At 43.6% G+C, this 125,827-nt stretch overlaps 2 protein-coding genes and 1 long non-coding RNA gene across 3 annotated transcripts; 1 reads left to right on the top strand and 2 right to left on the bottom strand.

Annotated features, from left to right (window-relative positions):
- Positions 1–4,880: 4,880 nt before the first annotated feature.
- On the bottom strand, positions 4,881–44,870 carry KDSR (3-ketodihydrosphingosine reductase). The gene is made up of 10 exons (XM_047086222.1): positions 44,742–44,870; positions 39,514–39,603; positions 37,374–37,430; positions 33,006–33,071; positions 32,721–32,816; positions 26,672–26,863; positions 20,794–20,877; positions 16,736–16,819; positions 13,078–13,179; positions 4,881–8,723 (listed from the first exon to the last, which is right to left on the bottom strand). The coding sequence occupies exons 1-10, from the start codon at positions 44,847–44,849 to the stop codon at positions 8,604–8,606; spliced, it is 999 nt and encodes a 332-aa protein (XP_046942178.1). The 5' UTR covers positions 44,850–44,870; the 3' UTR covers positions 4,881–8,603.
- On the top strand, positions 44,072–49,364 carry LOC124517042 (uncharacterized). The gene is made up of 3 exons (XR_006963281.1): positions 44,072–44,196; positions 47,954–48,074; positions 48,433–49,364. It is a non-coding gene; the product is annotated as an uncharacterized LOC124517042 (long non-coding RNA).
- A 13,789-nt stretch (positions 49,365–63,153) lies between these two features.
- On the bottom strand, positions 63,154–95,189 carry VPS4B (vacuolar protein sorting 4 homolog B). The gene is made up of 11 exons (XM_047086163.1): positions 94,912–95,189; positions 83,651–83,762; positions 82,323–82,479; positions 80,128–80,195; positions 76,001–76,120; positions 72,705–72,861; positions 72,126–72,274; positions 71,553–71,634; positions 69,112–69,331; positions 66,103–66,243; positions 63,154–64,645 (listed from the first exon to the last, which is right to left on the bottom strand). Exons 1-11 carry the CDS (start codon positions 94,936–94,938, stop codon positions 64,544–64,546), a joined length of 1,335 nt encoding a protein of 444 aa, XP_046942119.1. The 5' UTR covers positions 94,939–95,189; the 3' UTR covers positions 63,154–64,543.
- Positions 95,190–125,827: the final 30,638 nt, after the last annotated feature.

The following is a 125,827-nucleotide window of genomic DNA, read 5'->3' as shown; positions in this document are numbered from 1 at the left end:
AAGAAAAAAAGTGTTTACTGAAAGCACAGCGGCTTACCTAACAGGGCTCAAACACAAGTATATAGGGATGCTGGATTACAGTGCTCATAGAAACGTGACAAATGAGCACTGCAATGTGTACAAACATGTTCTGGCATCATCTTTATTTTGTCTCATTCCTAGTCTAAAATCAAAGCATGTATTCTTAAGCAAAATAAGCACAAATTACTTTCATTTCATTTATCATACCCAGTCAACCAATGTGCCAAGCGCTTGCATGTAGGAATGGGTGCCTTGTACAAACTTATCCAGGCAAGGAATGAAGGAAGGTCCTCCTTCCTACTTCCTAATGGCTGTGACATGGCAATGGGGTGGGGTGGGGGTGGCGGACAGGTTCTGGCCTGGAGATAGACACTGGGCATAGACTGACCCGGGATACATGTTCTCAGGGAAATAGTAGAAACCTGTACCAATGCCACAACATTATAGTTTAGGGATCAGCTCAGAACCTTGCTTTAACTCCCCAAAATTACTTAAGAGGAATTGAAAGCCTTAGTGCTTCTGAGACCCAGCATGTGAGTGAGGAAATGTGACAACAGAGCTGGAGAAGAGATTGTACTTCTGCAAAGAAGCCCCCCACTCCCAGAAGGAAATGGGTCTCCCATTCCCAGAGGAAGAAAAGTCTCCTTATTTTTTCCCCTCCTTTGCTCCCATAGAGCCTCACTTTACAGGTTTCTCTAAGACTTACTCCTTCTGTGGCATCTCGGCCATCAGCAGACATTCTCAGGACAGGTCTGAATTACGGTCCTTGCCTAAGATTATATATTCCACAGGACTGTCCTGAATTTTCTTTGTACAGAAAGAGCGAAACCATTCCTGCATTCAGATTTGGTTATTAGATTCCATCTTAAAGCGTGAGGGCAAGTATTGTAGGAAGTGTGTGGATTAACTGTTTGTCTCTGGGTACTGGCGAGGGAGTGGCGAGAGCCCTGGCCTGAGTCAGGAGTCCTGGGTTTGAGTCCTAGATCTGTGCCTGACACCTTCCAACAACCTTTCACCTGTATGCGCTATAGGCTTTTGACTTTGCAGGATGTCTTCCACTTTTAAGAGCCAATGGGCTACCCTTCGGCCAGCTTCGCCTGGCTGGATTCTGGTCGGGTAGCACCAGGAAGGGAAAAGAACAAGATGCAGGGAATAGAGATTGTATCAAGAGTCTGAGAGGCCTGTGTTTTCCTTCTTTATTCACCAGTCTGCCAAACAAAAAGCTTTTTATTGCCAGGTTTCGCCACCTACTGGTTGATGTTTAACAGTATCAGTATCATTCAGAAAGTTCTCTTCCTCCATCGCCAGTATAAACACTTCCAAAGTTTATGAAATTCAAGAAGGACATTATTCCGATCTGGACATACAAATTTTCAATACAGGCATGTTGTAAATATTACTACTAAATTTTTAAAAGATTAGAAAAAAACCAAACATCTTCCAGGCCCAGACAAGCAATCCAAAATGCTAAATTCCAACTTCAGGTGTCTTCTCTGTTATTGTTTCCCGCTTTATCGAGATACAATGGACATATATATATTATGAACTCTGATGCTAAGTAGAGTCATGTGCCTTCAGATGGTTTGCTTAAGTTGTTGGTAATTTATTATATATTATTATTATTATTATTATTATTATTATATTATACTAATTCCCAATTAGCATTAGTTGCTAACAGTAATACTGCTCCCGATTCATTACTGCTCCAGAGCCTTGTGTTCTGGAACCCAGTTCATCAGCTATGTGCTCTCAAACCACCCTTGTCGTCACGAGAAAACTCTTTTGCCAAATCTAAACCAACAAGCCTTGCTTTAACTGAGACACCTACCTAATTTATGGTGGGCCCTAAACCTCAAAAAAATGTTTAGAATAATTAAGCAACCACCTTTGAAACTAGGCAACGAACTGCAGACAGATAAATCCTTCTGTTGTGTGAGTGTAATAGTGGGCAAATAGTGTTTCCTTCCGGTTTGCAAAGGCAAGTGCAGGAAATTTACTCATGGCAAATGTTTTCCCTTTGAAATTCATGACTTGGCATTTAGAGTGAAGTAAAATAAGAGAGGGAAATTCTATTTTTCAAATGGCTACTGCTCTCATTGGACTGAAACTGCAGGAGTGGAACCAGACAAGGTAAAACACCACAGCACAGAGGGCAAATTGGCAAAGAATTTACTCTTCTGTGCCATGACTTTTATTCCCTTATGCACTTTAGCACAGAGCACAGTATCTCCCAGATATTACTTACTGATGAACACATTTAGAGAAAGTAAGGTTAATATTTTTGTTTCCTAGGGATGCCGTAACAAAGTACCACACAGACTAGGCGACTTGAACCAGAAATTTATTCTCCCACAAGTCAGGAGGCTTGAAGTCCAAGATCAAGGTGTCAGCTGAACCATGCTCTCTCTGAAGTCTCTAGGGAAAAACCTTTCCTTGCCCCTCCCTAGCTTCTGGTGATGGCTGGCAACCCTTGGTGTTCCTTGGTATGCACCTGGGTCACTCTGATCTCTGCCTCTGTTGTCACCTGGCCTTCTCTGTGTCTGTTTTCTGTTCTTGTTAAGGGCACCAGCCATATTGGATTAGGAACCTAATAACCTCATCGTAACTTGGTTGTATCTGCAAAGACCCTATTTCCAAGTAAGGTCACATTCACAGATACTGGGGTTTAAGACGATGACATCTTTTGAGGGCACACAACTCAACGGGTAACTATGTATCCAATATGGGATCTTTCAAACTAATGAGAATTGTTTGCGCCAAGACTCAAGGGCCCAGCAACCCCATGGTTCCCTATGGTTCATGGGGAACCATGATCTTTTTACATGTTTGTTACTTGTTTTTGAGAGAGCACAAGTAGGTAAGGGGCAGAGAGAGAGAGAGAGAGAGAGAGGCACAGACTCCGAAGCAGACGCCAGGCTCCAAGTTGTCAGCACAGAGCCCAACACAGGGCTTGAACGCACAAACGGTGAGCTCACGACCTGAACCAAAAGTCAGACGCTTAACCGACTATGCCACGCAGGCTCCCAGAACCATGATCTTCTTAAAGCTCAAATCTGGCCATTTCGTATTTCCGCTCGAAGTTCTTCATAGGTTAAAATCTCAGCTCCTCTGCGTGGAATGATCTGGTGCAGTTCTACCACCTGGGCACCACCCTTTCCTTACCTGTCCCCTTCTTGCTGCTCTATAAACTGTGTGCTTTCCGGAATCCTCCGAAATCCCCCGTGTCTTCTGCCCTCGTACGTCTGCTTGTCTCGCTGAAATGCACCCAATCTTCTCGTAACAAATTTTTACTCATTCCTCATGTTTCATCTCCAGAACTTCCTCCCCTGTGAGACCATGCCTCACCTCCCTGGGCAGTCCTACGAGCCCACAAGAGGGTCGGTACTGAGGAGAGAAACTTAAAAGTCAGAAGACAGGGGTTTGGGTCTGGGCTCCGTCACTTAGCAGCTGTAACCTTGGGATAGTTACCTAACCTCTCTCTGCCTGTGCCCCTCCGTATAACAGGGGGGTATAAATAGTACCACTTGAGGGTTAGTGTATGATTGAAATGAATTAAATGTGAGACGCTCACTACAGCGACTGGCACGGGCTATGTGTTTCAATGTTAATTACGATCTGTGAATCATAGCTATTGTCAGATTCACAGTGTAATTTCTGGCATATGTTTTCCTCTGTAGATTACAAACTATTTGAGGACAAGGACTATATTTTTCCTTTGTGCATTCCCAGCCTAGAATAGTCTCTGACATTCAAACATTTGTGGCGTAAAATGCGGAGGCCCCAAGCTGAAGAAAGGCATGGGGGAGTGATTCCTCTTTCTCCAGGAAGACTTGTAGAGCCTTCAGAGGGATGAAGGCACAGGGACGCAAGAAACGAGAAATGTAATCACCACCACGGAGGGACAAATTCTTAATGTGGATGGTATCCCTGGGTGCCTGGATGCCGAGCTCATCAAGGCACTCAATAAATATGTTCAAAGGGGGGAAATCGGGGGTATGCAACAGGAGTGGAACAAAAGAAATATTTTTTTTCCTTTTTAAACACCTCTGTGAGAAAATTATAGAAGGGATGTCGTGTGCCGTTAATGTACAGACGTTGCTCAAATTTAAAGAAAGCTTAAGCTTGCAAACCAAGATGTCCAAAGAATCTCTTCACAATGTAAACCAAATTTTCCCACCTGAGGACTGAGAAATATTAAGGCATGTTATTTTATATATCAGTCTTCTGTGCCCCTCAGCATCTAAGAGATATTTCATTGTTAATATATGCAGGTTTAAAGTATGGGAAATCGGGGCGCCTGGGTGGCTCAGTCGGTTAAGCGTCTGACTTTGGCTCATGTCATGATCTCGTGGTTCGTGAGTTCGAGCCCTGCATCAGGCTCTGTGCTGACAGCTCAGAGCCTGGAGCCTGCTTCGGATTCTGTGTCTCCCTCTCTCTGCCCCTTCCCCACTCACACACAGTCTCTCTCTCTCTCTCTCTCTCTCTCTCTCTCTCTCAAATATAAATGAACATTTACAAATTTTTAAAAAGAAAGTATGGGAAATCTATTTGTTTTTATATGAAACATAATGACATTAGGAAACTTTACTAAATTCCACATTTCTTATCCTTTTACTCAGGTATCCGCCCCCCCACCCCCTGCCATCTGAGTCACACAAACACAGAATGTATTTGAAATGAGGGCTCAGAATACCAAGTACTTACTCTGAAAATATTACTTCCTAGAAAATGATCGAAACCAAGCCTGGCCAATGTTTAGGATGCAAGGTGAGGATAACATCATGAAAGAGATCTGTGTTTTGCTTAATTCACTGTCTCTTAAAAATGCAAATTTCTAGAAAAATAAGTTTTCAAATCTGTAAAGCTTGTTCCCCCTTTATTTTTTTGTTGTGATTCAGAAATACAAGATATGAAAATTAGGTTACAATTCTGCCACAAAAGCTTCCAAAGTAGCAAACACAAGTTCTAATATATATCAAAATAGCCATGTGCATTCTTACACTTTAAAAATGTCTTTAAAGCTGCCCCATCAAGCAAGTGTAAAATATAACAGCTATTAACTCCTCTTCAAAATATCAAATCTGCCATCACTGCAGCGAACTAAGCAAGGTTTAGTCCAGGGTATGGAAGGTTATGTTTAGTATGTACTTTTTCAAACTGAGTTACTAATAAGAACTAAGGACATGAGAAAGATACAAAGCATCGTGTGTCAAAAACTATGAATATTTAAAAGTGTCCTCATGTGAGTAAGACATGTTTAAATTAGAACATGACATAATAAAATTAAATCTGTTGATGATATAATTCAGTAAAAAAAATTTTCATGGTATTGCCTTCTTCTAGAAAGACAAAGACGTACAATTCTTTGAATTGAAGCAACTATTTCCTAAATGTTTTTGTCATCTAAATATTAGAAACGGTCTCTCAATGTTTCACTTCCAAGAATAGACAATATACGGTTTAACAAACAGATTTATAACTGAACGTATATACGTATTAACATAAAGAGGCCATTACGGACAGCATTTTTAATTCTCTCTGTCTCAGCTTTGAAAATTAATTATTAAAAAATACAGAAAAGAACAATTACCTTGACTTGGTTTTTTTGTAAAAAAAAAAAAAAAAACACCTTTTTTAAACCTCTTTCAGTAATGAAGGGTCCTTGAATATATTTTGGTATTTCTATGGACGAATGACATCAGGCATTTTTAAATAAATATACTCGCAAATACGCTATAACAAAACAGTAAAACCAAAGCCGGCAGAGACAAGATTTAGAACCAACACTCACATAATAAACTGTTGTTGGCTACGAACAGAAAGCCAACATTTCATCAGAATTGTAATTAAACTCTTTCTGCCACAGGTAAGGCATAGACACTTCTGTTGAATCAATGACCTCTTTAAAAAAAAAAAAAAAAAAGCCAATAGCTTCCTGAACAATCTGACTCATGGTTTTTTGTTTTCCTTCCCCTGAGCAAAAACACAAGTCTACGTAAAAAAAAAAAAAAAAGAATAAAAATTGAGCCAAAAAAGATAAAAAATAGGATTTGCCTTTGTCCTATTTTCATGTTTCAGATGAAGTCAGATCTTTGCGTGATGCTGCTGAATTTCTATAATCCTTTACCAAACCCTTAGGGCCAGATGTGTTTCAGATTTCTTAATTTGTTAGATTTGGAAAAGGTATATGGGACATACACTGGATATTACGGAACATCTCCACAGAATCCGGGGCAATACCTACAATTAAACCCACTAGTGTCTCTTCAGGAAAAAGGAGTAGTAGATGAAATGGATACATCAAAACTATAATACATCAGATTTGGCTATCAAATGAATAATGGCACTAAATTTAGAAAGAGGAAAAAAAAAAAACAAACCACCTTAGTTTTCAAAGCTTTCTGGATACAGAGCTTTGGCCCTTTGACATCTCTGACAAAAAAAGCCCATTCCCTGACATTTTGGTCTAAACAAAATCTGCTCTCGTGAGGGAGCTTCCATTGGGCTGGGGATAATAGTTCCCACCATGGAACAGGGGCTCTTAAATTTGTTAAGGTAGCAGATTCCCTGGAGGTAATAACAGTACAGTCTATGAGGATAACTTGAGAAGTGTATATTGAAATAACTGTGGTTAAATAGTGAACTGTATTAAATGAGACACCATCTTGGACTAGATTTTCATATAGACCAGCAGTAGAAAGTGCTGACATTCAAGGAACATTTAGGAGAGAAACAAATACAAGTGAGGAACATCCCGATATTAACATAAATGTTTTCTGTACCTTAAGGAGACACAGTCATTACTCTCTCTCAGAGGCTGTGAAATACGACCTAACATAGTTTGCAAACAATAAACAAGGGCTGTATGAGACTGAAAGAATCATGAAAGTACTGTGGCGTCAACCCACCCCCACAAACTGCAATGAAGTCACTCCAAGCAACGTATATATTCAATAATAATTTCTTCTATCTTTGTCAGTGTTAAAGTATGCCATTCCCAGATCCTCATTAAAAGAACACTAGGAATTAAAGCCATGAAACATTTCACTTGAAAAAAAAAAAAAAGAAGTCATTTTGAAGTCAAGAGGGCCAAAAACTCAAGAGCAAAAAAGGTTGGCTATAATTTTTAAGTCTTTAATCTTTTGTATGCATAGTATATGCATACTTGTGTATGCAAGGAGGAGGGGGGTAGCATTATGAGGAAGGTGACTTGCCTTCAGCAGGGGAGCGAGTACAGTGATGGCGTGAAGCAGGGAACATCGGCCAAACTCATCAGAGGCACTTTATTGTAGAAATCCACTAAACTGAGCAACGGAGCTTGGGATCTAAAAACGGCAGTCACGGGGCCGAGAGGGCTCCAGGGCTATGTGACAGGATTGATAACTGGGCTTCCTTACCATGGGGCACGAAGAGAAGGTTCTCTGGGTCAGCAGGAGTCACAAAACGACGGGTGATCATTTTCTTGCCAAGATGAGGATCTGCGAGCTCGGCCCTGTCCTATCTTCTTTTTCTTAATGAGGAAACCGTACACGGACGCTCGTCAGCCTTTCCTAAAAGCTACATGTATGCTACGAGAAGAATGTCACGCTTTTCTGAGTTTTTTCGTGTTTTAATTAATTCATGAGTTAATTTAAAAAGTCAAGTCAAAAAATTTTCACTGGTCATTTTTTGGTTTTGTTTTTGTTTTTTTACAAAAATAGTGTAGCAGTATCAGCAAAACTGGAAAGGAAGGGATGGGAAGAATGGAAAGAGCCCTCTAACGGAATGGGCGGGCTCCACGTCACCATGGCTATTGAAGAAATTGTAAACTTTTAAGCTTCTAAGATTTTATTTCTCTTCAGAAAAAATTGGGGGAGGCTGCCTTTCCCCGTGAATGAAAAATGAGAAGTGCTCTAAGCATTCGCGTCTATCTAAAGAAGGCAGGAAAGCGTGATTTTTCCTACTGGAGGATCCTTCTCTCCTTCCCTTCCACTGCACTGCCCTCTCTCATCCCCCTGTAGTTTTACGGGATCAAAGAGAGAGAGAAGCCACGAGTTTCCACCAGAAGCACAGTGAGTCAGGGGCTCTCTCGTGCATTCAGGCTCTCCAGCAATGTGTGAAACTCCTCTTGAATCAAATACACCATGTTAAAAAGAAGGGGGGGAAAAAAAAGGCTCCCAAAACCCACAGAATGCCTTTCGTGGAAGGTTAAGAATGTCCTTGAGACGTCGTCCTGTGTATCATAAGGTACATTTCTGGGCTTAATCTCAGTGGAGGAAGAAAAAGAATAAATAGAAAACTGTAAATGATCGCTCTGGAATGACGTTCTTTCCCCTGCTCACAGGCCCTTCGGTCCCATACGATCCTCATGTCTCCACCTCAGACAATCAGGGGCCTCCCGTTCCATATTTGCATAGTATTAATAATATCACCTGGCGCTGAACATCTATCCCCTCGCCTGAGCCAGGTATCTGAAGAGCGCTGGTCCAATCTCACAGATTCAAAAGCAACACATTTAAGTGGCTGTAGGCCACAATCTGGGTCCCTTTAAGCAGCAGGCTGTTCAGATTATTTAGAAACAGTCTTTCCTCCCGGGGTAAGAATTAGGCAGTTTTGTCTGCAACTTCAGATTTCGCTCTCTGCATCATGCAGCGACGGACTATGCTGTCGAAACTTCCCAGGTAAAACAGAGCAATGGTGCGGAACAGGCCCATGGTAACCACCTGCAAGACAGAGACAGACCCCTGAGCTCGTCCGACAGCACAAAACAACAGCTCTCTTCAAGGGCTTGTTTTTCAGGTTTGTTTATTTTGAGAGAGAAAGGGAGAGAGATGGAACATGAGTGGAAGAAGGGCAGAGAGAGAGGGAGAGAGAGAATCCCAAGCATGCAGGACCCAATGTGGGGCTTGAACTCACGAACCGGGAGATTGTGACCTGAGCCGAAGTCCGACGCTTAACCAACTGAGCCACCCAGGTGCCCCTGATAAACGGTTTCTAAGACACATCTTCCCATCTACTCCAAGGATAGGCAGGACGAAAACCCCGGAAGTGTCAGGAGAACACAGAGGACAGGAGCTGTCCGCTCTGCACCCCTGGACAGCACGTGTCCGTCAGAGGTGTCACAGAGAAATATTTGTCCAATTAATAAACTCACATTATACAAAGAACAAAAGCAGGTATTCCCACTAGTCCTAGGGTTCTACCAGCTAGGGAAGAGCCACTCCAGCATCCCAAATATCCAAACTACCATTAAGGCTTTGTGGTGCAAGACTTACATTCTGATCGCAAAAGTCAGACCACCGTATGCTCAGCGCTAACACTGTGGGCAGAAAGACACCGTGCTTGCCCTCCACGAGCTTATTAGATAATTGGAAAGACAACCAGCTGGAGGAGGTAATTACTGCGTCCAGTTGAGACAGCGGATGTCCATTAACTGTCACTCTTTCTGCCACTGCGCTCTCCCTAGGAATTTTTTTTTTTTTTTACATTTTTTTTTTCAACTTTTTTTATTTATCTTTTTTGGGACAGAGAGAGACAGAGCATGAACGGGGGAGGCGCAGAGAGAGAGGGAGACACAGAATCGGAAACAGGCTCCAGGCTCTGAGCCATCAGCCCAGAGCCCGACGCGGGGCTCGAACTCACGGACCGCGAGATCGTGACCTGGCTGAAGTCGGACGCTTAACCGACTGCGCCACCCAGGCGCCCCCCTAGGAATTTTTTAAATTCCTAGAAACACAAGGAGAAGCATTTTCAAATACACCCGTTCTCAAAAACCTTGCCTCCCACGTGCCCTTTTCCAGAAAAGTATTAGAAGAGTTAAAAAGGCACATTAAGGGGTCAACAAAGAAAAACAATGTCATGTGACCCAGGAGGCGGGGGACCCGGCCCAGATGAGAGGCAGAGGGGACCCCCGGACTTGCGGCAGTCAGTCCTGACGGGTGGCTCGGAGGCTCCAGGAAGGATTCCTTCCAGAAGGGGAAACTGACAGAGTGCCTGATATGTCAGAGAGGAAATGAAGACGGTCATTGTTAATCATACATAGAAGAAGGCCAATAACGGTTCCGGGGAAAACAAAAGGTTGCACAAGAAAGGAAAATTGATAATGTGTAATACGGGGTTCGGCTGCGAATAGCATTTAAATAGCCAAAATAATGATGACCTCAAATACAGATCTAACCCAAATCGCAACAGAAGTAAAAAGGGGGTGCGAATGGAGGGGAGGTGGCTGTAAGCGGAAGGAGGAGGGCGTGAAGACGAGCTAACTCCTCATCTGTCTGGGTAGAAATCAGCGGAGGGGGCCACGGCAGTCTAGACTCTGGATGCACCCTCGATGGAGAAGTGGAGGCGAATCTCAGGAGGCCCCGCCCACAGGACAGCGCGGCAGAGCGGGGGGGCGGGGGGTAGGGGGCAAAGGGGGGCATGTGGCACAGAGGCCGCTGTTGCTCCCAGGGAGCCCTGAGAACACTGGTTCTCTGAAGGGCGTGTCAGGACAACGCTGAAAAAACTAAGAACCAAAGGGAGGCTGGAAAAAGGCAAAGCGACAGGGCCAGCAATGAGGTCAGTGATTGCCCGGGGTTCAGGAGGAGGGAGGGAGGGACGAGCAGGCGAAGCACAGGAGAATGTTCGGGCTGGGGAACTATCCCACGTGACAGTCCAACGATGGTCACGTGGCGGCTATACACCTGTCAAAACGGGTGTGACCCCAAGACTGAACCCTAATGCAAACCAATGACGTCTGCAGACTGGCTCATCAACGGGGACAACAGACCGTGCTAATTGATGCAAGATGCTAAGAATGGGGAGCCGGGTGGGGACAGGAAGAGAGCTCCCTAATTTCAACTCAAATTTTTTTGAAATGTTTTATTTATTTTGGGGCGAGTGAGCATGAGCGGGGGCGGGGCAGACAGAGAGGGGGGCAGAGGATCCGAAGTGGGCTCTGCCCTGACAGCACGGAGCCGGCTGTGGGGCTCGGGGAACCCTGGGGTCGTGACCTGAGCGGAGGTCCACCCAGGCAACTCAGCCCAAGCAACTGAGCCACCCAGGGGCCCCTCAACTCAAGTTTTCTGTCAACATAAAACTGTCCTAAAAAATAAAGTGTATTACTTGAAAAGAAAAAACACCTAACGGAAAGAAAAACACATCAAGAAAAAGCAACTGTAACACCGCATGCCAAAACACCAAAATACTGAAGTCCAAGGAATTTTACTGTCTTGGGAGTTTTCTGCAAAAAAGCAACATATAAGGTGAGACTTGCAGTTGGTGGGTTGGTTGGAACAGTTGGTCAGAAAAAGGAAGCGTGGGGATAGAGGGGCAGAGACAAAGTCTTGGAAAGCGGGGGAAGAAAGGCAGAGGGTGAGCGGGGTCAAAGGTCAGAGGGTTACCCCACGTGATGTCACGGAAGCTGTTTTCCTCAGTGGTACTGGGGAGCCACTGAGGGTTGCCATGCCAGGTGGGTCTGCAGTTCAGAAAAACCAGCGTGGAACAGTGATGGCGCTCTGGTGCACCGGGCCTGGGACGGGTGCTGTGAGGCCCCCGGGATGGGGGGGCCGCATCCTGTGTCACCGGAGGGGCCACCACCTGCCCCAGCTGGTTACTGCCAGGTGCCGGGAGGCCTTCTGATTTCCCAAGAGAAGTCCGAAATCTGGACTTTGTGTGGAAAAGCTAATTAAAAAATTTTTATCTCAACAAGCACACTCGTACCAGATGAACCAAACATTTTATAGGCCCTCGGGCCCCCAGTGACGACCTCTGGCTCGCAGAGCGTGAGACCCAGGCAGGGAGCCGACCGCGGCGTCCCAGGCCCGAACTGCGAGAGCAGCGGCCGCTGGGGAAAGGAGCGGACCAGGGACTGGAGGGAGGGAGGGATGGACCTGACCCCTCACGCGCGGGGCAGAAGGAGGGGGGCAGGGACGCCACCCACTGCCTCGTCGGGCTCCTGAGTGAACACGAACACTGATCCTGATCACAGCGCCAATACGGAATCGGGGCCGGGATGCTGGGAAACAGGGCTCTACTGTGGGCAGTGCGGTCACAGCCCGGGGAAACGTCTCAAAGAAGCGTATTCGGCACCGGAGTGGAGGAAGCAGCTCCGTGCTCAAGTTTTAGGTTTGGCGTCACGGAAGCGGAAGGGACAAGGTGACCACACAGCACGTGAGGAACGCAGGCGGCGGCTCCAGCCAGCCTCCGAAGCTCCTAGCATGTGCCAGGCGCGGGCCGAGAGGGGCGTCATGTAGTACAGCCTCCATCTCTAAGAGGAAGTCACAGAGTCGTGGAAGAGAAGAGTGAGGGAAACCCACACCCGCGTCATTTGGGTTTTCAGTCTAGACACGGTCGGCGGCACGTAACTTCGTACCTGGTTATAAACTATATAAACTACCCATCGGCGTAGACAGGCCCCTTCGCGGGCAGCCTTCTCTCCGTCTACACTCCACCATCCGCCATCGGGTCTGTGCAGAGCCAGCCCTCTGTTAGGACACTTGTTATATGACATGGCACGGGTAGCACTTTTTTGTCTGTCTCTCCCCCTAGCCCGTAAGCCCCTGGGGCTGGAGACATTGCTCCCTCCTGATTCTGCACGCAGCACATCCACAAGCGGTTAACTTCCGTGTGGCCTGGATGGACCACAATTTGTGGAAGAGTAGGCTCTGCGTTGAATCCTTGACTCGTTACCTCCCTAGGCTTAGTTGCCCGTGACCTGACTCGCCTAGGAAAGGTGTTCTGTTCCGATACCCAGTACCTTCCATCACTCTACCGCAAACACTCGGATCGGTGGTTCTCAGACGAGAACCCGGACGAACACTCCGAGGGCGGAAGCGGCCTTCCCTCTCTGTGTCCACAGTGCCCAGAACACAGAAGACCTCTCCCCTGTCGGAATGGTGTTTTTAACCTCTCCCCTCCGGTGGTGTCTTTAACCTATGTCCAAGTTTCGTGTCCCTGACACAGGGAGGGAGACAATGGATACTGCCCCATCCTCAGATGAAGGCACTGAGTCTTCCTTTAGCCTTTTCTCATTGGGGTTCAATGAAAGGCACTGTCTGTCTGTCCGTCCATCTGTCCGTTGACGTAGGCATAGCTCACCTGCTGGAGCCCTTCAGTAATAGAAGTCACAGGAGCCATTCCACAGGTCAGGGATGAGAGCATGTACCCATCTGAGCCAATGGAACTGTTAAAATTTCCTTGCTAAAAGAAAAGGAGAAGAGGCAATGGTAGTAACCAGGAAAGGAAACAGCACATCAGAAGCAACGAAGCGGGCCCACTCCAGGTGGCATACCAGGGTGACAGAGCCTACGTCGGAGTTCACAGATGAACGTGGCCTTGGCAGACGGGCTGGAATAGGGACACAGGTGGTTCCCAAAATGTACGTCCGTGGACGCTGGGGCTCCTGAGACCCTTTCAGGGGATCCAGGAGGACAAAATGATGGTCATAACAATACGAAGACCTTAATCGCCTCGTCGCCGAGTGACATCTGCACCGATGGGCGAAACTGCTAGCTCATTAGCACAAACCACAGTAGCGGCACCTCTCCACTGCCACACGCACTTGCAGTAATAAATGTACAGAAATTTAAAAAGTCTTTAAAGAGGCGCCTGGGTGGCTCAGTGGGTTGAGCGTCTGACTTCGGCCCGGGTCATGATCTCATGGCTCGTGAGTTCAAGCCTCCGTTCAAACTCCTTGCTGTCAGCGAAGAGCCTGCCTCGGATCCTCTGTCCCCCTTTCTTCTGCCCCTCCCCCACTCTCTCTCTCTCTCTTTCAAAAATAAACAAACATTAAAAAAAAATCTTAAAATAATTTTTAAATGTCAGTTTTGCTTTAAAATGCCCTTGATAGGGGTGCCTGGGTAGCTCAGTGGGTTGAGTGTCTGACTCTTGACTTTGGCTCAGGTCATGGTCTCACGATTTGTGAGTATGAGCCCCACACAAGGCTCTGCACTGACAGTGTGGAGCCTGCTTGGGCTTCTCTCTGCCTCTCTCTCTCTGCCCCTCCCCTGCTCGCTCGCTCTTTCTCAAAATATATAAACTTAGAAAAATTTAAAAATAAAATAAAACGCCTTTGATAAAGCAATAAAATTACTCATTTTTTTAAATTTTTTTTTTTAACATTTATTTATTTTTGAGACAGAGAGAGACAGAGCATGAACGGGGGAGGGGCAGAGAGAGAGGGAGACACAGAATCCAAAACAGGCTCCAGGCTCTGAGCGGTCAGCACAGAGCCCGACGCGGGGCTCGAACTCACGGACCGCGAGATCATGACCTGAGCGGAAGTCGGACGCTCAACCGACTGAGCCACCCAGGCGCCCCTAAAATTACCATTTTATTAAATCTCAACCCTTAAGGGCAAGTCTTAAGAGCCTACGTCACAAAAAGAGAGGGAACACCCAGCGCCCTCTGCTGTGTTCTGTACCCAAGGGGGACGGCTGCCCAGCAGAAAGGCCCTCCTCTGACCGTTTAAGTCATGAAAATTAATCTGTGGTTATTCAGACTTGGGTATTTGGAAGACATTTTGTGGAACACGAATGACATGAGCCTGTGACTTCAAGGAAAGCTGGCAGCTTTTATGGTCAATGTTAACATCTGAGCTTTCAAGGAAAAATTACGATTTGTGAAAACCTGTCCGCCATTGTGAGACTGTCAGCTGCCCAATATGTAAAGACTTTTATGATAAGACCAGCGGTGATACGAATGGATGAAATTTGGTGTTTTTTTTTTTTTTTTGGTAACTCAATGAGCCCATATTTTCCACATGACGGATGCATAACATTACAAAATCATGAATGGGTACAAAACATGCAAAGTGCAAAGACCAACGGGTTTTAATGTAACAGAGAACAAAAAGTTCATTAATGTGGTTTCCAATTCCACACTGTAATTAACCTTTAAGAAACTACTATTCATCCGGTTTGGGTTTAATATCAAAGAAGAATGTCTGCAATTCTCTGAAAAGCCTATTTAATATTCTTCCCTTTCCTAACTACATATCTGTATAAGGACAGATTTTTTCTTATATCCTTCACCCCAAACAACATTTTAGGGCAGGCGGAATGCGGAGGCAGTGATAAGAGTTCAGCTGTCTTCTCTTCACAGAAACATTAAAGACGTTGGTGAAATGTAAAACAATGGCACTTTTCTCGCTGAAGTTGTGTTTTGGAAAACTATTATTGTAGAAAAATTGCATTAAGATGTAATGGGTTAAATTGTGTTTTTTTTAAGCGGATTAATAAATACTTTTTAGATTATGCATTTGCAGTTTCTAATACGGCAAGCATTGATAACTATAAACCTGTAAAGAAATCACTGGGATGGTCAATAGTTTCCTGTGGAAAGTGGCCAAAAAATGAAGTTTCAAGACCACCTGACTCAAGGAGCCGTGCCAACATACAAAGAGCTTTCAGATCGTTCAAGGCACAGGGTGTGCCCGCTTTGATCTGAGGGGAGCAGGAAAAGCTAAGTCCGCTCGCTCCACTCCTGCCATCTTTCTGTGCCCTTTTTTTTTTGTTGTTTATTTCTGAGAGAGAAAGTGCAAGTGGGGGAGGGGCAGAGAGAGAAGGGGACGGAGGGTCTGAAGCGAGCTCTGCACGGACAGCAGTGAGCCCCAAGTGGGGCTTCAACTCACGGACTGTGAGACCCCGACCTGAGCCAAAGTCGGACGCTTGGCCAACTGGGCCACCCAGGCGCCCCCCTTCTGTGCCTTTGAGCACAGGGCATGGGTCTCCCAACTGGCTGTATCTTAATGGAGTTCGATACTTCTCGTATCCTGCTCAGCTGGTGCTCGTGCCACAGTGCATGCGGCCCTTCAGGGAGGCTGAGCAGCCCGCTGCCACCTCATTGCACGGGTCCTCGAATCTCCCACGTGCGGCGTAGGCCTGAAGTTTACAGACATCCCCCGTTGGTGTGTGTTCTTCTGCACGTGGGCTGACAGGATGTTGTCAAAAGTGTGTGGCAGTCGGGGCGCCTGGGTGGCTTGGGTGGTTAAGCGTCCGACTCTCGGTTTTGGCTCAGGTCGTGATCTCACAGTTCCGGAGTTCAAGCCCCGCAGCGGGCTCTGTGCTGACAGAGAAGAGCCTGCTTAGGATTCTCGCCCTCCCTTTCTCTCTCTGCCCCTCCCCTGCTCTCGCTCTCTCTCTCTCAAAACAAATAAACAAACACCTGAAAAAGAAAAAAGTCTGTGGCACATACGTTGTTTTAGAAGACGGCAGGCTCCAAATAGACTCAGTAGCCTGGAGGCACATTATCTGGGTGGACAGGATGGTGGCCTGGTGGGGTTGGACACACCTCCTTATTAGTGAACATTTGGGGAAAATGGCACTGGGAAGCAGGAAGGTGGAAGAAAAAGTCCTTCATCAAGGAGTCAGGCAGTTAATAAAGTACCTAACATCGCCTACAACTGCGAGTGCTGTGGGCAAGCAGCAAAAGGCAGCAGGGCCAGACATGGAACGTGGTTATTGACACACGGCTCGAAGGTCTCACGTTCTTTTTAAAGAACCAAAGTTCCCAGACATCCTTACTCATCAATCTGTTCCTAAGGTTGAGATATGTACTTAGTTTCCAGAAGCCTACTACTTTACATGGAATCAATAAAGCATCTAAGGGAGAAGAGTGGCGTCCAACATGCGACATGAATGTGACCCAGAAGTAACAATGACTAACGCTTTAAAATAAGCCCTGGGACAAACATCGTATCTCTTTTCAGAAATCCAGCATCACAACTATTAATGAAGAAAACAAGGACTGTACTTACTATGGCATCCTTAACAATTTGTTTGGCCACTTGCTCTGGTTTGCAAACAGATACGGTCTCTGAAATCAGACGAGTCTCCAGAGGCTGAAGGTGGGAAAAAAAAAAAATGGATGTATCAGTACCATTATTGCCCATTAACTTAAAGAACAAAGAGTTCTTTTTTTTTTAAATTTTTTTTTTTTTACATTTATTTATTTTTGAGAGACAGAGAGAGACAGAGCACAAGCGGGGATGGGGCAGAGAGAGAAGGAGACACAGAATCCGAAGCAGGCTCCGGGCTCCGAGCTGTCAGCACAGAGCCCAACCCGGGGCTCGAACTCACGGACCGCGAGATCGTGACCTGAGCCGAAGTCAGATGCTTGACCGACTGAGCCACCCAGGTGCCCCAAGAACAAATAATTCTTACAACCCTCCTTCCCCTTCTTTGTAAATAATTCCAGTTTTCCACCTTTGAGCAGATTCCTGCTTTTAGAATCCAGTCCATCTGGATTCTAAATCGGTTTCTACCTGGTTACTGTATAAAATTTAGCGCAGTAGCTGAAGCAAGATCAGGAGGCCCTTGCCACTCTCCGTTGGACACGTGTGGTCTCGGCTCCAGTGGGGACCACCAGAGCTGGAATAAGAAAACGCCACTGGAACCATCCTGGTAGACTCCTCACTGCTGGCCAGACACCTGACCGACAGTGTTTATGCAGAGCCTCGACCGTGTGTCCTGAGCAAGATGACCAGCGTCTCCGTTCTGACCATACTCCCAGGCTAGCAAAAGACTGACACGCGGACAGAGCTGAGGCCATCGGTCGAGACAGCCCCAGCCCAGTCCCTGTTCAACAATGCCGCTGCTTCTTAAAGGACCTACGGGGGAGGCGGGAAGGAGGAAACTGGGACAGAAAACACTGAGGGGCCCCTGGCACAGGCTGTGCGCTCATTACCAGGCTGGGGCATCAGCACCCCAAATCAAAGGTGGTTAAAGGTCCACCTCAGTTGTCTCCTTTCCTGAATTTTTTAAAAAAAATTTTTTTAACGTTTATTTATTTTTTTTTTTAAATTTTTTTTTCCAACGTTTATTTATTTTTAAGACAGAGAGAGACAGAGCATGAACGGGGGAGGGGCAGAGAGAGAGGGAGACACAGAATCGGAAGCAGGCTCCAGGCTCTGAGCCATCAGCCCAGAGCCCGACGCGGGGCTCGAACTCACGGACCGCGAGATCGTGACCTGGCTGAAGTCGGACGCTTAACCGACTGCGCCACCCAGGCGCCCCAACGTTTATTTATTTTTGAGACAGAGAGAGACAGAGCATGAACGGGGGAGGGTCAGAGAGAGAGGGAGACACAGAATCTGAAACAGGCTCCAGGCTCTGAGCGGTCAGCACAGAGCCCAACGTGGGGCTCGAACTCATGGACCGCAAGATCGTGACCTGAGCCGAAGTCGGATGCTTAACCGACTGAGTTACCCAGGCGCCCCTCCTTTCCTGAATTCTTAACTGGAAGTCCTTTCTCTTTTCATCTTTGCATGTTGCTGCCTTAATATATATTATAGCTACTTGTATATTTGTCTATTACCTCCTAAGTTCTTTGTGGGAAAGGGCTCCCCCCCACACTTTTTTTTTATCTTCCTTAAGGTGACATAAACACGTGCTCAGAAATTCTTTAAAAGGGAGTTTCAGTTTGAAGTTTTAAAACTTAAAGCCTTAAACTGCATGAAACTATACATTTTTTTTTACCACGTAGGATTGAGAAAATTAAAATAAAGAACAGAATGTATTTTCTTAAATTGGAAACGCATAGCACTTCATAAAAGTCAAGTACTTCTTGATGAACCTGAATTAAGAGAAGGGTTCTTCTGAAAGTGCCTTGCTCCTTCTTCCAGACCACCAGGCCACACACACAGTAGACTGAAAAGCACTATGGCGCCCCCTGCAGGGCTCACACATCGACATAGAATTTCATTTATCCAAAGTTGGCTCAACACTACACCGGAGGGAAAAAAACCAACTTAACATCAAAATCAGATCTTCCCAGGGAAATCACCACTTTTTGTCAGCTTTGGCTTCAAACAGAAAAGACTGCTTACCAAATGTTACAAATCCGCTTAGCAGGCCCCTGCTCATTCTAAGACAGGGCGTTTGGCTTACATTTACTTCTTTGAAATAGTTGTAATTTTAAGAGGCAGACTCAAAAAGAAGTGAATAGGGAAAAAAATGTTCTAAATCATACACATCTTTTCGCAAATACACGGTCTATGGAGCATAAGTGCCAATTTTTATGCTGCAGAAACTCGCACTTACTAAAGCATTACTACGAAGGAAAAGAAAACCAATCAACGCCCATTCAAGGTAGTTAAGTTCTGGTCGATTCCTTTCTTCTCCACTTGATTCATGTGCTCGGAGGATGCCTACAATGCATCAAGGCAAGGCAAGGAAGAAAGAAGTTCCTTTGAACAACGTGCAAAGCTTGCATTCAGCTCAGTCTGTCATTGTGTGTGATGTAAATGTCCAGTGCTGATAAGCATCATAGAGAAAAGCAAAGCCAGAGGAAAGGATGGTGAGTGTTCCAAGGGACTGACATTTGAGAGACAGAGGGTCAGGGAAGTCCTCTCAGGGTGATGTCTGTACAGAGACAGAAAGAAACAAGGGATGAAGCCATTTGAACATCCAGAGAGAGAGGGGAGCAAGAGTAAACAAAGCCCACAGGTGAGGACAGCCTGGGCAAGCTCAAAGAACAGATGGGGGGCTCTGGTAGGGCTGAGGGCAACAGGAGACACCACTGTGGACAGGTGGCCAAGGTCCACATAGTGCAAAACCCAATGAGCTGCAAGACCTTTGGATTCAGGGCACCCGGGTGGCTCAGTCGGTTAAGCTGCTGACTTTGGCTCAGGTCACGATCTCACACTGGGCTCCGTGCTGACAGCTCAGAGCCTGGAGGCTGCTTCGGATTCTGTATCTCCCTCTCTCTCTCTGCCCTTCCCCCACTCGTGTTCTCTGTCTCTCAAAAATGAATAAATGTTAAAAAAATTTTTTTAAAAGAAAAGACCTTTGGGTTCTACTCTAGGCATAATGGGAGCCACTGGGGCCATACTAACACATGACAAGACCGACATGTGCATTTTAATACTAACTTTAAAGGAGTCAAAATTAAAAATTCAGTTTTATGATGGCGGGGGGGGGGGGGATCCCATAGCCGTATTCAAGTGTTCAACAGCCACAATGTGACTACCAGATTGGAGAAGGCAGACACAGAACATTTCCATTCTAGAGCATTCTATTAAACCGTGCTGTTTAAGAAGGGTTTTTCTGGTTTTGTTTTTGGCTTTTTTTTTTCTTCCTTGCAGAAGAGGTGTTTGAACAAGGGAGTGACAAGACCTGACTTACGGTTTAAAAGGATCACTGGTCACTATATGAAGAACAGACAGGGGGTGAGGAAGAGGGGCAGAAGCAGGCACACCAGTTTGAAGATTATGAAGAGCAGTTTGGGCAAAAATACCAGCAGCTACCATTACGAGGATGGTACTGACAGTTGCGGTCTGAAAAAAAATGGGCCAATTCAGGACCAGTTCTGAGAGTAGAGCCAGGAGGAAGTGCGCGGGTCAAGACGTGTGGTGTGGGAGGAAGAACCAAGGCTGGCTTCTCGGTTACCAAGGAGATGAAAAGCAATGAGGGGGCAATGAGAGGGAATCAAACATTCTGTTTTTGAAACGCTAAGTCTGAGGTGCCCCGGCAACCAGGTGTTTAAGTCCAGAGGAGAGGATATTATTTCTAAAGAGTATCCTCTCATTTGCTAAAAATGCAGGCTGTATTCGTGAAGATAATACCTTGTTAATTAAGTAAGCCTTTGAAGATTATTAGCAAAACTCATGGCCTTGGAAAATATGGGCTGTGTTCTCTAAGACTCCACATGAGAGTTCTGGGAAGTTCAGAGGCCTCTACCTTGCACATCAATTGTAAAGAACGCAATTTTCTGAACGATGAAAATGACTCCAGGCTGAGGGGTGGAAAGTCAGAAAACTGGAAAAGGAAGATTTACAACATTAAAGGCTCGAAACAGACACAGAGGAATACTTACCTTTGTTTTGTTTTCTTCCGCAAACCCAGGGGTATCTGTGTCGGGCGGGTAGGCCACTGTGACGTAGACGTTATATGGCTTCACCTGCATTTCGGAAACAACATGTGCCCCTTCAGTAAACAAGGTCCAATTCCGCATCGACCCTTAGCCACCTGCACCGGCCACCAGGCAAACGTCGTGAATCCTGCCCTGATTTTCCCAAGGCAGAATGTGGCTCTGGGTGGAGAACCAGCACCGACTGGGTCAGGAAAACTCCTCTCCATGAAGATCATTTGGAAATAAAGGCACAGGGTTCACCCCAACAACCTCTACTCCCGAAAACAGCTGGCAGAGATTCACCTCCTTCTGAGTGTTGCCCACCCCCACTGAGCAGGCAAGGCCCTAGGAGCCGTCCAGGAGGAAGGTGGACAGCTAAAGGGAGGTCTCCTTTCCCGCCTGCCCCCCCACCCCCCGGACACCACTCAGCACTGTGTGCAGGACCGTGGGACCGGTCTCTGCGACTGCAAACCTGGCTTCCTTCACAGCCGCTTCTGAAGCTCTTGTTGATTTCGTCTACAGAATACGTCAAGATCAGTCAAAACCCTTTTCCTATGCTCTTCAGAGCCAGGCCTCGAACTACACGGATCCCCTGAGAAGTCTGCCTGGTCGGGAACTTCCTAAGCCACCAGCCCCTGCCCAACAGGGAGTCAGGAGTCACTTGTACCCTCCCCCACAGAAGAAACCAACAGCCAGGTCAGACCAGCCAAGCAACTCCAGGAAAGACGACCTCACCCTTATTTATATGCAGAAACCCCTTCCCAGCTTCAAACAGGTTCCGAGGCTTCATTGCCTCACAACAAGGCCTCCATGCCTCCACTCAGAAATACACCCCCAGCAATTCCAGAAGATTCTCCCGCAAGCGAGTCGGCCAGGACATACCCTTCCCAAAGATCCTGCACTTCAGTGGCCCTGCTCCACACTCTCATCTGGCCCTGATTCTTAGTGGCTCTAAGGGTGATAGTTCACACCATCCAAATTTCTGTCCCCCGATTTTTATTTGCTCTTGGCTTGCTGCTTAGCCCCAGGACGCTACCTCGGGAAGTTAAAAGCAGACAGACAGCTGGGGGTACGTAGGCCACTGTGCATCTCAAGGAGGTTGAAAAGTGCCAATAGCGTGTCCTCAGGCAACAGCCCCTGAGAGCACCCCAGGGTCCCGTCTGTTCACACAGTCCTTATTCTCCCTGGGTCCCTCTGCCGGGCACAGTTCTGAAGCCTGTGCGAGGAGCTGTCGGGGTCGGGAGAAGCATTAGATCCTGGCCAGCCATGCTGAACAGCACAATAGCAAAGGGTGATGTCTTTGTTGGTTCATTGCCACTGCACTCAGGGCGTGAGACAGCCCGTTCACTCGGCCTCCACGGGGCATGCAGCTTCAAGGCCCAGCCGTGCTCAGAAATAGCTCTGGATTCGGGCCAGCCAGTGAGGTTGATGAGCAAGCAATTTCTCTTCCACTTGTTTTTGAGATAGTGACTTCAAAAACCGTCTCCCACGGCCTTGCCCTCTGTTGTGCACAGACCAGACAAAAACACCACCAAAAAAGCCGGTGCGTGGTAACTGGCCCACCGAAGGCCTGAAGCAGACTCGACTCAGACGTTTCTCTAACGCTCCTGTGCCCCCTCCCCCTGAAATGCGTAAGGACCGTGGCACACAAGCGAATGTAAGACAGTGTGTCAGAGCAGTGTTTCTCAAGTTCAAGGTTATGGCTGAGCTACCAAACGCCTGAAACAGCTTTTCAGAACAGCTTTCTCCTGGCGTAGACACAGATCGTCGGGCTTGGAAGAAGCCAGTCCCGGAAGAAGCAGTTTGGGGTGCTAGTAGTCTTGAAGTCACATGACCCTCTCAGTCTGTGGTTGGGTTCCTCCAGTGGCTAATCCCTTCGTTGTTGTATTTACTCATCCAAGGGATACTTACTGAATGAGTCCCGTATTGTTCTGTGAATGAAGACGTGGATGTCAACAACACGAGAGAGCCCCTGCCCTCGTGGCGCAGCCCGTCTCTTGAAACTCTTGGTCAAATAACCGATAACATCTAAATACGCTATACTCCATCCACACTTTCCTTTAATCAACTAGTCCCACGGCCCCGGCAGAAAACGAAAGGGGGCTGATGTGGCTTCACTTGCTCTTGCTCAGACGATGCCGACTCCTAGAGATCACCCCTGTCTCTAGGAATTTACAAGCCCAGACTTCACTAGCTGACGACTCTGCTCACCTTGTGGCCGTGTGTTTCTCCTTGTCCCTGCTGACTGACCATCCTCTTTTCTCCTGCTCTGCCCACCTCCATGCTTTTCGTCACGTTCTTCCTTCCCCAGGTCTCCATTTCAATCAGAAAGACAACCGTCTGCTCAAGAACTGACTACCAAAATCATCCCACCTACAATGTGTCGTTCCTAATTCCATCAAAACGAAGACGGAGTGAGGGGGGCGGGGGTCCTAGAGGGAGGAGCAGAGCTGTGTCCGAGAAGCTCCAGAATTTTACCTAAGCTTACTTTTCAAGGCTGTGGGGCAAGATGGCCTTAGGGGGAGGGGAGCATGACCGGAAGGAGGGAAGCACAAAGGCTATTTTTCTTTGACTCGGTCTCTGCTACCACATCTTTGGCCATACGTAACCCAGCAGAAGTTGGCTTTCCAAAAAGATTAACTTTTAGAATCTTTAAATCATATATTTGTACCTAAAAAAACGGAGTTTAAAAAAAAAAAAAGGAACACCAAAAGGTGCAACAAATGTTTTATTATGCACAAAGCATGGCTAGGGTCCTACTTTAGTTTGGCGGGCAAAGGGTGGGTGGACAGGAAGACTTAAGAGTTAGTTAAACCGGGGCACCTGGGTGGCTCAGTCGGTTGAGCGTCCGACTTCGGCTCAGGTCATGATCTCACAGCTCATGAGTTCGAGCCCCGCACCGGGCTCTGTGCTGGCCGCTTGGAGCCTGGAGCCTGCGTCAGATTCTGTGTCTCCCTCTCTCTCTGACCCTCCCCTGTTCATGCTCTGACTCTCTGTCTCAAAAATAAATAAACGTTAAAAAAAAAATTAAAAAAAAAAAAAAGTAATCCGATAAAGATCATCACAAAGTACTTCGAGTCTGAGCAATTCTATGAGGTCTGTTTCATTCACAGAAAACACAACCACGATGGCAAAACAGACTGAAGTATCCAGGTTTCCAAAACACAACACTGTAAGTCTGCAGGGAAACAACTGTTCTGACGTAGGTCTACTATGAACAAACTGGATTTTGATTATTGAATTTATTCCCCTCTAAGCCTACTTTTCACGTTTATCTTATTCCGTGTTTCCGTGGGGACATTTTTCATGGAGTCTGAATACGGACAGGAGTCAAGCTGACTTTCAAGTCCAGGCAAGCTTCCTGCAGCGTGTGAATCACATTTGTCACAAAGAGGCTTTGGGGACTCTGTATTAGCAACTCACTTTCCTTTTCCTCCTCTTCAGTAACATGTCTGTTCTACCATGTACAAGGCTTAGGGACAAAAAGCCCTAATGAGCAGATTTTTCATTTCCAAAACAGCCCTTCACTTACCAGATGTCTAAGGCTGTATCAATCAGGTAACTTCTGACCTGAATTATAGACACATCATCTGCCCAGGGAACCAGAGAGCCAAGACGTTGTTACTGCTTTTGTTACAAAGTAACAAAGTGGCTTTCAGCAACTTCATGAACTACCAAAACTCAGCGTTCGTATCTATCAGGTGGCAAAACGACATCCGCCTCACAGATTTCCCAAAACTTTTATAAGCGTGCCTGGGTGGCTCAGTTGGCGAAGCACCTGACTCTCGATTTCAGCTCAGGTCATGATCTCACGGTTGGTGAGTCCCGTATTGGGCTCTGTGCCAACAATGCAGAGCCTGCTTGGGATTCTTTCTCTCTGCCCCTCCCCTGCTCATGTGCACGGATGTGCGTGCTCACTCTTGCTCTTTCAAAATAAATAAACATTTGAATAAAAACATAAATAAATGGTTATTTGCAAAGGGACTTTCCAAGTAAAAATTTCAAAAGAAATGCTGGCATTCTTGTTTGAAATTTCACAGCCTTACGTGTCCTATTGGCTAAACATATCATAAAGAGCTATTATTGATTATGAGTATTTTTTTTAATCTTTATTTATTTTTGAGAGAGAAGAGAGAGAGAGAGAGACAGAACATGAGCAGGGGAGGGGCAGAGAGAGGGAGACACAGAATCGGAAGCAGGCTCCAGGCCCTGAGCTGTCAGCACAGAGCCCGATGTGGGGCTTGAACTCATAAACCGTGAGATCATGACCTGAACCAAAGTCGGAGGCTTAACCGACTGAGCCACCCAGGTGCCCCTTATTGATTATGAGTATTAAGCAAGTTGATGAAAATGAAATTTGGGGCTGGTTCCTTTTCGATGAGAATGGCACAGTCTACCGGTCTCTAAGTGGCGCATGAGGATTCTGTCATTGATTGGACAACTCATCTGTACTGTGATGCTGGGCAATGTGGTGCCCTGTCACACACCATCAAGGGCTCTTCCGGGGATTTTATAAATCGGCGGTCAGCCAACTATGGCCTGTGGGACAAATCTGGCCCTCTCTTTTTACAAATAAAGTTTTATCGGAACACAGCTATCTCTGTTCATTTACTCTTGCACATGGTTGTTTTCCTGCTCTCACAGTAGACTTGAGTAGTCGCGACAGACACCATCCAGCCCTTGAAGGCTAAAATGCCTACAATCTGGCCCTTTATAGAAAAAAGTTGCCAACCCCTAACCTAAATTATTAAACAGGATCCCCAGGTCACACACACTCCTACCATGAGAAGGTTGGCCAAAATGAATTTTCTTCCGGGCTTTTTTTTTTTTTTTCAACGTTTATTTATTTTTAAGACAGAGAGAGACAGAGCATGAACGGGGGAGGGGCAGAGAGAGAGGGAGACACAGAATCGGAAGCAGGCTCCAGGCTCTGAGCCATCAGCCCAGAGCCCGACGCGGGGCTCGAACTCACGGACCGCGAGATCGTGACCTGGCTGAAGTCGGACGCTTAACCGACTGCGCCACCCAGGCGCCCCTCTTCCGGGCTTTTAACATCATGATGTAGTGTTACATTTCAGTGCAAGTTACAATAGAAAGAATTTTACCTTGCCTTTTCAGTGTGTGATTTGGGATAGATATGTGTGGTACTTTCTAAGCGTCCCCATTGGACAACAATGCGGCAGTCGGCTTCCCACAGCTGAGGTTGTGTGAAGGTTGTCACATCATGACAAGCATTTATTTCGATGCTAATGCTAACCACACCCTCCTTCACAACACGTTCTCTTAACTGCGAAAATAAAAAGCATTCGCTTTCATCAAGATTTCTTTAAGATACTAAAGTATAAGTCTCAGGAGAGCCAAACGATATTTTTAATCCAACCCTCTTGTTTTACAGAAAAGGAAACAGACCCAGTTAAATGATTTGTCTCACAGCTGAGAGCTAGACAGGAGCTGATTCAAGCTTTTCCCTCAAACACGTGCTAATTTCATCACTCGGTCTTAAAGCAGAGATCTTTTCGTTAAAGAAACACCTCTAGAGAATCGCAGGCTCGCATGGTATTAGACTGAAAAATACAGAGTAAATATAAAGTAGTATTTTGCGTATTAAATTAAGCGAGCGAAACACCTCCCAGCCCTTTTGCTTCTATCCCCAGTAGAGTCTTTATGCGATGAAAAATGTTACCTGCAGAATTCAAGGGCTGAGCCGATGCCCTTTCGCTAACGTCACGTCTACAAATGTCTAACGTGATACTACAACGCGTGTCAAGCAGCTGCAAACCAAAGGGGAACATCCACTGCCGAGCTGGAAGATAAAAACTGTGAAACTGAATACAGTGTTTACCTCCATCTGCAAAGCTTCAGCCAGTCCCCTGATGGCAAACTTGGACGAAGAGTAGGCCGTAAAACCGAATAATCCCAGCTGTCCTGCCTGGGACGAGACAAAGACTATCCGGCCGACACGACGCTCCTTCATGGTGGTGATCACTGCTCGGCTGGGGTACACGCTGCCCAGGTAGTTGACGCTCATTAGTCTCTGCCGGGAACAAAGGGCCACGTGAGGAGTGAGCAAGGTCAGAGCCTCAGGGCTGCGCTCCACAGCAGTTGTCTGCTCTCCGGATCTGAGGGCCAGTGGAGCCCAAGTGACTGGGAGCCCAAGGGATGTGTCGAGGGAATGAACGATGCAGTGATGCCGTAAATGAGCCCCGGTGCCCATGACCTGCCCGCTCAAGCCTACTTCAGTCTAGTCTCTTATTCTCCTCGTGACGGCAGTGATGTCTTCGCTGAAAACCGGTCAGGATTAGTCTTCTCCTTATCCAAAGTATGCTGTGTACTGCAAGCAATACTTTCTGAAAAACAGTTTTAGGAAAAAGCCCCCCAAGGATCTCTGGCCCTGTTAGTTCTAAGCTACGGAAACATCACAAAGAGACTAGGACGTGGTTAACGGCAAGGACTGTTACTACCTGTTTGATGACGAACAAGAGAGTCAGGCACCACTTATTTCTGCAGCTGAACACAGGGCTAGTGCAGGTACTAGCCACGGGGTTGTTGCAAGCATTGGAAGAGGAAACACAAGTCAAGGCATAGCCTCTGACCCACCGTCACGTGCTCGGTCAGCGTTGGCTCTCATATCATGATGGGTAAGAACTTACGTAGGTACCGAGAGTGTATCTTCCTTTCATCCTGGCAACTCTCAAAAACCTTACATTTTAACTTGGAAATCTAAAAGTGCTGGCATTAAATTGTTTCTATATTAAGGGGCACCTGGGTGGCTCAGTTGGTTAAGAGGCTGACCCCTGATTTCGGCTCAGGTCATGGTCTCATTTCATGAGATCGAGCCCCGTGTCAGACTCTGTGATGACAGAGTGGAGCCTGCCGGGGATCTTCTCTCTCCCTCTCTCTCTGCCCCTCCCCTGCTCGTGCATGGGTGCTCTCTCTCTCTCTCTCTCTCAAGATAAATAAAATATTAAGAAACGTTTCTATATTTAAAGTCCTATAAAAATACTAGATCTATCACCATGTGAAACCAAACACTTCACTGCATACTATATTTACACTGTGACTGTAACCAATTCAAATATTACACAAAAGTACACGTGCATAGGTGCAAAACCAAGGAACTCCAGAACACTGTAAATGATTGTGTTAGGATGCTGGGATTCCCACTTTTCCCAAAATGTCTTTTAATATCATTATATTGTCTTGATAACAAAAATGCTCTTAAAAAGCACCCCGAAAAGATGGCACACTAAACCCAAGTGTTCACTTCAGCTCCCTTCTAGAGACCTAACTAAAATCTCAATAAAAAGATAAATTTTTGTAAAGGCAAGAACCCACAGAGCACAGACAACAGGAAAGAAAATAACATTTTGGAAGCTGAAAATCAGCATGGCGAGTGATAACAAACTTATTGGAAAGCTGAATGCTAGAAGCAAGGAGCAGAGAAACTAGGGGCGCCTGGGTGACTCAGTTGGTTAAGCATCTGACTTTGGCTCAGGTCATGATCTCGCAGCTTGTGAGTTCAAGTCCCACGTCGGGCTCTGGGCTGACAGCTCAGAGCCTGGGGCCTGCTTTGGATTCTGTGTCTCCCTCTCTCTCTGCCCCTCCCCCTTTGTGCTCTGTCTCTTTCTCTCAAAAATTAAAAAAAAAAAAAATACATATATATATATATATATATATATATACACATACATACATACATACGTATAAGAGCAAATTAAACCAAAAGCATGCAGAAAAAAATATTAAAAATAAAAGAAGGAAATAAATGAAATAGAAAACAGAAAAAATAAATGAAATAGAAAATAGAAAATTAACAAAACCTAAAGCTGGTTATTAAGATCAATAAAACTGAAAAATCTCTAGCCATGCTGGTCAAGAAAGATAAAGGACACAAATTATCAATCTCAAGAATGAGGGGGATGACATCACTACAAACTCTAAGTTTATTTATCTATTTTGAGAGGCCAGGGAGGGGCAGACAGAGGGAGAGAGAGAACCCCAAGTAGGCTTTGTACTATCAGCACAGAGCCCAATGTGGGGCTCAAACCCATGAACCACGAGATCATGACCTGAGCTGAAATGAAAAGTCAGGTGCTTATCTATAGATGTTAAAAGGACAATAACGGAATATGATGAATAACTGTGCCAATCAAGTCAATGACTTAGATGAAATGGACCAATTCCTTGAAAGACACAGGCTACCAAAGTCACTCAAAAGAAATAGATAAGAAAATATAGATGTAGCCCTACATTTATTAAAGAAATTGAATTAAAGTTAGAAATCTTCCCACAAAGAAAACCTTAGGCTTCCGTGGTAAATTCTACCAAACATTTAAAGAAGGTTAATATCAATCCTACACAAATTCTTCCAGAAAAGTGAATAGGCAGGAATACTCCCCACTTATGCTAAGAGGTCAGCAATACTTTTACAAAAAAATCAGAAAAAAACTACAACTGGGTCTATCCCAGGAATGCAAGCTGGTTTAACATGGGAAATTAATCAGTGTAATTCACCATATTAACAAACTAAAAACAGAATTCTGTGATCCTCCCAATAGATGCAGAAAAAACACCTGCCAAAATTCAACCTCCATTCCTTATAAACACTCTCAGCAAGCTAGGAATAGAAAAGAACTTTCTCAACTTGATGAAAGACATCTACCAAAACAAAGCGACACAGAACTACAGAAAACATCATACTTAATGATTAAAAAATAAAACAAAACAAAAGTTTTCTCCCAAGGTCAGGAACACCACAAGTATGTCTGCTCTCACAACTTCTATTCTGTACTGGATGTTCTAGCCGTGCAATAAGGGTATCCAGATGGGAACAGAAAAAGTAAAATTGTTGCAGAGGACATGATCTTGAACGAAGAAAATCCAGTGAGCACTAGAATCAATAACCGACTTTAGCAAGACTGCAAGATCAATACATAAATATCAATTGGATTTCTCTACCTTCGTTCGCAATGAACACTCAGAAACTGACATGAAAAATGCCATTTACACTAGCATCAAAAAACAGGAAATGCTGAAAAACGATGTGTAAGACTCATACATTGAAACCTACAAAACACTGCTGAGACGCAAAAGAAAATGTAAATAAATGGGAGATACAGACTACGTTCACAGGTTAGAAGACTCGGTTATTGTTACAATGTCAATTATCCCCATGTGGACCTACAGACTCAATGTAACCCCAATCAAAAGCTGACAATAATTATGCTTAAAATCCACAGGTAGATAAAACAAAATATAGCTCCAAGGATCCACAAAGAAAATCATTAAAAAGGAAAATTAAGAGAAGTTCCCCGGGACCACCACCAGTTTCGGTGATTCACAGACAACCTCACGGAACTCTGCCCCTGATCATACCCGTGACTAAGATTTATGACAGTGAAAAGGCACAAAACAAAATCAGCAAGGGCAAAAGGCACCTGGGCCAAAGTCCAGAGGAACCAGGCAAATTTCCCAAAGTCCTCTCCCCGGGGAATCATACAGCACGTGCTGAGACCCCCCCCAGCGATGAGTTCTATCCTGTGCAGGCAACTTCTGTGCCTGAGAACCCTGTGGGCCTCAGTAAAGCTAAAACCAACCAAGCAAACAAACAAATCATCAAAACAAAACAAAACAATCAAATAAAAAAAAATGAAAGCGAATTGATTTTAAACAGAAATGAACTCTTATCTTCAGAAAATGCATCAAGTCTGGCAGTGGGCGTTCCAACAGGACTTACCCACGATGAGCACACATCCAGATGTGACCACGACACGGCAAGGGACGGAGATGGAGAAGGGGGACAGCCCAGGGGCAGATACCGGCCTGGGAGGGGGATGCTCCCCAGAGTACGTTGGCCTGCTGCCGGCATTCAGGGCAGCCGGGAAGAGGGCCCTTCTAGAGCGGGCCATGAACACGGGGTTGGGGGGGAGGCCTGGTCACCGATAGAGGCAACAGTCTTTGGGTTAACAGTCCTCTCTTTTTAAAAGTCTGGTTCTCGGGGCGCCTGAGCGGCTCAGTAGGTTAAGCGTCCGACTTCGGCTCAGGTCATGATCTCGCGGTCCGTGAGTTCGAGCCCCGCGTCGGGCTCTGTGCTAACAGCTCGGAGCCTGGAGCCTGCTTCGGATTCTGTGTCTCCCTCTCTTTCTGTCTCTCCCCTGCTCATGCTCTGTCTCCCTCTGTCTCAAAAATACATAAAACGTTAAAAGTAAATAAATAAATAAAAGTCTGGTTCTCACTGGGCTGAGACCGCTTCCGACACCCGCTATCAGCTGCCCACGCCTCCCCCCACCAACCGCGTGCTGATCTCCGTCCCCCACCCCTCACTCCAAGGTTCCCCATCACCGCCCCCTGCCTCGACTACCTTCCCCCCTGATGCAGCAGGCAGAAAGCACCTCTAACAACCGAAACGCAGATCACACCACCACCCAGCTGACCTTAAGCCCCTTCAAAAGGTTTTGGACCAAACTCCCCGTGGTGGCCGTTAGGCCCAGCGGTTCTGGCCCCTGCTCCACTCCACATCGCTCCAAGAGCTGACTCCCCACCCCTCTGCCCTGTAAAGGGCTCCTGGTCAGTTCCTTGAGTTCGCCCTCCGTGCTCAGTCAGGGTGGGTCTGTGGATTCCCCCTCCATTAGCCTCTCTCTCTCTCAATCTCTCTCTCTCACACACACACACACACTCTCATACATTCACTCACGCTCATACACACCCGACCCCTTTCTTGCTGGCCCCCTCAGCACGTCACACCGAGACGAATACGACCACTAGTTTCCCCAACTGATTCTTTATCCAGCTGTTGAAATCACCTTCAAAGTCCCCCTTTGATTACTTAAGGTAAAGGCGTGCAGGTCAAGACAACTGCCTTATTTAGGCCGAGTGGATAAAGGAGCCTTAACACACTCCAGCCCCAGATCAGGTGCCCTCTGCTTACAGCTACGTCTGGACTCTCCTCTGACTGGACTTTGTATCACACAGGCCACACGCCTTCCCACAGGCCACCAGAAGCAAGGCATCTCAACTACTAGGCCCGCAGTCTCCTTCTCCACAAAAGGGGGATGGCATTTACCTTCGCGGGGTAAAGCGTTCAAAATCCACTACAGCAGTAAAGGCTAATGGAACGTGAAGAAAAAGACAGTTGATAGGACGTCAACTAAAAACCTGTTTTAAAATTTTTTTTAATGTTTATTTATTTTCGAGGGGGAGGGGAGGGACAGAGAGAGAGAGGGAGACACAGAATCCGAAGCAGCCTCCGGGCTCTGAGCTGTCAGCACAAAGTCGGACTCAGGGTTCGAACCCACAAACCGGGAGATCACAAGCTGAGCCAAAGTCAGACAATTAACTGACTCAGCCACCCAGGCGCCCCTAAAAGACTGTCTTGTACTTAAGAAAGATTTCAAAACTGATGTCCATTTATTTAGAGCTGACATAGATTACTAAGAGAAGTTCCCTGGAAAACTTATTTAAAAGTATAAACAGAAACATGATGCATGGTCTTTTCGTCTTGATTTCAGAACTCAAAAGGGTCTGCTCCTGAGCTTTTTTGGCTTACCAAACCCTGACGCTTGAGATGAAAACCCAGCAGCCCTTGGCTTGCAGAGACCTCTCTTAAAGGGAGTAGCTCGGTGAGTCGTCACAGTGATGTGTGTCCGCTTGGAGGTGTCACCCCCGTGTTACAGCTCGGGAAGCCACGGTCCAGAGACCCGTCTGAACTCTTAACGCTGGATGGTCACGGCGCTGGAACCAAAACCTTGTCGAACCCTCCCCTCGCCTTCTAAAACTTCTATTAATCCTGAATGCATTTTATCTATGCCGTCGGTAAAGCCTTCGCCTGTGGCCCCGTTCTACTTCTAGCATATGGCCTACTCAACCAGCGAAAAACACAAATGTCGACTTACTTCAAAAGTGCTAACTTCAAGGTCTTCAAATTTTCCCGAAAGCGACATTCCTGCACAGTTCACAAGCATGTCTACTGGGCCCAGTTTTTCCTGTGCCTGGAAAAATTTATGAGAGCAGGCAATAAGAAAGAGAAGAATCACGTCGTAGCAGATCAATGCCAATAAATACAATCTATAAAACCATTAAACCTACAGAGATGATTTAACAGCTCCACACTGCACACTAAAACAGTAAGAACCAATCGAAAGGCAAGTGAATTCTTTCCGGTTAACCCGGCCCCTTACTTGTTTTATGACATTCTCTACTTGGCTGTAGTCTTGAGATACGTCAACTGATATACAAAGCACCACCTGTTAGAAAGAGGACACAAAAATGATCAAAGCCATGCAGGTGTCTAAAACTATTTTTTAAAGAATTTTTTTAAAGTAAAGGCAATTGTTTCCAATAACTAGGGAGTCTAGTTTTCTATGCACAGATTGTAGTGTCAGAAATCCGCTGATGGTGCAACAGGAGAGCTTAATTTTCTTGGCCATTTTCACAAAAAACTCTTGCACAAACTCAAAAACATGTATTAAGAAATGTTGGCCAAGGTCACGATCTCGCGGTCCGTGAGTTCGAGCCCCGCGTCAGGCTCTGGGCGGATGGCTCGGAGCCTGGAGCCTGTTTCGATTCTGTGTCTCCCTCTCTCTCTGCCCCTCCCCCGTTCATGCTCTGTCTCTCTCTGTCCCAAAAATAAATAAAAACGTTGAAAAAAAAAAAAATTTAAAAAAAAAAAAAAAAAAAAAAGAAATGTTGGCCAAAGTACAGATTTTTAGGCATAAAATAAGCAAGTTCTGGGAATCTCACGTACGGTGTGGTGACTCCTGTTCCGAACACCGCATTGTCTGCTTGAAACCGGCTAAGAGAGTGGATCTTCCGTGTTCTCAACTCACATAGTCACACACACACAATAACTATGTGAGGAGATGGATGTGTCAGCCAGCTTGAGGCGGTAAACATTTCACAGTGTAAATGTGTATTAAATCATCACGTGATAGACCTTAAATACATTCAGTTTTTGTCAGTTATACCTCAGTAAAGCCAAAAACAGAAAGGAAACGAAATGTAAAAAGCTCCTCTTGGAATGCCACTGATCTATAGTGACAGAAAGCAGGTCTGAGATCACCTGCAGCCAGATGTGGAGAGAGGCCCGGACAGCAAAGAGGCAAAGGGAACCCTAGAGATACGGACACGTTCTGTGTCCATTTCAGTGGTGGTTTCACATGCGTATATATCTGTCAAAAGCCATCAAACTGTACTCTTTTTTATTTACTTTTAGTTTTTTGTTTTTTTGAGTAGGCTTCACATGCAGCATGGAGCCTAATGCAGGGCTTAAAACTCACGCCCCTGAGATCAAGCCCTGAGCTGAGAGCCGACTAAGCCACCCAAGCGCGCCCTGTACCCCTTCGGTGGGTGTGGTTTACGGTACATCAATTACATCTCAGGTCGTTGAAAAGAAAACATAATTCACATGAAAAATAAACTGTACATAAATCGTATCTCAAGTTAACACCTTAGGTTGTTAAAAATAAAAACAATAAATCTAATAAATAAGCTTACACAAAGACTCCTGTTGGAGCCATACCAGAGCTGTGACTGCCCTCCTGGGGTTCCCTATCGGCGGGCAGAATACAGAGATACGCACACCATACCTACTCACCAAGGCCTGGGACCTCAGTTCGGGTCCCTCCTCAGAGGCTGAGCCAGGTGACTTTATCCTTCAAGGCCAAGGGTCGCTCTGGGCCTGTGGGAGCTTGTGACCCGCCACTCACAGATCCTCTAGACAAGGGGTCACCAAGGGAAACCCACCCAGAGCTCACCCAGGACAAACCTGGCCATGCCCAGAGGTTCACAGCCCAGAGAGACGGCAGGAAGAGGCCAGCCCGTGCTTACCACGGAAAACAATTAGTCTTTGGAAAGGAAGGAGGGAAGGAAGGGAAGAAGGAAAGGGGGGGAAAAAAGCACATATTTCAGTGCTTACTTACTTTGATAGAAATTTGTAAAACGGCAGTTAAGAATACTAATGGGTACCGACAATGAGCTATTGTTTTAGTTTCCTTTTTTGGATAATGTTTTCAAAGCCAGAGCTTAGCCTCTGACATAGGAATGTTCTACGTTCCAAGGGGGGTCACCGAGAGAAGCAGAAAGGCATTTCTTGACTTCTCGGTATTTCCATGAGTTCTTCTCTGTTGACACTGGCCGCCACGCCAAGGGGCAGACAGAACGAGGGCACAGACGCGTCACCACGTGCACCCACATGTAGCTGCGGGCCCAAGGCGGGCGGCCCCTTCGTTCACTGGCTGAGCAGAACCTGGGGAGCCTGCAGTGGCCTCACCTTCAAGCGAAGGGATCAGAAGCTGGTGACGCCAAAGATCCCTTCTAGCTCTAGGAAGACACAACGTGAAGAATAAAGCCACGACATGAAAGGACACCACCTTAGAATCTGCTGCACCAGGCGGCAAGTCTTATTTGATGCAGGAAGGAACCCTATCCAGATGCTCTAAATTCCTAAGAAAAGGAAACACAAATGTAACCGAGAATACTCCAGAAGAGTTGCCCTTGGGTTTTATATCCCTATAATCACGGGATTTTTACACAAGTCTTTTTATACAGTATTAGATCATTTACTATAAATAGAAGCTATGCCACAGGCCAGCAAAATTTCAGGGAAAAAAAGGGTCAACAAATCACCAGGAAAAGAGCATCCACTCCACGGGCACTGCTTACGCTAAGCCATACAACAAACCCACTCTGTGCCAGCAGGAGGACGGAGCTCCCTCGTGCCACCCCGGCCCTGACGATCTTCCCTTCCCTGATGTAGACGTCAGGAACCCGTCACATGCCCTAAAGCCTTCTGACAGACGAAGTGGGGGCAGGAGCCACGGAGAAGAAGTCCGGGGCACAGAGACGGTGCTGACCGCGGGCCTGGCCTTCAGCCGGGAGCATTCAAGCTCCTTGGTTTTAGGGGATATTTCTTCCTCTATCAGAATTTACACAAATACGAAAACCAAACAAAACAAAAACAGGAAGCTTTGCGAAGCTGCCCGCTTTCCATGTTCACAGGCACGATCGGAGGCCACAGGAGTAGAGAAAATCTCACATATGTGCGCAAGGAGGCGTGCGTGACAATTTCCACCTGCAGCACAGAGTACCAGAGCCAAGGACACGCAACCCTGTACAGGGAACTAAACACACCGTGGGGCGCCCGAGACCGCGCCACGGCCGTGAAAACAATGAGGCTGATTTATTTTTATTGACATGGAAAGGTCTCTAACATACTTTGGAGGGGGAAAAAGAGGCAGTCAAAACTACAGTGAAATACCATCTAATACCCATCTGAAACGCAAAAATTAGAGAGCGTGCCAGGACCAAGCGCTGGCAAGGATGCGAACAACGAGAACCACCGGGCATTGCTGGTGGGCGAAGCTGCTGAAATGCACACGCACGCCGTTAGTCCACGATGCCATTTCCCGGCACGGTCCACTCTTGGGCAAGCACACAGAGACGTGGAGAAAAACTTTAGTAATGGCAAGAAATAAAACTAGCCAAAAAACTGGAAATGAAATAGCTACCACCAGCAGAACTGATGAACAAAAGGCAGTGTACATATTTTTAGGAAAATGCTGCAGAGCGGTGAAAAAAAAAATGAGTGGACTACTGCTTTATGTGGCCACATGGAGGAAATGTGAAAAAACAGTATCTAGTGAAGAAATCAAGTTGCACAAAAATGCATACAGAATGATGTCCTCCAAATCTCACAGAGACAGAAAGTAGACCAGTGATTGCCCAGGGCAGGGGTGGGGAGAGCGGGCTGGGAGAAGTGGGGAGTGACTAGGTGCGGACTTCACGGGATGATGAGAAAGTTCTAAAATTGACTCTCATGACGTTTGTGCAACACTGTGGATACGCTAAACACCACTGAATTGTACACTTTAAATCGGTGAATTGAATGGCAAGTGAATTGTGCTTTAATAAGGCTGACAAAAAAATAAGAGTGATGCCATAAAATTCAAAACGAAGAGAAGTAAACAGTATACTATTTAGGGTCACGTGCACATACAGTCAAATTAGGAAGAAAAGCAAAGGACTCATCAACACAAAAGTCAGGTTGGAGGCTGCCTCTAGGAATGAGACCAGAGAATTCAGCTGATATGGGCTCACCAAAGGGGGGTTCAGGGGCCCCGATAAATCTCATTACTTAAGCTGGGTGGTGAGTGTAACATAACTTGTTGTCATGTTTTATACCGAAAGATACACACACACACCATTTTTATTTATCCCAAAATTCCATAGCCAAAAAAATTTTAATACTCCTTTCCTCTTAAGTGTTTGTATGAAGTTAACTTAAATAAATAATTGAAATAAATCATTTTCTAGAAAAACGTTATTTGGTCATTTGTGAGTGTATGTCAAAGTCTATAACTTTTTTTGTGATACCCTGAAGACAATTCAAACAATTTGGCCTGTTTAAAAAACAGTCTGACAGGTATTTTAATGAAAAAAAAAAATCCTACATGCTTTCAATGAACTATTCTCAGTTGAAATAACCCTTTTTTCCCTCTATACAACTGTGTTGATTAGTACAGAAAATGCATCATGAAGACTGATCATACCTGTTTATCGTTAATAGAGTGCTTTTCAATTTCTTTCTTTGCCTGCAGCAGCTTGTCCTAAAAGCAAAAAAGAACAATTAGTTCTGCTGATTGTCTGTTTGCCTGCTTGCTTGTTTACATGGAGTGAAAACTCAATTATTTGTGTGTTTATTAAATTCTAGAAAACACACGAGATGGCACCTATATTGCATAGCTGTGGGCCACAGTCTACAGAAGCTATAAAACTACGACCAAGTGATAGAGAGGGTTTTAATTCACTGCAGAGAAAGATGACAGAAAAATAAATGAACTGCAAAATCCCAATTAACAACTTAATTGCTGATGGGCACCATATCAATTCTAATAAATGTTTTGATCTGACATTATTCAGTCGTGATATAAAACGGGAACAACCACATGGCCACTCAATGCTTCCCAAACTTAAGGGAACATGTGATTCCATGTCAAGAGTACTTTCATAAGCGACTGTCCACTATCTCCCTCCCCTACTATAAAAGCAAATATAGATAGGAAAAGTCACTTTTGAGACGGACTGAGAAAATCTAATCCTGGCTACTTTCAAAAATAATCTGAAAAGAAGCAAAGGTCCCCCCCAGTTGAGTAATTCTTCCAAGGTCTTCATTTTGCTTATTTTACTCATTTCCAAGAAGACAGATATATCAGTTTACAGTGTCTTAATGTGCTATAAAAGTTGTCACTTGAATACACCAGGACAGCTTGAGAAGAACAAAACGGCAGAGGAATCCTTTGGAAAGACACATGCGATTCCTAAACACGAACGTGTCTATAATGAAACAGTGCTGTTCTATTAATAAAGATACACACAACTTGCCTTTGTCCAAATTGGAATAAAGAATGACGTTAGAAAATAAAGAATTTCTGGATCCCAGGAGGCTCGTCTGCTCACTCATGCCTCGCAATGTGAGGACCACAGAAAGAGCTTGTGAGCACCTGAAACCCGGGCCCTCCTCTGTCTCCTTCTTATCTGTCTCGTGTCAAATATCAGCATTGCTTGAATCTCAGATAATGCCACTTTACTGAAGTTATGTTTTCACTCCCGCAAAGTGACTTCAACGCCAAAACAAATGCATGGTTAGGGACGTCAGGATACCCACGAAAGGTAGCAATTCTGCCCTTCTTGAGTTTAAGAAGAAATTACGAACATCGGAGCCTACTTCTGTGCCGTTGTTTAAACAGTTCCCCCAGAGGCCCTCCCTGGCAGCTGTGCACCCCCACCCGAGCGGTCACCCTGCTGTGCCCTCCTGTGGCCTATGTGAAGCCAACACCCCCAGGCAGCCCATTCCTGCCTTGTTTCTTCTTTCCACAACCACGAGCCAAGCATGATGCCCAGCACAGAATAATGGCGGGGCACAACGCGGTCATGGTCACCTCCCCCCGCTCTCCCTGGAGCAAGAGGACCCCACAACTGTCTTTGGCTGCGGAAACAACTCTGGCAAGAATAACAGACCCTGGGGGAAGAGAAGAGAAGAGAAGAGAGAAGAGAGAAGAGAGAAGAGAGAAGAGAGAAGAGAGAAGAGAGAAGAGAGAAGAGAGAAGAGAGAAGAGAAGAAAAGAAAAGAAAAGAAAAGAAAAGAAAAGAAAAGAAAAGAAAAGAAAAGAAAAAACAGACTTCGTGCTGACTTGACACAGAAAAAACACACATTTTGCTAAACTGCTGGGGAGGAACAAGAGGCCCCAGGGAGCCTGGATTTCACTAGAGACGTGCGTCACGTCATAAGCAAATTACGCAGAAACACCTGCACGTCCTCCCGGACTCGGGTATCAGCTTTGCGACCGGCTGGGCCGCCACCCGAGGGCAGGTGGGGGCCCAGCCCGGCTCCCCACGGCCAGGGACGTATGCCCCGGACGGTCTGTGGCCTCTCCCATCTCAATGTGCAGCGCCTCTGATGTTGCCTAACAGTTGTTGAAACTAAATAAATTATTTGTGGAACTGACCCAACTTCAACCAAAAAATCTTTTTGCCCTGAATGTGAGAAATAACCAATGGTTCAAAAATCACACCTTGATCCAGGGAGAGGAGCGATTCCTAGCGCAGGTGTGAACGCTGGGCCATCTGCACAGCCCCTGACTAACCTAAAGCTGAAGAAGTAAGTTAGGAACACACACCCAGGAGACTTACCTCATTTCGTGCCACCAGAGTTATAAACGCTCCTTGTTTATAGCACTCGATAGCAATACACTTCCCAATGCCGCTGGAGCCTCCTGTAACCTAGAAGCAAAAATAATAAAATCTTCTTGGCTCTTGAAATTTCCCTTCTGTGGGAGGTTCGTTTACACTGGGGGGCACTTGGGTGGCTCAGCTGGTTAAGCGTCCGACTCTTGCTATTGGCTCAGGTCATGATCTCACAGTTGGTGAGTTCAAGCCCCACACGGGGCTCTGTGCTGACGTGAAGATCCTGCTTGGGATTCTCTCTTTCTCTCATTCTATGTCCCTTCCCCACTTGCGCTCTCTCGCTCTCTCTCTCCCTCTCTCTCTCAAAATAAATAAACATTAAAAAACAAAACAAACAGGGGCGCCTGGGTGGCTCAGTCGGTTGGGCGTCTGACTTTGGCTCAGGTCACGATCTCACAGTTTATGGGTTCAAGCCCTGCGTCGGGCTCTGACAGCTTGGGGCTGGGAGCCTGCTTTAGATTCCATGTCTCCCTTTCTCTCTGTCCCTCCCCTATTCACACTCTGTCTCTCTCTCTCTCTCTCTCTCTCTCAAAATAAATAAATAAATAAATAAATAAATAAATAAATAAATAAAACATTAAAAAAATTAAAGAACAAACAAAACAACTACGATGGGCTCTAAAACCCAATCTACAAGAACGAGATTTTTAAAATTTTTCCAACGTTTACGTATTTTTGAGAGACAGAGAGAGTGCGAGTGAACCAGATTTTCAGCTACTGTAGTTTCTACATCCTGGGGTGAATGAATGAAGTAAGTACAAACATGAAAGACTTTGCTGTCCACGGGTCCTGCTGCTTTGACTGTTTCTGGTACTGAATTATAAATTGCCCACCCATATTTTTCTGAGTTCGCTGGAGGGCAAGTGCCCTATACATCGAGCTAATAAATAATACATTAATCTACCTCTGGGTCCGAATCCAAATGAATCTTATTTCCTTACTTACATATCTTCTATATGACAATCTCCACAAGAGACAAAAAGAATAGCCACCAACTTAGCTCTTCTGCGATTTTATGAGACTGTTTACTATAAAAGTAATATATGATCACATGGAAATATTGAAAAGTAAAGTTTTTCTTCTTGGGCTATTCTGCCCCTCACATTCTATAGCTCAGCCCTACTGACTGAGTTCCACGCTCCCTCCAACCCCAGGATCTTTGCACATTCTATTTCCCAGCCAGGAATGTTCTTCCCCTCCTTTTCACCTAGCTGGCACCCCACTCACCTATTAAATCTCAGCTCACACATCACTTCCTCAGCAAAACCTTCACTCACTGCCCCTTCCCCAACCTCAATCCACTTTTCAGCACTACATTCTTTGTCCTTCACTCAATGGCGCTCACATAATCAAACAGCCATGCGTGTATCTGTGCGATTATTTGATTCACAATCATCTCTCCTATCACAGCCTCCTAAACGCCACAAAAATACCAACTCTAGTTCTGCTCCCCACTATATTCCTAGCACTTAGCACAGTGCCCCGCCTATAGGAAGGACTCGATATATATTTAGCTCAGTAAGACAAAAGCAACACTATCTTCCTCGTCATTTTTACTACGCAAATTATACAACATGGTCAAGAGAGTGGGGGGCCCGGGGTTGTCTGGTGAAGGAAGTGGAGAAGTATCAGAGGGGCACCTGTCCTTACATGGTATCACATCCTAAGATACATATCTATATATAGAGATATATCTTATAACATATATCTATATATAGATAGATATCTTATGTCCAAAAAACTAAAAGGCTTCATAATATTACATTAAGGAGCTGTATTAAAACTTAATTGACCATTTCCCTCTACCGGACATTTGGCTTATTTCAAGTATTTTACTGCCAGCTATACATCATGCTGTAATGAACATCTTTGGCCCCATCTCAATGACTTTAAAACCATTGTGAAGCCACTCCTACCCAATGTACCAATCTCTTGGGGGCTTAGGCTCCCCAACTTCTCTTTAGCCTCAAGTCCTCATTATGGAAGAGATTTCCTTGGCAGATAATTAACTAATTATCTACAGAAGGCTACTGTAAAAATCTACCTGTTGCCCCAACTAACAGTGGCCTCTGAGGAGCTCTTGGCTGCTGAGATATCTCACGGTGGCTTTGCCTTACGAATTTCCACCAGACATTCCACTTCCGTAGCAATTGACAGGACCCCAGCTGCCGTATGATGGGACTGCTGCCACCTCGATGTCCCTCCACCCTACAACCCCCACATACCTACCGATCCAAATCCTACCCACCCTGCAGAGGCCAGTTCCAATGTCCTCTCCTCCAAGAAGCTTTCCTGCCACCCAGTCCTGCCCTTCCTTTACCTGTCACTTTCTACTTTGTGCACGTGTCTTAGCTCCCTCACCTGACTATAAGCTCCTTGAGGACGAGCCCCGAGTCCAATTTATCTCCCTCACTGTGAGCACAGAACCTGGCATAAACAGTTGCTAAATTAGCACTCGGCCTACATTAATTTGCAAAATGGTGCACGGTACCATTTCTCTGAAAAATACAATGCCCCAAAAAGTTGTAAGTAAAGTGTCCCTGTTTGTTATTCAATAAATTAACGGAAGTTGAAGTTAGGAGGTTGATGAGAAAATTTATATGCTCTAAAGTGCTATTGTTATTGCCGTCCTTCTTCTAGACTGCGAGAGGTAAGCTAGCTGTGCACATTTACTGCATAGCCAAGAACGGCTCAGCGTGATCACTTGTAAGTTTTTTCCACAACAGCAAGGTTAAGACACAATCCTTGGGTCATAGCTCATGGGAAACGAACCTTCTAATCAAGCTAATTCTTCACAGGCATCTAAGAAGAGACATAAACCAAGTCTAGGCTATGTAATGCTGAGTGGTACAAGAAAATAGAAGAGATTTTCCTACGGGCTGAGAAAAGTGGGACATACGGATTGAGTTGCCTGACAATTGGTAAACTGAGTCCAGATGTGGGTCACTAAAGATAATAGTTTAATTTCCTTTCCTTAGCACTGCCTCTCACTGTTCAATGCAAAATATTGTTTAAATATGACTATCTCTTGGGGCGCCTGGGTGGCTCAGTTGGTTGAGCATCTGACTTCGGCTCAGGTCATGATCTCGCAGTTTGTGAGTTCGAGCCCCGTGTCAGGCTCTGTGCTGACAATTCAGAGCCTGGAGCCTGCTTCCGAGTCTGTGTCTCCATCTCTCTCTGCCTCTCCCCTGCTCATTCTCTGCCTCTCTCTCTGTCAAAAATAAATAAACTTTAAAAAAAAATAAATAAATATTACTATCTCTTTAATCACATCCTGCAACTCTTACTGAGGGCAAGAACCGCTCCCAGCCATCCCCCAAAATGGGAGGACCTGATTTTCCAGTTCTCACCAAGTCGATGAAACAGTTTTTAAAAAGTAAGTACAGACCCTGTAACACTTCTGCAGTTTTACCGCTATCATTAGGGAGATAACACTAGCATATTAAGAACTGTTCTAAAAAGAACAACAATAAATAATTAAGACCTAAGTCCGCTCCTTTTTTCACATAAGCAGACACTCTAAATGTTAGCTCCCTCTCCTAACACCACCTGGTCCGGTCCTAACAAATCTCAAGAGAAAGAATTGTGCTTTCCCTCATCTTGTGACATTAGAAAAGAAGACAGATGGTGACATCATGTGAATTATTCATGTCGTCCTCACATTATTTATTGTGGCATATCAAAACAGGATGGCGAAAATAAGAAATTCTTCTTCGTTTACCCCAACGGACTCGTTACCTCACTAATGGCCTGCAGCGCCATGAGGCTAGAAGGACTAGAGTCAAGGTCAAGTGAAACTCCCTTAGAAATACTGAATCACACTGTTCATGCTTGCTTTTGGCTTTACCTTTTTTCCAAGTTACGCTCTGCAAACATACGCTCTAAAAGATTCCAACTTTTAAAGCCATGCTTCTGAGGCAGAAGTTCTCTTGTGGATCTGACACTTTCAGAATCTGGCATAAGTGTAAAGTTTTCCTTCTCTCTTCTTTTTAAACGAATGTACACTAACCTCATCTGTCTTCTACATCAGGAAGAGCAGGAGTTGGAAATTCACTGGTAGTTTTGCAAAGGACAATCTAAAGAAAAATACGTTTTCTAATTCACAGATGCTTGTCCAGATTTAAAGCACATTAAAATGAAAGGCCATCCCATCCTAGGACAGCTCAGTGGGGAGGCTCCATCTCAGCGGACACACGCATGTGTCACCTCGGGCACCAGAAGGATTTGTGCGGCCAGCTTAGTAACTAACGCTCCGTATTCAATAACCTGCCACCTCGGTGCGGTGAGATCAAAATACGAAAACGGAAGAGAAAGCCACGGCAAGCGGCCAAGTGCTGGGCGCAGGTGAGGAAGGCTCCCACACCTGCAGAAAAGGGATCTCTGAAGCCACGAGCTTCCGGTAAGAAACAAACCAAACCCATGCACAGTCCCTTAATTCCTAGAGCACCGGCAGGTCGGTTAGCTCATCCCTCGGGCTCTGAAATGATGGCAGAGGACTGCACCGAAACGGCGATCAGCCGACCCGGGGCTGAGCTCCGAGAGCCAGGCGGTGCAGACACGACAGAAGCGTCCCAACACCGCCCAGCTAGGACTGCCAGCCTACTGGGTTCGGAGCGGTTTTCCCCCCAGGTGAGTCACTTCCTGGATTCCTCCGGCAACTGCTCTTTCTGTCACGGGCACAGGCCGTCTTCCCGGTCCGAGGTGCCCCGGCGGGTCCCGGCGGCCGGGACCCCTTCCCCGCCGCCCGCCTCCCCGCGACCCGGCCGGGACCGCGCGCCTCGCCCCGCGCGGCCGCCGACCGCGGTGTCCTTGGCAAAGTTTCTCAGCCTCTCTGTTCCTCAGTTGACTCATCGGGAAAACCGAGGACAAAAATATCCACAACCCACGGATGCCCCGGGGATTAACGAGCGGCCCCCGAGCCCCCGGCGCCCCGGCACCCCGCCCTCCGGCCCCGCGAGGGCCAGATGCGGCGGAGGGCGGGTCCTCGCGGCCCACCCCCCACCCCCCCCCCCCCCCGGCAGGGACCCGGCCGGGCCGCGCGGCGGCAGGTGGCCCTCCGCGGAGAAAGGGACGCGGGCGGCCGGGCCTCGGGCACGGGCCGGCGCGCCAGGGGGCGGGCTCGGGGCGGCCGAGCGGGCCGGGCGGCGGCGGCGCAGCAACAGGAGGCCACTCACCACCACATGCGCCCCGGGCAGGGCGAGGGGCTTGGGGCTGATGAGCGGAGACACCATGTAGAGCAGCAGCACGAACGCCACGAGGAAGGCGGCCGCCAGCAGCAGCATCGCTCGGCGGGGCCGGGCCGGGCCGGGCCGGGCGGGCGGGCGCGCGGGGCTCGGCGGCGCGGCGATCACGCGCGGCCGCGCGCAGCGAGAGCCGCTGTTTGGGTTCGCGGCCGGCGCGGGGCGGGGCGGCGGCCGGAGGGGAAGAGGCGGAGCCGGCAGAGGGCGCGACCGCGGCGGGGCGGCGCTTCCCGGAGGCGGGGGGCCGGGGCCTGTCCCCGAGGGTCGGACGCGGCCCGCGACCTCCCGGGGGAGGGGCTGGCCCCGAGCGCGCGGCTGAGGGCCGTGGCGGCGCCACCTGCGAGCGCCTCCCGAAGGGCCGGGTGACGCTCCGGGGCGGGGGCGGGGGCGGGGTGCGTCTTAGGACCGCGGAGGCCGGTTTCCAGGCCTCCCAGAGCCGCGTCGGGCGTGGGGGGGCGCGGGGGCGGTGGGAGCCGCTCGGGGCCGGGTTCCGCCCTCGCGCGGGGAGGCCGCGGGAGGCGCGGGGGCGACGCGATCCCGGGCGCTCGGAACGCCCGCGCGGGGATCGGCAGCCCCTGTCGCAGCGTGGGAGCCCCGGGAGCCAGCTGACATCCCGGCCCCATGTCAAGCTTTCTCGGCGTGCTCCGAACTTGGTCGCAGCCCACCGTCGCGTTTCACTGGACCGGGAAAGCTTTACCGCGGAGTTTAACGCACCACTCAGGTCGCATTTCCTTTCCCAAGGCTGGGTTCCAAAACAAAACAAAACAAAACAAAAACAGCTTTATGGAGGTCTAATTCACAACCCATACGATTCACCGATTTAAAGTGCATAGTAACTGGATTTTAGTATAGTCACAGACCTGCGCAACCACCACCAGGATCAATTTTAGGACATTTGGTTACACAAAATCGCTTGTACCCATCACCAGCCACGCCGGGTTCCTCCCAACCCGCGCCCAGCCGTTGGCTCTCACCCATCTTTCTGTCTCTATAGATCTGCCTAACCTGGATATTTCATATAAGTGGAATTCTATGATATGCAGCCTTTTCTGTCGGGCTTATTTCACTTTACGTTTTCGACGTTCATCCATGTTATACATGTATCGGTACTTCATTCTTTCTATCACCAACTTGTATTCCATTGAATAAATATACCACTTTGCATTTATCCCATCATCAACTGATGGACATATGGGTTGTTTCCATTTGGGGGCTATTATGAATAATACTGCGGTGAACATTCGGGTGCAAGATTTTGTGTGGATATATGCTTTCATTTCTCCTGGGTATATACCCAGGAGTAGAATTGTTGGATCATGTTTAACCTGAACTGCCAGATGTTTTCCAAAGCAGCCACACCATTTTATATTCCCACCAACAATATATGAGGGTTCCAATTTCTCCATATCCTCACCAACACTTGTTATCATCTATCTTTTTAACGATAGCCTTTCTAGTGGGTGTGATATTTCATCGTGGTTTTGATTTGCATAAGGTATATGTTTTTGTCTGCTTGCTTGCTTTTCCTTTCTGTTGTTGTTTTTAGAAATACGAAGGACGGGCGCCTGTGAGGCTCAGTCGGTTAAACCTCCAACTCTTCATCTCGGCTCAGATCGTGACCTCACGGATCGTGGGATCAAGCCCCAAGTCTGGCTCTGCTGACAGTGTGAAGCCTGCTTGGGGTTCTCTCTCTCTCTTCTCTCTTTCCCTACCTAACCCCTCTCTCTCCCTCTCTCAAAATAAACAAACATTAAAAAAAGAAAGAAGGAGCTCAGGGGCAAAGGAGCTGATCTTACTTTTTCTTCTTAATTGTGTTGTCCCGAGTTAGGCAAATTGCAAGGTTTGAGGGCTCGGGCCTCAGGGCTTCTAACCCCAATTACAAATTTGGGGGTTCCCCCCCAAATATAAACAAATTAAAAATAAAAAAACAGGGGCACCTGCGTGGCTCAGTCAGTTGAGCATCTGACTCTTGGGGAGTCTCCTCTCTCTCTCTCTCTCTCCCTCTCTCTCTGCCCCTCCATGGTTTGCTCTCTCTCTTTCTCTCTCTTTCTCAGAAAATAAACAAATAAACATTAAACAAACAAAACTGGGGGCTCCCAAACCACCTTCACTTTTGATAATTCTCTGGAAGGCCTCCCAGAACTCACAGAGGCACGCCCCGTGGCTGTGGTTCCTGATGAAGTCAGCTAAGGGAAGAAGCGCAGAGGGCAAAGTGTGGGGGCCTCCACACGCAAAGCTGCTGTCGCCTCCCATGCGGTCAGGGCGTGTGACACGCCCAGCCTGGGTGTGTGAGGATTGCAAACCAGGGAAGCTTATCTGCTGTTCAGTGTTTATTGGAGCTTCCAGTATGTAGGCGTGACTGATTGATTGATTGCCCTTGTGGCTGAAGTCAGTCTTCAGGTCAACTTGACGATGCATGATGGGATCTCCCGGCTACATCACCTGGATGGGTCTTTCTGGCACGACCAGCCTCCACCTTAGAGTACAGATTGGCCTGCCCTCGTCTAAACAAAGACGCTTTTATCAGGTGCGGCATAGGTTACCTCCCAGAAGGCAAAGACAAAGGCCAGACCTCCTCTTCAGGCAAGCCCAAATTCTTTACTGCACCACCTGGCCTTTATCCAAAGCTCTCCTGCAGCAAAATAAACATATGCCCTAACGTTTGGAGGTGGCAGCGTGGAGTAGGAGGCTCTTAACTCAGTTTTCAGACTCAATATCAGCGGTGCAATCTTCCCGGTGACACGGTACCAACGTTACACCACATCACAGTGTGGGGAGGGGACGTAACCTGAAGGGGAAGAGTCCCAAGACGGTGGCGTATTACTGAAATTCCACTCAATCATCGACAACTGGCCCAACTCGTCATCATGTCATACGACCACACTGGGTCCCAAAGCATTCCCACTCAGGTTTGCAGGTTTCCATTCAACTCATCAGTTTCTAGAAACAGGAGAGGTCTCTACCCCCAGAGACGTCTACTGAGTGCTCTTAGGAGACCGTCTCGTCTCTTGCTCCGAGCTCCCACCCCCACCCCGCAAGGTGTTAATGTAATACTGGATTTTTCTTGTGGCATAGCCTATTTATTTGTTCTTTTGCCCTTAGCTACTATTTCTCCTTCTCTCTATTTGTGATTTATTTTTATTCAGACTATCTCCTGTTGGAAGGAACACGCGCGAAGTTCAGCCTGGTGATACGCTGTTCCTGATTGCCTGCACTGACACTACTTGAGGAAATGCACCCCCCTCAGTCCATTCCCATTCATACAAGGTAAGGTGAACAGAGCTGCATAACTTGTGGGCTTTCTCGACCACCAGGCGGCACGGCTCCATTTGCTATCAATTCCAATTTTGCCAGATGGAGTGAAAGCATAATCCACCCCATCAGTGTCTTGGGAATTCTAGTGTAATGGTTTAAAAATATAGTCATAGTTTCTTGCTTAGGGACCATCCTTGATTCTAGCACTTGCAGTTGAAGCCCTGGTCCTTGGGACCACTGCATCAGGAAGAAAAATAAGAAAGTTGAGGCAATGTGGAGAAAAAAAAAGCAAAAACTGTACTCATACTGTCTTCTCTCCATGGGAAGAGCTACACAGTCATACCAGCCTTCTCCCTCACCCCTTCTACAGACCCCCCAGAAAAGCAGAGAAATCTACCGAGTAAGCAACACCCTCATGAAGATACGTAAGTGAGCCCTTCATGCCTTATCTCTCCCTCCCCCATTTTATTTTTTCTCCGTCCCCCATTTCAGACAACCAATGTTCCAATTGCCTGTTCCAATTCTCGGTTATACCTTTACTCAAGATATGCAACCTGACTCGTCCATTTGATGTGATATCTGTTTGTTCATTGTTGGACACTCTGGGCTATGAAGTGTGTTCTTTGGTCTGAAGAAATGGGACTTGGTGGTCCAGACTGGTGCAATAGCTTCTGGTCCAGTCTTTTTATAGTATGTTGAACATTTGCATCTACCTCTAGGCATGGAAAACCCGGTCCAGAGTGTGTCTATTCCTACCAAAACCCATTTGTAACCTTCCAGGGCTCCCAGCATCAGTCCAGCCGCCAGCTCTGCATCGGGCCTTTCCCCCAGGGAATCTGCCCCACAGCCATCTGTAGCCTCCATCATTTTTGCTGGCCCACAACAAAGTTCTTGGCATTTTGTGCTCCAGAGGGTTTGAGAGGGCGATGTCTAGATTTGTCCCATCTCTGCACTGCTGAACCCCCCATATCCACTCATTCCGTGGGCCCAGGGGGCTACCTCAAGTGAGCACACCAGGATATCCACTTGCTGGTTCCAGTCCCCTCCCAGTCCTACAAGGAGGTTCTTCTGATGGACAGTGACATGCCCCACTTTAATGTACCCCTGAATGCCCATAGTCATTTCCACAGGGCAGTGCCCCCCAACAAGCATCCCTTTAATAGGCAAATTTTCCATTGTTCTTCTACTTAACCACATGGCCAAGACATTAGCTGTTGCCCATGAGTTGGTTCAAAACCCTAACATAGAGGGGCGCCTGGGTGGCTCAGTTGGTTGAGGGTCCGACTTCGGCCCAGGTCATGATCTCGCTGTTTGTGAGTTCCAGCCCCACGTCGGGCTCTGTGCTGACAGCTGGGAGCCTGGAGCCTGCTTCGGATTCTGTGCCTCCCTGTCTCTCTGCTCCTCCCCTGTTCATGCTCTGTCTGTCTGTCTGTCTCTCTCTCTCTCAACAATAAACATAAAAAAAACCCCAAAAACCTTAACATAGGGATCACATCATGGAATTCAGCCACTGAACTCATTTGTTTTTATCTTCATTTGGCAGCCTTCCAAACACCACGCTATCCATTCACCTTGAAACTGACATCTATAAACCAAGCAGCTCTTTTTTGGTTAATAGACAGCACTGCCCAAGCGGCTATAGGGCCAGCAATTTCTTGCATGATTCCCAAGTCGGCCTTAGGGGAAATAATTCTAGCTGCTTATGAACATATGTGTATGCCCTTGCATACCCTGGTTCCATGTTCCCGCAAAACCAGCCCCGTTTTACCATGGCACTCTTCTGGGCATTGCCTTCTCCATTAGAGTGTTTCTCCAAGGTCACCTAAGACATTATGTGTATTTCAGGTTTCAAGATTATTTTATGTTCTTCAGTCACCGGGGCCATTAGCAAGGTAGTCCAATACCAAGGTAGTAATTGCCTCTGAAATGGAAATCTTCTGTCCAGACTCTCGGCAGTCACTAAGAGGTGGTGCTCACAGCCTCTTGCTGTGAGCCCCAGTCTGGGTAAGGATTCCAAGACTGCTTCCAAGTGGTTGGAGGGGTAAGATCTTAGGAAGATTTCCAGATGTGGAATATGCACCCTGCAAAATCCAAATAAACCAGGTCTTGTAACATGTTTTGTCTAGCAGGTATCCCATACTGTTTAAAATCAACAACCTGTGTGGGCTTGGGCAAGGTTCTTGGTTCCCAGTTAGGATGCTCAGCCAACATTGCGTGAAAGGACAGGTTTACCTGCCCTCTGTTTTATAGCACTAGGTAGAGGAAACTTTCCCCAGTCAGACACAAAATCCATCCCTCTAGTACTTTCACATAAAGGAGATGTAAGCACTTTACAGAGTCTGTTCATTCTCTCTAGAGAGAGACAGACAGTGCACAAGAGGGGAAGAGGAGAGAGACGGAGATAGAATCCGAAGCAGGCTCCAAGCTCTGAGCTGTCAACACAGAGCTCCACGTGGGGCTCGAACTCACGAGCCATGACTCACAAGCCATGAAATCCTGACCGGAGCCAAAGTCGGACACTTAAGGGTGAGCCACCTGGACGCTCCAAAGAAAACACTGGATTTTAAGAAGAATGAAGACGTTGGTCAGTCAGGCAAAAAAAAAAAAAAAAAAAAAAAAAATCAGGTCATTGATTTATAAAAGAAATCAAGCTAGTTTCAGATTTCTCCATGGTAACATTCATCATGAGGGAACAATGACATCTGTAAGATCCTCAAGGAAAGAACGTTGAGCCAAGGTTTTGTAGCGAGCTAATCTGTATTTCACCCATTGAACGTGTAATAATTAAGGAAATGTTTTTCCTATGAGTGTTCCTTGAGGAAAGTGTTAAGGCAATGAGCCCAGTCAGGCTGCTCTAAAACAATACCACAGACTGGGTGGCTTACAAACAACAGAGATTTATTTCTTACAGTTCTGGAGGCTGGGAAGTCCAAAATCAAGGTGCTGGCAGACGTGGTGTTTGGTAAGGGCTCACTTCCTAGTTCATACTGTCCTCACATGGTGGAAGGGGAAGGGAGCTCTCTGGGTCTCTTTTAGAAGAGCACTAATCCCATTCGTGAGACCAAAATCACCTCTCAAAGGCCCACCTCCAAATGCCATCCTGTTGGGCATTAGGATTTAACATAAGAATTTCGGGGAACACAAATATTCAATACGTAGCCAGCCAGAAAGATGACTGGAAAAATATAGCACTGCCTTTGGAGACTTTGAGAAATGGATATAGTTAACAGTAGAACAAAGACTAAAACAAACGTCGGGGCTAGAATGCTTTGTAATTGATATATACCTTAACAATGTGAAATAATAATAAAAGACATGCATTTTAGAAGGAGAAGGAGGAAAACGTGGAAGGTAGGCATGACTTTATAAATTACATCATTTGTAACTGAAATCCAAAGGTATCATTTCAATCTGACACATCAAGTAATAGAAGTATAGACATTTAGGGGCACCTGGGTGGCCCAGTCGGTTGAGTGTCTGACCTGGCTTCCGCTTAGGTCATGATCTCACAGTTTCGAGCCCCATGTTGGGCTCTGTGCTGACAGTTCTGAGCCTGCTTGGGATTCTCCCTCTCCCTCTCTCCCTGCCCCACTCGCGCGGTCTCTGAATCTCTCAAAATAAATAAATAAACTTAAAAGAGCAGTATAAACATTTAACGCCATCAAGGTAAACATGAAGAATTATTGACTCAAATCAGGTGAGTGGGGAAGAAAGAGGAAGTATGTACATTTTATCATTGTTTATGGTAAAGGACTAAGATATTATCAAAGGAAGTAGAGGGATATGGGGCCAAATGAGGTGTAATTACAGAGGCGAACGAAACAGTACAAACTTTCCTAATAACAGACCTGAAAAAAGGAAGAGGGAAAATAACACTCTTGAGTGATGACACGATTGCGTTCTTTTCTGCTTCCACTGCCTTGCTGCTTCTGGGGCCCCGGGGTATTCTGGGGCATTCTGTGTTAGGCAGGGCTGGCTGGCACCTACCGGGTGGCCCTGCCCTTTCCACTCTCAGCTGAGATCAGGGCTTTCAGTGCTTCTCAAACTGTGTGGAATGTCCCGTTTCCTTTCATCGTTCCTTTCTGCGGCAAACCAATCAGAAAAATGGAAGGAGAACTAACGAAAACAAACACACACAAAATACAAGCTTTAATGATTTGCTATTAGAGTCAACAGGCTTAAAAACAGTAAATATAATCTGAACAAACATAATTTCGAGAAAAAGAATGACAAAACTGCTAGGTTCTTTGTTAAAAGTATGCATAAAAGTGATTCATGTAGAGGATTATTTTTTGTAGTGAGCTAGATTTTCCAAAGATGGCTGCCACAACATCTCCAATCCAGTATATTCTTTTCTAATGTGACACTTATTCCATTGAGTGGTGGGGTCTATAGCCCCTCCCCTTGAGCCTGGGTTGGCCTTTGGACTGCTTTGACCCATCAACTGTGGCAGAAATGACACTGGAGGACTTACGAAAGCAGGCTCCAAAAGCCCAGGTAGCTCCTCCCTGGTTTTCTTGGGACATGAAACCCGACAACTGATCCATGAAGCTCTGAGTAAGCTCAAGAAGTCTGTGGCGATGTCCTTGTAGAGAACATAGTCCCAGTTGAGTTCCCACCCAATCGCTAACACAAACTTGCCAGCCAAGTGAGTGAGTCATTTCAAAAGTTTACCCTCCATCCCCCAGTGATGCCTCATGGAGCAGAGATGAGCCATCCATGCTGAGCCCTGCCCGGATTGTAGATTCTGACTTCTTTTTTTTTTTTTTTTTTTTTTTTTGGCCAGTTCTTGCCCCCCAAACTCCTCTTGTTGGCTTCTGGAGAACTCTACTTCTAACAACAAATGTCACCCAACCCTTATTCTGACAACTTTCCTTCTTACCTATTTTAAATGCTTATTTATTTATTTTGAGGGTGGGGACAGCACAGTGGGGAGAGGGGGAGAGAGAGAGAGAGAGAGAGAGAGAGATTCCCAAGTAGGCTTGTGCTGGGCCCAATCCCACGACCTTGAGATCATGACCTGAGCTGAGATCAGGAGTCAGACTCTCAACCGACTAAGCCACACAGGTGCCCCTTAGGTATTATAAAATGTAATTTGTACTTTCCTCAAATTCTAGCGTTTGAATTATACAAAAAGTAACATAAACCTGGTTAGAATTTAGACCCCAATTTTTAGACTTTTTTAGACTACAAAAAAAGCTTACTTTTGGTATGAGTCATTTAGGAAATTCCAAATGCTGACTCTTTGTCATTACCGGTAGTACTAAATGGCCCTTTTCTGCACATCAGCAGGAACTCTTTTCTCAAAATCTGTAGCATGAAATATGTGTGGCTATTAATCTGATAGGTTGAGCAAGGTCAAGCCCTACATCTGACATTAATTCTGGCAACTTCAACCGTACTTCCAGGATCTGAACACGGCAGGACAAGATAAGGGTGAAGAAATGTGGGCACTTGACTCAGGCACGAAGTTTGATGGGATGCCAAAATAATCAGTAATCAAGATACACAATGTTTTAAGATATTACAAAAACAACACAATTAATGCAAAAAAATCCATGGTGAAAACATATCTAAATCGTAAAGATCATCTCGACATAACTGACCGAATGAGTCATAGAAGTCTGTAACGGGGTTACATTCCTACGGTCACCACCCCAAAGCAGGTTACCACCTCATTCTTGGTCTTTAAAAATTGTTGATTCCAACATTTTTTTCTGATTTGAAAAATTATAAATAGACTTCACATTTTCGTTCTTTAAAAAAATCTAGACAAAACCCAAATAGTAAGTGTTGGTGATGATGTGGAGAAATCGGAGCCATCGTGCATTGGCGGCAGGAATGCAAAATGGCGCAGCCACTGTGGTGGTTTCTCAAAAAGTTAAACACAGAATCACCATATGACCCAGCAACTCCACTCCTAGGTTTATACCCAAAAGAGACTCAAAGAGATCCGTGTACACCCGTGTGCTTAACAGCATTACTCACAATAGCCAAAGGTGGAAACAACTTAAAATGTTCGTTAACAGATAAATGGATAAGCAAAATGTGGCATATACATACACACAATGGACTATTATTCAGATTGAAAAAATGAAGTTCCGACATGTGCCGCAACATGGATGAACCTTGAAGATACTATCTCAAGTGAAATAAGCCACATACAAAAGGACAAATAGTGAATGAGTCCATTTATATGAGGTACTTAGAATAGGCCAGTTTCTCAGAGGAAGAAAGTAGAATAGTGGTCACCAGGGACTGGAGAGGGGGGGTGGGAAGTTATTCTTTAATAGAGAGTTTCTGTTCAGGTTGATGAAAATTCTGGAAATGGAAAGTGGCGATGATTCTGCAACACTGTGAATATACTTAATGCTACTGAATTGTACACTTAAAAATAGAAAAAAGTGGTGCATTTTATGCCATGTATCTTTTGCAGTAAAAATAACAAATGCTCACTTCATAAAGTTAAAAAAAAATAAGAAAATAAAGAATACATTTTAAATTAGTTCTAATGCTAGTACTCAGAGAAGTAGCTGATTTGGCTCCAGACTTTTCTCACATCTTGGGATGACCTCACAATATGTGGCGACCTTATTAAGACGTTAATTTTTCCTCTCTGGATTTTCCCTTCCCTTGCATTGTGTAGACAGGCAAAAACATAATGGCTGGCAAAACATTTTCCTTTCTGCTGGCTCCCTCTAACAAATCCTAATCTGTCATGTCACCGAAGAGATTAAGCTAAAGACTTTGAGAGCAACCGGAAAAAAGAGAGATTTTGTCGGCCCCCAGAAGGACTGGGGACAGAATTTCTCACCTCACAAGGTCTGAAGGTTGGAGCCGCCCACACCCACCAGCGGCCAAACCTGGGATAGGATGGCTCTGAGGTTTCCAGCCTCTGCAAAGATTCCTCTGCGTGGAAGGGAAGAGCTGAGGACGTCTGCGGACTTAAGCAATAAGAATGCCCGTAGTAGACTTGGTGCACGAGAGATCCATCTCCCGTCTGAGCACCGGGAGAGCCTCTTGGACCTTAATGCAACCCTTTGGCGAAGAGGCCTAATAAAGACTTCACAGTGGTTTCCCTGACAGCACAGCAGATTTGGATTTGGTTTAATGGTGATGTAGAAGTATGGTCTTCTCTGCCTACTGGAATCTGTGGGCCGAGATGTAGACTTGGCATACGTTGAGTGCCCATACTTTCAACATCCCCGAAGTAATAGAAAAATGTCGGTGTTTCCTCTACTTTGTAGTCAAACCTCTACCAGAAGGAATCCATGAGGACTAATGTTCTCTTTTAGTGGAAAGCGGTGTGTGTGTGTGTGTGTGTGTGTGTGTGTGTGTGTGTATCATCACCTTGGAGATGAGCGGCTGTCGATAGCAGCCCACTGTTCTGACCGGCCAGTGCCGTGCCGCAAACCACCCTGTTCACTCTCGTGTGGCCGCTAGCCGTTTCCTCCATTTTCAGTTTTAATGTTTTAATTGAATCAGCTAGAGCTCTTTGGTGTGATGATACTTTTTCTTGTCATCACTTATTCTTTAATATGGAGCTTTCAAAGGTTTCTATAAAATTGTCAGTGGAATTATTTATGGCCTAAGACATCCTATGTGGCATTTAAGAATCCAAAAGCCTCAGGATGCCTGGGTGGCTCAGTGGGTCAAGCGTCTCTTGGTTTCGGCTTAGGTCATGATCCTGAGGCTTTGTGGGTTCGAGTCTCACATTGGGCTCTGTGCTGGCAGTGTGTGGGGCCTGCTTAGGATTCTCTCTCTCTCTCCCTCTCACTTTCTCTCTCTCCTCTTTCTTCCCCTCCCCCACTTGCACTGTCTCTGTCTCTCTCTCGATAAATAAACTTAAAAAAATAGAAAAGCATTTTGATATTACAACATTTTGTTTTGTTTAATGGCATCGACTTTTTGGAGACCAGGCCAGTTGTCTAGTAGATGCCCTACATTCTCTTTTGACTGGTTCTTCCTGATGTTATTTATTTCTCTCTCCCTCGAATTTCCTATAAGCCAGCAGTTAGGTCTGTGGCTTGTTTAGATTCAGATTACACAGTTTTGGTAGGAACACTTCGTAACTGTATTTGGTATTGGATCCTCCCCAGCAGCACGTGCCGGTTTTTCCCCTATAAGGAAACTCAACTTAATCTGCTTTCTTGGGTAGGGTGGTAACAACCCTATCTCTCCATTGTAAAGATCATGTTGCCCTTTGCAATCGGCAGATAATCTGGGAGTGACATCATGCAATGTTGGTAAATTGTCACCAATAATGCCTCCAACTTCTGTTAACGTATGCTGCTTCTCCTATCAAGAGGTAGAAATCTAGTTTTCATCCCTTGAATCTGGACTGGCATTATGTGGTGGAAGTGGTATTTCCTTATTTCTGGGCCCAAGCCTTAAAAGGCCCTGAAGCTTCTTTTTTTGTCCACTTGGGTTCAAGCCATCCAATAAACTCAGGCTGGACAACTGAATGATGAGAGATCACATAGCGGAGAGAGGCCCAGCCAGCCCACCCGGAGGCACTAGAAATAGGAGTGAAGCCATCTTCAATTCCTCAGCCCTGGTCAAACCACCCCAGCCAACACTACGTGGAACAGAGGCTCCACAGAGTTCTGCCAAATTTGCAGTCACGAGAAAAAATAAATGGTACTTTGAGCCGGCATTGATTGACTTTGAGTGGTTTGTTATTCAGGAAACAAATCCCATGTAAATATTCTGCTTCACGTGATAGTTTTAGGATCCATTGACGATAGTTGCCTGGGTCAATTATTTCATTGGGGTTGCCACAGGATAGTTCAAGTTTTGTTCTCCTCTCTACATTATTAGCTGGCATTCTTCTGCAGAGAGAGGGACGGTGGGAGAGCGAGAAACACACCAGCTTTCTCTCATTAACTAGGTACAAACTACTGTTTCTCCTAAAAATGAAGGGTCAATGTTTAATCTTGTCCATTATTAGTTTCAGAATAAAAAGTTGAGGTAATATTCAACCCCCAAGGATGGCAAATAAGGTTCTTTGCCCCTCTACTTCTTTTCTAGTCTTCTTTAGATGTTTGTCCTCCATAGTTGTGCCCTCTGCATATCTGCCATTGAACTTAGAACATTGCAGTATAATTGATTCATTTGTTGATCTGTTTAACTGAACTTTACGTTCCTTGAGGGCAGGGACTTAGAAGCTAAGCCAAGTACATGTAAGTTCTAAGTGAAACTAGATTTCTGTCATGCCCTTACTTATCTTACATAGATAATATCTGATAATTTTTTAATGGTGTAATTGCTTTGTCTTTTGGTGATTTTGATGTTTTTTCATTTTTTAATCAAAAGAATAACTGCATGTGGTTATAAAACAAATATAGTGGGCCAGTAATATAAATTAGTTCCTGGCCCTCAAACCCTCAACTCCACCAGAGATGATCATTCTCGATTTTTTAGCTTTGGTTTTTGTAATTTTTTTTCAGAAAAATGGCCACGACTTCTTTCAACCCAAATGCCTTATTTACAATGTCACCTTGCTGTTTCTCCCAGTGACAGGTGGGATCTACATCCTCTCCCCTTGAAACTGGAGGGCTTTTGTGACTGTTTCAACCAGTAGAGTACGGCAGAGGTGACACTATGTGACTTCCAGGACCAACATTAAAGGGAATAGTTTCTGCTTCTCTGGAATACTTGATATTGTAGCCTTCGTTCTAACTGCCCTGAGGCCACCGTGCTGTGTGGAAGCCCAAACTAGCCCATGCACAGACGGCTTGGAGAGGCCCTGGGATTTCATGCACATGTCCTACTGCCCCCAGATGTCTCAGCCCTCTGGTCTTTCAGCCCCAGCCAGTGTCTGACCACAACTGTACAATGGTTCCTAGCTAGACCTCAGGAGTTCCTGAGCCACAGAAATTAAGAAAGTAGTGCTTTAAGCCATGATGGTCAGGCTTCTTGGAGGCCAGACTTGGGAGGTTTTTGGTTATACTAATGAAGTAGCACCTTCACTTACTTTGGGTTTAAGGCCCCATCATCACTGAACTATTGCTTACGATCTCCGTGGCAAAGACCATTCCAACGATCAGGCTAGCTCTCCTGCATAATGAGCTAAGCCCACTTGGCTTGTAATGGTTAACTGCCAATACTTGGCTTCTGCAACCGAAGGATCGGACCGTTCCAGCTCCGATGACATCAAAAAGCCAGCAAAACACTTTGGAAAGCATCCTTTCACCCAGCAAAGGTTTGGTTAAGGGACTGGGTTATTGACCTTCTCTGGGAACAGTTGAGGCCTTGTGAAAGGTTCTCACATGAGAAATCCACACCAGCATTTCTATCTCCTAAAGACGTTGGGTTCTTCCTTTTACATTACATATTAATGGAGTTCCAAGTGAGTCGATTGTTGAATTGTTTCTTCAAGCGGCCAAGCAAACAATTAAAACCACTCCCAGCAGCTCAAACCGAAACAGTAAATTCAGTCTGTGACTGAACTCACATCAATAGATTTGATCTGAAACTAGGTTCTCTTTTTCTCGGCTGATCACCAAAATCCCCATCCCCACACACAATGCCCAAGTATTTCCTGAGACTCAGAAGCCCCCACATCCTTCTAAATATACATATCCCAATACTGTGCACCCTGCACTTTCCCTCCCAAATTTCCTTACCTTCACATAACCTCCCCCCACTACCAACCCCAAACCCCAAACCCAAACTTGTTGAATCTGAATTCAACTGGTATCACTTGGCAACCTGCAGGTTCAACTATTAAGTTTCACTTGATCATTTTAGTACTGTGGATGCAGGATATGTTTGTAGTCCTAGTCCCAGAAGATCCTTGGGCTGCTCTCCTGGCCTTGACCTCAACTAGCAGTCCTTCGAGTTCTCATGCCTTCATTCTGTTCTACAGCAGCTATGAAGTGGTTCCCCAATGTCTTGTCCTCACTGGGGACTTCTTCCATGCAACCGTAAGGTAATTAGCTGTTTCACCACAGGTACCAGGTTCCCATTGGGTTGGATGATATTGATGCTGCTACAGTCCTGCTTTTAACGTCCTGCCATCTTTGTGGTGCTCCAGACGGATGGACCTAGATGGCACCTGGTTAACCAAGGCTAGTCAGGTGCCCCTGTGATGCCTGCCAGACGATGAAGAAAAACAGGATGTCCCCACTGTGGTTTCTGCAGCAGGCGGCCAGGGGCATTCCCAAAACCAGGAAGGCAGTTTGGATGAACAGTACTCCTCCAAAGTACATTTGTTTGAGGAGTATCTTGTCCTGTTTCTCTCTTTCTCTCTCTCTCTCTCTTAAAACCTGTTCTGTTGTTTCATAGGGTTCCCAAGGGGGAGACAAATGCCTGTGATCAGGTGTCAGCCTAATGGTACTTTGTTGTTGGTTTTTTTAAGTTTATTTTTTGAGAAAGACAGAGCACGAGCGGGGGAAGGGGCAGAGACAGAGGGAGACACAGAATCCGAAGCAGGCTCTAGGCTCTTAACCAAGCGAGCCATCAAGGCACCCCCCCCCACTGTAACTCTTAATTAAAAACTTGTACTTATTTTGGGAAACTAAAACTTATTATTTTTTTTAATTTTTAATGTTTTATTTATTTTTGAGACAGAGAGAGACAAAGCATGAACAGGGGAGGGTCAGAGAGAGAGGGAGACAAAGAATCTGAAGCAGGCTCCAGGCTCTGAGCTGTTAGCATAGAGCCCGACGCGGGGCTCGAACTCACGGACCGTGAGATCATGACCTGAGCTGAAGTCGGAAGCTTAACCGACTGAGCCATCCAGGTGCCCCCAAACTCCTCTTTTTTAAACGTTTATTTATTTTGAGAGAGAGAGAGGAGAGAGAGAGAAAGAGAGAATCCCAAGTAGGCTCCGTGCTGTCAGCATAAAGCCCCAAGCGGCACCTGATTCTCAGGAACCTGGAGATCATGACCTGAGCTGAAATCAAGTTGGACTCTTGACTGAGCCACCTAGGTGCCCTGGGAAATTTAAATAAAAATGAAAACAAAGAAAAAAACTAACAAGTATCCATATTTCTACCACCCAAATTTAGCCACTGTTAATTTCTTGATGTATCTATTTTCATTCTTAATTTTTTTAAAGGTGAAAATGGGGGGGGGCAAAAATTATAAACACTGTAAAGTAGTAAAACTTAGAAAAAAATCCAAAGATTCATTCACTCAATAAATATTTATTGAGCACCCACCAGGCACCAGGCACTGTTCCAGATATTGAAATACAGCAAAGGAAAAAAAAAAAAAAAAAAAAAAAAAAGACAAAATCCCAGCTCTCACAGAACATACGTGTTAGTAGGAGAAATTACAAATAAGGAAAACAGTACACTATACAATATGTTACATACATGGTAAGTGCTACAGAGGAAAATAAAGGCAGGGAATGGGTATAAGGAACGTCAGGAGGGATTGCAAGTTTCAACAGGATGAGCAGGGACTGCCTCACTGAAAAGGTGACATCTGAAAATAGGAGATGAAAGAGGTAGAGAAAATTTTAAAAATCAACCAAAATCTCACTACCCACAAATAAGATAACGAACACAAGGTGAAAATAATTTGTTATGTTTCTCTGTGTACGTACAGATATCTGGATGAATGTTTATATGGACAGATACAGCTAGGAGAAATATACTGTTATAAAAATGGGTTCAAACTACAAAATTTTTAAATCATCAATGAATTCATCAAGGATCTATTTTTTAGAGAGATAGATAATATATACGTAGATAACACAGACAGATCTGCGTATACCCAGATCCAGATTTGGGATTAACTAAAGTCTAGTATCAACTGGGTTAGAACTGATATTTTGGTCACAGGCTTCCAAGTCACGAACAGGACCCATCTCTCCACTGACGCAGGTAGTTAATTCTTGAGCTCCCGTTTGTAATGTGTCCTAGCTTTCTATGGGAAGGTCTGCACATCTTTCAGATTTATTTTGAGGCAGTGGGTGCTTTCTGATGCTATTACAATTGGTACTATTTTCCTAACTTCAGTTCCTGATTGTTGCTCAGATAAATACCATGATTTTATTAACTCTGCATCCTATCATCTCGTTAAATTCAAATTCGGAGTTTATATTAATTTGGATGTGCTACATATACGATGTCCCCTGCGAAGGACAATTTTGTTTCTTTGTTTTTAATCCCTAAACTTAGACTCTCCTATCCAAAGTTGAAAAGAAGTGGTGATAGCAGGCTCCAGTATCTTTTTCCTGATCTCTGGGGAGTAAAGTTTTCAAAAATTCACAATTAAGTATGGTGCCTGCTATAGCGCTTTTTTCTTCTTGGTAGATGCCCTTTCTTAAACTAAGAAGCTCCCTTCTGTTCCTAGTGTGTGACGTTTTTAAAACAAATCATACATGGGTACTGGATTTTATCACATGCTTTTTAGGACTCTACACATGTAACTTCTGTATTTTGTTTTTACAAATGCAATAAATTAGTTTTTCCGTTTAAATTACGGACACGCTGTGTTTTGTGTGGCGTCACGTGAACGGAAACTTGACCTCTGTGGTGTGACACCTCTTGCCACAGCAGATTTCAAGCTCCCGGCATGAGCTCCCGGACCTCCCAGGTGGGGAGACATGTGCACTGGTCCTCGTAAGCTGACACGAGCCAGTGCTGGCGTACCTTGGCCTTCAGTCCCTGGTAACGAAGACTGAAATTTATCATTTCACTAGACCAGCAAGAACAAAGTCACTTCAAATTCTCTATTTTATAAAAAGTCTCACAGATAATCCAGGAAGTAGATAAGGACTTGACGCCCTGATTTCTCGAGCCTTCAGCAAGTACCTAATAAGAGAGGTCACACACTGTGCCAGCCGCAGGAGAAAATGTAATATTGCTTTGAAGAGCTTACAGTGTAAATGATCTAAACAAGATTAACAGAATGTGCTTGCAATTTGGATAAAGATTGTAAGATAGGAGTAGCAATTTATTACTAACGGAATCCAAAGGTAGGATGGGGAGAGTTTAGGAACGCTCCTTCAAGAGATTATACACGTTATGAGCTAGGTCTTAATAGAGATAATGGGATTTGGACCAGCAAAGAAGAAAGGACTCTATGTGCGAGGAACAAAATTGACATAAAGGAGGTACAGAGGTAGGAAATGACGTGACATCTAAGAGAGCTCATAAAGTTGAGATAAATTCGGTGTCCATGCTGGGCATTCACTGTCGCTTCATTTGCAACAGCGTCGAGCAACATTTATGGCTACAAGGTTAAGGAGCTGTGTCTCAGTTTCTCAACCATGCAAGTAGGTAAATGGGACTTCATATTAATAATCAAATATACATACTCATTGTTTTTCTGCATGTAGATGACAGTGAACTCAAAAGTGACTTTTCTACTGGAACTCTTTTTACTAAGACCCCTGTAATTCTCAGGCTGCGAAAAAGAATGTTCTTGAACATCTAGGGTGTGGCTCATAGAGGCACTCAAGTAGCCTCAGAAACCATCTACCCAAAATTTCATAATGGTCAAGGTTCAGACACAGCCTGAGTAATCTGTCCACAAGGAACTCAGGGGAAATGGCCTATGTGCTACCATTCTAGAATAAGTCTAAAATTACTTGACTCCAGAAATAGGTTTAGAACCAGAAATGTTAAAAATGTAGAAGATGCAATGCAGAAAATGGAGCTATGGCCAGAAGTGATATGGGTACTGAGATATAGTTCTCAAAGCCCATGTGGGAATCAAGTGTGATAAAGTACCCATTTATCATCAACACTATACTTCTATACCATTGGGTCATGTATTTTATCAAATTATTTAAAATACTTCCTCAAAACAAATTCTAGATTTACAAAAAATTTTGATTTCAACTATTAATTATAATAACATAGTTATGTGAATTCTCCTAATATAATTAATAGCAACACTATATAATTCCAAGGCTGATAAAGAATATAAATTATCTTACAAGGCAGCCACAAAGAATTACGTTACTCTGCCAAATTAATTCCAAACTCTCACATAAAAGTTGCTGAAGAATGGAGTTTTCAGGGATACATTCTTACTTAATAATTTCTAATGATTTCTTTGTACGTAATCCATTCAGATACTATTTTCTTCCATACAGGAGATCCCAAAATAAAGAAGCATACACAGAATATAGCCAATAGTAGGTTATATCAATTTACTTCACATAAGAACAGCTTATTTCAGGCCTATGATTTCCATTTAGTATCAACAAAAACAATCTGTACAGAAAACCCAAAGGCAACCAGAAAGCATTATATGTAAAATGTGCAAATATACTTTAAAATGCGAGTTACTCTAATAGCATTTGCAAGGTAGAACTTTACAGTAATTAAGGAACCTATCTCATTCCAGCTAATGTAATAATCCTTTTGCATATATAGCCAATGCAAATGCACAAGGCACAACTTAGTGTTGATGCTAAAGTGTCTAACATACACCCTCAGATTATTTATTTGAAGATATTAAAATAACGTATCATGTTTGTATTTTATTATTTAATGAGACATTAGTTCATTTCTAAAGCTTCACAAGCATTATACTGATAACATATGTGTGGCCAAGACAAACTATTCCCTGAACTTAAAAGGTAAAAGATAAAACCCTTGGTAGCCTATATTAAAAAAAAAAAATTATATATATATGTACACACACACCCACAAGAAACTTGCCACAATTCAAAGGGAGGCCATTCCTTTTAGCAAAGGTTCCCATTATAGCATTTCATGACAGAGTTATTTAAAAAGTATGTATTTATTTGCCATCTGTTTTGGTCAATCTTGCTACAAAAAGACACTGAAATAGACAATTTTCTTCTTCAAGATAAAGACAGTGCCTAATTTAGAAAGTCTTTCTTTTGAGACTGCACAGTGAAAGGTATTATTTAATTAAATATAGAAGCCCATTGTTTTTAAAGAAATTACTGAAATCTACACAAAGAAAAATATCAGCCTATCAAAACTTAATGAGACTCAGCTAGAACACAATTCAAAATCTTTCAAGCCCAATCACAGTGCTCTTTGCTAGTATTGCCCATCCCTGAGAATAAAGATTCTATCATTTAATAAAGTAAATAAATTTTACATTGAAGCAAATGATGCTTAAGAATTTTTTTTTCAAAATATAAAATAAGCCCTATTAGATTCTGGTAAAAAAAAAAAAAAAAGAGAGAGAGAGAGAGAGAGAAAATAAAGAATACATGCTCTTTGTAAAGACCACCCATCCTAAATATTGGTATCTCAATCAATTTTAATCCTCTTCTTAACTGGGCAATTCCTATTTTTTGCCATTCATATATCACCGATCTCCTTATAATCCATTATTTTATCATTTTTGTTAACAGGAGCATTTAACTGGTAATGGAGCAAAGGTACATATAAAATTAAAGGGACTCTGGAGTGAGATCTGTATTTTCCTGTGGTAAAAGAGTTTTACTGGAAACAATCTGAATGCCATTAAGAAAGGCAAAAGTACCTACGAAGGAAAGTACACACATGGTAAACGTCCTCCTTGTTATCTTTGGTTTAGCCTTCTTGGCCAAAATCTTCTGTAAACTTCTTCAATTTCAACAAGTCATGTTCATTGACTGTGGGCTTTGTGTTAGACAGTGACCGTAACATATCCGACTGTCAGGGAAAAAGAAGGGAGGTGTTAGTAATAGGTTTAATCAACTAAAAACCATTGTGTCATCATTATTACTACTGACTTTCCATCTAAGGTTAAATCTAAGTATTTGCAGTGTGCCATAAGTTATTCACAACAAACTCTCTTCTTCTTCTAGAGAAAATCTTTGATCATGTTATTCTTTTGCACAGCAGCTTTCAACTGGTTGCCTTGTTCTGACCACAACTTTCAATGGCTCCCCACTACCCATCAGAAGTACAATCCTGTTAAGCCTGAGACTCTCCAGAATAAGGCCCTCCAGAATATGTCCCTGACCTCTTTCCTAGTCTTACCTGTTTTTCTTTCTTAAACAAGAGAGTTCACCAAGTGCAATTCAAAAGGAACATAATCATTCACTTACAGAAATCATTCACTTACACTTATGTGAAACACAATACCATTTAATTAAAACCAACTATCAGAATTTTTTAGCTATTAGTCAAAATTATGATCAAATGGTAAGAAAATATGCTAATATCAGGGATTCATTAAAAAATTAAGTTCTAGGCTATGTCTCTTATATGAAAAATGATCTAAAGAACAAAATCTTTAAAAAATAATATAGCAAGGACTGCAACAACTGAATAACTTTTCAGAGAAGCAGTATGGTTAACACATAAATATATCTATAGACATACTTACGTACTTATAGAGGTACATGTACATCTATAGATATAGAGTATATACCATGTAAGTAAGTTTTTTTTCTGGAAGTTACCGTTAATTCTGACACAAAGCTCTTTGCAAATACGTAACTGAAGTGGAAGATTTAAAAAAAACTGAACATTCACCAATAAGAAAACATCAAAACAGTAAATGTAGCTTTTCCATCACAGTAAGCTTCCTATACGTTACAAAATAACAGTCTTACAAATTATTTTAATTCCTCCAATATAAACTACAGAAATTTAATTTTTTATCATAAAAACTTGGTTTCAGGATTTTTTTTTCAAGCACTATAATATTTAAACTTTCTGTGAAGCCTGAAGAAGTAAAACAAAAATACCATCACGAATACTATGATACATGCATTAGGGTTTCCAGATATTTTACAAAATCTTAGAATCCCCAGAAAAGAAATTTTCAACAATTCCACTTTTTATTAAGTCTTGACAGTAATTTATAGATAAGTCTTTTGGTGATCGTATCCCAGCTGTAAGACCTATAAACTTAGAAGCCTGTTTTTGAAAAATAGCTTTTTCACTTAAAATTAAATTTTCCTTAAAGCCCAAAAAAATATTTTGAAGATAATTATTTGTTACATTTTAAGTTTAATTATCTTTACAACTTTTTAACTGAATAGTTAGTATTACACACACTAACAATTTCCTAGCTAATTTTACGTAAAATGTTTATCTTTGTCTCACAAATTACAAATTATGTTTTAAGTTTTTTGTTAAAAGCAAACAAAATGTCAAACCATGCAAACAACTGGCTCCAGAAGTTTATCCCCAGGGACGTCCATCCATGTCATTTCAATGGCACCAGGGTCACCTGGAGAACACGGTGTTAGCAGATCATCTACTATTTTGTTAGGATCAGCTCGTGAAGGTCCGCGAACCTGGAATAAATAGTAATCTGAAATATTTACTTGAACAAATTAACAAAATTAAGGTTTAGGCCATTATCAGGAAATGTGAAAATGTACCATTCTATACTTTGTTAAAATGTTGACTTCCACAAATAAATAGAATATACAACAAAATGTAGCTAGCTGTCTTTGGGTGATGGGATAGGTTTTGCTTAGTTTTAATTTTTTTCTTGATGCTTTCCTATAGTCTGAAATTTCCTACCATAAATTACTTACATGATCACAAGGAGAAAATGAATTAAAATTAAAAAAAAAAAAGTTACCTGTGATTAAGAGTTCTCTTTTCTTCTCTAATGCTTATTAAATGCTCTTAGAGACCAAAAAAAAGTAATCCTCAATAATTCTCCTAAGTTTCTCTATTTTCTAAAGCTGAGAAAGTTTCTGTGATATTTAGATTTATTAGTGTGAAATCACCGAATCTTTGTCTTTTTTAACAAAAATTTCTTCTTTAAATATAAGCACAAAAATAAATGCTAAGTATAATTTCAGTGCTATTTTGTGATTCATAACTAATTTAAAATAAAATTTTAATAACACCCAGAGAGAGAACCTTGTGACAGAGTCACACGCAAGTATTTTTTAGATGCCAACAAATCTATACCAGTTGGGAGCTGCTTTCACATTTAATATTTATTTGATGATCAGTCTTAAGTATTATCCCAGGATTAGGGTAGGTGCAGAAAAATAAACATTCTAACTTCACTTATTATGTCTATTTTATTGTCTGTCTTTCCCCACAAGCCTTTCAGCTGCGGGGATTACGGGGATTTTTGTTTGTAGGAAATGTGGTGCCAAAGAGAGCACAAGGGATTTTTGTTTTGTTTTGAATTTTTTTTTCTCAATGTTTTTATTTATTTTTGAGACAGAGAGAGACAGAGCATGAACGGGGAGGGGCAGAGAGAGAGGGAGACGCAGAATCGGAAGCAGGCTCCAGGCTCTGAGCCATCAGCACAGAGCCCGACGCGGGGCTCGAACTCACAGACCGTGAGATCATGACCTGAGCCGAAGTCGGACGCTCAACCGACTGAGCCACCCAGGCGCCCCAGGATTTTTGTTTTTGACTGTGGTGCTTCCTGACTTACCAGTACTTTAGACATTTGACAAAATAAAAGGCAATCTTGTTTTTGATTGAAATAATCATCCTTCAAAATGGGAGTAAAGCATGGAGCCACTGAGAGCTCTACCATAGCTGGTGATGCAGAGAAGGCCTGGTGTTAACCCTGATTTGGCTGCTTTGCCTTTGTCCTCCTAGTAAGGACCCGGCTTCCGGGTCGTGTAGCCTGTCCCGGTAGTAACACGGAGAACTGAATGAAAACTTCTGGGTAAGAAAGGACTGGATTCCTAAAAATCTATAGTTTCTAAATGGCAAAGAGAATTTAAAAGAAAATAACAGTGGCTGAGACTAAACTTGACCCTGAGCCTCCTGTATTTCCCTCAGTAATTAAATGGCTGAAGAAGTGGAAAGAGCCGTTTCCTGGGCTGCTCAGGTACCAGGACAGAGATGCTTCACGAGAGCTGCTTCACTCCTCTCGCACAGAGCACTTCGAGGCAGTGTTGTCATCTCTACTTTGGAGAAGATACAAATGAGCTTGAAACGGGTAACAAAATGTGCTCAAGGAGATGTGACAAGCAAACTGTGGACTCAGGCTTTAAATTCAGGTTTTAATTCAGGTTCATCCTTTTCTTAAAATCTTATTTTATTGTGGGGTTAACAGACATACGTATGTAACTTACTCATGATATAGTAGTCTTGTCATAGATTGCTGGATTAGGTTTACTAATAGTTTTTCAGGATTCTCACATCCATGTTCATGAGTAACATGGGACACTGCAGCCCTTAGGAACAGGGTTAGTCCATATTACCTACTCCACTGTTACTTACAATGGACGTCCCAAGACCATGGTCGTTTGACAAAACACTATATGCTCAACTCATTCATGCAGACAGAATGGTGTATGGGAAGCAAGGCTTCACATTCCGAAGTACACGTGACCTAGAGAAAAATCATACCTCTGCACCCCTCCAGTTGTACCCCAGCAAACCGGGTCAGCGTCTAAGCCCCAGTTTTATCGTGTTAACATCTACGTCTCAGATTAATGATCAACAGGTGGCGAAAGGCACCTCCTGCAGAGTTTTTGTGAGGACCAAGTGCAACAGTAAGATAAAGAATAGAACACAGTGCCAGGCATGGGGATATTTAGTATCAGCCATTATTATTTTTACCTTTTTTTTTTTTTTTTACGAGAGAGAGAGAGCACAGTGGGGGGAGAAAGGGAGAGGAGTGGGGGAAAGGGGAGGGAGAGGAGAAGGGAGAGAGGGAGGGAGAGAGGAGGAGAGAGAAGGGGGGGAGAGAGAGCGAGAGCGAGAGCGAGAGAGCAAGAGAATGAATCTCAAGCAGGCTCCACACTCAGCGCAGAGCCCATCGCAGGGCTGGATGCCACGACCCCTGGGACCACAGCCTGAGCAGAAGTCAAGAGTTGAACACTCAACTGACAGAGCCACCCAGGCGGCTGTTTTTGTTAATGAAGTGTAAATGCACCAGGTTCTGCTCAAAGATATTCCTTCTAGTTACATCATAGGTAACTATATACTTAAAAAGTTTCTATACTTACATCAAAATAATAAGTACTTAAAAAAATCATTGCACGTAACATTTTAAAATACTTTAAGGCTATTAATAAACTTTGTGGGAGAACTTATTTGCAATGAAATGGAAATGTCTATTCTATAAATGCACTTTAGTTTACAGAACTGAAACCTTCCTGAAATTCTCTGAAGACAAATTAATGATGGCCTGACTTTAAAAACCTATGAAAGGGTGGATCAAAGCTCCTTACCTTTTTAAAATGAGTAGCTGACTGTACTTTTCTAACAGGTTGCATGAGCGCATCACGCACAATGATACTTATGTCTGCTCCCGAATAACCATCGGTTTTCTTCCCAAGTTCTCGGAAGTCTGTTTCCGTTAGACTGTTCTGAGTGGTCCCCAAGTGCAATTTAAACATTGCTGCTCGGGCATGGGCCTCAGGCAAAGGAATATAAATTCGTTTCTCGAATCTTGAAAGAAAAATTATACCAAGAATATTACTACATATATTTAATTTCAGTTGAAAATTCAGATTTTTCAAGAAGAAACAAGATACTCAGATGGTCTCATTTATACAAAGCTAAGCTGGTTGATTTCTGTGTGTCAGAGTTAAAGATATATATTTTGGTTAAACAGTGGGAAAATATCCAGAACATGTTAACAACTAACAAGTAAAACCAACATAGTGAGAGAACCAGTTTGGAGTGACTTAATCTTTCTCACATGATTTTTGGGTTATTTTGGCCATAGTCTTTGTATGTCTAGAGGTCACAACCTGGTATGTCTCACAAGATTAGCTCCCCATAGATTTATATTCTGAACTCCTGATCAAGGGATTATGGTTCATCATATGAAATAAGAGAGGACAAAATAATTCTCCAAATCCAAAACAGTAAAATTACTCAAAATCTTACATAATAAGCATATGTCGACACAAAATGTCCACTTTATCATAATAGGTACATTCAGAATAAATAGTTATACTATCTCATAAACACTGTTTTATTAAGAATAATTTTGCTTGCCTTCTTAGACAGCATTTGGAGATAGGAAGTAACAAAGGCCAATTTAAGTGGCTGTGAAGATTGTTTTCCCTTTAGGTAACTCTGTGGCAGTAAGAAGTTTAAGTTTCCATTATCTACAGACTGGGGTTTAGAACTAGACAAGTTTGCAAAAGTAACGGGCAGATTTCCTCTCTTGGTACTGGACAGTAACCTAGCGTCTTGGCAAAGCATCAAGTGAATGGGGTAAAAGCGGCAGGAACTGATGCTAATTTTTACCATGCAAAATTCAGTGACTGAAATAGGGAACTATGTGTGTGAAAACTAACGAGACTAGGGGCACCCGGGTGGCTCAGTCGGTTAAGCGTCCAACTTCGGCTCAGGTCATGATCTTGTGGTTTGTGAGTTCGAGCCCCGTGTCGGGCTCTGTGCTGACAGCTGAGCCTGGAGCCTGCTTCAGATTCTACGTCTCCTCCTCTCTATGCCCCTCCCATGCTCATGCTCTCTCTCTGTCTCTCAGTAAACACAAAAAAAAAAATAAATAAAAGTAACAAGACTATATACCTTCCCTATAGCTCAAGTTTCGTATGCAACTTAAAAATTATAGGGGCGCCTGGGTGGCGCAGTCGGTTTAGCGTCCGACTTCAGCCAGGTCACGATCTCGCGGTCCGTGAGTTCGAGCCCCGCGTCGGGCTCTGGGCTGATGGCTCAGAGCCTGGAGCCTGTTTCCGATTCTGTGTCTCCCTCTCTCTCTGCCCCTCCCCGTTCATGCTCTGTCTCTCTCTGTCCCAAAAATAAATTAAAAAAAAAAAATTATAGACAAATTTCTTTTAATTACTTCCTTTTTAATGTTTGTTTATTTTTGAGAGAGAGACAGAGCATGAGCAGGGGAGGGGCAGAGAAAGAGGGAGACACAGAATCCAAAGCAGGCTCCAGGCTCTGAGCTGTCAGCACAGAGCCTGACACAGGGCTCGAGAACCCACACACCACGAGCTCATGACCTGAGCCGAAGTCGGACACTCAACCAACTAAACCACCCAGGTGCCCCATAAATGTAAATTTTTTAATGAAAATATATTTTGGTTATCTATCATACTTTAACCTATGTAACTGTCATTTTGCTAAAATTTTATGTGAAAGTTTTCCATTGAAATATCAAGCTATATTTGTAAATTTTAGAAGCATCAGTGCCCACTAAGCATAGTCTAAATTACAAGTTAAGCATTAGGTAAAATATGTTCCAATATGAAAGATTCGTAAGTGGATATCTTGTAACTTTAATATAGCAAACAAACAAATGCCTGCCTCTCTTCCTCCGACACTGGGGGCCAGCAGGATTAGGGCACATCAAAAAAATTCTAGGGGCGCCTGGGTGGCTCAGTCGGTTAAGCGTCTCACTTCGGCTCAGGTCATGATCTCGCGGTTTGTGAGTTTGAGCCCCGCATTGGGCTCTGTGCTGACAGCTCAGAGCCTGGAGCCTGTTTCAGATTCTGTGTCTCCCTCTCTCTCTCTGACTCTCCCCCGTTCATGCTCTGTCTCTCTCTGTCTCAAAAATAAATAAACGTGAAAAAAAAATTAAAAAAAAAATTCTGAAAAGTTTTCAGAATGCCTCTTCACTAGACAAAAAGGGAATTGCTACTGACTTGTTACATCTGTAGTTAGAAATAAGATCTTTACTATATTTTCATACCTTCTTCTAATGGCAGAATCCAGAACCCAGGGGATATTTGTAGCTCCCAGAACCAAAATTCCATCATTGTCTACACCAACGCCTGCACCAAAATAAGTAATATTTTAAATAATTTTTCGTTTTAGTGTTCTTTAAACATTGCCTATATGTTCTGTTAAGACTGTGGGGTTTTAATGTTATAGTGCCCCATCTTGAGAGAGTCTCTTTGAAAAATCAAGTATCACATTATTAAAATACAATGCAAATATTCCCAAGAATCAAATCTGCTAGACTGTGGGCAAATACTATTAATATTCTTTTCAAAATATTTCTTGGAAGATTTCATTTGAAGTCTACAAATTCCTTTTGCTGATACTGTTCCTGGTATGATGTAAGTGAATATGCAAATCTTCCTGTTTCTGCCAGAGTGCTGCAAGATGATTACACCGTGGAGGACGACCGGAATGAAGCCTGGCCTAATCGAACACGTGGTCCGCTAAAATGAAGCAATTCAGCTTGAACTTCACTGTTTCATTATTGTGATGATAATGGTGATACAGTAACAGAAACTATGTGAAAAGCCAGTCGGCCTACCTTGCATTTGAACTAAGAACTCCGTCTTAATTCTACGGGCAGCTTCACTTTCGTTTTCGCTTCTTGAGCCACACAGAGAATCAATTTCATCGATGAAGATGATGGAAGGTTTACTCTCTCTGGCAAGCTGAAATAAGTTCTTAACTAGCCTAAAAATAAGTAAAAGCTTTCAGCTTCTTAAAAGAATAGTCAATGACAAAGGACTTAATGAAAAAAAAAAAAACACAACACATATACAGTATTATAAGAACTCTACAGATTAAAAGGTCCAACTATGTTTTGGTCTAGAAAATAAGAATACTACAACTGGATGATTCACTTTACGATTTACTAAACTATGCTATATATAACTATACATATGCTATCTTTTCCCTATGAAATAAATGTCAAACTAGGGACTGATCTGACAGCGAAATGAATACTTATTTCATATTCAGACACTTCTCTCAATGTCTATTCATGATGTAGGAAGCCTCTTCCTTTATATACTGATATAGTGACTACCTGGCAAAGAAAAACTAAAAAGCCAAAAAAACCAAAAAACCAAAAAAAACCCCAAAACAACAACTTACTACTTACTTTTCACTTTCTCCTAGCCACTTAGAGACAAGGTCAGAGGAAGATATTGAAAAAAACGTTGAGTTGTTTGCTTCTGTTGCCACAGCTTTGGCTAAATAGGACTTTCCTGTTCCCGGTGGGCCAAATAACAGAATTCCCCTCCAAGGTGTTCTCTTGCCTAAAATTCGCATGAGAAAAGTAACATGAGAACCTAAGACTGTTAATTTCAGTTACTAGAGACATCACCCATACTGAAGAATACTGTGGAGAAGTTTTCACTCTGCAGCTAACAGAATAATTTTTTTTTAAATAAATCAATCTAAGGTAAGTATGTCTTAGAAATATTGTATTTGCTTTTTCTAGAGACCACTTTGTCCAATGGGTTTACATAGATATATAATCCTTCTAATAGGAAGCTCAACTGCTTGCTCACTCATTCATTCAACCACTATGCGCTGAAACCACAACGTACAGACGGAGAACTGTGAATACAAGAGGGTCTTGCAATCTAGTAAAGGCAGACTCGTTCAGCTAAAACGTACTACCTGATGGTCTACTGTGTATGATCCTTCATACTGGAACACTGTAGGACAAACTATATCCACAGGGCAAGGGCAGCTGGAAACATTTTCTTTTAAATATTTGATGCTTGGGGGAATGAAACTAACACAGTTTGGGTGATCCCTCGCCAAGTTCTATTCAGTTCCTGATTCCACAAGGAGGCAAAGGTTACTATTACAGAGAGCCTATTCTTGTATTCTTGTTCAAGTGGCTGGGTAACGATAAGGGGACTCTACCTGAAATCCTGGTTTTGCCAATATAACAAGTGAGCAAATCAACTCTGTATTTCAGTTTTCCTAATGAGAAATCATAACACCGCCTAAAATAAAACAGGCTGAGTTACATCTGGCAAAAAAACATGAACTATACACTTAAAAAACTTCTAGGTGCAAACTGGATGGGTACATGGTATCCACAGGAGAATGACACGTGGGGCGCCTCGGGTGGCTCAGTGGGTTAGGCATTGTGGAGACTTGATTTCTGCTCAGGTCATGATCTCACGGTTCATGAGCTCCAGCTCTGTGTCTGGCTCTGTATGTGGAGCCTGCTGGGGACTCTCTCTCCCTCTCTCTCTGACCCTCACCTGCTTGCATGCACTCTGTCTCTCGAAATAAATATACAAACTTAAGAAAATAAAAAAAGAATAAAAATAAAAGAATGACATGCAGATTACTAATGGCAAATCTGAGAATTGTTACATAAGCCTCATCTTTGACTTGAATTCTATCTTCCTATTCTAAATGTCTACAATTGTAAGTCAGTGTTCCCTTAAATGTGGCACATATAATTAGTGGCATATGAAGTGCTTTCTATGCAGCACACAAATACTTTGCATTTAAATAATTTTTAAATATTAGAAAATTATTAATTTTTTTCCATTTATAGCAGGCGCAAAGCAATCTTTTAAAATGAAGTTAATACAGGGGCGCCTGGGTGGCTCAGTCAGTTACGTTGCAGACTTTGGCTCAGGTCATGATCTCACGGTTCATGGGTTCGAGCCCCATGTCAAGCTCTGTGCTGACAGCTCGGGGCCTGGAACCTGCTTCGGATTCTGTGTCTCCCTCTCTCTCTCTGTGACCCTTCCCCATTCATGTTCTGTCTCTCTCTCTCTCTCAAAGGTGAATAAATGTTAAAAAAAAATTTTTAAATGAAGTTAGTACATAAAAATAAGATGACTTAAAAGTTCAAATACAGACAAAACAATCTACGGTGTTAGAGGAGTCAAGAGAGTGATTACCTTTGCAGAGGAAAGATTTGGCAGAGGGAGACTCCTGGGTTATTGGTATTATTTCTTCATCTGTGTGATGATGATTACATAGATATACTTACTTTCTGATAACTTAGGAAGCTGAACACTTATAGGTTCCTGCTGGTCTCTGTATATTTAGGCTATACAAATTTGCTCTATAAATGAGTGATTTAAAGAAAAATTTAAAAAAATAATAATGGTACACATATATGGAAACAACCATAAAGAAGATACATAAATGACGTGTTTGCAAAACAGTGATGTAAGTAATATAAAATGATCTCAACCATACTTTTGTGCCTTTATAGAATCATGATGTCAACTTTTAATTAAAAAAATTTTTTTTTAATGTTTATTTTTGAGAGGGAGACAGAGTGCGAGAGGGGGAGGGGCAGAGAGAGAGGGAGACACAGAATCCGAAGCAGGCTCCAGGCTCCGAGCTGTCGGCACAGAGCCCGCCGCGGGGCTCAAACCCACAAACCATGAGATCATGACCTGAGCCGAAGTCTGACACTTAACAGACTGAGTCACCCAGGCGCCCCCACGATGTCACTTTGACACTGTTAATTTCCTATTTCTAAAGTTAGGTTGTAAGTCATACCTTGCTAGGTGGACCACTGGGGGCCCATGGGTTCTCTGCTCATCACTACTCTATACGACAGTACCTTCTGGAAGTGTTCAGCTTGAGGCCAACATCACAGATCCGCTCTCTACATAAACCAGCTTGTTTCTAAAAGGGAAGCCCCGTTTCACTGTGACACTGTGGGTACAGCCACAGCACAAACAGGCAGGCTCTCGGTCACACACAGGACGAAATGAAGGCAAGGTGCAGCACAAATCACCTACTGCTGGAGCTGTAACTTCAACGACACCCAGACGGCTGGCTTAGCAATATTCTGTCACAGTGAGAAGCAGCTGTCCCTAGAGGTAGGTACTTCATCTGAAAATGGTAAATAATTCCTATTCCTCTTTTCAAGAAATGGAAGAACTCTCATAAAACTAGTGCATGACCATTGCAAAAACTTCAGATGAAAGTTCAAAGAAGTAAAAATCACCCCTAATCTTATCACCCAGGCATAGCCTTAACATTTTGGTCGGTCTACTTTTACTTCCCAGCACACACATTTATTTAACAAATATAGAGACATACCACACACGTTTATAATGTGGGATTTGACCTTTATCATACACGTGGGCATGCCTTCATGTTAATAATGTAGATCTGTAAATGTGCCCTATATTTTAGTGAGCACACAGCACTCCACTGCATGTAGGTGATCACCCTACTGGTTGACATTTACATTGTGTGGCTATATATCTATATATGTACATATTACAAATATGCGTATGAAATAAACACCTTTGTGTAAAGGTGTATCGCCACCTCATAACAGAACTGATGTAAGCTGTTACCTTATAATACGGTGACAAAAATTCACAACACTCTACTTCAGTCATCAATGACTTTTTAAACAACGATCAAAAAAATATTTAACATTCATCTCACCTGTAAAAAGATGAGGAAATTTAATAGGCAATATCACAGCCTCTTTCAGTGCCTCTTTGGCTCCTTCAAGACCAGCAACGTCGCTCCATTTCACGTTTGGTCGCTCTATAACAATGGCACCTACAAAAACATTATGTCACCTTTAAGTTAAGGAAGACTATTCTATCAAATGCAGAATACAACACGAAATAATGACGTTCAAGAAACACGTTATAAAACTGTCTGGAAAAGTTTTATCTATTAAGAACCTTTTAGAACTCGTGTGACAAGGAAGTAGTTATTAGGGCGGAGTCAACAGGAGTCTGGAAGCTGGGGTGGGCGACTAGATCACCTTGGGGAGGTCACTTAGCTTTTCTATTTCCTCTTCCTCACTGTAAAATGAAAATAACACTATCTGCTCAAACTACCTAAGATGGGTTAGTGTAAGGATCAAATGACATAATGAATACTAGAGTGTTTGGAAAATCACCAGACATTACAGCAAGTGGTGGTCATGTTTGAAGGCACTAAAGTATCGTAAGTACTTGTTCAATGGGGGCTGATCTACTAGTTCTTCTTCTTTTTTTTTTTTAACAAAAACACCCAGTGATCTAATGCTCTCCTTAACCACAAAAAGAAAAATGTCCTCAAAAGTTTTAACTGATGACAGACAGATGGATGCACAGATAAATAGTAGGGAGAAGGGAAGGGAGGGGATGATGGAAGAGAGAGAAGTGTGCTCTTGTAGATTTGCAATATTTTCCTAAGATTTGCCAAATTTTCTTTTTGGCTTCTAAATAGACCTACTTAAAATTTTTGTACATTAAAAAAGCTATCTAAATGATTTAGTTTTTCTGTATATTATATTCAAAGGCGACACTAATTGTTGCAGTAAGAATCCACAAAAGATTTCTTCTAATATAGCTTATTGGCAAAAGTTTTTAGTTATTCTTTTATCAAAAGCTTTTCGAAGGCACCTTTGTGGCTCAGTCGGTTAAGTGTCCGACTTCGGCTCAGAGCCTGGAGACTGCTTCTGATTCTGTGTCTCCCTGTCTCTCTGCCCCTCCCCTGCTTGCATTCATTCTCTCTCTCTCTCAAAAATAAACATTAAAAAAAAATTAACAACAAAAAAGCATTTCCAAAAGCCAGTTCTAAGGTAATATATAACTGTTTTAAGTATAACAAAATATTACCACTTACACAGTCTCCTGATTACCAATAAATTTAGTTTTATGGTTATTTCTTCTTGTTAGGAAAGATCATCTATTATTCAAAGAGTAATTATATTACACAACCTACTTAAATTATGAAAATCTTTAGCTATAGACCTAAATTAAATGAAACTGGGGTGCCTGGCTGGCTCAGTCAGTGGAGCATGTGACTCTTGATCTCAGGGTTTTAAGTTCGAGCCCCACGTTGGGTGCAGAGATAACTTAAAAAAATAAAATCTTGAAAGAAAAAATTGAAATGAAACCTTAAACACTTTCTACATTCTAAAAGTTTACAGTAAGTATAAAGTAAAGCCAATTCACTTTTTCTTTTCTATGTTCCACTCAGATTAGTAAGGAAACATTTACAACACCCCATAGGATTTTGTGATAGGTAAACAAAAGTAAATTTACTTTAAATTATGTAAATATCATCTGGCCAATTAAAGTTTTTCCTAAGTATGAATTTTCTAAATATGCCATAATTTATCTTTATACTTAATTAATACTTTTCAAAGTTGAAAAGTGACTTTGGAATATTTTGTGATAAAAAATTCAGATAAAAGTAACATTGACAAAAGTAGTAACTAAAAAGGAGAAGGATTATTGGGAATACAAGCCAAATGATTTGTTTTCCAATTATATAAATTCATCCAGTCTTTGACTCTACTCTTTATTATACTAATGTTATTTAACCTCAAAAAATAAGTCCGTGAGCATCAAAACAGCTAACAGAAAACTCAAATCATAAATTCTTTAATTTTAATAATCAAATATTACATTTAAAATCATAACTTAAAACAGAAGTAAAAGATTTAAAATACTCTTTCAGGGAAAAGAGGCAAGATTCAAGAAAGGCTATTTTACAGTGAAATCCATGAGCAACTCTTAAATGAAAAGACGGAAAAAATGACTTAGATATGAAAGGATAGGATTTCATACTACACTTCATCCTGAAATTCCAAATAAATGTTCTCATTTATGTGTTTTCAGCATTTGTATTTTTGTACATCTCTGGTCCTTATCATTACTGATTTTTTTTTTTTAACGTTTGTTTACTTTTGAGAGAGACAGAGACAGAATGCGAGTGGGTTAGGGGCAGAGAGAGAGGGAGACCCAGAATGGGAAGCAGGCTCCAGGCTCCGAGCTGTCAGAACAGAGCCCGACGCGGGGCTCGAACTCAGGAGCTGTGAGACCATGACCTGAGCCGAAGGTGGACGCTCAACCGACTGAGCCACCCAGGGGCCCCTATCATTACTGATTTTTATTTAAAAATTTTTTTTTCAACGTTTATTTATTTTTGGGACAGAGAGAGACAGAGCATGAACGGGGGAGGCGCAGAGAGAGAGGGAGACACAGAATCGGAAGCAGGCTCCAGGCTCTGAGCCATCAGCCCAGAGCCCGACGTGGGGCTCAAACTCACGGACCGCGAGATCGTGACCTGGCCAAAGTCGGACGCTTAACCGACTGCGCCACCCAGGCGCCCCTCATTACTGATTTTTAAAGAAAAATTCCCTATTAAAAACTGGCTTGTATCTTTTCCAAAACTAAAGATACAATCCAGTTTTTACTCTGTGGGGGAGAGAGGGGAAACAAAAGCAGGACAGAAAAAAATGCCTTTTGCCTTCCAACAGTAAGGCCACCTGGCACAGACCACGGGGTTGTCCAGCAGGGCTCACTGAGTAGCAAGCGTGTGCTCGCAGCGCTCCAGGCGGTGCTGCTGTGGCAGCAGAAACTCGGCCTTCGCTTTTTGATTTTATCCACCACTCAAGCTCTAAGACTTACGTAAAAGTATCCTAACGGTAGCATTTCCAAGGTGTTACCCTTAGAGTATTCTCCTAGATGTCCCAGTGCGGTTAGTAAGACAGGTAACAGAATAAAAATGAAGAGACCAGTTAGTGCAGGAAGATTAAAAGACTGGCCAAGCAGGGTGCAGTCACCATTCACTCACCAAGGCTGTGCCTATATAATGGAAATCCTTCCCAGCTATGCATCTATTCGGTAAGATCCAAATTAACAAAATACATAAAACTCAACCCAAAAAGTCATCAGCTAACATATCAAATGATGATCAAATCTCAGTATATATAGCCAGCAACTGAATAGATGCCATTTTAGATACACAGAATGACCACCATTTACTGAGGCCCTAAAATTTGTCAGATATAACATTGTCAGGTTTTACACTGCCATAATCTTTTAATTGCCCAGAAAAGAAGGTATTGTTAATTTCCATCTTAGAGCTGGGGTCTTCTACTCTGAGAGGCTACGGAACCTGCCCAAGATTAGACAGCTTTTCAGCAGGAGGCCCTGGAGGGGAATCCACATCTGAATGGAACTAAAAATCCATACCCTCCCCATCACACCACTATACTACGAGCACAGGAGAACGAACAGGCTTTTACAGGTGTGGAAGGTAAAAACAGAAAGCTGGAAGAGATTAATGTAAATGGCAACACTGAAACAGAGTAAGAAGCCGATGCAAAAGGTCTGGAAACAGGAAATAAACCATCAATGAATACGCTACGGCAACAGCAATAAAAGCCAAGCGTGAGTCCAAACTCCTTCTGTTCCTCTGACAGTTTGGGAATTTTAATACCATTAAATGTTGCAGCATGCTACTAGTGTAAATGCTACCTTCTCTAGAAGGGGGCAAATAAGACAAAATGAAAACGAGTAAGTTGACGGACAGGTTTCTAAGGCACATATAAAACCAAACAATATTTGCCTACATAGAAAAAACAACCTAGCTGAGATCCTACAGAGCAAATCCTGTGAAAATGGCCTACACAGAGCCAGCATGGGGCCACTGGGAACCAAAGCCAGTTCTTGAACCTCATTTGAATACAGGTGGAAAAAGCAATTCAGATAGACAATTCACTATGAGGTTTTTTTAAAAAAAAATAAGATAGTAAATTTAAAAATGAAATCTAAAGCAACCTTGAAGTTGATTCTGTAGTTTCTTTTTTTCAGGATCATCAGATTCTCCTTCCCCATCACTGTCATTCCTAATAAAAAGAATTTAATATATTCAAATGATCACTCATTGCTATCAAAATAAGGCAAAAATGAAGGAAAAATTAATCTGAAATATTTGTACTTTAAGTGGCAAAATAAGACATTTGTATTAAAAGTTATCCTTATTTTATTACTTTTAATAAGAATATATTAATAAAATAGTAAGCAGGCATGTTATCTGTCAATATGGAATCATGAACAGGAAAGGGGCAAAAAGACCAGAATGAAGTCAGGAACCAGCTCCAAATTCCCATGACATACCTATGTATGTGCACATTTATAAACGCATGCCCCACACCTCATTCCACAAAAGACTTTAGATGAGTTACAGGAGAGTTGTAAACAACATAAAAACACCAAACCAGGCAAACTATGTATCAGAACAAGAAGCCATAACCAGGAGAGAAAAACCCCGAATATTAATTATTTAAAGTATCAAGGTCTGTAATCCTTAGGTTGGGGGTTCCAAAGAATAGATGAAGCTTTTGATGAAAATGAACTGAGACCCAAAGACAAGTAAATCAACCCAGATATTTCATATCTAAGAATTTATTCTGAGAAAATAATTTAAAGTAAGTTCAAAGAGTTGACGACAAGGATAATCACGCCCATGCTGTTCCCAAAGGGGGAAAAATTAGAAATAGAGTATGCTTAATTATAGGGATCAGTATATGATAGAACACATTGCAGTATTTAAAAATGATGTAGAAATAGTTTATTGGAAAGATATTTACGACACGATGTTGAATGAAAAAGTGGTAAAGCAAAAAAATATGGCATTACATCATTTTTTACATATCAAATATAAAAGGGGATTAAAAAGCTAGACATCTTTTCCCCCAAATGGGACTGGCTGGGTTATCCTAGGATGGTGGGGTTACAGGTGGGGTGGAGACCGCCAAACGATTCACCTGACGCCCACTCCAGCCTCGTCCCACCGTGCTTTCTTGCACAATGAAGACGGTGCTTGCACACAACTGCCCTGCCCGGGCTTCCTTGCAGCTGGGGCCCCACAGGAGACTGAAGCTCCTCCGGGAAGGCGGAGGCAAGCAGCTGAGGTGGCCGCTGCGTGCAAGGAGACCATGCCTGCGAGCGAACACCCTGGCTTTGCGGAGGGAGCTGGGCGGAGGTCCTCCTGCCTGGCACCAGGAGGCCTCGGATCCTTACCAGAACCACCCTGGGGGAGGCGGGCATTTCTCCTAACGCTACGGAATCCAAGCTGGATTCCCTGCCCGCCCCCCCCCAGATCTATGAGGTTAAGACTCTGTAATAAATCCGTTTTTGCTTAAATTGGCCAAGATGGGTCCTGCTATTCAATACAGAATTGGTATCCCCCTGCTAGGGAGCCGTCTCAGGAGTGGGCCCCACAGGGTCCTCAACTCACAGGGAGGAGAGGACATTTCTCCCGGCAAAGGAGTCTCAGGAAGAGTCAGGGGGTCATTCGAGGTTAACTAAAATTTTTCCAACGGTTTCATTAGTCCGCCAGTAAATGGCCCAACTTTCATGTGAGAAACCCTAAAGTTGATTCCATGTTGAAATGCAGTAATCCGCAAGATCAGGTGGGGTCTGATTTTTGTTATGTCAGTGCTGTAGGTACAGAAGAGAAAATATTCTCAGGTGTCACAGGAACCGCCGATTCCCTGACCATGTCTTGAACAGAGGATACAAAACGCTGAATTTGCAGTTTTCCTCAAACCCTTCCGTGCAGTCTGAAGCAGCCGGTCACCTCTAGTTCTTCCATTCCTTATGTCCTTTGAAATGGCCTTCGGAAGCTGCCCCAAAGCCCTGCCTGCAAGGCACTCCCTTCCCGGCGACCACAGGGATTACCCAAGTAACTTGCGCCACTGCACACCACCAACAGTGAGCGTCACAGTCCCCGTACAGCTGACCAGAACCTCCTGCCTGCAAACCCAACCAGGCCAGATAGCAAGGTCCCACAATCTCATTTTCTTAGACGTAAGAGACTATGTTCCGGTAAGACTTTGCTTACAAAAACTGGCAGCGGGTCAGATTTGGCCTCTGAGTCCTGGGTTGCCAACAGCTGGTTTAAAGAAAAGAAACAGATTTCACAAGTGAAATGTAGTTTTCTCTTTTAAGTAACACTCTAAAATACATACCCTTTCTCCTCCGCTGGATTCGGCTGTCCCTCTTTCACTGGCTTCTGTGGAGTTTTCTCTTTCTTTTTCAGGTACTCCTTTAGTTTTTCTGCTCTATCAAGATACTCTGTACACTTTGCCCTGATACTCTGCTTGGCTTTATCACCCTGGGCTTCATCTATTAAAGGGGAGTGAGAGAGATTTTTCCATTAGTCTTCTACATGGACAGGTTTAAACTCTTAGACACACTTTTGAGACACGAACAATCTAGTTTGGGAGGCGGGGGAGGGAGGAAGGGTATCTCTAAGCCTCGTAACCAACCATCACCAACTCTTGTCCGCTTCCCTCCAGCACGGCTGGAAGCCAACAGCGGGTCTGAGGCAGAAAGAAATCTGAGCAAGACACTAGGATATGTTAAATTAATGCTAAATAATAAGAAGAAATTATGTAATATTCTGTGGGTTTTCTATTCTTCCTTTAACATTTTGTGCGGACAGCTGAAAGTGGCTGCTCTCGCATAAAACCAATTCTAAGACCAACAAAAGTAATATCAACCGTTTCCATTAATGTCTACGTAAGTTTCATCTCATGGTAGAAGAATGCCGGAAATTCCGTATGTTACAGGTGCCCCCAATACAGTAATTTTACTCCACAAAGGCCTCTGTGGGAGCTATTTCAAAAGCTGACTTGAGCAGTCCATGCAGGGTAAGGACCGGCCCCAATTATCTTAGGATTCATTTTTAGTTTCACTTTTATTTGACAGAAACACCTCAACATGAAATGAAGAAGCTCAAAAGAAAATCCTAAATTATCCAACCGCTGAAGTTTTCAGTAACAAATAACTTTCAGTTTGCCAGAGAGACATTTTTGTCGTATGTTCAGCCTCCACTGAAGATCCACGGAGGCAGGGTTTTTACCCACTTTCCCCTCACCGTCGCATCCCGGTGCCTAAAACAGTACCTGGTGCGTGGGAAACATGCAGTACGTATTTGGAAAACATACGAACAAAATGGCTCCCAACCTTTTGTTTTTAAAGTACTTAAGAGAGTATTTTCAGAGACGCTTAGAAAATGTGGTTCGTACATAATGTCGGTATATCGCCAGTAAAATAAAAACTATTTACATCGATTATATGGCATTTTAATATTTTTAGGTAGACAAAATAACAATAACTAGGATAGCTATGCACATTTGTTTGCCGACTACTTAAAAATTATCAACAAGCTACCGGGAATATTTTGCAAATGGATGGTTTAGAATTTTCTGGCATTATATTTCAACTTTTATGAAAGAAACAGAATAATCTTTTCCTTTAACGTTTTAAAACAGAAAACAAACTATGGCCTTACATTTAACTACATGGAGAAAATACTGAACAGCGTGTTGGTAGAGTTGAAGAGCTTCCTCATAGTTCCCAGCTTTGTCTTCCTGGGCTGCTTTGCTAGCAAGATCTATTGCTTTCTGTTTGAAGGGAGGCAAAATCATATCATCAAAATCAAATAAGCAACAACACTGTGATGTAAATGATCATATTGAACGTGTTTTTTTCCTTCTCTTTTCTTTTTTTTTTTTTTAACTAAAAGCAACCTCAGGGACACCTGGGTGGCTCAATCGGTTGGCTGAGTGTCTGACTTCGGCTCAGGTCATGATCTCGCCGTTCATGAGTTTGAGCCCCGCACGGGGCTCGCTGCTGTCAGTCTGTTAGCGCAGAGCCTGCTTCAGATGCTCTGTCCCCCTCTCTCTGCCCGTCCCTCCCCCCGCCCCGTGCTCTCCCCAAAATAAATATTTTTAAATAAATAAGTAAAAGCAATCTTAAAACAAATCCACCTGTTTTCCCTAAATCTCAACTGCATGTTACTATACATTATAATGATTTACAAAATGTAAACGACATTTGTTAAATGGGTAAATGCTGACTACTACTTTTACCTAGTACCAATCACTAAGATTCTCATTAATTTTCATTCAACATAAGTCAAGCTTAAAGCTAGTAAGGAATAATCAAATAATATGAAAATTCAAGTTAAAAGTATTCAGGGAAATTCTCAGAAATGCAATGCTGTTATAGATAAATCATATAACAATAGTAAAACGTAAATGGTGTAAAACCCCCTCAGAAGCAATGGGGCAATGAAATTGCAAGAATCTGAAAATGCCCAAATCTTTTAATCCAGTAAGACAGTAACCAGAGGGGTCTTTTTAAAAAACAAAAACAAAACTTGGAAACATTAATTTTAAACAGCAAACAGATGCCACACAATGGAATATTATAGGATCATTAAAATAATATTAAAACATTCACAATATGGAAAAATGTCTATAATGGGATTTTTTAAAAAGCACAATACAATTTTTACATATAGCAGGAGTTCAACTATTTGAAACAATAGCAAAAACAAGCAAAACCCAGGAAAAAGATGTAGAGAAATTTAACACAGCTCATTTTTGATAAGACTCAATTTCTTCTTTTTCTGCTTTTTCTCATCTTCTAAAAGTGTCCATAATGAACATGGACTTTTGTGGTACTTAAAAAAAAAAAAAAAAACAAACACAAAACCCCTAGAAATAGACCCATACAAATATGTTAACGGACTTTTGACAAATTTGCAAAAGCAAGTTAATGGCGGAAGAAACAGTGCTGTAGCAATCAGACATCTTTAGCAAAAAAAAAAAAATAAAGAAATAAAAAAAGACAGAGACAGAGAATCTTGACCTAAACCACAAAAATTAACTCACTACACTGTACACCTGTAACTAATGTTACACTGTATTTAACTAACTAGAAATTAAATAAAAACTTTAAAAAAATCCCGTAAGTTCTTAAAAGCAGAGTATTTTCTCTAGCTGGAAGTAGGAGATAGGAGGCAGGAGAGGTCAGAAAGAATAGAAGCCTGATGAAAATCCACCCGACCACACTGGCATCCAAGCAAAAGAACCTGGCTGACAACCACATGAAACTGAAATCTGCCAACAACACGCATGTGTTTAGAAGCAGACACATCCCCAGAGACTTCATGAACAACCACCAAACAGACAAAAACGCAGCCCTGCTGACACCTCAGTCAGCCTGGTGAGACTCTGAGCTAGAGCCCCGCTGAGCGATGCTCAATCTGGACTTCTAACCCACAGAAACGGAGATAATAAGTTAAGGTTGTTGTAGGTTGAAAAAAAATTAAATCACAATGGATCATGGACTTTAATATAAAATGTGAAACCATAAAATCCTTAGAAAAAACTGAAAATCTCCAGCATCTAGGGCTAGGCAAAGTTCTTAGACTATATGTGCCAAAAAACACAATATATAAAATGAAAACAATATGGGACTGGCATAAAGACAGACACATACATCAATGGGACAGAATAGAGAGCCCAGAAATAAACCTATGTATGTACAGTGAGTTAACTCACCACAAAGGAGTCAAGAATACCCAAAGAGGAAAGGACAGTCTCTTCAATAAATAGTGTTGGGAAAACTGGACAGCAAAATGCAAAAGAACGAAACTGGACCACTACCTTACACCATCCACAAAAATTAACTCAAAAGATCTGAACAGAACACCTGACACCGTAAAACTCCTTGAAGGAAATACAGGCAAGTTAAGCTCCAACTCCAGTCTTGGTGATGACTTTTTGGATTTGACACCAAAAGCAAAGGCAACAAAAACAAAGATGAACAAGTGGGACTCCATCAAACTAAAAAGCTTCTGCACAGCAAAGGAAACCATCAACAAAATGAAAAAGCAACCTACCACAATGGAGAAAATATTTACAAATCGTGTCCTGCTAAAGGGTTAATATCCAGCGTGTAGAGAGAAGAACTCATAAAACTCAACGGCAAAAAAACCAAGCAACCCAATTAAAAAATGACTCGAGGCTCTGAACAGATATTTTCCCAAAGACATACAAACGCCCAACAGGTATATGAAACAGCACTCAAGATCACTAATCATCAGGGAAATGCAAATTGAAACTACAATGAGCTGTGACCTCACATCTGTTAGAATGGCTATTATCAATAAAACAAGAAATAGCAAGTATTGGTGAGGATGTGGACAAAAGGGAACCCTTGTACACTGTTGGTGGGACTGTAACTGGTGCAGCCGCTGTGGAAAACACTATGGAGGTTCCTCAAAAAATTAAAAATAGAACTACCATATGATTCAGCAATTTCACTATTTATCCAGAGAAAACGAAAACATGAACTTTGTTGAAAGATACATGCACCTCAATGTTCAATGCAGCATGATTTAAAATAGCCAACTTATGGAAACAACCTAAGTGTCCACAGACAGACGAATGGATAGAGAATGTGGTTACGTACACAATGGAATATTATTTAGCCATAAAAAGAAGGAAATCTTGACATGTGTGACAACATGAATAGAATTAAGGGCATTACGCTAAATGAAAGAAGTCAAAGAAAGACAAATACCATACGATCTCATTTATGTGTGAAATTGAAAGAGAAAACATCCACAAATAAATCCAAGCTAATAGATACAGAGAACATCCAGGTAGTTACCAGAGGTGGGGAAAGGTGAAACAGGTGAAGGGAGTCCAAAGATCCAAACCTCTAGTTATAAAATAAATGTCATAGGGATGTAATATACAGTATGGTGACTACAGTTAATAACACTGTGTTGCATATTTGAAAGTTGCTAAGAGAGTGTCTTAAAATTCTCATCACAGGAAAACCATTTTTGTAACAATGAAAGGTGACAGGTGTTCGCTAGACTTACTGTGGTGTCATCTCACACCGCATACAAAAAAAAAAAAATGAATCCTGTTGTACACCTGAAATGAATATACGTCAATTATACCTCAAAAAAAAAAAAAAAAAGAAAAGAAAGAAAAGAAAAATGATAAATTGGACTTCATCAAATTATAAAAGTTTTAGTCTGTAAAAAATCCTATTAAAAGGATGAAAAGACAAGCTACAGACTGGGAGAAATATTTGCAAACTACATATTTATAAAAGGATTAGTATTTTAGAATAGAAAGAACTCCCAAAACTCAACAATTTAAAAACAATCCAAGTAGAAAATGGGCTGAAGACATAAACAGACATTTCACCAAAGAGGATATACACATGGTAAAGTAGCACACAAAAAGATGTTTAACATCACTAGCCATTAGAGAAATGCAAATTAAAACCACCATGAGATATCTTGAAACATGTATCAGAATGGCTTTAAAAAAAAAAAGTGACAATAATACCAAACGCCCCAGAGAACTGGATCACTTACACATTGCTGGTAGGATGTAAAATGGTAGAGTCACTCTGGGAAACTGTTTTGTTTTGTTTTCACAAATCTAAACGTGCAGCTACCATATGAACCAGTGACTGCACTCCTGGGTATTTACCCCAGAGAAATGAAGACTTCTGTTCACACAAAAATTTATACATGAACATTCCAGATGTCCTTCAACCATATAGCATGGTTAAACAAACTGTGCTACACCCATACCAAGGAGTACCGTTCAGTTACAAAAAGAAACTACTTTGATACACACAACATGAATGGATCTTGAGGAAGAACCAATTCCAGAAAGTTACATATCCCAGAAAGTTACATATCGTATGATTCCATTTATATAACTTTCTGGAAATGACAAAACCAGAGATGGAGAGCATATTAGTATTGTCAGGAAACAGGGATGGTGGGGGGGGGTGGCGAGAAAGAGAGGTGATTGTGGTTCTAAAAGGGCAACAGGGGGCTCCTTGGTGGCTCAGTTAGTTAAGCATCTGACTCTTGAGGGGCGCCTGGGTGGCTCAGTCGGTTGAGCGTCCGACTTCGGCTCAGGTCACGATCTCGCGGTCCGTGAGTTCGAGCCCCGTGTCGGGCTCTGTGCTGACAGCTCAGAGCCTGGATCCTGCTTCAGATTCAGTGTCTCCCTCTCTCTCTGCCCCTAACCCATTCGCATTCTGTCTCTGTCTCTCTCAAAAATAAATAAAAATTAAAAAAAAAAAAAGTCTGTGTAAGCATCTGACTCTTGATTTCAGCCCAGGTGAGGATTTCATGGCGGTGAGACTGTGCTGGGTGGGGGGCCTGCTTAAGATTCTCTCTCTCCCTATTCCTCTGCCCTGCCCCCACATGCTGTTTCTTTCTCTCTCAAAAAATAAAAATACACTAAAAAAATTTATAAAAGGGCCACAGGAGGGGTCCCTGTGGGTAGAACTATTCTGTATCACGACTTTGATGGAGGATCCAGGAACTTACCCATATGACACAGCTCTGAACACACACACACACAATATACATGAATACAAGTAAAACTGGAAAATCTGAGTAAGACTGGTGGCATGTATCAATGTCAACATCCGGGTTATACTGTACTATAGTTTTATAAAATGCTACCACTGGGAGCAAATGGGTGAAGGGTCCACAGAACCCCTCTATATGATTTCTCACCATCGCATGTGAACCCATGGTTATAGCAAAATAAAACCTTCATCAAAAAACCATCTTTAATATTTAAACACACACACACACACACGTACATAACAAGCATGTTTTATTAAAACATTCCACCTGGATTAATCTAAGTAGTAAAACTGTATTCAACAAAAGAGCCAGTAGAAAAAAAGGATCATGGTTATGCTATATTAAAAATCAGCACATAAGAAAAAAACCACTCAAACAATCCCAAACCAACCATACGTGAGAATATTATATTTTGAAGCAGTTGCTAATGGAATGCATAGATGGAATGAAAGCTGTAAACAGGAGGAACAGACCTTCCCTCTGTTGTTGCAGGAGGGAAAAAAAATGGTAGAATTGAGAAGATGTTTCACAGTTCAAACAGCTGAATTTGGTGCTGAATTTTCAAAAGTCTGGTAAGCTAGCTGGGATATAAAGGGTGAACTCATAGCACTCATACGTGTGGGCAACCGGTGGACTGGGGCACCTTGTCACATAAAAATGCACCTAGAAGACTCCATGGCTAAGCCATGCAGGAGAAATAAGTTCTTTCTTATTCTAGATACAATTTTCTTCTATTATTTTGAATTGCTGTGCCGCTCACCTCTCTAGCTATATGTTCTCCACATTTGCAGTCAGTCCTATTTTCAGCACCACAGTGATGGTTAAGGAAAACTCTTACAGTTGGTATTTAATTACCTAGCTCCAAATATGGTAACAATGACTTTAAACCAGCCCTTCTTTGATGACGGACAGGCCTGTATCTGCACTGTCCAACTGTGAGCCACTAGCTACAATCGGCTTCTGAGCACCCATGGCTAGTGTGACTGACAAGTTCTAAATTTTGAGTAAAATTTAAATTTAAATAGAGGCGCCTGGGTGGCTCAGTCAGTTAAGCGTCCGACTTCCAGCTCAAGTCATGATCTCACAGTTCTTGAGTTCGAGCCCCTCAACAGGCTCTGTGCTGACAGCTCAGAGCCTGGGGCCTGCTTCAGATTCTGTGTTTCCCTCTCTTTCTCTCTCTGCCCCTACCCTGCTTGTGCTCTGTCTCTCAAAAATAAATAAACATAAAAAAATTAAAATAAATACACAAATTTAAATAGTCACACGTAGCTACTACTGGACAGTGCATGTTAAACCTTTAATCAAAAATGATTTGAGGGTATGTATCTCTTTTTCCCTTGCTGAACACCCCACTTCAACCTTGGTTCTATCAGCATTTTTCATCTGAAATGAAAGTGACTGTGTCTGGTGTGGTTTGGGAGTGCCATTTATTCCTAACCCTGACCACTTCCATCGCACGTGATTCAAAACTACCACCGAGCCTCCCGAGTGGTCAGCCTGCTTCCACACTCAACACCCCGGAGTCCACCTGGCAGCCAACGATGGGCCCTCTTCGGTGGGTTCGCACGGTAGTTAATACAACCCAGATGCTGGCTCACGGTCGACAGGGCCTTAAATGACCTGTGTGCCCTGGCTCCTTCCGGATCTCACCCCAAACCTGTTAGTTCGCCTTTACTCACGAAGCCTGCGCACGGCTGATCCCTCGGCCTAGAATGTTCTTCCCCAACAGGCACAGGACAGTCTCTTTTTCACAGTTCAAATGCCAAGTCCTCAGAGAGGCCCTCCCTAATCTACTGCAGAGGCTGCACTCTGCCCCTGCTCTCGGTTCTCCCCCCACCCCAGAGCCGGTGCCTGGCACACACTGGGCACTTAATAACATTGCCGAACAAAGGAAAAAAAATCCCCTATTGCTTTCTCAGAATCTTCTTCCTTTTGGTGATTCCACCCCTATCATCTCTAACAACTTTCCTCCACTGGATGTTTTCCTGCCTGTCCATGCTATTTCTCTCCCCTGGGCTCTGGAGACCACCCCCATCTTCCTTCTCTGACATCCACTCTATCAATCACATGCCCACTCTGCTGCTCTCCCCAACGTAACCTTTTTTTTTTTTTTTTTTTTTTTTAATTGGGGCCTTCCTCAGCATTAAAACATACGTAAAGTCCTACCTCAGACTCATACCTCCAAAACACAAACGAAAACCCACTGGCTCTCCCCAGTTTCTAGGTTCCTCCCTGGTTAACATCTTACGTATCTCTTCACCTCCAGAGCAAAATCCCAAAGAGAACCCCGAGTGCGTCATGCTTTCTTGACTCCTCCAATGCTTCCTGCTGCCTGCCAGGTCTCGCAATGACCTAACTCTGTCCGCAGCCTTCAACCCTCAAAGCAGACATCTGGACTCGGCCTCCTCCTCCGGCCTCCATGGCACCCTTCTCTCTCAGTTCTACTCTTGACTGTGCGGTGATTCTTTTGCAGGCTCCCTTTTTTCTCTCCTTCTATGCCAAGATTCCACAGCCTTCTTGTTCCTCCTCATGCTATGAATTCTCCAAGATACCCTCAACCTCTGCTACCATCTGTATGCTAATAACTCTCCAATGCTTGTTTCCAGCTCTCTCCCTCTAGTTCTACACATGTGTCTCCAACTGCTCATGGAACATTTCCACTTGGTTGCCTGTACATGCATTTCAAACCCAAAAAGTTCAAGATCACCTGCACCCAAATATGTGCCTCTTCTTGTAATCCCAGACCCAATTCTTCCCCACTGAGATATCCAACCCAGGAAGAGGGGCGAAAACTCAGCCTCCTCCGCACCCCTCTTTCTAAATGCAGAGCCAAGCCTGACTTCTTCCTCTCCAATCTGTCTTTGATTAATCCTTTCTTCTTTAAGAGGTACTACACTACTTTGGCCCTCCCCATTTCCCATCACACAGAACCCTGCCTCCTAACTGGTCTCCCGTGTGCCCAGGGTGGCTACCGGTCTGGCTGTCCCCCATGCACGCATGGTAGTTTCCTTCTAAAACAAAACCCTGAGCATATTACCTTCGCAGACTCCTGACTACAGCAGGATGAGGACCAATCATCTCTGTGTTAGCACACACCCTTCCATGGCCTAACTAGGCTTGTCCACTCACCTTACGCACGCAGTTCCAGTCATGCCAAACTAATGGGACAACTGAGACTTCAAGCCTTTGTTTATAGTGTACTCCTCACCTGGAATATCCTATCCAGTTATCTCCCCACATAACTCCAGCTTCTCTAAGACTCGGCACAGTCACGGTCCTCCTGCTGCAAAGTGTCCCTGATACCCCCAAGTGGCCTACCCTATGCTTCCTCTAAATTTCCACTGCCTCTGTTACACATTTCCAAAGATCACACAGTATCCTGTTAGCCACTTAAAATTTTTTTTAATGTTTATTCATTTTTTGAGAGAGAGAGAGAAAGAGTGGGGGAGGAACAGAGAGAGAGGGAGACACAGAATTTGAAGCAGGCTCCAAGCCCTGAGCTGTCACCACAGAGCCTGACACAGGGTTCAGACCCATGAACTGTGAGATCATGACCTGAGCTGATGTCGGGCACTTAACCGACTGAGCCATCAAGGTGCCCCAGCCACTTTATATGTCTTTTCACATCAGAATGTAAGCCCTTGGATTTCAAGGATGATATTTTTCTTTTATGATTCCCTAAGACTTAGCAAAATGTATGGCACATTTAGGACTGAGTAAACCTTGAGTTCTACGTATACCGCATTACTCGCAATTTCTGCCAACCCTCTCTAAGGTTTATTGCACTTCTAGACTGAGGCATATATTCTTTTTCTTTACCTGGAATGCATCCCATTTTCTGGTCCAAGAAGGCATAACTTCATAGTGAAAAAAGTACAAATGCCTAACACATAAACCTGGATTCGAAACTGTCTTCTATACTAACTGCATGTCTTGGGTTAAATCATAACCTTAATAAACTTTGGATTCTTATACTGTGAAACTGAAGTAATATTCACCTTGAAGAGTTGCTTTGAGGATTAAGATCACACCAAACACCTGGTGGACAATTAGTGTCGGCACCTTACACATTATCTAAGCTCACATCATCTCCTCTGTGGAACATTTCTCAGTTACCTTTGAAGAGTTAGGTAAGCCCTTCCTTTCTGCTCTCCTATACTAACCTTTAATTCTATCATAGCACTATTGTGTTATTTTATAATTTTGAGTTTTAGTTATCTGCATTCCTCCATTAGTTATGAGCTCCTGGTTATGGGGAGTTTTGCCTTGTTTGGTGGGAAAGTTATTTGTTATTTAAGAATATTCTTCATCCAAATTTCCTAGGTTAGAAGGTTAAAAAGGTTTGAATGAGAAAGTGCACCTATGACCCAACCACCATAAAATTAAACATCTCTGTTTAAAACTAGCAACATGCCTTTCATTTGTGTCAACCTCTAGCCGATTCAAAAGGAACATCCAACAACCCAATTCAAATATGACGCAAACTGACCATAAAACCAAAGTGCAATTCTTGCAAAAGAAAAAACAGGGGCGCCTAGGTGGGTCAGTGGGTTGAGCACCCGAATTCGGCTCAGGTCATGATCTTGCAGTTCTCGAGTTGAGTTGGAGCCCAGCATCATCAGGCTTGCTGCTGTCAGCCTGTCAGCGCAGAGCCTGCTTCGGATCCCCTGTCCCCCTCTCTTTGCCCCTCCCCCACTCATGCTGGCTCTCAAAAAATAAAAGCCTTAAAAAAAAAAAAAAAAGGAAAAAGGTATCAGTAAATGGATGAAAATTATGTTGCAGAATGTCCAAATTACATGCAGTTTTGACAAGCGAAAAGCTGATGAAATAAAGAGTTAACTAAAAAAACCAACAAATATGAAGACAAGACACTTCAAAAGAAATCACTTTTGATATTAAAGAAACAATACTTTTATCAAAGAAACAATACTTTTTCCAAAAACATTTACCAAAAAGACCCTTTCTGAATGGGCTACAAAAAAAGTCAACGCTAAGTGGAGATTGTTATATCTTAGTCTAATGCAACCCTGTTGGAAAAGATACACACAAAAATCAACACATGACTTATTCTTCATTCTAAGGAATAAGCCATAGTTGCAATTACAACATTCTGAGACATATAAAACATTTATTTTCATAATCTTTTGGGTTGATTTTCAAGGTAAAAATCCCAAGAAAGGGACGCCTGGGTGGCTCAGTTGGTTAAGCGACCCACTTCCGCTCAGGTCATGACCTCGCGGTTGGTAAGTTCCAGCCCCACGTAGGGCTCTGTGCTGACAGTTCAGAGCCTGGAGCCTGCTTCGGATTCTGTGTCTCCCTCTCTCTCTGCCCCTCCCCCACGCACATTCTGTCTCTCTCTCTCTCTCTTTCTCAAAATAAACGTTAAAAAAAAAAAAAAATCCCCCAAAGCTCCTTCCTATCCTACCTCTTTCTGTGTGTGAAATTCTGAGTTCTATTTTAATGTATCTACTTTCAGTGGTCTTTCTTGTCAATTACCCAGGTTTGGGCAAGTCCTCCATTATCCTTAGTGCTTGTACTGGACACTCAATGAATGTCTCATCAACGACTGCAAGACGAAGACAAGGGTTCAATCTTTTATGCTGATCTTTTGTCCCAAAATGACCCAGTGGACTGGGAGTCCTCGAGGCTAAGTCACATTCTAAATCCCTCTGAAACCTCAGATCCATTCTGGGCATCGGAGGCACTATTTCACAAATTTCTCAATGAATCTCACAGATGTCCAACAATCATGTCTAAAAGTTTAAGGTTCTACGATTTATGTACAAAACACTGTACTCACTGCGGTAAGGGTGGGGAGGTGGAGCCACAAAGCTTAAGAACACTCCCTGATTTTATATACATTTTGGGAGCCATGGCAGAGTGCACATGAAAGCACAGCTCAATGAACTGACGGATTCCTCAAATTCCAAGACTGTCCTCACGTTTCTATTCACCTGACAGCTAAAAGAGAAGGGCTTTGCTACACCAGCTTGAGACGGAGAACTAAGATCACCAGTGCTTTGCAAACATTACGTTCTTTCCTCTCTGTCTTACAGTGATTGGAGCGTCTGTGCCTCCGGTTCAAAGCTCTGCCCAGTTCTGTTCAAAAGAGGAAGAAAACCCACCTCAACAAAAGTGAAGCGTCTCGCACAGCGGGTGGGCTTGGGAGATCCCGGAGCGGGCGGAAAGCGCCCGACCCTCCCACCTGCGGCTGGGCGGGGGCGCCGCCCTCCTCCGTCCGGCACCAGGGGCGCGGCCGCTTCCTCCCTCCTCCCCTGTCTCCAATCCTAACCCCGCGCCGCCCCTCGGCTCCGGCTCTCCAGGAGGCGGGAGAACAGTGATACCTGAAGATTGGACGAGGTGGATGCCATGGCGGAGATCCGAGGCGGCTCCCTGGGGAAGAACTAGGGCAGAGGAAGCCAACAGCGGCAACGTCGAATCGCGCCCGGTGTTGCCTCAAACGTGCGCAGGCTGGTAGCCCTCGGACCCGGAGCGACGCCTCCCCTTCGCGAACTGGTTCCAAAACCGCAAGCCGCCCCGAGCGCCGCCGACCCTTCTCAGAAAACTTCCGCAATTCTGAGCCCCCTCCGGGCTCTCGTCCCGCCTCTGGCCTCAGCACTTCCGCTTTCGTCATCAGCACGCGCGCTACCCAGTCTCCAGCCATTCTGGTCTCGCCTCGGCCCCGGGGTCTCGCGATGCCGGGAGCCCGGAAGCGCTCCCGGGCCTAGTGGAAGTCAGGCTGGGCGCAAGCGCACTGTGGCTCTTACGTAGGGGCGGAGATGCGTCCTAGAGCCAAGATCTGTTACGTTTTCTTCTTTTTCCAGATGTTTTACACTTGAGGTGAATTATTGGCTCTGGCTCCTTTCAGTCCACACCATGGAGCGTGCCCTGTAGTTCTGTGGCTTTTGAGTGAAAAAGTCATCCCGTCCCCAAGACCCACCATTTGGGGACTTGGGGCTCGTTTGCTGTGATTCATTCATTCCGTTTTCTCCTCTGTAAGATGGGGTTAATTATATATAGCACCCACCCCAGGATTGTGAAGAATGCTAGTAGCATGCGCTGGCATAGTGTTGGGTGAACAGTAAGATCTCAGTAAGCCTCAGCGTTTATTACTCAACACTGTACACTTTATTCAATAAGTTGTCATGGCCCCGTGAGGTCCTGAGAATGTTAGTAAAAGACAGGTGTGGTTGCTGTCCTCTAGGAGCTCACGGTTTGGTGGGGAAGCAGGCTCCTGAACACAAGTCTTATGAAACTGGCAGATCAGATTATCTTTCACACCATTTATAAGGAAGGTTAATGACGAGAGGTTAAGTGCTTTCTGTGAGATCACATGTCAGGGATTAGTCGCAGACCTACAATAAGACCTTGCCTCAGCCTTTCTATCGTTTGCAGTCAAAATCCTCTTTTTCTTCATCCTTATGTAGGTAAGCTTCCCAAAGGAAAGTGAAATAGGTATTTAATCATTCCTCCATTTTATTTCCTACTCACTCCCTAATTCTTCCCGATCATCTGATGTCTCCTAAAGTTCTTCCCTCGCCCTTCTTACTAGGTATTGTCAACTACCCAGTTCTTGAACTCTCACTTGTAGAGAATCCTAATATTCTTTGTCTTTCTCCTTCACTGTCTCCCCTTCTTTTAAAAAAAAAAATTATTTTTATTTATTTTGAGAGCAAGCGGGGGAAGGGCAGAGAGCGAGTGAGACAGAATCCCAGGCAGGCTCCATGCCATCAGTACAGAGCCTGATGCGGGGCTTGATCCCAAGAACTGTGAGATCATGACCTGAGCTGAAATCAGGAGTCAGATGCTTAACCGACTGAGCCACCCAGGTGTCCCACTGTTTCCCCTTCTTATTCTTCTCTATCTGTAGCATTGTGTCAAGAGTCATGTTCTCTTTAATCAAACTACTCCATCCCTGCTCATCTTATCCCCTTCCTGGACTTTATATAGCAATATAATAGAAATGGCTTCCAATCTACATCTCTAGGCCTAATGCTGTCTTCTGTCTCGCATTCATAACCTTCCAGAGATCTCCAGAAATCACAGGACTTTCCCATACGACAAATTCAACACATTTGAAGTCAAGTTAATGATCATCTACCCCAAACTTCTCAGAATAACATCACGAAAACTCCATCATCCAGGCTCAAAGCTCAAAGTCAGCCCTCTCTCTGCCTTCATCTGCCAGTTCACCTTGCCACCCCTCTGTTCCCTTCCACTTACTGATAAATGCTGTAGGGATCGCAGCCCTTACAGTGTCAGCACATCATCGACATTTAATAAATACTAAACCTTTTAACTGAGCTGCTTAAAAGAAATTGCTAGATCCTTAATGACTATTGGATAAACCTGATTTTCCCTGAAGATACAACTAGACTCCAATTTACCTTTCACCTCAATCCCTAAGAGTCTATGGAACACCCACTAAACGTAAGTCGACTAGGCATTAAAAAACTACAGAGATGAATATGATATGGTCTTTGCCATTCAGGAGTTTACAATTTAGTGGAAGACACAGACACATAATAGTGAAAAGAGAATCCACTGATATAAATTACCACCATGTGCCAGGCTGCTGTGGATATTGGATATGAACCAAACGGTCAAAAATCCCTCTTTTATCACTATCAACAAATCGTGTTAGTATCACGTACTCTCAGTATTCAAAGAGAAGGCTATCGTCTGTAAGGTATTTTCAAAAATCCGTAATTTTAGTCTACTCGTGAGAAAACACAAGAAAAACACAAATTGAGGGCTTTTCTACTTCTAAAAAAATGCCTAACCAGGCTCTTCAAAAATGTCAAAGTAATGAAAGATAAGAAAAGACTGAGAAACTGTCACAGATTGCAGGGAACTCAGGAGACATGACAACTAAATGCAATATGGGATTCTGGATTGGATCCTGGAACAACAACAAAAGACATCAGTGGAAAAACTGATAAAAAAACACAAATTAAGTCTGGATTTTAGCTAATAGTACTACACTGAAACAAATTTTATAGGTTTTTTTTTATGTTTACTTATTTTCGAGAGAGACAGACAGAGTGCAAGCAGGGCAGGAGCAGAGAGAGGGGGAGACACAGAATCTGAAGCTGGCTTCAGGCTCTGAACTGTCGGCACAGAGCTCAATGTGTGGCTCGAACTCACAAGCTTAAATATCATGACCTGAGTGGAAGTCGGATGCTTAACCAACTGAGCCACCCAGGCACCCTGAGTTTTGATAAATAAACAAGATAAGATGCCAACAGTAGGGGATATTGGGTAAAGTGTATATGGGCAGGGCACCTGGGTGGCTCAGTCAGTTAAGCGTCTGACTCTTAATTTTGACTCAGGTCATGATCTTGCAGTTCGTGGGATCGAGCCCTGCATCGGGCTCTGTGCTGACAGTGTGGGGTCTGCTTGGTATTCTCTCCCTCCCTCTTTCTCTGCCCCTCCCCTGCTCATGCTCTCTCTCAAAATAAATGAATAAACTTAAAAAAAAGACTATATGGGAATTCTCTAAATATCTTTGCAACTCTTTTGTAATTATTATTTTAAAAGATTTTTTTAAATTCCTGCTCGTTGGGAGTTTGCATTGCCGTGGTATAGAAACTTGTTACTTTTTCATGTTGAAAAATGTAAATCTAAAATTGTTACCTGTATCATGGTTTATAAAATACTTCCACATACATTATCTTATTTCTTAATTCTGTGAAGTGGATCTTAAGTATCCCATTTTTACCAATGAGGAAAACTAAGCTTCAGGGAGATAGATCGTCCCCCAATCCATGCAGCTTCTAAGTGATAAATCTGGAGTTTGATCCCAGGTCACATGACTCCAGATGGGATGTTAGAAGACAGACAAGGACTCGTAGACACAGGCAGTCTGCACCATGAGGCCACAGAGGAGGGGATGCTTAATTTGGAAGGAGCGGTGAAGAATTTCTCGGGGAAGGTGTCAGTTAAACCAAATCTTAAAATCTTAAACTGATTTGGACAGAATGTAGGCCCTTTCGAGCAGAGGCAAAGCATGAATAAAGGCACAGGAGAATAAACATCTGGCATGTTTGAGGGAAGGCTAGAATGGGGGAAGTGACAGGCGCTCTGGGGAAGGAGAGGCAGGAGGGAAGCTAAAAACACACCAGGAGGCACTGACAGGTGCTCAAGTCTTTGAATGATAAAGAGTTCAGACTTGGTTCGGCAGGGACTAAGGATTCATTGGCAGGCTCCCCACCCCCCCCCCCACCCCCCCCGCCCCAGCCCCTTTCTCCTGCCCTTCGTCCTCTCCCTGTAATTTTCTTCCTTTTGGAAGAAAGTATAGTAGAGTCCTGATTTCGTTCAATATTGTTTGATGAAAATGGGTGTCACGGTTTGTAGAGTGCACCAGGGGGAGAGAGGAGCCAGGAAGATCGAGTAGGAGGTGACAGCAGTGGTGTTCGGGTTTAGACAACAGGACGGGCAGAGCCCAACAGCCTACGTCCCATTCCTGAAGCCCAGCACCTACTTGGACCGTGATTAACACGTCCTCTTTCCCACAATTGCTTTCTCCTTTTCAACCTGGTGAAAATCATACCTATTCTTCAAGGGCTCGTTCCGATGTTAGTTCCTTGAGAAAACTTCAAAACCTCTCCGAACTTTCATAGCACTTTTGACCTTGGATCGTCCTTAGGTCACGCATGCTAAGTCCCTAAAATAGGTCCCGGAGCACTGCGGGTGCACCAAAAATGGCTCATCTCACTCACACGGCGTCCATCCTTTCTAGACCGTCAAATCACCGAGGGCAAAGACTTCATCTTATTCACTTCTGTAACCCTCCCTGTGCCCTGGCTCCCCACATGTCCACACAGGATAGGTGCTTGACTAGCCAAGGCTCGTGAACAAAATGAAGCCTCCTTGCTCACGAGCAAGGGTTTTGGAGATTAAGACGTTCAGTTGAGAGTGTTAAGTGACATTTGTGGATTCAGGCTCAGCAGGGTCTCTCCAGGTCCGTCCAGGACCAAATCCATCTCATTCCAAGCATCTTCAAGGAAATGCCTACTGGTAAAGTCCTCATAGCCTGCCCTGCACAGCCATTCAAGTCCACCCAGAAGTGTCGTCCCAGCTTGTTGAGTCACCAGCTTCCTCCCTGCAGCATGACTATAAGGAGGGCGAAGCCCTGACAGTGCTGATCACGGGAGAGAAGTGACATGGGCCGTTCTCGGGCAGGAAACCTGTTCTCCATATCAGGCAGCATACCTTTCTGAATGTACCCGGGAAGCCTGGAGACCCAGCCCTTCCTCAATAGCTGTGATTCATTTTACTCCTGGGAAGCCACAGAGAGTTTCTGGACTGATGGCCTCAATGTCAGTCAGCCCCTTGAGGGAGGGTGTGTCCATCGAAGCAGCCATTCCTGGTTGTTGATGACCTCGGGGCAGGTGCACCCTAAGGCTTTGGTGCAGAAGGAAAGCTGAGGCACCTGTCCTCAAGATGTTTACAGGCCACCACCACCATCCCCCAGACTGTAAACACTCGGAACACGGATAATGCCCTTAGAGATAACGGATTTGAGGGCGCCTGGGTGGCTCGGTCGGTTGAGCATCCGACTTCGGCTCAGGCCACGATCTCACTGCACTTGAGGTCGAGCCCGTCCTGGGGCTCTGTGCTGACAGCTCAGAGCCTGGAGCCTGCTTCCGATTCGATTTGGTGTCTGTCCCTCTGCCCTCCCCCCACCCGCTCTCTCAAATATAAATAAGCATTAAAAAAAGCTTTTTTTAAAGAAAGAATTGATTTCCAACTCCTTTCCCTGCTACTGTTCAACCCAAGTCTTTTCCTGAACACCTTCATCTAAGAATGCCTCCCGTGCTCTCGTGCTAGATTCAGCATTCAAGCAGTTGTGGCTGAAGGCTGAAAAAGGTCAAAACTCCTTTCCCCCCCCTTTCAGACAGTATCAGGTGTGAGCTGTATTTTTTCCGTTTTCTCCTCTTTTTAGGCCTTGAGCTCCATCTTTGCCACTGTAATAGGAAAAACAGCATTTTCTAACCTTATACACACTCTCTGATACATTTGCGGATGGAATGACCTTTCACCATAATGCAGGGTAGGGATGACTAGGATGGAAGTGTGTGCGTGTGTGTGTGTGTGTGTGTGTGTGTGTGTGTGTGTGAAACACAGGCGGCCATGACTTGCCGCCTTGATGACCATCGCTGGGAAGAGACTGCCCGTTGGACCAGTCTTTCCACTTTACTATAGGTTTAAAATTCTCCACAATAAGAGGTTTTTTTTTTTTTTTTAATTGTATTTCCATGTTTGTGTTGAGCTCTGTTCAAATCCTTCATCCAGTTTTCCATTCTGGTGCTCACCTTTTCTTCTTTTATTGATTTATCAAAGTCCTTTGTATGTTAAGAAAGTTCTTTTGGTCTATGTGTTGCAAATATTTTCCCATTTTGTTCTTTGTTATTACTTCTTTTGGCATGAACATTTACATTTCAACACAGTTACATTTATCATTCTTTTCCTTTTTCTTTCTTTCTTTTTTTTTGTTACGCTTAGAGAGATCTTACCCACTGCTAGATTGTTTAAAACAACAACACTATACCTGTATCTTCCTACAGTACTTTCAATATTTTGTTGCATTAAGTCTTTGACCTCTCTGGAATTCATTTTGATGTAACAATTAAGGTCAAGATCTAGCTTTGTTGTTTCTTTTTATTTATTTCAAATGGATAATCAATTATCCCAATATTATTTCTTTCTAAATTAAAAACATTTTTTTTTGAATTAAATAGGCTTCCTGCCCAGCATGGAGCCCGATGCAGGGCTTGAACTCATAGACCTGAGATCAAGACCTGAGCTGAGATAAGAGTCAGAGGCTTAACCGACTGAGCCACGCGGGTGTCCCCCAATATTATTTATTTAGCATCCATTTTTTCTCCCCTCATCTGAAAGACTACCTTTCGTGTAGACCAGTTTCTCGCAAAGGTTTGTCTGAAATCTTGATTACGTTTTAACTACTCCTTTTCATCATCTATTCTTATGCCAGGAAAATAGTTTTTATTACTGTAGCTTTGTAATTCACCTCAATATTTTGTGGAACTGCCTGATTCATTCGAGGCAGGAGGGAAAACTAAGGATTCAGGCTCTGATGTAGGAATGCTTGGTTCAAACCTCGGCTTGAATGGATATCAGATAATTACTTACCATCTCTAGGATGCTGTTTTTGCTTCTATGAAACGAGGATGATAATACTACCTGTCTAACGGGGCTGTGCAAAAATTAGATGAGCCTAGTGTATAGCAGAATTGGGCTTGGAACATGGTTTACACCCACCAGGTGTGAGCTATCTATCATTTTCCGGGTAGTTATGATTTTCTTATATTTATTCTTCCATGCCAACTTTGGTATCGCTTTGTCAACTTCCACCTAAAAAGCTTATTTATTCTGAAATTGGATTGGTAGATTAATCGGGCAGAGGAACATCTTTATGATATGGAATTTTCTCAGATTTCCAAAATATGTCTTAATTCAAGCCTCCTTGTATGCTTCTTAGTAGAGTTTCATTTTTTTTTCTTTATATAGTTTCTGAGCATTTCTTCTAGGCTAATTTCTAGGTATTTTGTTGTGTCATTGTCGCTATCATAAGCAGTATAATCTCTTCTCTTTATATTTTTTGTAGTTAATTGTGGTTCAAATGTAGGAAACCATGAATATAGGTAGATTAATTTGGCATATGTGTTGTTTCTGATAGATTGACAATATATCTCTTGGGTTTCTAGATGAACAGTGAAAACATCTGCAGACAGTAATACCTTTGTCTCTTTCCTGTGTGATGTCGAAAGTGTCGAGGGCAGTCATCCTAGTCTTTCTTCTTCCTGACTTAAAGGAATGCTTGTGGTGTCATAAATAATTATTTTCAACCTTCTTGCATACATTATCATTGCTTAAACACAGCAGCTTAAAGCAACACACTCTTGGCATCTCACAGTTTCTGTGGGTCAGAAGTCCAGGCACGGCCAAGCTGGGTTTTCTGCTCAGAGTCTCACAAGGCTGAAATAAGGTGCAGGCTGGGCTTCATGTTCTGGAGACTCAACTAGGGAAGGATGTGCTCCCAAGCTCCCTGAGGTTATTGGCAGCATTCGCTTTCTTTTCTCTGTAGAATTCATGATAGCTGGCTTCATCAAAACCAGGAATACACACGCACGTGTGCACATGCACACACACACACACGTGCACACCCACACCCACCATCTCTGATGCTTCAAGTCTCTGACCTCAGAGAAGATTCAGATTCTCTTCTAATAGGGCTTACCTGATTAGGTCATACCCACCCAGGATAATTTCCCTTTGGATTAACTGCAAGTCAGATAACTAGGGACATTCATTATACCTGTAAAACCCCTTCACTTTGGCCATATTCTATTGGTTTGAAGTCACAGGTTCTGTCTGTACTTAGGAAAGAGGATTATTCAAGGGCATGACTCATTGGGGGGTCTTTGGGGCACTGGGTCTACAACAGTGATACTTTAGAAGACATCCTTATAAAGAGGAGAAATTAATGCTCTGTTCTTAGTATAAGAGAAATATGTAAGATTTCATATTATAAATACTACCAAATAAATAAAGCAACTATATAATTTTTGTTGGTAGTCTATATGCATATTGCCATCTCTATCTCTATATGTATGTAGATATGATTTCTTTTACAGGACTATGATAATTATTACATTCATTAAGATAACAAAAAGAGATAATAAAAAAATGCAGTGACTAAATATAGATGCTTATAAAGAAGATCTTTCTGATAAGTTGCTGCCTTGGAAAATTGTACGGAGCAGAAGCATTTGGTTTAGAAAGAGGAATCGCTTCTCTGTGCCTTTGAAATATGCTGACCAATACATATTCTAGCAGTGGAATGACTTGAACCTAGAAGCTCTCATTGTCCACTGGGAGCTTCTTCCCCAGAATCTCATTCCTGTTGTCTTTCGAGCAGGCAAAATGTCCCAAGATCTCTACCACTAAACCAACACGGAGATCTGAGGTGAGAGTGTTGGGGTGGAATCATTTTTAGGCCAAGAATCAGCCTCCATTTACTTCCCATGGACTAGTTCCAGAAGAAGGACTTAGGAGAATTTAGGTTCAATCTCGGGACAGCCCCCAGCACCAGATAGCACAATCTTCCAAACAGCGACAATGCCATCGTCAAGCTAATGACTGTCTAGATTAGCAATGAAATTTTGCATTTTGTTATCTAAATGAACACTTTCCCTGGAATTACAGTCTAAATCAGTTGTTCATCATCCCATTTGATTGCTAAATTAAGTCAGCTCAACAACAAGATTAAGCAGAAATAAAACGAATACACCACGAGAGTAGCAATGACATGTTGTACCAGACAGGGCTTGGACATGATGTCTGCTTAGTAGTCTTCTGAAAATAGTATAAAGCTCCCTTCACTCTTTCACAAGCTCATTAGTATCAACTTCAAGCAAATCTGTCCAGACCTTAAACTTTACTTCCATCTTCATTTTCTTCCTTTTCAGGCTTGCATCTGCAAACATTTTCAAAAAGGTATCATTGTGTCAGAAAAAAAAGTTGGTTGTGGTTTTGTGTAGAACACTAGAGAAGTCTCATGATTTAATTACTAGCTACACATTTAGTAAATGGCAGGACCGTAAATTTCTAAGGAACAAATGTGGATAGTACTCTGGGGAGAGGAGAGTGTGGGGGTATAGGATTGGACCCCTAAGTAAAAGGTCAGCCTGACCACCTTGAAACTGAAAACGAGCTGGCAACTTTCTTCTTTGCGATTTGTCAGTTTCCCTATTTAGTATTTAAAAACAAATTTGGGGGGCGCCTGGGTGGCTCAGCCGGTTGAGCGTGGACTTCGGCTCACGTCATGATCTTGCAGCTCGTGGGTTCGAGCCCCGGGTCGGGCTCTGCGTTGACAGCTCAGAGCCTGGAACCTGCTTTGGATTCTGTGTCTCCTTCTGTCTGCCCCTCCCCTGCTCTCTCTCTCTCTTTCTCTCTCTCTCAAAGACAAGTAATAAACATTAAAAAAATTAAAAAAAACAAATTTGGAAATGATGTATGTCAATGGTGAGATGGTGAGCCAAAAATTGCCAGACCTAAAAAATGTTTTGTTGAAACTGCTGTTTTAATGCACCTTCAGGTCAATGCATTAACTAGATAAGACCTTTAATACTGTGTCCTTCCTACTCTATTCAAAAAATTTTTATAACTTTTTAAAAGTTTATTTATTTTTGAGGTGGGGGGAGGAGCAGAGAGAGAGAGAGAGAGAGACAGAATCCCAAGCAGATTCCAGACTGTCAGAGCAGAGCCCGATGCAGGGCTCGAACTCACGAACTACAAGATAATGACCTGAGCCGAAATCAAGGGTCTGACGTTTAACCTACTGAGACACCCAGGCGCCACCCCCCCCCCCCTCTTTGTAATTGTGTTGGACTTTGGGATCAAGGCATGTTACATGGAATTCTTATTTATGTGTGTAAATAGATATAAACCCAGGGGCTCTAAGAAGACACAATAGAATTGGTGACACGCCTATGCTTGAATCAACAATATTTTTCTTAAAACTTTTTTTTTTTTATTAAGGGCACCTGGGTGGCTCAGTCGGTGGGGCGACCGACTTCGGCTCAGGTCATGATCTCACAGCCCGCGAACTCGAGCTCTGTGTTGGGCTCTGTGCTGACAGCTTAGAGCCTGGAGCCTGCTTTGGATTCTGTGTCTCCCTCTCTCTCTCTGCCCCCTCCTTGCTCACGCTCTGTCTCTCTCTCTCTCTCAAAAATAAATAAACGTTAAAAAGTTAAAAAAACATTTTTTATGAGTCATCTTGAAACACAATGTTACATTGGTTTCAGATACACAACATAGTGATTCAACAACTCTATGTCTTCTGCTTTGTTCACCACAGTGTCACTAACCATTCCCCGTAATCACATCGATGACTATGTCCCCTATGCCTTGAACCATCAATATTTTTTAATCACTCAACCAACTGGTGCTGACAGAGCTTCAATTAAATATGTAGCCCCCAAGTCCGATATTTAAATTTTTTTCATGTTTTTTAAAATTTATTTATCTCGAGAGAGAGAGAGCATGAGCAGAGGAAGGACAGAGAGAGGGAGACACAGAATCCAAAGCAGGCTTCAGGCTCTGAGCTGTCAGCACAGAGCCCGATGCGAGGTTTGAACTCATGAGCTGTGAGATCAGGACCTGAGCCAAAGTCGGATGCTTAATCAACTGAGCCACCCAGGCGCCCCTGGAATCTGATATTTAAATGAATCCACATGAGAAGTCAAACGCGGCCCCTTCTCCCAAGAACTGCTAATATAGTTGGAAAGATAAAGCAGTTGCAAACAGGAAGCAGTCTTCATAGGTCACAATGCATGATAAATACATACAAATATGTGTAAACAAGTAGTGAGAATTGTTGGCTGCAGTGATGGCAGAAAAGGCTGGGCCTGAATAGTTGAGTGGAGAGCAAATTTAGATACAATGAAGGAATTTACATTTATTCATATAAAGACACTCTGTGCTTCCGAGGAGAGTTGTCCTTTCATGTTATTCAAATTATAATTACAAAATGGAAGTCTTGAAAGCTTACGTGTTTATTCATAATCTTGGCCAAAGTCCACCTTGGAAGAGTAAGGATAGGTTAAAAGCCACAGCCAATTCAATTATTTAATTTCACTGTATTAGAGCTCAAGGTTGCCAAATGATCTCATTACCAAATTATATCCTAAGGTCATGCTGGGAAAATAAAGAGATTCTATGCCAGACAATCTACTCCCAAGGGCAATTCCTGGCCAGTGATATTGTGAAGTTGCAAAATGACTATGTTTTTCATTGGAAAATTCCATCCTCCACCCCTCCGTGCTCTAGGAGAGTTCCTCGACTTACCTAACCTAGTGCAAGGAAGCACTGGGCCAGACAGTTATGTAAAAGACACCCAGGTACACACGAATGACAACTGGTAGCGGTCTGAAAAGCAATTTTGTAACAGGTTTTATAAAGAGATAACCTGGGTCTACAAAAATCATAGGAGAAAGCAGCAAATTGCAGCGTTAATGACAGGTGCTTTCCATATGTTGTCATGATCAGGTATTCACAGGTGGTTAAAATACTGCAGTAAGAGATGTCATGCCTGGGGAGGTGACAAATAACGTGTGAAAAGACGGAAATGTTCAGCTTGATTGTTCGTGTTCTCGGGCCTGTTTTTGAAATGGTGGGACTTTTAGAAGCAAAAGGCTCAGGTTCTGTCTTAAAAGAGAAAGTATACTACGCCTATCAAGGCAAGGAATACCCCCACAGAAAGTGGTTTATTGTGCCAGTGAGAAATTCCAGAAAAGGGATATTATAAGAGCCTCCAGGGGGCAGATTTAGGTCAGGGGAAATATATACCTTGGAGAGAGATGGAGACATTAACTTATTTAGAAGTCGACTCTCTTCAAAGACCCCGCAGTGTAAAGTATCATGTAATTGATCCAAGAGGACAATATGTCAATCAACAAATCTAAATCGAGCTATTATGTGAAAGGGATCTAACCCTCCAAGCTCCTTCTAAATTTCTCAAATGAAAAGGGCCAGCATTGTGCATTGATTGTCTAACTAATGGGTATTACAAGACAAATATATTTTTAGACGTGCCAACAGTGATGTTGTAATTTTATAGGGTGGCGGAAAGAGCTCTCTCTGGGCTTGGAGTCTGATGTCCCAGGTGTTAATCCTGACTCTCCCAGTCGACAGCTTGGGGGCCTTTCTTAGCTAAGAGAGGGGCTTTGATGAGACGTATTGTGATTGAATCAGAAGATCCTGCTTCTATACCCAGCTACGCCTCTCCCTTGCTTTTGGATTTTGGATAGGTCCTTAGCTTCTCTTGTTTTTCATTTGCTTGTTTGTGACGAGGTTGAGCTAGATCGTCTCTAAGATCTCTTGCTGCTTTCAGCCAGTCCGTCGAAGCACAGCATAATTATATTACTTGCAATCACCGTGGGTGCTTAGACCTGCTTCTTTGTTTTCACGTCAGATTGTTGAGGCGCTGTGGTGTACCAGAAAGAGGTTTTGATGTGAGACCCAAGGTCAGGCACTCAGCTGCTCTGAAACTTAATGTTCTTATCTTTAAAACTGGACTAATCACGCCTACTTTACAGGGTTCCTGCAAAGATGAGAGATAATGAACCACGATGTCTGGCCCGTAGTGGACATTCAGTAAATGACGGTGCTTTTTATTTTTCCCTTTATGAACTAACTACTCGCTGCCAAGGTGTAGCATTATTCCCGGGGGGAAAATAAGACGAACTGTATCACCATCCACAGTTTCTAGGGCATCGCTGCGGCTGACACGGCATAATGCTATCTTTTGTAACGGTGCTCAGGTAGGAACTGTTAGAAAAACTTACTAATGGGCTCCGGCGGGAGTCCATTACTTTGCAAAGGTATTGGATGTTACCTTTGTCATGTCGCTTACCCAGATCTCACGGTCTGGGATTCTGACACTTAATGCCCACGGTTGGGCCAGCTCAGGCAGGCCCCGAGCTGACCTACGGGCTACACTGTGGTCCAGATGAAGCTCCATCTTGGCTTGGCGTCTTCCTCAATGACTCCTGGCAGGCTCCTCTTTCCGCCACCATCCCTGGCACGTGGGGTAGCCACTGGTCCGCATTTCTGCATTTTTGCCACATCTGGATCCCGCCGGCCGCTCCCTCCTCTCGCGAAACAAACAGAACAACACACAGATTCGTGTCGACCTTGACCACGTCCCCTCATCTCAGGTGCCCCGACAGCGATCGTTGCAAGGTGCGAAGTTAGAAACCCTTTGAGGGTTACACAGTCGTGTGTGATTCAGGAATCTGCTTCGAATGAATTAATTTAGCTCATTTTTGAGCACCTGTCACTCACTGTTTTGGGACCTGGGACTTCTTGTCAGTGTTCGCATGTGAGCGTTGAGACATAGCGTCTCCAGCTTCCACAGTTTCGCCGTCAGCCCCCTTGTGTGAGGCACCATCCCTGCTCTCAGAGAGTTCACGGTCGGTTCCTGTATTAAGAGATCAGTAACAGACAGTCCCGAGAGGCAGGCGTGAGTGGGAGAAGAGCTCGCCGTGAGCTGGGCCAGGCCGGCTACTCAGGGAACAAACTCCGGAGTTGGCTCTTGGCGGTGGGAGAGGAGAGGTCGGGCCAGGTGTGGGGGCAGGACGAGGGCTGACCCCTGGTTTGTGCAGATTCTTTCTCCGAGACGCCCCACTGGAGATTCTGATTTCCCAATGGATTCATCAGCTCATCTTTGCTGTGGATATTCTTTTCAGCCTAAGACACGGCAGAAAAGTGGGTGTCCTGTCCCGCAGGCCGCGAGCTTGGCTAGACCACATGTCTAATCCCGATTTTCTCAACAGCAACAGCCAGCATCGAGAGTTAACGTGACCCTTAAGATGGAACCCATTTTACTGAGAGGGAGCAGTCCCTTGATGAACGTGAGGTGTCACCTCTGCCTCTGCTCCACGGAAATCTATCTGTGACAGGTGGAATGGGTCATATTTACGGCTACAGTTCATGAGTTTTGTGTCATAATTGATTCACAAATTCATTAACATATTTAGGTGACTAAATCCAAATGTAGGAGATCTAAACATTTCCTGGCTCTTTGTTATTTCTGGAATATTTCTCTGATGGATTGAAAGAATAACTAGAAAATGATTTTAAGGAAATCTTGTCAAATGTCTAAACACAGAAAGCAGAGGATGGTGGGTGGGGTTTCTGGTGCCCCAGCTTCCAATGACCTTTCCTGGTTTAGGGGACCTCCAGTGTGTTAGTCTCCCCGGGCTGCTGTAACAAAGTGCCACGAACTTGTGGCTTCAAGCAGCAGATAGTTACTCTCTTGCCGTTATGAGTCTGCGTCAAAGTGTTGGCAGAGCTAGGATCCCTGTGACGGCTCTAGGGGAGGAGCCTTGCCTGCACGTGGGTCTCCTACATCCTGGTGCTTTCCTGTAACTTGGTGCTCCTTGCTTTGTAGACAAATCCCTCTAGCCTCTGCCTCTGATGTCTCCTCGTGCTCTGCTCGTGTTTGAGCCTCTGTGCCCAGATTTCCCTTTTCTTACGAGGACACCAGCCATGTTGGATACGGGGCTCACCGAATTCACTGCAATCTCTTCTTGACTTGATGACTTCTGCTTCTCAGCGGGGAGACTGGGGTAGGGGCTGGAAGGGGCTGCCTCCTTGGTGGATAGAACGTGAACCCACAACCCCAGCTTGGGTGCTCTTGTCCGCGCGTTTGCATCCTGAGCAAGTGCCCCAAAGCTATCGCGACAGTGAACTTGGGCTCCACAACCTGGCAGGGAATGGGTGGCCCTGTGTGTCACAGTGGCCAGCGACAGTGGCACACAGGTGGGTGGGTGGGCTTTCTGGTCTCCTCTAGTTTGTGCTTAATTCCTGAACTTGACTGCGTGGCCTTGCCTTCACTTTTACAATCGTCCTAATATCTTTGCAACAAATTCCCTCTCCTTCGTTTAAATAAGACAAAGTCAGCTTTTCTTGTTTGCAGGCAAGAACTCTGAGTAGCAGCAGTGTGAACAAACTGATTTATTACCCAAGTGTTACCAGAAGGTCCCAAGGAGAAGCAGAACCCAGGGACAATTAGCCTCAAAAGCATAACTGCCATTAAGAGCATTAGTTATGACAGGACACAAAATATTGACTCCCTAGTCACCTTTTGTTATAAATATTTTATACAAGTGACAAAGGATATAAAGCTCATTTATAAATAGTTACATCAGGAAATATTGGAATTTTACTCCTCAATGTCTAGGGATCTGAAAGAGGAAGACAATTATCCTAAAAGTTGTAATTCAAAAGGATTTGAGAAAACTAATAGAGAAGTTGAAACATTGCTTCTTAATGCTTTTTGGGCTGTTGGAACAGTTCCCTGATATCAGAGCCATCTGCGGATCTTAAAGAAATTCTCCCACTCAGTATTAATACATTAATTTTCTTAGTTCAATCAGTCTGTTAATTAACAACCTGGAGTTACTGAAAAAGAATTTGTATTTCAGAGCATGCACTGTTTTTCAGTCCTAAGCGTGATAAGAGGTCCCTCTAGTGGTTACTTGGGGGAAACTACAGTTCTCTACCTCTGCAGCTGTGACTGATTCCCAAGTAAGCCATTTCCCTTTGGTGGTGTTCCCTCCTTGGAAATTGTCAGAGGTGGTAGCCTCAGGGCAGGAACAAGAAAAGGCACAGATTAGGAAATGAGCCATGAAGCAGATCATGGCCTACAGCTGTCAGGGTTGAAATGTAAAATGCTTCGCTATAGAAAAACGTTGTCCAATAGACGAGTAATTCAAGGCACAAATGTGAGCCCCATATATACTTTTAAATTCCCTAGTAGCCACATTGAAAATAAAATGAAACAAAGTTAATTTTAATTATGTGTTTTTATTTAATCTAATATATCCAAAATATCATCACTTCGGCATGTAATCAATATAAAAAATGAGACTTTTTTTTACACTCTTTTGTTGCACTGGGCCTCTGAAATCTGGGATGTATTTTGCACTCGGAGCACATCCTAACTCAGACTAGCCATATTTCAGATGTTCAGTAGCCCCACGGGGCTGGTGGTTATTTAGGCCGGGACTAGAGAAACTCCAAAAGCAAGAATAGGAACCCGAAGGAAGGATATGGTGTTAGCTGTTTCATAATTTACAGTTCATTGTTCAGGGCAGCATCTTATGGTTTGTCCAAAATCTGTTTAGAAAAGGACCATCAAACGTTAATAGACTGGCTTGCAGGGGCCTAGAGCCCAGGGGTTCATGTTTTCTGTGTGTCCCTGCCAGGGGTGCCTACATTGTATAGGGCCCTGGAAAGTGGTTTGATGTCATGTTCCCAGAGCTTCCGAACATTTAGATGCTCTGGGCCGATAGTTGCACTTGTGGGAATGGTAGCAGCGGGACGTGAGCGCAGGCGGCTTGGGGTCCCCCGGCTCCTCTTGGACAGTCGTAATGGCTCTTGGAGTCCCTGTCTCTGGGCTCTCGCTCTCGGGATGGCTGCAACCCTCCGCCGTCAAGCTCCACCCACACCCCACGTCAGGGCCCAGGAACCCCGGCAACCTGGAGCCTGCTGGTCACACGCTTGGCTTGCTTTCCCTCCCCTTCCTGTGGGGTCCGAGGCTGGGTGCGCTGCTTAAACGTAAGATGCATATATGAAATTACACTAATGAATCAACATATGTAATTTACCTCATTAAAATAAGTCTATAATTAAACTGATGACATTTACTACTGATCATGATGGTCTTTGTCCTCAAGGGCATTTTTGTTGGGTCTCATTAGAAGAAGCCATGGGTTGTGGTGGAAGAGAGTGGCTTTTCTAACAGTCTAAGTCTTTCTGCCCCAGAATGGGAATCTACCCTAGGGGCCTAATCAAAGATGCAGAGCAAGAGATCTGCCCGGTGAAGTGGCCTTGTTTTGTTAGGGAAACACCGAAGCAGCTTAAACATTCGACATTTGGTAATTGCTTGACCATGTATCTCCATATGATAGATATTATGCAGCTTTCCAGGTAAGCTTTCCATGAATGTTTTCCCTCCTCTTCAGTTTTTGGTTTTGTCAGTGATACCCAAGAGTTTTGGATGGTTTGTTATAGAAAGCATCAGCCCCCCCCCCCCTCCTTCCACCTTTTCTGTTCCCACTGGCCTCCTCTTTCAGCTTTTCTGAACTGGCCATTTTAGAGTTTATTTCCAGTTCTCCAAAGAGCGTCCATGTATTTCTACTTCTGGATTTTTCAGCTTTACCTATCATCTTTCGCCTTTCCACTCTGGAAGGTGAGAATTTAGCCCTTTCCCTCCCTGTCTCCACCACAAATGCTCACCTTTCCCATTTCCCAGCCCTTCTTCCTCTCTGAGAGTTTCTGTCCCTCCTCAGCCTGGCTCTGCTCTCATTTTACCCCCTGTGCTGCTCCGTCCTGTCACGGGCCCCATATTAGATGGTAACTATTCACTTGGTTCATGACTCCACTGGGAGTCTTTGAGGATAAGGTCTTTGCCTTTCTACTCTGTGTCTTGGGTGTTGGACACCTCCCAGAGAATGTTGGAGGAATGCATAAATCGAACATGGCGCACGGCAGTAGTGGATTGCTCCTTCAGGAAGAGTATGAAACGCCAATGGCAATGAAAGCCTCCCCACGAGGAGTTCATTAGGCAAGGGACTTCTGGATCTCTACACCTGTTACTATATCTTAACCAGCACCCCGTCCCTCCTCCTCAGACTTTGCTTCCATATTGGGGTTCCTCTTATTTCCCCCTCTTTATATTGGCCAACTTTGTCTCCAAGTCTGCCTACAATTGGGAGAGCTAAAAGCAAATCACTAAGGTCATTGAAAATGAGCATTCCCACTCAACTATCCCAAGTGGAACTGTGTTTTCTCCTGCAAAAAAGATAAAGAATTAGGACAGTTTTAACTTAGGACAGTTTAAAGATTCAGGATGATGCCCAAAGATGGAGACGGAGCTTTTTTTTTGCAGAAATGTGTCCCAAGTAGCAACTGGTTGTGTTCCAAGAAAAGTCACCCATTTACTTTCCCTGTAAATTAACCGTACTTGTGTTGGATGCTAGACCATAATTTTGTTCGTGATTAGACCCGATACATTCTTGCCTTCCAGAGGAGCTTGTACATTCCTGCGAAGATTTTGTGGGTTGCAAGTTTTTGAGTAGAGAATCTGCCAGATTCCACTGAATACCCAATATGGGATGGGCACCATGCTGGATGCTGGGGATAGATGCAGTCAAAAAGACACGGATCTTATTGTCTGGTTGGTGAGATAATCAGAGTAATAAATAAATACTAAAATAGGTAATCACAGACAGTTATAAGTGCTATAAATGCTGTGATGAGGACATGGTAAGGAAGGAGGGGGGGATCCATGGAAGGTGTTCCTAGAGAGAAATGATGAAACTCACCTTCCACTGGAGAAGACTGTAGGGATGTGATGTCAGTGGTTAAAAGTCAAATTCCAAGTACTTTAATGGATGGAGATAGAACAGGTATAACAAAGAAATAAATGTTTGGAGATACAATGCAAATTATGCATTAGTGTGATGCACTTTCAAAAATCACACATAAAAATATAACTTTTTGGATAACTGAATTTAGTTCTAATACAGAGAAAAGAAAATAGCCTGGGTATTTATTTCTTTTTAAATGTTTATTTATTTTGAGAGAGAGAGTGTGTGTGTGAGCTGGGGAGGGGCAGAGAGAGAGGGGGAGAGAGAAAATCCTAAGCAGCCTCCCCACTCAGCAAGGAGTCTGATGCCGGGTTCAAACTCATGACTGTGAGATCAGGACCTGAGCTGAAATCAAGAGTCAAATGCTTTTTCAGATAAAGGGTAAGTATCCAAAACCTATAAAGAACGTCTCAAACTCAACACCCGAAAAGGAAAAAATCTTCTTTTTAAAAGAAGACATCCAGATGGCTAACAGACACATGAAAAAATGCTCAACATCACTCATCATCAGGGAAATGCAAATCAAAACCACAATGAGATACCACCTCACATCTGTCAGAATGGCTAAAATTAACAACTCAGGCAACAGTAGATGTTGGTGAGGATGTGGAGAAAGAGGAACGCTTTTGCACTGCTGGTGGGAACGCAAACTGGTGAAGCCACTCTGGAAAACAGTATGGAGGTTCCTCGGAAAACTAAAAATAGAACTACCCTATGACCCAGCAATTGCACTACTAGGTATTTATCCAATGGATACAGGTGTGCTATTTCGAAGGGACACATACACCCCAATGTTTATAGCAACGCCATCGCCAATAGCCAAAGTATGGAAAGAATCCAAAGGTCCATTGACAGATGAATGTATAAAGAAGATGTGGGATATATATATATATATATATATATATATATATATATATATATAAAATGGAATACTACTTGGAGACCAAAAAGAATGAAATCTTACCAACCTACCATTGTTCGGTAACAATGTGGATGGAACCAGAGGGTATTATGCTAAGCAAATTAGTCAGTCAGAGAAAGACAAATATCATATGACTTCACTCATAGGAGGACTTTAAGAGACAAAACAGATGAACATAAGGGCAGGGAAGCAAAAAGAATATAAAAACAGGGAGGGGGACAAAACATAAGAGACTTAAATATGGAGAACAAACAGAGGGTTACTGGAGGGGTTGTAGGAGGGGGGATGGGCTAAATGGGGAAGGGGCACTAAGGAATCTACTCCTGCAATCATTGTTGTACTGGACTGTATGCTAACTACCTTAGATGTAAATTAAAAAAAAAAAAAGAGTTGAATGCTTAACTGACACCCAGGAGCCCCTAGTCTCACTACTTATAAGTCAGTTCAATTACATTCAGTAATTTTTTTTAACGTTTTTTTTTTTTTTTTTTGGGACAGAGAGAGACAGAGCATGAACGGGGGAGGGGCAGAGAGAGAGGGAGACACAGAAACGGAAACAGGCTCCAGGCTCTGAGCCATCAGCCCAGAGCCTGACGCGGGGCTCGAACTCACGGAACGCGAGATTGTGACCTGGCTGAAGTCGGACACTTAGCCGACTGCGCCACCCAGGCGCCCCAACATTCAGTAATTTTGAGGGGCACACCTGATTTAAGAGAGTGTCACTCCCAGAACAAATGTAGTCACGTTCAATCTTATCCTTCCGGGCACTATTCGCTTCTCCAGGGTAGATGTTAGGATGTGACCGGTGTGCATCCTAGCCCCCTGGGAGAAGGGGTCTCCATGGCCGACCCAGACGCCCTCCCATGCTACACACACACGTGGATTGCCATTTCCCCCCCGTTAGGGCTGCTAACCCTGGGGAGGACCCCTCTGCGCAGCCTGCTGTGTCTCTGGGCCTCTTCCAGGACCTGAAGCTCAGGTCCTGCCTGTCGTTGGATTCTGAAACCTCAGTGGGGTCTTTCCCATGTGCTCTTTCTCCTTCTTCCACCTCCGACCTGACTTGCCAAGGGCGAGGCAGATTGTGTGGCCCCCACCCTGAAAATGACCTTCTTGCTTCTTTCCCACTTTCTGCCTCCTTCTTCCCAAAGGAGAGGGTCTTCTGTTTTACTGGAGCAGGAGTGGGGTCTGGGGAACCAGGTCAGCTCTTTCCTTCCTCCTTTGACAGCTTTTCTGCCTTCCTCCTTTCAACGTCGTCGTTGTTTGGTAATTCAGGCCACGCGGGGGCGGTTGGGCAGGCTCCAGAGGTAAATGAGAGGTGTGGGTGGAGGGTGGGAGCCACCTGCGATCATAGCTCATGAACACCGTCTCTGTTCACAAGAAAACAGGGGTTCCAACATGACCCTGCCTGGGAGGGTCGTGGGTGGGGTGATGTGGGTCTTGGGGAGGCCAGAGCTAATCCAGACAGAGGAGTGAGCCGGGGAAGAAACAGAGTCAGAGGTCTGTACAAAGAACCAGTGATGGTGGGTATTGGAATTGAGGGGCATTGAGTCAAGTTAAGTGTCCTGCTGGCGGAAGTGCAGGAATTCAGAGTAAACAGACCTTCGCCTATATTTCATTTCGTACCCTGGTTCTAAAAATTTCGTTTCTTACTTTTTTCATTTTTTTCAACTTCAGTGTTGTAGTTGGAAACATGATCGCTTATTTTATTTCTTGGGCATTAAAATGTACTCTCTTTTATCCTTGAGTAAATGCTTACACATTTGAAAATGCAATAGATTAGAAGCATGTGGCAGCCCTCTCGAGCCCAGTGTGTCGGAGTGGGTCAAGTGGAGTGTCTCCTTAAAATGTGCTGAGTGGGGCGGCGGTGATGTCACTCATTGGCAGTAAACCCAGGGGGGCCACCACTGAGCCTGACAGGAAGTTAGAAAAATGAGTCCCCAGGGAAACATGTTGCTCTGCCTCTTGTTCCTGGAGGTGTAAATAGGTCTCTGGAAATGCATACCTATATGCGTTATTTCTGATCACCACGTAAATATTTATCCCTGAGGGAGAATGAATGTCATGATGGATCAGTGTGATCAGCATTCATTCTTCAAAGGTACAGTTCAGGAGACCCATTCCTGGGGTGGCGAGGATCTAAGATACGATCCTTTTTAAAACCGTCCCCCTAGTCACTTCCTTGTCCTTCCTCCACACGTGAGTTCATTGCGTCGAACCAACATTCAGTGAGGACAAGGCTTGCTCCGTGGCCCGAATGAAATGTTCTTTTCAAATGTGTAGCAAAGATACCCATTCCTACCTGCATACGATCCGGTGGGTGGTTCTCTTGCAGGGACATATTTGGGCGGCCCACTACTAGAACAAATCCCACGAAGCCGTGCCCGGGTCCTGGGCAGAGAACTTGCCAAGAGAGCCAAATGTCTTGTAAAGAAATGAACGAGTTCTCCTAGAAGAAATGTTAGTTCTTCCTAACAGTAGAGGGGGTGGGCTCGATGGAGGTGAGAGGTGGCGCATGTTTTCAGTTTGTCCCGCTACTGCTGATGTTAACGTTAACCCCTTGAGTAGGCCTATTGTTTAATATTGGTTAAAAAATTTTTTTTTTTTTTAAGAGCAGTGTTGGTTTCGTAGCAAAATTGAGAGGAAGGTGCAGGGCTTTGCCACATACCTCTTGTCTCCACACACGCACAGCCTCCTCCGTCGTCCACATCCCTCACCAGAGTTTGTTACAATTGGCGAGTCTACATGGACACGGCATAATCACCCAAAGTCCGTAGTCTATCCTAGGGGCCACTCTTGATGTTGAACCTTCTGTGGGTTTGGATAAACTTACAATGACATGCATTGATCGTTATAGCATCATACAGAGTATTTTCACTGCCCTAAGTATCCTCCGTGCTTTGCTTATTCATCCCTGCCTTCGCCTACCCTCTGGTTACTGTTATCTTTTTATTCTCCTTATAATTTTGCCTTTTCCAGAATGCCGTATGGTTGGAATCATGGTATATGGTCTTTTCAGATTTTTTTCACTCGCTAATACGCATTTAAGTTTCTTCCATGTCTTTTCATGGCTTGATAGCTTTCTTTTTAACACTGGATAGTAGCCCATTGTCAGGATGTATCACAATGTATTTATCCATTCACCTACCAAAGACATCATGGTTGCTTCCAAGTTTGGGCAATTATGAGTAAAGCTGCTATAAATATCCATGTGCAGGTTTTTGTGTGAGCATACATTTTCACCTCCTTTGGATAAATATCAAGGAGTGTGATTGCTGGATTATATGGCAAGAGTACGTCTAGTTTTGTCAGAAATGGTTCTGTAGTTTTCTTGTAATGTCTTTGATTTCGGTATTAGGGTAATGATGGCCTCAGAGAACGAGTTAGAAAGTATTCCTCCTGGTTCTATCTTCTAGAGGAGATAGTAGAAAACTGCTATAATTGTTTCCTTAAATATTTGGTAGCATTCATTAATGAGCCCATTTGGTGCATTCTGTTTAGGAAGGGTTTTTCATTATTGATTCAATTTCTTTGTTAGATATAAACCTACTCAGATAGTCTGTTTCCTCTTGTGTGAGTTTTGGCAGATTATGTCTTTCAAGGAATTGGTCTGTTTCATCTAGGTTATCAGATTTATAGGTAGCGTCTCTTGGCCTCAGTGTACCCTTCTGTAAAACAAGGAGGCTAATTGCTACCTGCTTTCCTCGTGAAGAGGCAGGGTGGTGGATTAATAGCATGACCTTCTGACAGCACAGACACTATATACATAAAGGCTTTATTCTCGTTGGTAGTAACGCTCTCTTTGTGTTTTCTGTTCTTTCAATGACTTCACATGAAGACCAAAATTTGTTTCTCTCTTGCTTCAAAGAGTCATGAGGCTTAATAGGGCTCATAGGTTCTTTCTTGTCCTTTCTTGAAAGGTGCTATGCAAATGGTAAATTGCAAGTACAAGCAAGCAACAAGGTCAGATTCTAGGCTTCCTTGTCCACTGCCTGGCTGAGTAAATTCAGGCAGTTGTTAATCTCTTTGGCTCTCAGTTTCCTCAACTGTGAAATAAGGAAATTAAGTTTCTGTCTATTTGAAAGCAGTGACTGATCTAGTCCATTTCTTTCCCCTTTTTATTTATATTATATTAATTCGATTACTAATGCACATATTTAAAATCATGTTATGCAACAATAGATTCATTTAGAGAGATCACATTTCTCCAGATTCACATTTCTGAAACAATCTGATTCAAACGCTTTTGAATATCTTTGCATCAACGTCGTCTTTACCAGTAGCACCACTTCCTGAATCAGAGCTCTCTACAGCACATCACAGCTTTCATCTGCATTGTCTGAAAGTCGGGCTCTGTGTGATTCCACTTGAAACTGTCCTGGACCCCAAGCCCGACAGTCTTTTTCATCTGTTTTGTAGGTACTGTAGCTGTGACCTCCGCTAGGTAACCGTATAAGTTATTGCTTATTTTTGAAATTTAATTTTCATTTTTATGCCTATGCATAAACATATGCATAGTTTAAAAAACTCAGATGGTGTTAGCACGCTCACTCAAGTAAGTCCTTACTCCCCAGAAGCAATTGCTTTCAATTCTTTTGCTTCTATCATCACATGGCCCTTCTCTTGATACAACTCCCCATCTTCTTCCCTGCATGTGTGTTTTTGTGTCCAAATTTCCCTTGTCGAATAAGGACACCAGTCATACTGGCTTAGGACCCATCTGAACGACCTTATCTTGACTTGATTACATCTGCAAAGTCCTTATTTCCCAGTAAGGTCACATGTAGTTACTGCGACCTCAAGAATATCTCTTTGGGGAGCACAATTCATCTCACAAGACCTACGACTTCCTTTTATGATAGATGAGAATTTTATATCTCTTACAGCTTCACCCCATCTTCCTCCTCGTATCCTCCTGATATACTTATGTCACAATTCCTGGTTCAGTCCACATGACATTTTCATTCTCATAACACTGTGGATGTTGTTCATCACCAAAGCAAATAGTATATAATATAGTTACATTTCTTTTCTTACAACTCATTTTGTTTTTCTGGGAGTTTATATAAGTTCCCCACCCCACCCCTGCCTTTTTTTTTTTTTTTTTTTTTTTTTTTAGTGTCTGGCTACTTTCCCACACCTTTCAAGGGTCCTCAAAATGCTTCCGACTAAAATTTTTAATGTGATCAGAAGTATCTAATGATGTATGAATTCCATGGATCATTGTTTGAAATCCTTCTGGCTCTTGCCTCTGTGGTTCTAGCAATTCCTTAGGTCCACTCTCTATATTTTGGGAGCTGTAGCAGGCAATATTTCATTAACTACAAGTACAACTTGTAAATGTCTAGTATACCCCAGAGGGGACTTGTAAGAATGGAAGCAGCATCTCCTAGAGATAACACAGAGACTGTTGACCATCTTGAGAACAACTGCTCCCTGTGGCGTCCTATGCTGAACACCTGCTGTAGGGAGGCTGTGCGGAGGGAGAAATACTTTTGTTTCTGGTGGGGAGAGGGAACGGAAGAAGGCTGTTGGGCCAGTAGTTATGGGCGGAAGACTGTTTTCATTTGAGCTAGATGTTAAAGGTGGGGAGGTGTTCACCAGTGGAAGGAGGGGAAATGGAATGTTCCAGGCGCACTGGTGGAAATGGCAAAGAGCAGGAAAACAAGTGGTTTATTCAGGGAACCATGCGTTCCCCTTGACCAGAATATGGGCTCTGGGTTGATTTAAGTCAAGTCAACTCAATTCATTGATGGATCCATTCAGTGAAGAAATATTCTTGAATGAATTCGATGAGTATGTGTGTGTGTGTGTGTGTGTGTGTGTATACATATGTGTGTAAATAGGTGCATGTGTGCATGTATATGTGTAGGCACATGTATTAGTGTATGTGTGTGTATGTGACTTGGTATATATACATGAATGTTTAATTGTAATATATATATTAGTGAATCTATTCTTCCTGAATAAATACACGATTTTTCTGTCTTTTCTCTCCTTGAAGCTGGGGAGGTGTAGGCGGCTTGAAAGGGAGACAGAAGGTGGGGAATCCCAACATACAAACTTACATCCCTTCCCAAGTGAATAGGCAGCGGTGTCTCCCACATATTCTCTCATGTTAAAATGTGAGAGTTAAACTGGTTGAGGAATATCCTCAACCTGAATCTGGATCGTGTGTCAGAGAGTTGGTCCCTTGTATCTGAGTGACAGAGGTGCCGGAAGTCTAGATGAGTGAGTCCCAAACTTCAGACACGTGAACGGATACAAAAACAAGACAAGGTCATCTCTTCTGGGGGTGGGGCTCAGAGAAATGTCCTTTTAATCCGATTTGGGAAGCACTGGTCAGGCTAGCCTCCTGCTCTTCCCGGTCTTCATTTTTGGTGTACATTCTAATTACCGGGGAAGTTGTTAAAAATGGTGATTTGGGAAGCTCTACCCAGAAATCTGGCTCAGTAAGCATAGGGTGGGGCCCAGCCCCCAGAACCCTCATTTTACAGCCAAACCTGGTGATTCTATTGAATCACAATTTGAGAACCCTTCTTCCTATCCAATGATTGCCAACCCTGGCTGCTGTTGGGAATTGCTAGCAGCTTTTTGCAAATATATGACGCCTGCCCCACCTCCTCCGGATCAATTACAGCAGAATTTCTGGGGGCAGAGCTTGAGAACCATCTTTGCTAAAATGCTCTCAGGTTAATTCAAACTTGTAGTTGGGGCAAGGAGGGTCCGAGCTAGACAATGGACTTCTAGGGTGAAGTTGGCATTCAATTGTGTACATGGGGAAAATTGTGTATCCTTACAATGTGATGTGTGTGCTTTTTTTTTTTTTTAAATCTCACAGCAATCTATGAGTTTGGTATAATTATCCCCATTTAAAGGTAAAAAAGCACCTGAGGCTCACAAAAGTTATATAATTAATCTGAGGACATATATCTTAGGAGTATTAGTATTGGAACCAGCATTGGATCCTGAGGCCACAGACCTCTTCTAATATATTTTGCTATCTCCTTCCACCAAGAGATGCTATGAAAGAATGAAAACGCATTTGATTCAACTTTGAAATGCAAATGAACTGATGATCAAAATGGCTTCATGGAAAATTGCCCCCACTAAAATCTATTTTTAAACATTGTTTTATAACCTAGGTGGTCTCAGGCATGTAACGGGATGAATGATGGACCAACCAGTTGTCCACAACCTTGGCAATGGATACGGCATCGCTGATTTATCAGGCCAGCTGTTCTTGTAAAGAAGGGTCACATACCAGTGACTCGCACTCACTGTGGCCAGAGACCCCTTCCAGATAAATCAGTCAGTTCCTACCAAGCAGATGCTGCCCAGAACAATTGCATTTAGAGTCTCAATGGGACGTTAATTCATGTACAATAATTGAAAGAAAGTACTTAATCGCTCATGCCCTCATTTGCAGTGTTTCGCACCTGATCGGCCACAACATCTAACAAGGGGTGTGACCCCGGCTGCCCTTCTGCTTCTTCCTGGCCTGTGACATCACTGGCTGCCAGACTAATGGGGCTTGGCTTTGACTTTGGGCGACTCACGCTTACTCACAGAGAGCTTCCAGTAGCCCGGGGCTGTTGGACCCTGCCATTAACTGCCCCACCCATTGCTCCATTAACTCCTGATTTAAGAGAGGGGCTTTTGGTATAGCGATTCCTTTTTTTTTTTTAATTTTAAAAAAATGTTTATTTATTATTAAGAGACAGGGAGAGACAGATCAGGAGCAGGGGAGAGGCAGAGAGAGGAGGAGACACAGAATCCGAAGCAGGCTCCAAGCTCTGAGCTGTCAGCACAGAGCCTGACGCGGAGCTCGAACTCACAGACCACGAGATCATGACCAGAGCAGAAGTCAGATGGTCAACCGACTGAGCCACCCAGGTGCCCCTAGTGATCCTTTTTTTTTTTTTTAGTTTATTTATTGGGAGAGAGAGAGAGAGAGAGAGAGCAAACGAGTACAAGCCAGGGAGGGGCAGAGAAAGGAGAGAGAATCCCAAGCAGGCTCCATGCCATCAGCACAGAGAGCCCCAGGGCTTGAACTCACCAACCATGAGATCCTGACCTGAGCCGAAATCACGAGTTGGGTGCTTAACCGACTGAGCCACCCAGGCACCCCTGTATGGTGCTCCTTTTAATTAAATATAGGAATGTTATGTATGTTTGGCATTCACATAAAGTTTACATTTTTCTCGGTAGACCACAACACAAAAACTTTGCTACTGAAGGCAGACTTTGAGTTTGAAAGAGAGACTAATATTCTAGGTTTTAGATTTTTCACTAGTGCTCTGGAATGATATCCAGAAGGCTACTGAAACGTGTTGCTCCTGTATGATGTCGCAGAAGAAACCCCTCCCTGGCGTATCTGTGCCCAGTGCGACTTTTTCTTCCCTCCTCTGGTGGGGTCTGCAGCGACACCTTCGACGCAAGGGCTGGATGCAAGCCCCTGATGCACGGGCTCTGCCCACTCGGTCTTCCAGTGACAGTATCTGGTTCATCTTGTCTGTTTTCTTACCTCTAAAACAGCCCTAGATTCTCTCAAGGAGTGTCAGCAAAGCACGATTTTCCTTTTTCCTGCAGCCTTTATGTTTTACTACGACTTCCCCGAAGGAATTCTTTTTTAAAAAACTGCTTTATTGAGATGTAATTCACATTAGAACTCACTCTTTTAAGGTGTACAAATCAGTTTCCCTTAAGCATATTCACAGAGTTGTGCATCCACCATCACTACCTGATTTCAGACATTTTTATTATCCCTAAAAACACCCGGTACCCGTTAGCGGTCACTCCCAATTCACTCCACCACCTTCCCCTCTCCTAGTCTTAGGCAACCACTAATCTACTTTCTGCTTCCGTAGATTTTATTCTAGGCATTTCTTCTGGACCCACTCACACAACATGTGGTCCTTTGTGACTGATCTATTCGCTTTGTGTAATATTTTCGTGATGCGTCAATACTTCTTTCTGTTAAAAAAAAATTTAATTTAAATGTTTATTTATTTTTGAGACAGAGTGTGAGTGGGGAGGGGCAGAGAGAGAGGGCTAGAATATCCCAAGCAGGCACCGTCAGCGCAGAGCCCGATGCGGGGCTCGAACTCACGAACCATGAGATCATGACCCGAACCGAAGTTGGATGCCTAACCGACTGAGCCACCCAGGTGCCCCAGGACTTCTTTCTTTGAAGGCTGAATAAGATTCCATTGTATGAATGTGCCACGTTCTATTCATCCATTCATTAGTTGGTCACGTTTGGTTTATTTTTATTTTTGGCTATGATGAATAATGCTGCTATGGACGTTTACGGTCAAGTATTTGTGCACATGTTTTCCTTTTGGGGGCGTATATATCAAAGGGGGAGATATTTGTTTTTCTTCAGCATTCTAGAATTTTCCTTCACACATGAATGTTTTCTAATACTATGAATTGCTATATGTTTTGGCTACAGGTGAGATTATGCAAAAGCACCACACACCAGAGGTGAAAAATCACAGCTTACACAAATGGGACTTTAGGTGTTAACACACATGTTCTAGATCAAAACAAATACTGAGAACCCGTGAGTAGTCACAGTGGCTCCCTATTCCTTTCCTTCCACGATGCTTACAGTTCCAGTGATTTATGAATTTATCCACAGCTTTTTTCATAACTGTTAAACATTCTAACTATAGTGTCATAAAAGATGAGACCTAGATTTTGTTTCCCTTATGTTTTTCACCCAATATATGATCATTTGCATTGTCTCAATAGAGTTCTAAGAAAACTCACTTTCATATGCATAAAGGATTCCTGTAGGTTTATGTTCAAGCTTTACGTAAATTTTCAATTTTTATAACACATCCAGGTATTATAGTCATACTTAGTATATATACATTTTTACCTAGAATATCTTCTTTTTTAAATTTTTAATGTTTCTTCTTCTTCTCTTTTTTTTTGAGAGACAGAGAGAGACACAGCACAAGTGGGGGAGAGGCACAGAGAGAGGGAGACACAGAAACTGAAGCAGGCTCCAGGCTCTGAGCGGTCAGCACAGAGCCCGATGCGGGGCTTGAACTCACGAACTATGAGATCACGACCTGAGCTGAAGTCAGATGCCCAACTGACAGAGCCACCCAGGTGCCCTTTGAGTATCTTCTTGAAAGCCAAAAACATCGGTTTCTGTTGTCACTTGTGCTGTGCAGTGTTAATTATAAAAGCTGTGTATGTAAATTGCAATGCATTTGGAAATACAAGAAAATAAAACGAATTGCAGAAACATTCCATAAAGAGTAGGTACTTTTGATCTTCCCAAAATTACATTGCTTTGGTTACTTTCATCCTTACCTTTCCTGCCAGGTTCCAGAACTTCCTCTTGACACTTCTGTGGGGGTAAGGAGAACAGGGATGTGGGATAAGGAGGTCGGAGAAGGGAGATTGGTTTCCCCAGAGCTAGACTTTGGATGGAAATGACTGGCTCCTGATTTGGCCTCACCCTACTCTTGTTTGTTGGAGGAAACAGCTCCTTCAGACCCTGACCAGTGGACCACCCTGGTTTCTTCTTGCCTAGGTGGGACCCCTTAGTTCTTTGGTCTGGGGTTCTGCTTATTTGAATATTCTATCTCAGGTCCAAACATTTGATTGGAAGTTCCTGATTCATTTGCATTACTGTATAAAGTGAAATCAAGTCACAAGTTTTGTTTTGTTTTTTAAGTCAAAGTTCTAGTTTTACAATTCCACTAACTCCAAAATTGCTCAAATCAATTGTTTCTTTTTAACTTCTTTTCGGACTTCTGGAAAAATTACAATAATAATACAAGGAATTACCTTATATTCTTCACCTAAATTCTCCAAATGTTATTATTTTACCTGATTGCTTTATTATTCCCTCTCTTCCTCCACCACTGAGAATAATTGCATGTTGTCCTTTCACCTCTAAATATTTCACCGGGTGTTTTCTCAAAACAAGGACATTTTCTCCCATATCCATAGTATAAGTATTTTAGTCAGGGGATTACAATTGGTATAATACTGTTATCTAATGCACAGATCTCATCCAAATTTATCCAGTTGTCCCAATGTTTCAGTAATGTCCGATAGAGCTAAAGAACATGGATATTGGGGTTGTTTCCTTTGTTTTCTCTTGCAAATAAGGCTGTTATTAATTTTTTTGTGAGGATATATATTTTGATTTCTTTGGGTGGAATTTCTGGATTTCTGCTCCTGAAATCTTTCCTCAGTACGTAAAATCTTCTGTCTTTAAGATTAACTCATTTTATTTAGCAGTCTCCCCTGTTTCTTGTATTCAAAGCCTGTATACTTTTTTCCTTTTACATTTTTGACTTTTTACTCTTTTTCATTTTTAAATTCTCTCCCATTCTTTGAAAGCTT

This window comes from Lynx rufus, unplaced genomic scaffold (genome assembly GCF_022079265.1).
Source record: "Lynx rufus isolate CCGP_SWC_20201006 ecotype Redwood Valley unplaced genomic scaffold, mLynRuf1.p SCAF_20, whole genome shotgun sequence".
In the NCBI taxonomy this organism is placed as follows: Eukaryota; Metazoa; Chordata; class Mammalia; order Carnivora; family Felidae; genus Lynx; species Lynx rufus.
The sequence above is the reverse complement of the archived record's forward strand: the minus strand, read 5'-3'. Positions and strand labels throughout refer to the sequence as shown.

Bases quoted from the DNA above. Each gene is read 5' to 3' on its own strand.
- KDSR (XM_047086222.1), bottom strand. From the start codon at position 44,849: ATGCTGCTGCTGGCGGCCGCCTTCCTCGTGGCGTTCGTGCTGCTGCTC. The intron at 39,604-44,741 runs GTGAGTGGCCTC...TTTTGCTTCTAG, and splicing joins TGCCCGGGGCGCATGTGGTG to GTTACAGGAGGCTCCAGCGG. The intron at 8,724-13,077 runs GTGAGCTATGCC...TCTGTCTTGCAG, and splicing joins TTACTGAAGGGCTCCAGCAG to GTGGTTACCATGGGCCTGTT.
- VPS4B (XM_047086163.1), bottom strand. From the start codon at position 94,938: ATGGCATCCACCTCGTCCAATCTTCAG. The intron at 72,862-76,000 runs GTGAGATGAATG...TGCGAATTTTAG, and splicing joins ATTTCCTCATCTTTTTACAG to GCAAGAGAACACCTTGGAGG. The intron at 64,646-66,102 runs GTTTGACATTTT...TTTCCCTGACAG, and splicing joins TGGAGCCAGTTGTTTGCATG to TCGGATATGTTACGGTCACT.